At 43.8% G+C, this 144179-nt stretch overlaps 2 protein-coding genes across 2 annotated transcripts; both read right to left on the minus strand.

The window, feature by feature from the left end:
* Positions 1-7964: 7964 nt before the first annotated feature.
* On the minus strand, positions 7965-68035 carry DNAJB14 (DnaJ heat shock protein family (Hsp40) member B14). The gene is made up of 8 exons (XM_082243199.1): positions 67888-68035; positions 52024-52189; positions 36318-36463; positions 32463-32648; positions 31163-31257; positions 29570-29679; positions 15745-15911; positions 7965-8549 (listed from the first exon to the last, which is right to left on the minus strand). Exons 1-8 carry the CDS (start codon positions 68018-68020, stop codon positions 8425-8427), a joined length of 1128 nt encoding a protein of 375 aa, XP_082099325.1. The 5' UTR covers positions 68021-68035; the 3' UTR covers positions 7965-8424.
* Positions 68036-79686: 11651 nt separating this feature from the next.
* Positions 79687-86999, minus strand: H2AZ1 (H2A.Z variant histone 1). Its single transcript, XM_082243812.1, has 5 exons — positions 86869-86999; positions 84851-84928; positions 82988-83101; positions 81604-81733; positions 79687-80012 (listed from the first exon to the last, which is right to left on the minus strand). The coding sequence occupies exons 1-5, from the start codon at positions 86869-86871 to the stop codon at positions 79951-79953; spliced, it is 387 nt and encodes a 128-aa protein (XP_082099938.1). The 5' UTR covers positions 86872-86999; the 3' UTR covers positions 79687-79950.
* Between the last annotated feature and the right edge of the window lie 57180 nt (positions 87000-144179).

Here is a 144179-nt window from a genome sequence, read left to right on the forward strand (position 1 = left end):
TAAGAGGAATGACGGTAACATACATGCAGAGATGAAAAAGGCACAGTCATTTTAAAAGGAACATCGGTCATACAGTAAAAGAAAAGAAAAAAACATAGTTGGTGTAGAATAGGCACAACATAAATAATAAATCTCCGCTTTTCTTCTTCTTGACAAATCACTTTATGTGTAACATATGGCTATGTTCAATACATAGATAGAACCCCATTAGAATTGCACTATAAGGTAAGGTGCGGCACTGGATACATGTTTGCATGCATATTTTGCATGCTTGTGAAGGACCCTATCCAGCCGACTCATATAGGAAATACAAGGTAGTGCAAAGCAGGGTACCTTTATTCCTCCCACTGCACCATTTTGCTGTGAACATTACACATTTAGAATAATTGATTTACCATACATTTTGCCCGCTTTGGGGAATGCACAAACCTGCTTCTGGCATCACAAAATGGTTTTAACAAAAAAAAAACAAAAAAAAAAAAAAAAAAAACTACAACATCCATCATACGAACTTTTTACTTTTCTTTGGCTAGTAATGAAGAGTATCTATTGCCGAAACATCTCCAGACCAACCTATACAGACGGAGGTTCATTGACTGTGGGGAAGTGGGATGCATGTTAGGAAATGCAACAGTAGGGAAGATAAAGCTCTCCAACAGAATTCTAGTGTCATTGTACATATATGTACAATGACAGAAAATCCTATTTTGTGTTGTTTTTTTTCCCCATGCATGAGTTCACTTTAAAATAACCCTGTCAGGAAGTGCCAACAAAGAATGCTCTACTTATGCCACTCCATTCAAAAGCAATCATTAACTGAAGCCTTGCGCAGAACATTAACATCAACATTATTGGGAGTGTGAATCTCCTGGTTCCTCACAGCACCAACCTCTATAGTGGTTTGGAGGTCAATGGAAGTACCAGCGAGTGCTGCGGTGCGCGACCAAGAGATCCCAAATCCCGAAATGTCAGTTTCTGCAGACTACATAAACAAAGTGGCATTTACTGTCTCATATATGAGGCATTGTGGACATTTTATTATTCCTGACAGGGTCATTTTACTGAAAACCTCTACAGATGCATATACTTGTCTTTTTGCTTCCCTGCCACTCAGTCGCTTTAAATGGCTAAAGGTCAGGTTCACTTTTGAGTGTGCTCATGGAATTTACCACTGAATTTGCCTAAACAGAAAAATGCAATGCAGAGGCAAAATCTGAACTTCTTTTTGGATGCAACCTAAAATTATACACATTAATTCTTAGGTTAACCAATGGAGAATGTAAAAATGTTTTATACCATAGTAGAGAATGTCAGCCAGGATTGAGAAAACCAGTAGCCACTGATGGTACTTAAGAGGAGAAGTTTGGGGTTGTTAAAAAAAAAAAAAAAAAAAAAAACACACATCTATACTATTCTATTCCTCCCTTTTGCAGCATCGGTCCCCTGCCAGCTCTAAGCCCGAGAACTACATGATAACTTGACCACTGATTGATCAGTTCTTGGTCCGCTCTGAGCAGAGGATGACTGTCAGTCTCCACTCTCTACTCTGCCCCTACAACTCTCACTGCAGCACCAGGCTGGAGAGAGAGCCGTAGTGGCTGGCTTATGCTCTCAGGGAGGATGAGCCAGCTGCTGATCAGACATCAGGGTGGATCCCGACATTGTTGGGTTTCTTCAAGAGTTTGGAGAGGCTCTGTAACATCAGCTTTATCCCATTATTGGTTGATTCTGGGTCACAGGAGAACACAAGTAACAGACCCACAAGAGAAATATGGCCTAAAAAGGTTTGGCTAAACTTATCTTTTAACCTGCCTTTTTATGCTTTCCCCAACTGCCCTCTGTGTGTGAGGTCTATTCATTTATTGAAAAACATCTAGCACATACTGTATTCTACTAGGCTAGGTCGTACTGTACTTAATGTATGTATATAGACAAAAAAAATTACCCAACTTGCAGTGTATGCAAAGCCAAATTTATTTACTTGTTTTGGATAGAGTATGGAAACATTTGTTGCTGCCTGTGCCCCCACAGGAAAAATGTACCCCGTTTGTCCTCCTAACTATAGTCATTGAGGCAAAAAAATTTTTTTTATGGGAAATGCAAAATTCTACAGTTGTTAACACAATAGGAATGGAAGGGAAATATTCCTTCAGGGACACCAAGTGACAACTGAAAGACAGAATTTCCCAGCTCTAACTGTAGAGATTTCCTTTCATGTCATGTTACATCTCTGAGACAGAAAGTAAAGGAAAAATCTCCCTAACCAGACACAGCTAGCAAACAAAAAATGCATTTATATGGGTTTTCACAATTCCCTGTTCTAACCAAAACTAAGAAAGAAGCTTTGGCTGTACATATACTTTAAACATTCATGCGTGTTATATTTCCTTACGCTGACAAGGGCCTGTCCGCCAAACCCTACCTGAACAAATAATTCTGGTGGGGGGGGGGGGGGGGGGGTTAGGTATACCATTTAGTGCCTAGTTCCTGTCTGAACCTGTTCATTTCACTTGATCATGCAACGGGCGCCTAAAATGGAATAGGCCTTTTAAAGTGCCAAAACATTCTCAGAAAAGACAAAATAATAAGTGAGAAGACAACATTGCACATTTCAAATTGTCAGAAATAAATACATGATACATATATACATAAAAAGGAATGATTTATCCTGTCCCATTATCAGTAGATAAAATCTTTGAAAACACAAAGACTGCCATTTTTACAAGACAAGGGATGGTCTTTATGTCCTATCAAAAATCACTCTTGAATGTACTTAGACAACTACACAACATCCTGTAAAAAAAACAAAAAAACTAAATAAAAACCTCAATGGGAAACTAAAGTTTTTTTTTTTTTTTTGGAATCATACTTACTTGGTGGATGCAGCATCAGTCCGATGCTGTATGTGTCCTCGCTGGCTCCAAGTCTGAGAACTGAGCGATCAAACACCGGTGATCACTCAGCTTTTCGCGAGCAGAGAGCTTGTGACTGTCAGTCACCGCTGTCTGCTTTGACACCCCATGCCACTAAGATGACCAGAAATTCCTTCTGCCTCGATCCTGCGTTTTAGTCCTGGCAGAAGCTTAAGAGGAGGGAAGGAAAAAAAAAAAAAAAAACACAGACAATACTGACCCCACTGGGCCACCAGCACATTGTGGAATCCGCCAGAGGATCCCGCGACTGAGCCACAAACCTCTGCACCTTTCTGTTGAGCCAGGAAGCAAACAGATCCACCTCGGGGATGCCCCACTGGAACCACAACTGATGAAACACCACCGGATGAAGGGACCACTTCCCTTGGTTCAGCGCCTGCCAGTTTTCCACCCCAGGAATGTATACGGCTGAGGGGGCTGGAGCGAACCATTCTGCCCACCTTAGAATGCCGGTTACCTCCAGAGCCGCCAGGACACTTTTTATACCCCCCCTGGTGACTGACATAAGCCACGGAGCCGTGGCATTGTCCGATTGAATGAGCACTGGACATTCCTGAAGATGATCTGTCCAATGTTCCAGGCACACAGTCTTGTCGCTCGGAGTTCCAAGACACTGATCAGTAGTCTGGACTCTTCCAGTGTCCAGATTCTCTGAGCAGAATATTTGCCGAGGACGCCTTCACAACCGGACAGGCTGGCATCCATGGTGACCACTGTCCAATACAAGGGGAGGAACCAGAGACTGGATTCTTGTCCCATTTGGCCAGAATCTCCCTTGCAAAGACCTTGTATGGAACTGTGCAAATGAAGGTAGACACCATCAGGCCCAGCACCCGCACGCAAGTCCGGAGGGATGACCATCTGTTGGAAAGCAGGAGACGAATTGCAGCCTGTAGTTTCTGGAGTTTGTCCAGAGGAAGGAGCACTCTGGCTAAGGCCGAGTCCAGAGTCAGGCCCTGATAGTCCAGCTTGTGGACAGAACCAGAGCAGATTGCTGAAAATTCAGAATTAACCCAAACTCCCTTAAGCGTGAATGGTGATTTCCAGGTTTTCCACCAGAGCAGTAGGAGACTGTGCTCGCAGAAGGACGACGTCCAAGTAGCCAAGTACCATGATCCCCCATTGGCATAACAATGCAAGCACTGGGGCCAACGCTTTCCTGAAGACCCGAGGAGCAGAGGCGAGACCAAAAAGTAACGCCACAAACGGATAATGCTCATTTTCCCACAGCAAAGCAGAGGAAGCGCTGGAGACCGACACATATTGGAATGTAAAAGGTAAGCGTCCTTGATCTCAAAAAGGCAAGAAAATCCCAGGGAAGCCACCACTGTGCGCACAGACTTCATTCTGAACTTCTGCACCCACACAAAGCAGTTAAAGCGCCTTAAGGTCCAGAATTGGGTGCCCCTGTCTTCCTTCCTGGGGACTGTAAACAGGTTTGAGTAAAACCCCCTGAAAACGTTCCTGAAGTCAGAATCGGGACTATCTGTAAAGAAAAGGTCTTGCACCGCCCCAAAAATAACCTGTAAGCAGACCGGGGACAGTCGTACGTAGGAAAGAAGAACCTTGCTGGAGGGTAAGAACGAAACTTGAACTTGTAGCCGGACCAAATGACCTCGTGGACCCACTTGTTCTCATACCCGGGGGTCCACGGGTCCGGGAACCAGAGAAGATGTTCCCCTACCCCAGATACGGGTAAGAGAGCACGTTCCTGCTAAAAGGGCCTTGTCTGCGGGTCTGGAGATGCCCGCAATTGACTTGCCAGACCAAGTTTGCTTGGATCCTCCAGAGGAGGCCCCGAAGGGCTCCGATCCCTTTTCAGTCAACCCTGAGGGATGAAACAACTTTCTATGAGCTGAGAAGGGCCCACGTCTACAACGAGGGTCCTTGTCCTCAGTAGCCTGCAGAAGAAAGGTACTCTTCCCTGTGAGACCTTTAATGAGGTCATCCAAGATGGCACCAAACCGGCGATCTCCTCAAAAGGAAAGATTAGTCAAGGCCTTGTTAGTAGTCTGGTCCGCAGACCAGAATTTGAGGCAAAAGACACGCCAAAGGACCCCTGCCAAAACAGAGTCAAGCCACTAGGGGAGCCGCATCCAAAGAGGCATCACAACAGATAAACTGCAGCCCCTGGACCAGCTGGTTGGCCAGCTCAGCAAAGGCAGGGGTGAGCTCTCCCCCCCTCCAGGTCACAGCGCAAAAACCTAACCCATTCGGTGAGTCTGCCACACCAGGGCAATGGTGAATATCGGCTTCAGTGTCGAAATAACCAGGGTGTAACATATTGCGGGCCACAGCCTCCGCCTTCCTGTCAGCCGGGTCCTTAAAGGCCAGGGACTCTTCAAACTGAATCATGGTTGCCTTGTTTAATCTGGAAACTGGTAGGTCCACTACCGGTGGAACAGTCCATTTCTTAAGAAGGGACTCCACATAGGGGTATCACCTAGCAACTCGCTTAGGGACCCCAAGGGGACGCTTTGGTCGTCCCCACTCTTCAGTGACAATTCTGTCAAAACAGGAGGGGAAAGGGAACTGGAGATCTTGTAAGTGCCAAAGGGAACTCTGTGCCTCTGTCGCAGCCGCGTCCTCCCAACTTAAAGTCTCAAGCACAGATACAATCAGTGCATCCACAAGCGCCTTTACTGCGCGGTTGCAGAAGCGGAGAAATCACCCTCACGATCTGAGGATTCAGGGCGCGTGGTCGCAGACCTAGCAGGATGACCCCCGTCCATGGTGGCCGAATCAGATTCCGGATCCGAGGAGACAGATGAGGCAGGGGGAAGGCTGGGAGCGCTTTTAAGCCAGCCCATCGCCAAAAAATCACCTCACTCGGGACAAAAGAGACTCCAGGGCTGCGGTCAGTGCATCAATGGATGGGACCCGGAGGGCCCTGCAGCCAGAGAGGGGATCAGGTGGGGAAAATCTGCTCCAAAGACTCCATGAGTCTCCAGCAGGACCCCACAAAAAAGTATAAAAAACACTGCTAAGGGACATCCCCCACCGCTATGGCAGCACCACCCGGTTGCCAGTCACAGAGCACCAATTGATCCTCAGCAGTTCAGTACCTACAGCAGAGAAAGGGAGTATACCCCATGGGACTGCCCATAGACGTAGCCAGCCTTTTTTTCTGCCTAGTGTCCTACTCCTGTAGGGGGCAGTATAACCCAATGGTTATAAAGATCAGTAGCTGTGTCCGTCAATGAACGAAAGAGAAAAAAACAGTTATGCAACTGTCACATTGGTTGTGCTCTCAACCAAACCGTGAAACCATCAAATGGCATAATGGATCTTCAATTGTCGTGATGCGGCACAAGTGATCAAACAGAGAACAAGATGGCAGCTTCCTTTGCTACAAATGATAGGAGGGTTTAGTTCCACTTTAAGTTATCAGTCATATAGGCTGGGAAGAGCCTAGGTACAGTTCCTTGCAAAGAGGTTACAGGACATGAAGTGACCTGTGTATAGGGAGATTATATCCTTATAAAATCAATGATTTAGCTAACATCCTGCTTGGCTTTTATTTATTTTTAACCATGTGTTGCAATGCACTGCAATCCTTGTGCGTTGTGTAGGGGTGGTCTCCAAATTAAATGGAACCTTACCACACCAACCTGCATAAAGTGCAATACCACAAAGCAATGGTATAAATATAGCGTAAAACACACAGCTAACTTCATGCCAAAAATCCTTACAAGTAAGCTGCCACCATGATTTTTTGCATCCTTTAGCTTAATGTAGCAAATAGCCTGGACCTAAATGTATAATATCCCAATTTCTATACATGTTTGTAGTACATAAAGTTGGAAATGATTATGGCTACTTCATTCATTGAAAAACTTAGTGTATTAGCAGACCTTTTTAATGTAATAAATTTATGGTGCTGTACTCCATACAAGGCTTGATTATGTAGCATGGAAAATGAGAAAGAATGACTTAAGCAGCTGTTTAAGGCTGCATTCACCTTAGCAGAGCGACTTTCAGGTGTATCTTTGAGAGTTTCTGAGCATTTTTAGAAGTGCGTAACATGCGTTTTACAGCTTCAGGCATTTTTGTTTAGCCAATAGAAAGCACTAGCGGGGGGGGGGGGGGGAATTAGGGGTGGAAAGCGGCTCTTTGAGCAAAGAACGCACAAAACTAGCATGTCACACATTTTCAGACGTTCCTATTGAAGTCTTTGGGGCCCAATCTCCCTACGATCTGCAAAAAAGAAGCTAATGTACTTTTCTGAACAGCAGGTGTTTTGCTTTAGGCAGCAGAACACTCCGATGTGAACAGGGGCCACTGAAATGAATGGGATTTGGCTTGTTAAGCTTTTTTTAGCACTACAAGCAGAAAATCGTTCACCTGCAAACAGGGCCGCAGGGTATGGCTGGCTCAATAAAAAAATAAAAAGAATCTGTGAGCCATTCTAAAAACCTAAAACGCTTAGGCCTGCCTGACAGCAAGCACCAAAAAGGTACCCGACATAGCTATTCTTAGCCAGACATAGCCTGATCCTCTGTGCATCTCTCGGATTTAGTTTTTTTTTAGTATAGGAGACAGACTTCCCAGAATTGAAGGACAAGCCCAGCCCAACTGCTTTCTTACTGTCAATTGAAAGAAAGTTAGTGGTCATTAATGGCACTCTTATTGGACAGGGTGAAGGGACGTGGGCGGTGCCCGGACCAAAAATGAGGAATTTCAGGTCTTTGTAAGAGGGGATTGTAGCCATATAAGCCATATTAGTGCACTTGCAAAAGAAAGTACTATCTGTGATACTTTTTTTTTTAAGGAAAAGCTTTTGGGGTATGTTCCCTTCGTCAAGGAAGAAGGGAGATATACCCCAAAAGCTTCTCCTAAAAAATTGTATATTAGCGCAAATAAAAAGTATCGGTGACAGTACTCAATTGTTTAGGTCTTTGTAACAAATTGAAAATAAGGCACACAGAGAAGGCTCAGAAATAACGTGCATTTTGTGCTGATTCCTCTACAACAGAGCTTTTGGTTTTGTTTAAAATGGCTTGCAGATTAAATTTAACAGGAATAGTAGACGGACCTTTTAGGAAATGTTTAGTGTGAAAGATCAAGTTAAAATTTACCAGGTACAATAAAATTATCAATTAAAACAAATACTTTTTTGGTGTTAGATTCACATTAAATGGATTCTTTTAATCATGGGGACAGAAAAAATGTACATATAAATGCAATAACTCTTATATACAAGACATCTCTGGGAATTATTTACATTACACACATGAACCTGGAAAAATGTGGTCATTGTGTTGTATCTAAATTTTACACACTGTCGTACTTTGTTACATGTCATTGGAACTAAAGCCAAAAAACATAAAACCATAAAAATGACTCCGTGACCTTCAAGTTGTATCAGGAATATACAACGAGCTTGATAGTTGGGTCATGTTTCTCTCCTTGCCTCGCTGTCCACAGTAAAGTAGTTCTTATATTACAAGGAAGAAAGTATATCCATTTGTATGCAATCGCTTGTGGCTCATCATCCTCCTCGATAGATTGAATTCAATCGCTCAAGTTCTTTGCAGTATTGCATAGCTATTGTCTCTGCTTTCACTCGCAGTCTATCATCTCGGTATACTTTTGCTGCATGTATTAGATCAGCTTCTGTAATCAAAAAAAGCATCTTGATTAGAACTTTGCCAAATATATTTAAGCCAAAAGAATTCGATTTTTGCTTTGAGGTTTTAGGATGATAATCTGGTGTACTCACACACCAGGTATTTTTCTGCAGCTTTGTTAGGAGACAAAACATAGGAGCAATCTGCATGTGCTGTAGAGACGGTCACTGACAAAAGCGTATGTATGTGCATGTATGCCCCCAGGTACACGCACATACATATGGAAATGCATTTGTCGGGTTTGGCTATGTACACAAATATAGACTGTACTATACATTCCATATTGTAGCACATGAGAGAGCAATAATTCTAGTGCCATCATTTATCTATTATGTTTCTGTGTATTAATTAATTTTAGTGTAATGTTTCCTGAAAATATGCATTTAATAAACCGTGTGCAACTACCAACATTTTATTCTTTAGGGTCGCTTTCAAAAAAATATAGATTTTTTGAGGGAGGTGTTAAACTCATTTTCTTTTTTGTCAGAACTAAAATGTCTGTCTGCTGCTTCGTTCCTCTGCTTTCAACATGAGTAATTTCTGACAAGTTTTCCTGACACCAAGAGAAAAAAACGTTACACGGGAGGAATCTCCAGGTGATTGACAGCCTCAGCGCTGTTCCTGTGTGAGGGAGGGTGTGTCCCTTCCAGTGGCGTATCAATGGGGGGGGGGCGTCCCGCCCCGGGTGCCACGCTCTGGGGGGGTGTCAGCTGGTGTGTTCAGACAGATCCCGCAGTGTGAAGGCAACTGCAGTGGCAGCTCCTTCAGTCCGTGCTGCAAGGGGGGGGGGGGGGGGAGCCGCGGCGGGAATAAGGGGGCGGAACCTTGGCGTGAAGAAGGGGGCGGAGCCTAGGCGGGAAGAAGGTGAGTGCCCATTGCCCAGGTGTGTGTGCTGGATAGGAGGGGGATGGGGCTGCTGCATATAGAGGAATTCATCTTTCTCTATTCTTCCTGCAGCTGCCTGCTGAATAACTGATTCTCCTCCTCTTCCTCCTGCAGGAAGAATAGGGAAAGATCAATTCATCTATATGCAGCTGCCCCATCCCCCTCCTATACAACTTCTTTTGCTGGCCCCCCTCCAGTGCTCCTAATCCCCCCCTCTGTGCTCTTAGCCCCCCCCCCCGTGCACTAGACCCCCCCTGTTCTTTAGCCCCCCCGATGCTCTTCAGCTCCCCACAGTGCTTTCTCCCGCCCCCCAAGTGCTCCCTATCCCCCCCAGTGCTCTCCACCCCCTGGTTTTCCCTGCCCGCCACCCAAGTGCTCCCTGTCCCCCCCCAGTGCTCTCCACCCCCCTGGTTTTCCCTGCCCACCCCCCAAGTGCTCCCTGTCCCCCCCCAGTGCTCTCCACCCCCCTGGTTTTCCTTGCCCGCCCCCCAAGTGCTCCCTGTCCCCCCCAGTGCTCTCCACCCCCCTGGTTTTCCCTGCCCGCCACCCAAGTGCTCCCTGTCCCCCCCAGTGCTCTCCACCCCCCCTGGTTTTCCCTGCCCACCCCCCAAATGCTCCCTGTCCCCCCCCAGTGCTCTCCACCCCCTGGTTTTCCTTGCCCAGCCCCCAAGTGCTCCCTGTCCCCCCCCCCAGTGCTCTCCACCCCCTGGTTTTCCCTGCCCGCCACCCAAGTGCTCCCTGTCCCCCCCAGTGCTCTCCACCCCCCTGGTTTTCCCTGCCCACCCCCCAAGTGCTCCCTGTCCCCCCCCAGTGCTCTCCACCCCCCTGGTTTTCCTTGCCCGCCCCCCAAGTGCTCCCTGTCCCCCCCAGGTTTTCCCTGCCCGGCCCCCAAGTGCTCCCTGTCCCCCCCCAGTGCTCTCCACCCCCCTGATTTTCCCTGCCCGTCCCCCCTGATTTTCCCTGCCCCCCCAAGTTTTCCCCGTCCCCCCAGTGCTCTCCACCCCCTGGTTTTCCCTGCCTGGCCCCAAGTGCTCCCTGTCCCCCCCAGTGCTCTCCACCCCCCTGGTTTTCCTTGCCCGCCCCCCAAGTGCTCCCTGTCCCCCCCAGTGCTCTCCACCCCCCTGATTTTCCCTGCCCACCCCCCCCCCCAAGTTCTCCCTGTCCCCCCCCCAGTGCTCTCCACCCCCCTGATTTTCCCTGCTTGCCCCCCAAGAACTCCCTGTCCCCCCCAGTGCTCTCCATCCCCTGTACCTTCCAACCCCCCTACAATGCTTTCCAAACCCCCTCTTAATTCTCTCCAGCCCCCCCCCCCCACCGTGCCCTTCAGCTCCTCCAGTGCTCTCTGCTTCGTCTGTGCTCTCCGGCCCCCCTAGTGCTCTTCTATCTTCTATCATGTCCTCAGTCTCTGAGCATCTCTTGTATCATGTCTGTAGTCTCTGACCATCTACTGTATCATGTCTGCAGTGTCTGACCATCTACTGTATCATGTCTGCAGTGTCTGACCATCTACTGTATCATGTCCGCAGTGTCTGACCATCTCCTGTATCATGTCCGCAGTGTCTGACCATCTCCTGTATCATGTCCGCAGTCTCTGACCATCTCCTGTATCATGTTCGCAGTCTCTGACCATCTCCTGTATCATGTTCGCAGTCTCTGACCATCTCCTGTATCATGTTCGCAGTCTCTGACCATCTCCTGTATCATGTCTGCAGTCTCTGACCATCTCCTGTATCATGTCTGCAGTCTCTGACCATCTACTGTATCATGTCTGCAGTCTCTGACCATCTACTGTATCATGTCTGCAGTCTCTGACCATCTCTTGCATCACGTCTGGTCTCTGACCATCTACTGTATCATGTCCTCAGTCTCTGACCATCTCCTGTATCATGTCCTCAGTCTCTGACCATCTCCTGTATCATGTCCTCAGTCTCTGACCATCTCCTGTATCATGTCCTCAGTCTCTGACCATCTCCTGTATCCTGTCTTCAGTCTCTGACCATCTCCTGTATCATGCCCTTAGTCTCTGACCATCTCCTGTATCATGTCTGCAGTCTCTGACCATCTCCTGTATCAGGTCTGTAGTCTCTGAATATCTCCTTTAGCAAGTCTCCAATCTCTTACTCAAACTTAAACACATTGCTAATAATATTAGCTATCTATTTATGCTGAAGATAGGACTGTGCAGGGGAGGCAGAGAGTGCAAAAGGGGGAACTGTGATTAGAGAGAGACGGAGGGCAGACTGCAAGGGGCACTGTGATGGGGGGCTGTGAAATTTGTGCAAAAAATATTCTTGTACACATTACAATTTTTTGTGGGTGTTTTTACATTTTAAAGTTGGGGGGGGGGGGGGGTGCCAGATATAGGATCCGACCCGGGTGCCAAATGCTCTAGGTACGCCACTGGTCCCTTCCCTCCAATCAGCATTCTGAGCTCTTGCCTGTCCCCTTTTTTTCTGAATGCTCAGACAAGATTTATCAAATCTGGACTTTGAATGGATGTAGAGAAGACTGCAGATAAACGAGTACAACCTATGTAGGAGGATTTATTTCATCTCTATGAATCACCTGAGGTCAGTCATCTCACTGGGTATATGGGTTTAAAGCACTTTAAGCATATGTGTGCAAAAAAAAAAAAAACTGCTCTGGCAGCAAAATGGTTAAAGTGGTTGTAAACCCTTACATATACCCAGTGAAGTGACTGGCCAGAGATAAAAAATCCTCCTACAGTACATATGTACCATTTATCTGAAGCGATTTGCTCTACAGCCCTGAAAACTGCATATTTTATACAGCTTGTCTGAGATAAAATATGCGGGGGTGGGGAGCTGAAGTTACTCTGCAGAGCTCAGTGAGGAGAGCTGACTGGAGGGAAGGGACACAGCAACAGAGCTGAGGCTGTCAGTCACAGGATGTGTGCTGGAGCTCCCTCCCGTGTCACCTTTTTCTCTGTTAGCGTGAGGAAAACTTGTCAGAAGTGACTCATGCAGATAGCAGAGGAACAAGGCAGCAGACAGAAATAACACTAAAGCTGCTCATACATGGATCAAAATTCATCTGTTCTGTTTAATAGCCTTGTCGGATATTTGTTGCTCGAGCAGCACTGTAGGCTATAGACTACAGTACTGATCTGTGGCAGGGAAGTCTTCCCCCTTTCAGAATAGAAAGATACAGTGGAAAGAATTCCCCCACCCATCTTGAATGAGCACCTCTGGTTGGAAAAAGAAAAAAAAAAATGATTAATAAAAGCTACAGGATTTAAATATATTAAAAATTAATTTAGATGGCAGTTTTAGTGCCCTGGATTGAGACAAGTACACACTACAGGCGGTCCCCGGGTTACAAACGACTCCTAGTCACAAACCGTGCCATGATCCATCTTAAGAGCATTAAAGGACGCCAGACAATGCAATCCACTGGGGCCATGCCAACACAATCACCCACGAGAATAAAAATGCAAAATTATCGATAAGGTGATATTTATTGGTACAGCAGTGCAAGGCTAATGACAGCTTCCAAGTTCGGCGGCCGGTGAACACACACACAGCTGGGAGTCAGACACTACTGTCCTGTGTGTGCCTGTTCCTGTGGAGGCAGACAGGCATTCCTGCAGTTGTGGGCTCCCCCTCCACGGCCCAAGTGGCCTAACAGCAGCGCAGGGCTGACAGGCGATTGCCACCTGCTAAGTTTGGCGGCGGGATGCACACTGGAAATCGGGACTAATGCTTGGCTAGGGCGCTGGGAAGGTGGGGCCCCCGGGCAAATGCCCAGCATGCCCATTCGGTAGGATGGCCCTGCTTACAAATTGAAAGACAACAGGAAGTGAGTAGAAATCTAGCCCTAGGAAGGGAAATTCACTCCTGTAAGAGTTATCATGGGAAAAAGGTGTCTCCAATGAAGCTTTATGACTAATCCTTGTTTCCACAACCCAAAATTTTCAAAATCCAATTGTCATAGGGATAGAAAGTGAGGTGAAATCTTAACAGGGTAGAAACAGCTAAACAAATTGTACAGGGGTGTTAAACCTTCCCTATGCTATCCAAAAAACGTTAATATTCTTTTGGCTGAAGCTAAACTTAAATGTACCTGTTCCGACTTACAAACAAATTTGACTTAAGAACAAACCTGCAGTCCCCATCTTTTTTGTAACCTGGGGAACGCCTGTACCGAGGGATATGCTTTGTTCATATTTCATGTTTGAGGTTTACAACCACTTGAAAGAAAACATTTTAATTGGTTCTCCAAATAAACTATAAAAACAAAAATAGACAGGAACAGAGTGTTGCCCCCCCCAATAACAAAAAGTGTCTGAACATTGACTTTCATGACAAGATCAAGATTTGTTTTTCTGAATGATAGCTACAGATTTAAATATATTGAAAATTGCTTTAGTGAGCAATAGGACCATTGTGGCTGGAGAATTTAAAAGTTAAAACATTAACACTCACCTAGGTGGATGCAGAATCGGTCCAAGTACTGAGCAATCAAGACTGCGGATCGCTCAGCTTTCAGTGTTCCATGAGCAAAGAGCTAATTACTTTCAGTCTCCGTTCACATTAGGTCGCTCCCACTTAGGGGGCGACCTGTGAAGTCGCGCTCAGCGCGACTTGCACGGACTTCACATAATGGAAGTCAATGCAAGTCGCCTCCAGGTCGCTCCGAAGTAGTACAGGACCCTTTTTCGAAGTCAGAGCGACTTGTGTCGCTCCTATTAGAACGGCTCCTGTACTACACAATGGGAGCGTGAGGACCGCGACTTGTCAGGCTGACAAGTCGCGGTCCAAGTCGTACCAGTGTGAATGCGGTCTTAGTCAGCGACTCTCTGCTCCTCCAGCGCTCACTGGACGAGCAGCTGGTTCAGGCTCTCATCGCTCACTGAGCCAGCTGCCAGTCTAGGCTTCTGGGTCGACCAGAAGGTCAATATCTTTTCAGCACTAAGGCTGGCACTGTGACCTCAGCGGAATTTAGCCTGCTGATGGCTGAAAATGGGTCACAGGAGTGCAGAATGAACTGCACTCTTGTGATCCCCAGAAGTATAGCCAAAAGAGCTATGGCTATATCTCTCCTTCAACATTCGCCTCATCCTAAAATTGAGTGAGTTGCTAGACATACAAAAAAGGCATCTACTTCATTGTTCTTTAACACAGTCAGTAACATTCAAGTAACCAGGATGCAATGCCAACCAGTCACACATGTTCTTCTAAACATTGCAGAATCTGGCTTAAGTACTCGATTCTGTTCACTGGTGTGCAAAGTGGCATGAGCTGCATAAGCACAAGATTTTATAGAGTGGGGATGCTCCTATAAACATCCTATATGGTCTTTCACTCTGCACTGAGTCAAAGTGTCTTTGCATACACTGACTAGTGCACACTATCTGTAAGCAAGAAACGTGAGCTTGGTAACGTAGTTCGGTTAAGTTGCATTAAAAAAGCAGTTAAGAAAAGCAAGTCAGGTTGGACAGGTCACGTGTCAGCATGCAGTATAGTACCAACGATAGTTGGTTTGTGAACACCTATGTGATCAAATTCCAGCATGGCAAAAAAAAGAAAAGATGCATGCATGTTTTTCGTGCAGGTGCGGTGCGATTTGAGCCATACAAAACAAAAAGGTTCAAATCGCACTGCAAAGAATCGCATGTAATTTGAACAGGAATGTGGTGCGATTCCTGACCAAATCCAATTTAGTTCCCTGCACCGCACCAGTCTGAACCCAGGCTAAAAGTAGATGTTACCCCCAAGAGAATAAAACATACTGTGCCATATTTTCTTTTTAATACAATATTTGTTCTCACAGTTGTTTAATCTTTAAAGTCCCATTCACACTTGGTGATTTGGAATCAAACTTGTGGCAGCAGTTTGGGTAAGAGTATTTTGTGTTCCAGCAAGACTGCCTCTGTGCACAAAGTCAGATCCAGAAAGACAAGGGTTGAGGGGTTTGGTCTGCAGGAGCTTGGGTGGTGTGCACAGAGTCCCGAATCTTGCTGACCATGGGATTACACTGAAATGTCCGCTGTGAGCTAGGGCTTCTAATTCAACATCTGTTCCCAACCTAACAAATACTCTTGACTCAATGGGCACAAATTCTCACAAACATGTTTTAAAATGTTTTGAAAAGCCTTTGTAAAAGAGTGGAGGTTGTTAGCTGCAAAAGGAGGAAGGGGTAAAACTTCATTAGGTTAACTGCCATGGTTTTGGTATGGGATGTCCTGAAAGCTCATACAGTTTTGATGGCTATGGACTCAAACTTTTGGCCATACAGTAACTAAAACAAACAAAATAAAATCCACAAATACTTACTCTGTTGTTTTTCTCGCCAGCAATTATTCCTTACATTAGCCACATAATCCTCTTCAATATTCTTTTCTAACTTCTGCAGTGACATACCGCTATATTCAGACTGAAAATCCTTGCTTACATAGTATGGTACTTGAAGGTTTTCTGTTAGGCGCTTGATGGTTTGACCACTGAGAACAGACAGAGAACCAGTTCATAAACCAACAATAGCATTAGCATTGCTCCAATGACAAAGAGGCAAACCCCACAAATAAGGCAAATCTAAAAATAAAAATTGCGTTCTCGTATGAAAAGATTGTTTATTGAACATGCTCTCCACCATTAAGAGAAATGAGGCTGAGAAATCTATTAAGACCTGCACAAAAAGTGCACTCCCCCCCCCCCCCCCTCGAATTTGCAGTTCTGGTCTTTAAAAAAAAAAAAAAAAAATACACCCACACATGCTGGTCACTAATGAATATTGCATTTTTAGGTCATCACAGAGCAGATCATAGAGGAGTCGAAAACCAAACAAAAAATCTTGGGTATTCATTTTTCGCATCATTAGTGTGCCAGCTGTGACATGCAATTTTTGTGCTGCAATCGAAAGCCTTATCCAACATGCTGGGTTCTGTTTAAAAAAAAAAAAAAAAAGGGATGGCACAATAGTATATGCCACTTTAGTTTTTCCATCAACAGAACATTTGGTTTTGGACTTGTCTATGGCTGGCCTCAGCTTGCTTACAAGACTCCATAAGATTTAGATCAGATATACTGAATTTTTTTCCCCTAAATATAAAGCCCAGGTCCAGTGATCACCTCCCCCCACTCCTCCAACGGATCTCTATTGCACCTGCTTTTTTTCTGTTGCAATCATTTTTACTGGTTATAGAAACAGAGAACAACCAAGATCCCCATGCAGTGCCTAGGACATCTGGTTGAGGTAACAGTCAGGACACAACGTCTATAAACAAACACATATATGGTCATCTGAGGCCTAAAGGTGCATCTCCTTAAAATTAGGCTATCAACAAGTTAATTTCAGTAATTCAATTCAAAAATTGAAACTCATTTTATATAGACGCGTTACAAACAGGGTGATATTTCAACCATTTCTTACTTTAATTTTGAGGATTACCGGTATGGCTAGTGAAAACCCAAAAGTGAAAAAGCCAAATCTTTACAGACTGTGGAAGTTTTTGCATTTCATTAGAAAATCAAGGTCCCAGAGTCTGAAGGAAGAGTGGAGCGGCACAGAATCCAAGTTACATGAGGTCAAGTGTGAAGTTTCCATAGTCAGTGATAATTTGGGAAGCCATGTCGTCTGCTGGTGTTGGTCCACTGTGTTTTATTAAGTCCAAAGTCAGTATTAGCCCTTTACCAGGAAATTCTAGAGCACTTCATGCTCTCTCTGCTGACCAGCTTCATGGAGATGCGGATTTCATTTTCCGGCAGGACTTGGCAGTTGGTACCTACCCACACTGCCAAAAGTATCAATACCTGGTTTAATATTCATGTATCACTGTGCTTGACTGGCCAGCAAACTCGCCTGACCTAAACCCCATGGAGAATCTGTGGGGTATCATAAAGAGGAAGAGGAGACACACAAAACCCAACAATGTGGATGAGCTGAAGGCTGCTATCAAAGCAACCTGGGCTTTGATAACACTTCAGCAGTGCCACAGGCATGGACATGCTTTTCAGTAAGCCAACATTTCTGTACTAAATTTTTTTTTTTTTTATTAGTCTTATTTAATATTCTAATTTTCTGAGATATTGAATTTTGGGTTTTCACTAGCTGTAAGCCATAATACTAAATGCTTGAAATTTATCGCAGTGTAACGCATCTATATAAAAAATATATGAGTTTCGCTTTTTGAATTGAATTACTGAAATAAATTTACTTTTTGATATGCACCTATATATGTAGAAGAAACCAGTGAATCCTACAGAGGTCATCCAATACAGAGAATCCTACAGACTAAGGCCGGCCATAGACTGCGCGATTTTCTTTCCTGCAACCACAAAAATTGCTTGATTCCCCCCATTAACACAAACCATGTTGACAAGGGAATCCCTCCTGTGGATCTATTGTTCTCCCAGTGGGGTAAGCCAGTTGATCAACTTGGGTACATTCAGGCTACCCATATATGGTTCAAATTTTGGGAGATTCTGTCTATAGTCGGCTTGTGTAATGTAGGGAAAAAAAAAAAATCAGAAGGGTAGAAGAGAAGAAAGGTGGGGATGGGGTGGAAGAAACAAGGGGGCAGAAATGAGCAACGGAGGGGAAACAATAGGGGATAGGGAAAAAGACAAGGTAAAATTGCCACATAAAACGCCTCCCAAATGGACTCAGTCTCAAAGACAAAATAAAGAGCCAGACATAACTCCGGCTCAAGGTGTTAAAAATGGGAAGGCGTAGGTAGGCCATGGTTCCCATAGGTTAAAGAATTTAGCTTGCAATTAATTAAGGATATATTAGACAATTTTTCACTGACTAGCATCATATTCAAAACATTACTTAACCTCCTGTACTTGGACACTAGATTGCTTCCACGCTCTGAATATTGTATGTTTAACAACCAGGAACAAACAGGTTGCTAGTTTCTGTTGAACCGTTGATAGGAATAAGGTTCCAGGATTATGCAATGCATAAGGGCTATCCTTTGGTCCTGTGTGACTACTACATTAAACAAGGTTTGGAGGAAGCCAAATATTCTAGACCAGAAGGTAACCAACTTCAGAGGTCAGATTTTGACCACCAAAAGGCAATAAATCACTGAAAACACCTGTCACTAGGATTCAGGACAGCATAATCTATTTGTGCAGGTACCGAAAACAGCCAAAAGAGAACCTTGTAAGCAGCTTTCATAACCATTGTGGTAAAAGAACATTTTGCGATTCTGATTTTGTAACAGTCTACTGAATTATTATTATCCTGCTCCAATTTCTGAACATAGAAATGAGGGGAATGGGAGGGCCTAGTATTCAGGCTAGGAGAGATAAATAATTTAAGTCTAGGGAATCCCAGAGAGTACAGGAAAACATGCTTGGACTAAAGTTAGTGTAGTGTAAAGAAATTCTGAATTCCTTCTAAGGGTCAAGAGTTCATGTTTAAGTTGTAAATAGTGGTACTTTTCCAACCCAGGAGCCTTATTAATGTTTTTGTATCCTCAACCATGGTGTGCAAATTCAGAAAGTCCCCTCTTATTATCTGCGTCTGCTTCAGAAGTGCATTTTCTCCTTTATTATATTTGTTATGTATAATGATCTTGGGAGGGGAGTCATTTTTACCGAATTTATGTGGTCTATCCTTGAGAGGGACTGGAATTTCCAAGACTGTAATCACGTAGTCAAGGATCTCAGAAAAGGGCAATAACTCACAGAAAAATAAGTATGAAGTGTAAGTTTATTACCCAGATAGTCCCAATTTGGAAGACATCCAGCAGTAAGGGCAGTGGGACAGGATTTGGGAAACCTTCTTGGGTAAAAATGTGATAATCAGGGATGTGGATTTATTTTAATTGACTAAAGCTGGAAAGGGAAGCAAGCAGGTCTACACAGTCTGATGATTCGTAAAAGATGCGTTCAAAAACCCAGTGATGTCAAGATTGTCCCAAAACACCATAGCAAAAACTCAATGGCCAGGAAAAGATATACGTGTGTAAAAGATAGGAGATAAGGTTTGCCTCAGAAGATTCTAAATGGTTGGGAGAGATACCTCGCATATCGAACTGTGGCATAAGGAGAGGAGGGATATCCATAAAGTATGGATAAAGTATGGATCCACAAAGTATGGAACCATCCAGACTTCTTTGGCTTAAAAAGTAATGCAAATAGTCCCAGGAGAGGGAGTTAAGCACTTTATAAATATCAAGAGAAGAAAAAGTCAGGGATTTCACGCTGATGGAAAAAGTGAATTAGATGAAGCTTTTCAGGTATTATAATTAGTCTGGCCTCCAGGGGCTTAGTCCTTAAAGAAAAGAGAGGGGAGTTAGGTTGTTGATCCGGGATCCAAGGATTTTGCGTAACAATTTTAAAAGGCCAAGTTCACCAAGGTCTGTCTCCAGGAATCTCACGCCGCACACAGCTGGTAGGACGCACACATAGGAAGCGGAGCTCCATATGTCCGCATCATAGTACAGTGGCCAAGAAGATTCCGGATGGATCTCGGACCATTATGTTGTGTTGCTTATGTTTCATCTTACTTAAAGTGAGTGCTTTTAATCCCTTATTTTAATAAACTTTTTTGGGCTTACTGCACTAAGAGGCGCCATGCCTTTTTGTTTTTATTACTTCCAGAGCAGCTTCTCCTCTCAAGTGCTGCCCAGGTGCAGCGACTCATATACAGCCTGCCAAGATCCACGGAAGCGCCCATACAACACCCATTGGGAAGGAAGATTTTCCCTGTCAAAGCACCGGAGAGCAAAGCCACCGAATCAGAGACCCTCTCGTACCCCGGCTCAACAGGATTAGACATTGTCTAGAGACTGTGGATTCTTGCACCACATGGCATGAATCTCTCTTTGCAGAGGTCTTGTGAGGAACAGTGCAAACTGAACCGCCTCAAAAAAGGTAGACTCCATCAGACCCAGCACCTCATGCCAGTCCTGAAAGACGACCGACTGCTGGACAACAGGAGCTAAATTCATCCTGCAGATTCTGGAGCTTGTCACATGGGAGGAACACCCTGGCTCAGTCCAGAGCAGACTCAGATTGTTTAACTATGTGGACGGAACAAGAGCCAATACCTGGAAATTTAATTTCCAACCAAACTCCTGCAGAGTCTACAAGGTAATCTCCCAGTTGTCCGTCAGAGCAGTCGAAGACCCTGCTCACTGAGGATCATCTAGGTACTCCAGTACCGCAATCCCCCGCTGGTGCAACAATGCCAACACCGGGGCCAACACTTAGTGAAGACCTGAAGAGTAGAGACAAGACCTCTTTAGAACGCTCCTCGCCCACGGCAAGCAGAGGAGGCGCGGATGACTGACATATCGGAAAATGAAGGTAAGCGTCCTTGATATCGATAGAGGCCAGAAGATCCCCCTGATGTAGGGATGCCACTATCGTACAATGGACTCCATTTGGAACATAGGAACCCGCACAAAACGGTTCAGAGCTTTGAGGTCCAAATATTTTCTTCCTGGGACCTGTAAACAGGTTTGAATAAAACCCAATGTTCCGATTCTGAGGCCAGAACAATCACCCACCCCTTGTAGTAGCAAGTCTTGCATCACCCCAAAGAGACTTCACAGGCGGTCTGGGGATAAAAAGCAGGTTGGAAGGAAAGAACCTCTATGGGAGGATAAGACCGAAGACTCAATCTTGTAGCCGGACCGATCAGCTCGTGGACCAACCTGTTTTGAATCAGGGAGGTCCACGGTCTTGGAAGGACCCTGTAACGTAACCACAACCCCCACTGTGCTTGTGGACTTCCATCATTATACTGCTTTCTCCCAGTCATGAACATAGAGATCAGATTTTTCCAGCCGCCCCCAATACAAAGCTAGCCGACAACTGAATCTTCTCCTTTATTGAACAGTTTCACACTCAATTTATACACACATGAGCACATCCCCCTCCTGATCGGATTACCACACACAGGTTAGGGATTGCCTGATTACATTATCATATGCAGATGAAATTGTATACAGAAACAGAATTAACCTGAACTAATTATCTAGCCATCTGGACCAAAAAATATGTGAGTTCATTAACATTTAACAATAGAACAGACAGGCTTAACAGAATACACGTCTCACCCCAATACACAAATGGGGAGAGCCTATCTCTGACATTAAAGTTCAATACACATTATATTAAAGTGGAGTTCCACCCATTTTTAATAAATTGGATTACATGTAATCCCCTTTAAAAACGACTTTTACCAATGGAAAGTTTTTTTTTTTTTTTTGCTGCTAGTAAATACCTTATTTTTTGCTTTATTTATCCTCTTCTCACTTCCGGGTCCGGTCGGCGATTACGTCATTCGGCGATTCACAGTGTGTGCTGGGATGTATATCAGGGCATGAAATCTCGCATTATTACACAGGAGATGAGCTGCACTGCGTGCTCTGCCCCGCCTCAACCCCGCCTCCTCTCAGTGAGCTGTATGTATGTAGTGTATTGAGGCCATGCTCCGCCCCGCCTCCTCTAAGTGAGCTCAGTGAGGATATAATGCTTTCAGTACTCGCTCACTGAGAGGAGGCGGGGCGGAGCACGGCCTCAATACACTACATACATACAGCTCACTGAGAGGAGGAGGGGCGGAGGCGGGGCAGAACACGCAATACAGCTCATCTCCTGTGTAATAATGCGAGATGTCATGCCCTGAGATACATCCCAGCACACACTGCGAATCGCCGAATGACGTAATCGCCGACCGGACCCGGAAGTGAGAAGAGGATAAATAAAGCAGAAAATAAGGGATTTACTAGCAAAAAAAAAAAAAACTTTCCATTGGTAAAAGTCGTTTTAAAGGGGATTACATACATCTAAAGCGACTAAAATGGGTGCAACTCCACTTTAAGTAAACACAGACTCCATTTGAAGCAATCCAAACCATTAAGTATCTGTCTTTCACACCCAGTGACGTGAGTACCGCCACAGACCCGCTCTCAGCTTACCAGACCAGGTCCCATTGGAACCTCGGGAGAAGGTCCTTACAGACTTAGATCCCTTGTTTTAAGATCCTGCTTAATATCATTGAGGGAGGATCCAAAAAGGCGATCCCTCCCACAAAGGGAAGATCCGATAAGGCCTTCTTGGAAGTCTGGTCCGCAGACCAGCATTTCAAGGAATATCCTGCGCCGAGACTAATGGAGCCGAATCCAGAGAGGCATCACAGACAAACTGCAACCCCTGGACCAACTGGTCCGCCAGCTCCGCAAAGGCAGGGAGAACCTGTTCCCCCTCCAGATGCTGGTGCAAAAGCTTTGCCTACTCTGTTAAAGTCTGTGACACCAATGCTATGGTGAACACCGCCCTAAGGACCAAACCAGCCACAGTAAACATGTAGCAGACCAAAGTCTCAGCTCTCCTGTCAAAAAAATCTTTTAAAAACCAGAGACTCCTCCACTAGAAATAAGGTGGATTTGTTCAGCCTGGAGACCTGAGAGTCCACCACAGGTGGAACTGCCCAATTATTCAAGAGCGACTCCTCAGGGGATACCATCTATCGAAAACGCTTAGGCACCGCCATATAACGTTTAGGACAACTCCACTGACTCGTGACACTTTTTTGTCACAGTAGGCGGGAAAATCTTTGCCGCTTTAGAGGATCTGTGGGCACCATGGGGACTGGCGCCTCCGACGCAGCAGCAGCTGCATCCCCCATGTATAAAATTTCCTGCACCGCTACAATCAGTGCATCCACCACCACCTTTTCATGCGCATATGCAGTAAAAGAAGAATCAGCCGCACTATCAGAGCACTCGAAGTGTGTGGAAGCAGACCCAGTAGGGTCGCTAGGTGCCAAGCTCACCCTGAAAACATAACAAGCAGGGGAGGCGGCCGACCTCTGTCCCTCAAGGAGACGCCGGCCAAAGGTCCACAAAAGGACCACCTATTAGACCCCGCAAAAAAGCAAGAGGGTTGCCCCCCGCATAGGAGGACATAATAGGACACAGCCCCCTTGAGGAGGGCGCTCGCCATGACACAGAAGCGCAGGCAGAGTACTCTCACCCACACAGTAATGGCTGCTACACTGTCATTACTAAAAATGAAGCGCCCCCACGGAGGCGCCAGGCTGACCATATGACCCAGCAGGTCACAGGCCGCAGCCTAAATTACAGTGGAGGCCCCGCCACATTTTCCCGGTCTCACAGTCCGGCAGATGCCCAGGGAGAGAGAGTCAGAGGCTTCGGCTACACTCACTGAGGCCGCCCCACAATGGTGGCACCCAAAGCGGCTGCGTGCTCCAGTAGGCCACAATCCATGGCCTAAATTTTTGAGGGTGCCCAGTCGCCAGCCCCAGCGGAGCAGACCGCTCCAGGAAAGCGGATGCCCGTCAGCAGCTTTGTCAGCTTGGCCAGCAGCTCGAACCGTCCGCCATGAGTAAGTTGCAAAGCCGTGGCCTAATAAGACCCACAGTGACAGTTTAGAGGTGGGATGGAGGGGAACCCGGGGGGTCCTACCATCTCAGGGAGGGGCCCACTTCCCCCTCGAAAGACCACCAAGGGAGACGAGGGACACTACTTACCACTCCATGGAACCGGGTGGGCACCACTCCAGGCAGACCACCACACCATCTTGGAATGGGGGTGCTGTGGGCCAGAGGCACGCTGCGACTCAGGTCTTTACTAGGGCTGTCCGTCCTTGCAAGGCATTTACTTGCCGGCCAGCCCCAGTCCAGTGGGGCTATGTCACGGCCGACCTAGCGCGGAGCTGAGGTCAGGTGGCACTCGCTGGCCTGACTGGGGAGACCGTAAGGATTTAGGATTTCCAGTCCGTCGCCCAGTCCAGCAGTTGATTGTAGTTCTCACAGAAGCAGTTCTCACAGGAGCAGAAAATAATAAAAGAAGCAAAAACTTCTATTTAAACATAGATCCCAGGACAAATGCACAAATCCAAAGGTGGGCCCTTCCACTGCGTCCGGACTTGCTCTCTTAAGGTCCGATTTTCCACCCTACTATACAATCTCTAAATTTGATGGCTTGGGCATTGAAGCCTTAATCTTGGAAGAGCAGGGTGTGTCTAGCCCCACAGTTCATACACTGATAAAACGCCAGGAAGCCAGTCTCTAGAAATATTTATTACAGGGTCTGGAGATCCTACATTGCCTGGAGTGAAGCCAGGAAATGGCATCCCCACACAGTCAGGTCCATAAATATTGGGACATCGACACAATTCAAATATTTTTGGCTCTATACACCACCACAATGGATTTGAAATGAAACAAACAAGATGTGCTTTAACTGCAGACTTTAAGCTTTAATTTGAAAGTATTTACATCCAAATCAGGTGAACGGTGTAGGAATTACAACAGTTTGTGCCTCACACTTTTTAAAAGGGACCAAAAGTAATGGGACAGATTAACAATCATAAATGAAACTTTCACTTTTTAATACTTGGTTGCAAATCCTTTGCAGTCAATTACAGCCTGAAGTCTGGAATGCATAGACATAACCAGACGCTGGGTTTCATCCCTGGTGATGCTATGCCAGGCCTCTACTGCAACTGTCTTCAGTTCCTGCTTGTTCTTGGGGCATTTTCCCTTCAGTTTTGTCTTCAGCAAGTGAAATGCATGCTCAAATCGGATTCAGGTCAGGTGATAGACTTGGCCACTGCATAACATTCCACTTCTTTCCCTTAAAAAAACTCTTTGGTTGCTTTCGCAGTATGCTTAGGGTCATTGTCCATCTGCACTGTCAAGCGCCGTCCAATGAGTTCTGAAGCATTTGGAGGAATATGAGCAGATAATATTGCCCGAAACACTTCAGAATTCATCCTGCTGCTTTTGTCAGCAGTCACATCATCAATAAATACAAGAGAACCAGTTCCATTGGCAGCCATACATGCTCACGCCATGACACTACCACCACCATGCTTCACTGATGAGGTGGTATGCTTTGGATCATGAGCAGTTCCTTTCTTTCTCCATACTCGTCTCTTCCTATCACTCTGGTACAAGTTGAGCTTGGTCTCATCTGTCCATAGGATGTTGTTCCAGAACTGTAAAGGCTTTTTTAGATGTTGGCAAACTGTAATCTGGCCTTCCTGTTTTTGAGGCTCACCAATGGTTTACATCTTGTGGTGAACCCTCTGTATTCACTCTGGTGAAGTCTTCTCTTGATTGTTGACTTTGACACACATACACCTAACTCCTGGAGAGTGTTCTTGATCTGGCCAACTGTTGTAAAGGGTGTTTTCTTCCACCAGGCAAAGAATTCTTCGGTCATCCACCACAGTGACAGCTCTTTGGATCTCATATTGAGAGTTGACAGCAATAGATTCCAAATGCAAATAGCACACTTGAAATTAACTTTAGACCTTTTATCTGCTCCTTGTAAATAGTATAATGAGGGAATAACACACACCTGGCCATGGAACAGCTGAGCAGCCAATTGTCCCATTACTTTTGGTCCCTTAAAAAATGGGAGGCACATATACAAACTGTTGCAATTCCTACACCTTTCACCTGATTTGGATGTAAATAAACCTCAAATTAAAGCTAAAAGTCTGCAGTTAAAGCATATCTTGTTTGTTTCATTTCAAAACCATTATAGAGTCAAACAGATTCGAATTGAGTTGATGTCCCAATATTTATGGACCTGACTGTATATTGTCGGGATAATTCTATCCTTCCTGCAAGCAGGGGTAGATATGAAATTAGCCCTGATCACGATTAACCACTTAAGCCCCGGAAGATTTTACCCCCTTCCTGACCAGGGGGTATTTTGCGATTCGGCACTGCGTGACTTTAACGGACAATTGCGCGGTCGTGCGACGCTGTACCTAAACGAATTTGACGTCCTTTTTTTCCCACAAACAGAGCTTTCTTTTGGTGGTATTTGATCACCTGTGCGATTTTTTGATCACGCGCTATAAACAAAAAAAGAGCGTCAATTTTGCAAAAATAACAATATTTTTCACATTTTTTTATATGAAATTCCCCCCAAAAAAAAAGTAAAAATCAAAATTTTTTAAAATTTTCGGCCAATTTGTTTTATGCTACATATGTTTGGTAAAAAAAAAAAAATCGCAAAAAGTGTATTTTGATTGGTTTGCGCAAAAGTTATCGCGTTTACTAACAAAGGGAAAGATTTTTGTCATTTTTGTTGTTTTTTTTTTTAACGCGTAATGGCGGCGATCTGCGATTTTTTTTGCGGTACTGCGACATTGGGGCGGACAGATCGGACCCTTGACTGACATTTGTGACACTTTTGGGGTTACCAGTGACATTTCTACAGTAATCAGTGCTATACATATGCACTGTTACTGTAAAAATACACTGGTTGTGAAGGGGTTAACTTTATTTGGGAGGGAGGGGCTGTGTGTATCCCTAGGGGCGTGCTTTCTACTGTGATTGGCTGTGGCTTGAGCTGTAAGGACACTGATCAACGGATCTACATACTAGATCCGTTTGATCAGTGTCTTTACAGCGAGGAGAATGACAGGTGGCTTGTTTACACAAGCTGCCTGACATTCTCCCTCTCCCCCGCCGATCGCCGAGTGACCGGCGGACATCGGGTCCCCTGGTCACACGCGCGGGGGGGTCCGTGACCACGCGGGAGCGCGCCTCCGGGGGCGCGCGCTCGCTCCCTAGACCCTCACAAGCTAGTGACGTAGCCCTACGTCACTTTGCCTGTGAGGGGCTGACTGCCGACGTAGATCGGCGTTAGGCAGTCGGCAAGTGGTTAAGGGGCAGATTTCAGCTTTATCTGTCTTTTTCCAAGAACCGTTCGCTTCCCATTCGTTGGTTCATACCTTTGTCCGGGGAATAGTGCATTTGCTTCCACCAGGGAAGCCACCGTTGTGTCCTTGGGACCTAAATTTGGTGTTGGCAGTTTTGCAAAAACAGCCTTTTGAACCTCTGGGGCAGGTTCCCCTGGTTCTTTTGACCAAGAAACTGGTCTTTTTGATTTCGATTACTTCGGCTAGAAGGTTATCGGAACTAGCAGCTTTTTTTTCGTGATTGCTTTGCATTGCTTTGGGACCTCCCATATGTTATGATTTAAGGCTCTGTGTGCCGTGATCTATGAAAAGAAAAATGGATTTTTAATTCATACTTACCTGTAAAATTCATTTCTTGAAGTACATCAGGGGACGACACAGAGGTCCCTCCCCTCTTATATGGGGTCTTTCATTGCTTGCTACAAAACTGAGGTACTTCCTGAGTGGGCAGCTGCGATTGCCGCCAGGCACCCGTGATCGCTCCCCGCTGAGAGAGAAGGGCGGTCAGCTGTGTAAATTGTAAACACAGCTGACCGTTCGGCTCTCTGAAATGATCACAGAGCGCCTGTGATCCTTCTATATAGGATCATAGGTCTCTACGGTCATTTCACAAGCCCCTCCCCCCCACAGTTAGTAAACCCTCCCCTAGGCTCACATTTAACCCTTTGATCACCCACTAAGTTAACCCTTTCCCTGCCGATGTCATTATTACAGTAACCGTGCATATTTTTAGCACTAATTTCTGTAGTAACGTCACTGGTCCCCCCAAAAGTGTCCAAAAGGTCCGTTAGGGGTCTGATCTGTCCGCTGCAATGTCGCAGTCCCGCTAAAAATTGCAGATCGCCGCCATTACTAGTAAAAAAAAAATAAATAAATAAAAAGGATAAATCTTTCCTCTAGTTTGTAGAAGCGATAACTTTTGCGCAAACCAATTTAAATACGCTTATTGCGATTTTTTTTACCAAAAATATGTAGCAGAATACAATTTGGTCTAGGAGGATGAAAATTTTTGATTTTTAGATTTTTTTGGGGGAATGTTATATAGCAGAATGTGAAAAATATTGTTGTTTTTTTTTTATCAGTATTGTCGCTCTTTTTTTTTTATTTATAGAGCAAAAAATAAAAAATCTCACAGGTGATCAAATACCCCCAAAAGAAAGGACATCCATTTTATTTCGGTAGTGTTCCACGACCACGCAATTTTCCGTTAAAGAATCACAATGCCGAATCGCAAAAAAATGGCCTGGTTATTAAGGGGGCAAATCCTTCCGGTCCAGAAGTGGTTAAGGAGGGACTCCATTTAACCTCCAAATAAAAGTATAAAAGTTGATATGTCATGAAAAGACACAAAGCAACAGGATAGAGCTTTAATCTGTCTGGGGGTAGTACAGATATCTATCCTGCGCAACCGAAGGGCAATTGTTGTATTGGCATGAAAACATGTTCAATTCTGCAAAAACTATGTTGAGAATTATAGTAAAAAGAAAAGTCCTTGGTCTGAATATACAACATAGCGAAGCTAAATGTTTGACGAAGAGGCTGCATTACAGATTCCTGGGAGGTATCAAATTTAGTCGGCTACTGAGGGGTATTGAAGATCAGGGCTTGAAATGAAAGCTATATTAGAGTTCCCTAACAAGGTCAACCTGCTTTTCCTGTGTTAAGAAGTAACCTTGGAAAAAAAAAAAAAACCCTTAGTCTGGAACAGGTTGGAAATGTAGTAAGAGATACAAGGTCACGTACTGATCATACAATTTGCCCTGTAAAAGTATACGTCTATGGGGTCCACCAACTCCGAGGAGTAGGAGAATGGAAGGTTGCCATGAAAAGTTATTAGGACTTCACTAACCTTTCCCCCAGTAGAAGCTTAGCAGAATGAAGGGTAATGCATACTAGGGAATCTCGGAAAAAATCTGGTCTCTTGTTAACAAACAATATCTACCTCACTAGATTTAAAGTACAGGAAGGCTTTAATTCTCTATATGGGTGATATAAATCCCTGGATATTTTGAGAACACATCACTGAAGTGCTGTGAGGTGATGGTGGATCAAAGCAAGAGAACCACAGTGGGGCTTTAGGCACCTTTTTATTTTTAGTTGTAGTCTATAGGACAAATTTATACATGGTAAATCAACCCTTAGGCCCCGTACACACGTGCAGATTATCTGAAGACTTTTGTCTGCAGACTTACCAAAACCATATAATATGAGGTCAAACCTAAACACTTTCAATTTGTATGCAATCCGGCAGGCCCTTGCACTACATAGAAAAGGTAAGTCTGCAGACAAAAGTCTTCAGATAATCTGCACGTGTGTATGGGGCATTACAGTGACAGAGCAGACCGACACAATTAAGTTAGTAAGTGAGCCAAAAAAATGAAATGAAGATACAAAATGTTGAATATGCAATGTGTGTGTGTTCATTTTTAAAATACTGAAGCTGTTCACTTACGATCTGGGGTATAAACTGTATGGAGGATTGGAGACCATTAATTGGCTAAGCAAAGACACTAGTATCAATACAATTATAGGCATTAGTTGAATAAGCATGGAGAAGCCACCCTGTGGAAGAAAAAAATAAAAAATATAGCAGGAATTAGTGTTTTTACTGGGCATAAAAAAGCTACTAAACAAGAGTAATAAAAATGTCAGTTTTTTATATCATAATAAAAAGACTTCAGGTTTTAATTTTTGGCATGTTACATTGGCAATCATATTAACAACATTTTTTTCCCCCAATGTCAAAACACTAGATTTATACTTTCTGTATTACGCATTAGACTGTTTTTGATGTACTGTTAGCGTTTTAGATTTCAACTCTGTGCCAATCCTAGCAGATGAATATAATAACTTCCTTGGTTATTGTGTGCGCACCTGCGCGGGAAACACGCAGGTTGTTCTGATGTCAAATGGAGTGTTTTTTTTTTTTTTTAAAGAGTTGTGAATTGAATCACATAGGCAATCTGGCTGGAATCTGCACGCTGGCATTTACGCGGAGTTCCACCCAAAAGTGGAACTTCCGCTCATTCGCTTCTTCCCCCCCCCTCATGTGCCACATTTGGCACCTTTCAGGGGGGAATAGGTACCCGTTTTTGACATGTACCCTTCCCCACCTCTGCGAGACGGCACTGTCCCTTGGAAGTTTGGCCCCCTCCTCCTTCCCCCGCCACCGAGCCAATCTGAATGCGCTTCGCGCATGCACAGTAGGGACCCGCCCGTGAAGCCGCAAGGCTTCACTGCCGGGATCCCTTACCAGCAATGGCGGCGGCAGCAACCGACAGCCAATGGAAACATCGGCTGCAGTGCCGACATCGCTGGACTCCAGGACAGGTAAGTGTCCTAATATTAAAAAAGTCAGCAGCTACAGTATGCGTAGCTGCTGACTTAATTTTTGGAGGGAGAGGCTGGAACACTGCTTTGAGTCCCAACAGGAATGCACTTCCTATAGGGTGAAAACACTGTTCTTCTGTAGATTTACAATAAACGTGTGTTGTTTACCTATGGCAGGAAGTCATCACTTACTGGCAGGATTAACAGGTGCAAACTGAAGAAGAGAAAGTCTGCATTACAAGTGCCCCCTAAGCCCTCAAAATATGAGTGAAGGTAGGATGCTGTTCAGGGCCAGTTAACACCAGAACTCAGTATGTGAAAGGCACGTTCCACGAATCATGTTCAAATGTGCTGCCCTTGCGATCTGCATGCAGGTGCTGATGTACTGTATTAACGGCACCCCAAAATGAAGATCACAAAGGCAGTTTTTTTTTTCTCAAACACCAAAACGCATGGTACTGTAGTACCGTGTGATTTGAAGCAGTCTTTTATTTTTTAAGTAGTCAAAGCACTACTCGTTTGTGTGATCCACTGCATTGTGCAGCCCATGCAAATGAATTGGTTGTCAAAATGCATCACACAGGAATGCAGGGGGATAAAATGAGAACGTGTGCATTCCCTTGTGATCTTGGTGTGAACTGGCTCTAAAGAATATTTAAGGCTTGTATTAACAAATTCCTATCCAAAAGTTTGATAATCTGTTAGTCATACTTACATCCCCTCTTTCATCTTCCCTGTCATGACCACTATGATGCTGATGCTGGTGATGGCTATATGTTGTGCGTCCATTAGAATATGTACGAACATTTGCTAATAAGGAAAAGAAAACAAAACGATAAGCTGCAAACCTGTATCCCTAGAAAAAGGCAATAAACATACCTAGGGCTTGTTAGCTGTGATTATCACCCTAATACCATGGAGGTAGTAGCCACTGTATGTACAGTGAATGTAGTTTACATTAGCTGTTAATTAACAATACAATTCAAAGCCATATATATGCTCCAGTGTTGCCACTAGCCTGTAGTGAAAGGGTAAACTTAATATGTAAGCTCAGCTAACAAAAACACTACCTCCATTGTAATTCAATGACAATTACACTTTAAAATTATTTTACATGACATCTCTTACAATGTCAGAGGAAGGGTGTCCCGGGGAATTTGAAAGGACAAAGCTGATTTAATGAGTATAAAAAGAATAAAGAGTAGGTAAGATAAAAAGGTAAATTTTCTTTTTTTTTTTTAAATGTATACATAGGTACAAAAATAGCAACAAGCATGTATAAAAATGACAGGGTGATTACATTCAAATCCATCACCTGTATACCAGTGTCAAGGGAAAATCACTGATTCACAATGCAGTAGGAACATCCTGACATGTGAAACATGCATTGTGAATCAGTGGTTTTCCCTTGACACTGGTATACAGGTGATGGATTTGAATGTAATCACCCTGTCATTTTTATACATGCTTGTTGCTATTTTTGTACCTATGTATACATTTAAAAAAAATTGGTTTAATAAACTTAACCTTTTAATCTTACCTACTCTTGTTCTTTATACTCATTATACATTATACTCATTAAATCCGCTTTGTCCATTCAAATTCCCCTGGGACACCATTCCTTTGCCTTTTCTCTAGACGTTTTGGGGAATGGACATGTGCCGATTCAGATACACCTACTTTTCTGCCTCCTGTTTGTTCTCTTACAATGTCAGTGCCACTTAAATAAAAATTACTATGCTAACCAGAGATCCATTTAGGAGTCTTGACCTTTTTCTATTAGTGTGCACAGGTTGTGATCGTGATAACCATGAAAAATTCCCTTACACTTAAACCTGCACAAATACATGAAGTGCAGTAAATCCTGGTACCTAGAGGCTGAAAACTGTGACAACAACCCTAAGGACCGGGGTGGGGTTGGGTTAAAATACTAAAAGACAAATTCTAATTGCTTCCTAGGGATTTGCTCAAAGCATTTTGTAGCATGAAAATCACAGCATTTTAAACAGTTTTACCTGAAGGGAAGCCTCCTCCAAAGAACATGTTAAACAGATCTTCAGGAGTTATATCTGCCTCGAATCCTCTGTGATAATCAAAACCACCATTTCTGTGGTTGGTATGCGTGCGATCCTCACATCCAGACAGGTCATATTGCTTACGTTTCTCTGGATTACTTAATACCGCATATGCATTTCCAATCTCTGGAACAGAGAACCAAAAAAGAAGTTTCATTGATAATATAGTACTTTTTTTTATAAGCAAAAATAAGACCTTGGTAAAAAATTTCTGTAATTTCAGATACATGGAGGAGGGGAAATCCACTTAAAATTTTAGCTTTTGAGGAGAGCACTGGATGAAGGCTAAGGGCAAAGGTAAACTTTTTGAAAGTGGTGCGCCGAAATGAAAATTCAGGTGCTGAAACTAAGAATTCAGGATGTACTTGGCCGAAAATCAAAACTGAAATTGACAGTTAAAAATAAATAATATTATAAAAAATGTAAATTGAATTAATGTGGCTGCATTGAGGGGGCAGCACGCCATTAGTACCTTTTCTTTTTTTCCCCTCTATCGGCAAAACACACATAACCCATGGGCCAATAGTTTTTGGCCAAAGCTATATCGGTGCATTCCTACTTCTTAAAACTCCAACTGTGTCCCAAACTAAAGCCATTTTATTCAGCAAGGAAAGAAGAGTACGACAGCTTTGAAAGTACAGATTCACAAGCTATATGGCCAGAAACCTTTAAACCAAAGTCCAATTACCAGGTTTGGTTGGTGCTCACTGATAGCTAAGCATTTAAAAAGTATGAAGGATTTTTTGCTGGTGCGGTTATAACTTAGTGATCTGAAGTATGCGGTGTGGATTTCTACTGACTCAGCACACAGTGTAGGTGAGCTCTGTACACAGAGGAACAAAAACTAAGCATGTGTCCCTTGTTGCAGGCACTAGGTGCGCATTGAGCTAGAAAGGCAAACAAACAGAAGCACTTAGCAAAGCAGTTGCCCTAAACTGAAATGAACACAGGCTGCAGCACCTGTTCATGGTAAATGCTGCAGTCCATGTTGTGAATATCTCACCCAATCAGGCCTGGGGCAGCACTGCAGTTTGGGCTGACATGGATCCTCAAAGTGCACAATAAGCAGACTGATTACCTGCTGAAACTCGCACTCCTGCAAAAGCCCAATAAGGGACTCTCAGGCCTTGATCAAGAGAAAAGATGGTACACTACCAATTCATACATTTTAACTTTGTGCTCGTTTTATGAGATTTGTATTGGAGAGCAAAGCCCAATAATGCAACCCACATTTTTCTAACCCTCAGTTGGTGCCACCAATGTAAATGCACATATACTGTATAAAAGTAGAACCCTACGAAGGGTTGCAGGTACAAGACCGCATCCCCAAGTCGATCACTTATCTTTGAAAGTTCCATTTTCAGAATGATTCTTGCAATGCTAGTGTTGTATAGATTACATATCTTATTCCACTTAACACTTCTTCATATTTTTCCTCCACATTTACACAAAGAAAAGGGTGTCCAGCAAAAAAATGACAATCTTACAACAGCCATCTTTTGGGCTTTATTCCTATGGATGCATAAACCCATACCTCTGTGCAGAGGGACATGTTTATGTGCCCAGGGAATGACAGCTACTCTGTGGGTCTTTGTGCAGCCAGCCTGTCAAAAAGAATGACAGCCAGACACAGCGGCTCTATGGATTTTCCTGCACATGCCAGTGTTTACACCCGTACAGGGATGGACGCACAGCTCTGTACACAGATATATCATCTCTGCACAGAGGTAAAGGTTTCTGTGCCCCCCCCCCCCCAAAAAAAAAAAAAAAACAGGGGGGGGGGTGTTAGATTTTTTAGAATATATACAGTATATCAGTGGTCCTCAACTCTGGTCCTCAGGGCCCACTAACAGGCCAGATTTTAAGTATTACCTTGGGGGGGATACAGACTAGAATACTGCAATCACTGAGCAGCAAATTATATCACCTGGGATGTATTTCAGTTATCTTGCAAACCTGGCCTGTTAGTGGGCCCTGAGGACAAGGGTTGATGACCACTGCAGTATATTAGACAACGCGTTTTGGGGGTGAATCTCCCCATTGGACACGCAGTCAGCGTGGGGTTGATTTACTAAAACTGGAGAGTGCAAAATCTGTGCAGCTGTGCATGGGAGCCAATCCGCTTCTAACTTCAGCTTGTTCAATTAAGCTTTGACAAAAAAAAAAAAAAAGGCCGATAGGTTTTCCATGCAGAACTGCGCCACATTTTGCACTCTCCAGTTTTAGTAAATCAACCCCATAATCTAACCTTTCTCCAGTGTCCCAAATTAGAAGGGGAAAAAAGTAAATAAAAAGTTTTGACTAGGAGGTACACACTTTAATCCAAACTACAAAGAAAAGCAAGGAACTTGTAATCTTGAATATGACACTTAAAAGTAGAATTCTAGCCTAGCACTTACTAGTTTTAAAAATGTCCTTCAACTTATACTACCTAGCCCCCTCCTTCAAACTTATACTACCTAACCTGTGTAAAAAAGGATGTATTTATTTACCCATTTTTAGTCTGCTCCAATCAGGTCATGTGATCCCCATGTGGGTGAGCGTCAGATGCAGGGGAAAGGTGGGATAGTTCAACAGGTAGCAGGATGGGGGGGGGGGGGGGGGGGACATTTTTTACCATATTCAGTGTTAGGCTAGAATTCTACTTTAAATGAAGAAGTCAGGGTTAAATAACACCCCAGTCCAAAGTAAATGTATTATTTACATTTATACACAAGGCACCATTTAAATTAGATTTGCTCAAAACCATTTTAGTTTATGGCACCAAAGGCTATGCAATGTAGTCACTAGCTTTGTACACGAGATCAATTGATCGCGTTTTTATATAGGACTAGGCTTATCTAATAAATCTGATCCAAGTTCTCTCGCTAAATAGATAGTAAACCAGAAGCTGTGTTATACTGCAAATAGGACAAGCATGAAAAAGGGGCATAACCCCATAGTGTATATTGGACCAGATACTATAAGCCTCCAAACTAGCCGATAATCAAATACACCTATAGCAGGCCAGATTAAAAAGGAGAGAAAAAAAAAGGCATCAAAAAGGCAAAAAAAAAAAATTAAGAAAATCGGATTTAGCTGCCGTCCGTCTTCTCCTTATCAACTAATATAACTTTAGCCATGATAATTTGTACTTTTGTCCAAAAGGGCCAAAGTCTGGGGCACATTCACCATACACGGGGAATGGTTCCAATTTCCGCCAAACTTTTTGGAAATTGGAAACTGAAGAGATAAACATGTGTAGCAAGGAGGGTGTACCGTATCACAGAGAAGACCTTGTAGCCATTTCTCCTGTGCGGCAACATTCAGTAAGCCCCTAAATAGCAATTATAATCTATCTATCTATATATCTATCTTTATTTTTTTAATTATTCTCAAATGTAGACTGCAGTGAGAATGCAACTATGCCATCTTTTTAATATGTTTTATAAACATACAACATGAAAACAGCTTTTGAATATATTAGTGTTCATCAGAAAACACACAAATGTTAAAATGACGTGACATGGGACTTTCTAATATGCAGTAAAAGTAGCAATGAAAACCAATTAAATTGGGCTGTATACGACCTGTGACAAATTCCACTTCAAGTCCTTGAAAAGTCTTTCCCTCACAACAGCATAAAAAGTTATTTTAAGATTGTGCTGTGAGGGAGAATTTGATGCTTTTACAGAAATTCTGCACTGCAGGCCTCTTTGGAAGGTGGTGACGTGACCACAGCATGCTGCTACACATGATGTACAAACAGACTGGCAAAAAACATAGGCACACACACACACACACACACACACTTACTTTTAAAAGCATCTGTAGCCCCAGGTGCATGGTTTTTATCTGGATGAAATTTTAGAGCAAGTTTCCGGTAGGCTTTCTTTAAGTCTTCTTCTCCAGCATCATTACTCACACCCAGAACTTCGTAATAGGTTTTACAGCTCTTTATCCTGCAAAATGACACACACTTAGTATGGTAAATCATTGGCCACTGGGCCAAAGTCTGTCTACACACTGACTGACACTAGTTCTGAGGCTTCAAAACAGCTACAAGGATTTCACAACAGAAGTGTTTGAAAATATGTATGTACTTCTTTCTTGAATACATTTGTACCTTGATGTATGCCTTGTATCTCACAAAAGTAAGTATACCCTTCACATTTTTGTCAATATTTTATTATATCTTTTCATGTGACAACATTGAAGAAATTACACTTTGCTACAATGTAAAGTAGTGAGTGTACAGTTTGTATAACAGGGTAAACTTGCTGTCCCCTCAAAATAACTCAACACACAGCCATTAATGTCTAAACCACTGGCAACGAAGAGAGTACTCCCCTACAAGTGAAAATGTCCAAATTGGGCCCAATCAAGTGAAAATGTCCAAATTGGGCCCAATTAGCCATTTTTCTTCCCCCTGGGGTCATGTGACTCGTTAGTGTTACAAGGTCTCAGGTGTGAATGGGGAGTAGGTGTGTTAAATTTGGCGTTATTGCCCTCTCCCTCTCTTATGCCCTGTACACACTATCAGATTATCTGAAGACTTTTGTCTGCAGACTTACCAAAACCATATAATACGAGGTCAAACCTAAACACTTTTAATTTGTATGCAATCCGGCAGGCCCTTGCACTACATAGAAAAGGTAAATCTGAAGACAAAAGTCTTCAGATAATCTGATAGTGTGTACAGGGCATTACTCTTCACTGGAAGTTCAACATGGCACAGAACTCTCTAAGGATCTGAAAAAAGAATGGTCGCTCTACATAAAGATGGCCTAGGCTATAAGAAGATCGGCAAGACCCTTAAACTGAGCTGCAGCACGATGGCCAAGACCATACAGCAGTTTAACAGGACAGGTTCCACTAGAACAGGCCTCGCCATGGTCAATCAAAGAAGTTGAGTGCACATGCTCAGTGTCCTATCCAGAGGTTGTCTTTGGGAAATAGACATATGAGTGCTGTCAGCATTGGTGCAGAGGTTGAAGGGATGGGGGGGTGGGGTGAAATCAGCCTGTCAGTGCTCAGACCATACGTCCCACACTGCATCAAATTGGTCTGCATGGCTGTCATCCCAGAAGGAAGCCTCTTCTAAAGATAATGCACAAGAAAGCCCGCAAACAGTTTGCTGAAGGCAAGCAGACTTATGCCTCGTACACACGCAACGATTATCAGCCGACCGATCGTCCGACTTTTGTCCAGAGTGGTGTTTTGTTGGTTGGAATGTGCCTAGACTGCACACAAATTTTCTCGGCCAACAAAAATCTACTTCAGAAGTGATGTCATGTGCTGGTTTACTTTCCGTGTGTTTTTTCTTCTCTGAGCATGCCCAGTCTTGCTCATCAGATTTTTGTCTTTCCCGAAATCTGTACTGACTGACGGAAAATCGGCCGCTGTGTTGACGGCCAACAAAAATTTTATAGCCTGCACACCAGATTTTTTTCGGCCGAAAAGTCGGTGTCGGTTGTCGGAAGCATCATACTAACAAGCCGAAAATCGGCAGATCGGACGCTGGCCGAAAATTCCCGGCCAATAATCGATGCGTGTGTACGGGGCTTAAGGACATGGATTACTGAAACCATGTCCTGTAGTCTGAGGAGACCAAGAAACGTATTTAGTTCAGATGACATACTGAAGCAGAGCATGATCACCTCCCTTCGGAGACTGGGTTGCAGGGCAGTATTCCAACATAACAGCCCCAAACACCTCCAAGACGACCACTGCCTTGCTAAACTAGCTGAGAGTAAAGGTGATGGACTGGCCAAGCCTATTTACCATCTGTGGAGCATACTCAAATGGAAGGTGGAGGGCTGCAAGGTCTCTAACATCCACCAGCTCTGTGATGTCGTCATGGAGGAGTGGAAGAGGACTCCAGTGGCAACCTGTGAAGCTCTGGTGAACTCCATGTCCAAGAGGGTTAAGGTAGTGTTGGAAAATAATGGTGGCCACACAAAATATTGCCACTTTGGGCCCATGTGTGTAAGTATAATTTTTTTTTTTTTTTAGATTTATATAGTGGCTAGGGGGGTAAAACTTATGGTCAGTTTTTTTTGTCTTGATCACCCAAGTCACCAGGGAATGAAAGTGAGGGTATGGCTCCATTCACACTAGCAAGACTCCAAAGTCGCATGATTTACAGTGCAAAGTGGATGTGACTTTCCACTCTCTGGATCAAAGTTGCATCGAAGTAGTGCAGGCACCTTTTCAAATTTGCACCAATCTGAACAGGTGCCATTGAAAAGAATGGGCTGCAATTTATCATGCAACTTTAACGTCCAAAGTCGCACAAGTGTGAATGGAGCTTAAATCCAACATTTTGAGCAGGAATAGAGTAGACCTTTTCCAATGTGGACACTTGTTCCTGTGGCAACTGCCTCAAAGAGGATATCTCACATAGGAAAGAGGTCATTTCACATTCCGTTGAGTCTATAGGACAGAAAGTGAAGGAAAAAACCCCCAAATGAGACACAGATGGCAAAAGATGAACAACAGCAATTTTAACCCTCTTCTACTCTTTTTTTTTTTTTATTGTGAACAAAGTAATCTAAGTAGTCCTTAATAAAGTCATGAGATCCTTGCCTTTAGAACTTGCCAACACAATATGTATAATGAGCATTGGGACAAATGAGCACTAGCCCAGACAGAGGGTCGGGGGTCATGCAATCTCAAAAGAGACAATCAGGGGATAATGAAAACTCCTCCTACACACTTTAACCAGACACTGATAGAAGTCACAAAACTGCTATATACTGCTGATGAGAAAAGGTATTTAGCAGTTTATATTTACTAAAATTTTTGCATTTCCATGTTCCATGTACTGTGGGAGACTAGAAAAAGTGAATGCAAGCTCCTGGGTTTAGTAACACTTTAATAAAAAAGTTTTGATCATCTGAGGTGAAATTTCACTGCTGGTTACTGCACTTTGGACTTCACAGTTCTTCATTCAGCCACATTAAATAGAATGTGCTTCGTATTTAACCTGCACAAAATGTATTATGGGTGTTGCACTGAATGGCTGCCTAGATGATATTTAACCGCTTGCTGACCGCTGCAAGTACATATACTGCGGCGGTCAGCCCCGTGCAGGCAAAGTGACGTGTATATATACACACGTCACTCGCCTGTGAGCCAATAGGGGGCGGGCGTGCGCTGCCGGAGGCGGGCTCCCGCCCCCGCTTGTTCACGGACCCCCCCCCACGCGTGTGAGGGGCGGACCAGATGTCCGCCGCTCACTCACGATGGCCGGTTACACCGGGAGAAAGGCAGGCGGCTAATGTAAACAAAGCCGCCTGGCATTCTCCCCTGTGTAACAGCAGAGATCATACGGTCCGGCTATGTAGGACCGTATATCTCTGCTGTTACACACACAGCCACATCCAATCACAGTTAGAATCACGCTCCTAGGGACACACTTAACCCCTCCTTCTCAAATAAAGTTAACCCCTTCACTGCCAGTGTCATTTTTACAGTAACAGTGCATATGTATAGCACTGATTACTGTAGTAATGTCACTGGTACCCCCAAAAGTGTCAAAAATGTCAGTCAAGGGTCCGATCTGTCCGCCGCAATGTCGCCGCAATAATGGTATATATATATTCCATTATCTCTGCTTGGTCTGTGTGAGTGACACTGGTGGACACCGATAAGTTGCACTGGTGGACACTGATTCGTGGCACTGGTGGACACTGATTCGTGGCACTGGTGGACACTGATTCGTGGCACTGGTACGTGGCACTGGTGGACACTGATTCGTGACACTGATACGTGGCACTGGTGGGCACTGATACGTGGCACTAATGGACACTGATACGTGGCACTAATGGACACTGATACGTGGCACTGGTGGACACTGATACGTGGCACTGGTGGACACTGATACGTGGCACTGATATGTGGCACTGGTGGACACTGATTCGTGGCACTGATATGTGGCACTGATATGTGACACTGGTGGACACTGATATGTGGCACTGATTGACACTGATTCGTGGCACTGATACGTGGCACTGGTGGGCAGTGGCACTGGTGGGCAGTGGCACTGGTGGACACTGATACGTGGCACTGGTGGGCAGTGGCACTGGTGGACACATACGTGGCACTGGTTGACACTGATTCGTGGCACTGATATGTGGCACTGGTGGGCAGTGGCACTGGTGGGCAATGGCACTGGTGGGCAGTGATACGTGGCACTGGTGGGCAGTGGCACTGGTGGACACTGATACGTGGCACTGGTGGGCAATGAGGAAATGAGTAAAAAAAAAAAAACAGAAAAGGGGAATTAGGTCACAACACATCATTCTGATTGGCCAAACACAAAGTAGTCTGTCATATAAGTCCTGCAAAACAATTCACAAGTCGCGGTAAAGTCGCTCCGACATGGGGCGACTTTATGGTCGTGGCAGTGTGAACCGGCTCTTAGGGAACATTTGACATGTTAATTGTGCCTAGTTTTCTTAAAAATCTACCTTTTGTTTGGAATTCCTCCTGAAAAATAGCAGTGCACTTCCTGGTATGGAGTGCCTGGGCACTCCTGGCCCCATAGCCTGATCACTGCACTGTATGTTTGCAGTGTGACATTAAGTCCTTAATACCTCTCACTGTTAGTCTCAGGAGATTTGGAGGGAGATTAAGTGATGTCACTATTGTGCTGCTCACTTCTTGCTGGAGGCATACCTTGCCTTTACCAAGATGATCATCTTCCCACAGAGACAGGAGCACAGAAGGCATAATAGGTCAGTAATGGAGAAGAAATGAGCTGCAGGGAAACCAGACTGTCAAAATGATAGTAACGAGTTTCTGTCCTAATACGGCAACTGTATTCACACCAGTTGCAGTGGAACAGCTTTGGGTAGTTTTCTAGCACAGTCCCACCATAAGACAAGGCAAAATGTGAACAGCGCGTTGTGCTGAGATTGGCACATCGGCACTGCAGTGATCTCGCCAGACTGCACCACACACCATCCTCTGGTCATCTGACACAAGTATTTATAAACCATGCTCCGAGGTGGGATAGGCACCTTTCACACGAGGAGAAGGATCGGGTCCGCTTGTCCATTTTTCAGGCAGACCCAATCGGACCACCTATTGTTTTCTATGGGGAGGCGGATGTCAGCGGACAATTGACTGTTTACACCCGCCTGCATCTGATCTGATCAGCCAAAAACAGACGGATGGGGATCTAGCAGATCGGATGGAAACAGTCCGTTTCCATCCAACCTCCCCATAGAGAGCATCAAGCTGTGTCCGTGTCTGCTCTGCATAGCTGAGCGGACAAGGACCTGTCATTCGCCTGCACAGCAGGGATCAGCAGACAGATCCCCTGCTGAGCAAGGGGATCTGCTTGACGGAGTCCACCATGTGTGAAAGAGGCCTAAGGCAGATACAAAAGTAACATTATTACTTTTCATCTCCATATAACATCAGTTGAAGCTACCTAAAAAAAAAAAAAATTTTAAAAAATTATTTAAATCAATTTTACTCCTTATTAATTCTTAATTTACCCTATTGAATTTTCTTCCCCTTAGCTAAATATTTTCCTTTTTTTTTTTTTTTTTTTTAGGTAGCGTTGCCTAACAACAAAACAAAAAAAAAAAAAAAAAAAAATCATTTTACGTGAAAGTAACTTTGCAATGCAATGCCTGTTCCTTGTATTTTTAGATTACATTTTTATCTATGTAAGACTTACAAAACTAAAAATTATTTTTGTAAGACAATATAACCAGAAAAAACACGGTCCTAAAAAATAAAAAGGATTTTTGTATTACTTTGTGTTACTATAGATCAGCAAAGTTATTGCCAAATAAAACAGGCTTATAGCACTATGTAAAACTTGCTCTGGTCCTTAGGCATTTACAGGTGTAAAGTGCTTAAAAGGGTAAGATGCAAACTTGTGAATATAGGCTTTCATTTTAGTGAAAAACTTTAAAAATCTCCAGCAATACAGATCATTTTTTCTGGCGACAATCATCCAGAGATCTTTCGTATTAATCCTGATTTCTCTACTCTTTAGACAACAGAATGTTTGACTCAGATGAGCACATTTCTTTAGGCTGTGATCTAATGACTAAGGTTGGTGAAGGAGAACATCTATCTCAAAACACATAGATTTCATAAACTGGACTGTTTATTCTTTATAGGAAAGGCCCTAACCTTGGGCTTTCCCAAAACTCTTATTATCGTTTCATTTTGTCTGTTCTAAAACCCTGTGTTCACATCTACTGAAGGAGGACATAAAGAAACATCCCTAGGTATACCGATAGGCTCTTGCAAACAATTGCAGAAGAAACCAATGCCACATGGATTATGCAACCCTTGCAACAGTATTGCAATTGCCAAAGGACAGAAGCTTCAACAATCCTTTTTTGCCACAGAAAGAAACCTTTACTAAAGTGTTAACTCAAAAAAGAAAAAAATCTTAAGATCCTATTCCTAACAGCACAGTGCTTGTGCTGCGCAATTCTTCTCTTCCTAACCTGTAATAAACCTGGTTGATCCTGCCAGTCCCCCTCTGCAGACCACCGTAATCATGGCTGCTGAGCCCTGACTACCGTGGTCAGCTTACGGGTCTCCATCATCCGCAGCCCTGGTCTCTCCTATGACAGTCTCTGCCCCCTCCCTTCCTGTCCGCATGAGAGTGTTTCCTCCCCAACCCTCCACCCTCTATTCTGCTGCAAAATGCAGCACATTTCAATGTATGGAATGCAGATATCCAGCCATTAACAAAACTGTATGTGTTTGTTAGCTATGAAAGAGAATCAGGAGGGACAGAGATTCCCCTCTAATGGTTGGCTGATGTCACAGGGGATTCTCAGTCCCTCCAGTTTCTCTCCGTAGATCGAGGTCAGCCAGCACAGGGGAATCTATTCCCCGGTATTTATCCTTTTCATATCTAACAAAAACGCATACAGTTTTGGTAATGGCTGGATATCTGCATTACATACATGTAAAGTCACTTTAGTGACTTTACAAACACTTTAACCACCGGAGGATTTTGCTGTCTTACGTCCAGGCCACTTTTTGCGATTCGGCGCTGTGCGACTTTAACTGACAATTGCGCGGTCGTGCAACGCTGTACCCAAACTAAATTTACGTCCTTTTTTTCCCACAAACGGAGCTTTCTTTTGGTGGTATTTGATCACCTGTGCGATTTTTACTTTTTGCTCTATAAACAAAAAAAAGAGCGTTTATTTTGAAAAAAATAACAATATTTTTTAAAAAAATTTTTATATGAAACCCCCCCCCCCCCCCCAAAAAAAATGTAAAAAAAAACAAAAATTTTTTTACATTTTTGGCCAATTTGTTTTCTGCTACCTATGTTTGGCAAAAAAAAAAAAAAATCACAATAAGCGTATTTTGATTGGTTTGCGCAAAAGTTATTGCGTTTACTAACTAAGGGAAAGATTTGTCATTTTTGGTGTTTTTTTTTTTTAACGAGTAATGGCGGCGATCTGCGTTTTTTTTTTTTGCGGGACTGCGACATTGCGGCGGACAGATCGGACCCTTGACTGACATTTTTGACACTTTTGGGGGTACCAGTGACATTACTACAGTAATCAATGCTATAAATATGCGCTGTTACTGTAAAAATGACACTGGCAGGGAAGGGGTTAATTTTATTGGAGAGGGAGGGGTTAATGTATGCCTTGTGCTTACTAACGTGTGTGGGGGGAGGTGACTGAGTGACACAGGGACAGATCGCATGTTCAGCTATGCTGAACACTGCAATCTGTCACTCCTTGTCACTTAGGAGATCCGCCCTGTTTTCACAAGCGGGCGAATCTCCAAACTCGATTCCCTGACGATCGGGGAAGAGCAGCGGTGATCGCCGCCGCTCCTCCCCTGGCCAGACTCCCGCTGTGACTGAAAACAGCGGGAGCGCGCCTCCGGCGGCGCGTGAGCGCCGCCTACAGGGGGAGGAGTCCAGCGACGTAGGTCTAAACGTCGCTGGACGGAATCGAGCCACTTTGCCGCAGTACGGTCAACGTGACCGGTCGGCAAGTGGTTAAAAAGATTGTTATGTATACAACAGGGTCAATCAGCAGACCAGTACAAATAAAATTTAGTGCTAGTTCAAACCACAAAAACATCCTTTCAGATCCATTCAGGATGTGTTGCATGCATGTTTTTAATGCGTTTTTGCTGCGTTTCTGTTTTTGCTGTAATGTTTTTCTAGGGATTCACTGATAGACCGGTTGCAGAAAATGCAGAAAATTAAAATCGGGCAAAAATAGGGTTATTGGCTTTTTGTCGATCGAAAGAAGGTGCCGATAATGGCCGAAAATAAAATTAATTTAAAATTTGATTTATTTATTTTATTTCCCCCGACAAAGTGCATCCTGAATTTTCAGTTTTTTAGTCCAGAATTTATTTTTTTTACCGTACTGGGGTCCGGTGCATTTTACAGTGTTCCAGTAAAGTTCTGTGCAGGGAAAAATGGCGCATGTTCTACACTTTTTTTTCTGGAACCGGAACGCACAGGAACTGCAAGCATTGGTGTCAACTATGCCATTGAAAACCATGTAACCTACTTTCTATGCATTTTGAAAGCAGAAAAAAGCAGAAAAAAAAAAACAAACAAACACTGGAAGCCATGTGGTGTGAACTAGCCCTAAGGCTCCGTTCACATGTAGGCGTTTTTGGGGAGTTTTTCTGCTCTAGGATCAGCTCTCAAAACGCCCAACAAGACAAATGCTATTCATTTCAATGGCCCTTGTTCACATCTGAGCGTTTTGACGCTGTAAGCAAAACGCCAAACGCTCAAAAAAGTACATGAGCTTCTTTTTGGGCAGATTACAGGCGTTTTCCATTGGTTTCTATTCAATCTAAAAACGCCTGCACAAAAAACGCCTGTAAAAACGCCTGTAAATCGCGGTAAAAATCGCGGTAAAAAACCGCGCGAAAACGCTACGCTCAGGTGTGAATGTAGCCTAAGGCCTACTTGTATATTAATTAAATTAGCAAATGGAAATGTTGTCTGTAGAAAAATCCACCGATAGTGCAAAGTGCAAAAAAATCTCCTTTGAAAAGGGTAACTAACTGATCTCTGGTATATAACCACCACCGATGAATGAAGTAGGTAGGGGCTTACCAGATGGATAGGACCCAATAGAGTATACACTCTTTAGGTCACTCACGCATATGGAAAAAGATGTAGTTGTCACTGTATTGCTGACGCTGAGATGCCTTCAGTACTCGGGGACCACCTACAAACACAGCGTGTCATCCATATGGTATAATCAATGGGTAACCACTAATGACCACAGCCGAGATATCCTCCACAAGAGCTCAATAAAATAGAAAGCTCACATAGTGTGTACCAGTAAAAGGAACCATTAATTATTAAAAATTAGGAACACTACAGAATGGATGATAAAAAAGCGCTTGCAAATAGTAGACAGAAATGATCGCAACACCTGTAGCTGATCCAGACATCATCTGGGGCAGTGCTTCTCAACTCCTGTCCTCAGGACCCACTAACAGGCCAGGTTTGCAAGATAACTGAAATACATCACAGGTGATATAATTTGCTGCTCAGTGATTGCAGTATTCTAGTCTGCATCTCCCCAAGGTAATACTTAAAATCTGGCCTGTTAGTGGGTTATGAGGACAGGAGTTCAGAACCACTGCCCCAGATGTCTTGTGAGACGAAACGCGTTAGAACGATCGCAACACCTGTAGCTGATCCGTCTACTATTTACAAGTGCTTTTTTATCATCAATTCTGTAGTGTTCCTAATTTTTAATAAATGGTTCCTTTACTGGTACACACTATGTGAGCTTTCTATTTCATTGAGCTCTTGTGGAGGATATCTCGGCTGTGGTCACTAGTGGTTACCCATTGATTATGCCATATGGATGACGTGCTGTGTTTGGAGGTGGTCCCCGAGTACTGAAGGCGTCAGCAATACAATGACAACTACATTTTTTTCTATATGCGTGAGTGTATACTCTATTGGGTCCTATCCATCCGGTAAGCCCCCTACCTACTTCATTCAAAGGTGGTGGTGGTTCCAGCGTCCAGATCCCCTGGGCAGAATGCTGCCAGGGATGCCTCCCTAACCAATCAGACAGGCTGGCATCTATGGTGACCACTGTCCAATACAAGAGGAGGAAGGGTTTTCCAAACCGATGCACCGGAGAGCGAAGCCACCATATCAGAGACTCATTTGTTCCCCAACTCAGCCATATCTGATTGTCCAGAGTCTTGTCCCATTTTGTCAGAATCTCCCTTTGCAGGGACCTCGTATGGAACTGTGCAAACGGAACCGCCTCGATGGTAGTCACCATCAGTCCCAGCACCCGCATGCAAGTCCAGGGAGATGACCATTAGTTGGACAGCAGGAGGCGAGTTGCAGCCTGCAATTTCTGGAGTTTGTCAGAGGAAGGAGAACTCTGGCAAAGTGCCGAGTCCAGAGTCAGGCCCAAATAATCCAGCTTTGTGGAGGGAACCAGGGCAGACTTTCGAAAATTCAGAATCCAGCGAACTCCCACAGAATTCGTATTGTGATCTCCAGGTTCTCCACCAGAGCAGAGCGAGACTCCACTCGCAGAAGGAGATAGTCTACGTAACCCAGTAACGCGATCCCCCACTGGCATAGCAAGGCTAGCACCGGAGCCAACACTTTTGTGAAGACCCCGAGGAGTGGAGGCTAGACGAAAGGGTAACGCTACAAACTAATAATGCTCCTCTCCCACAGCAAAGCAGAGAAAACGTTGGTGACTGGCACATATTAGAATGTGAAGATAGGCATCTTTGACATCTACAGAGGCGAGGAAATCCCCCTGGTGCAGAGATGCCACCACTGTTTGAATGGACTCCATTCTGAACTTCTGTACCCGCACAAAGCAGTTTAGCGCCTTGAGGTCAAGGATTGGATGCACTTTGCCTTCCTTCCTGGGGACTAAACAGGTTTGAGTAAAATCCCTGAAAAGGTTCCGAAGTTGTAACTGGAACAATCACCCCTTGAAGGAACAGGTTTTGTACCGCTCCATACAGACCTTATAACAAGTGTGGGGACAAGCGCAGGTTGGAAGGAAAAAAACCTTGCCGGGGGACAAGAGCCAAACTTGATCTTGTAGCCGGACCAAATGACTTTGTAGACCCACTTGTCTTGCACCAAGGAAGTCCACTGGTCTGGAAACCAGCAAAGATGTTCCCCCACCCCCGATATGGGTGAGGGCGCACCTTCATGCAGAAGGAGCTTGTCCAAGGGTCTGGCTTGCATGACCAGGTTCATTTGGATCTGACAGAGGCCCTGAGAGGCTTCGAGCCCTTGTCGGTTGGCCCTGAGGAACAAAAAGAAAAAAAACAAAAAAAAAAAAAAACAAACACTTCTTATGAGCCAAGAGGCAGGCCCACATCTACAACGAGGTTCCTTGCCCTTAGTAGCCTGCGAAAGAAAGGTACTCCCCCCCCCCCCCCGCTAGACTCTTTATGATGTCATCCAGGGCATCTCCAAACAGATGATCTCCTTGAAAGGGAAGATCAGTCAAGGCCTTTTTAGAAGTCTGGTCCGCAGACTAGTATTTGAGCCAAAAGACATGCTGAAGGACCACCGCAAAAACAGAGAGGCGAGCCATAAGGGGAGCCGCGTTCAAAAAAGAAACACAGATAAACTGCAGCCCCTGGACCAGCTGGTCCGCCAGCTCAGCAAAGGCAGGGGGAGCTGTTCTCCCTCCAGGTCACGGCGTAGGAGCTTAGCCCACTTGGTCAGAGTTTGTGAAACTAGGGCAATGGTAAATACCGGCCTCATTGCCAAACCAGCTAAGGTATACATAATGCGGGCCCACAGCCTCTGCCTTCCGATCAGCTGGATCCTTAAAGGCCGGGGACTCTTCCACTGGAATCATGGTTGCCTGGTTTAATCTGGAAACTGGAGAGTCCACCACCGGTGGCACAGTCCACTTCTTAAGGAGGGAATAGTAAAGCGCTTCTGAACCCCACGGGGATCCTTTGGTCGTCCCCACTCTTTAGCGACAGGTCTGTCAAAATAGGTGGGGAAAGGAAACACCTTTGCCGCTCTGGATTGCTTGTGAGTGCCAAAAGGGTACCTGCGTCTCCGTCACACCTTCAGCTGCGTCCTCCATCTTCAGGGTTTTACGCACAGATACAATTTAGGGGGCAGCACAACTCATTGGTCAAGAATGACAGGAGCTGTGTCTGTCAATGAACGAAAGAGAAAAAATATTTGATGGGATACAACCTGCCAGTTGAAGCTGCTATGAATTCTTTTTCTCTCTCTATTTAACTTTAGAGTTCTTACAGGAGATGCATTTCCCACAACCATAAAAACCTGATTATTCTTAGGTGGGTCCACTATTCCCAGGGCTAGTTTAACCCTTAAATTTAGTGCCCTTTTATATACAAATTTAGGGACAGTGGGTAACACTCTACCTAAAACTTTATCTTTAAAAGGATTGTAAAGGCAGAAGGTTTTTGATCTTAATGCATTCTATGCATTAAGATAAAAAAACCTTCTGTGTACAGCAGCCCCCCTAATACTTACCTGAGCCCCATCTATATCCAGTGATGTTGCAGGAGTGTCTCAGCTCCCCTGGATTCCCCTCATTGGCATAGACAGCAGCATGGCACGTTTGGCTAACTGGCTTTGCCAGAGGGGACAGGGCCGGGTCGCAGCTCTGTGTCTGAATGGACACAGGGAGCTGCATCTCAGCTTGGGTGCCCCCACAGCAAGCTGCTTGCTGTGGGGGCACTTAACAGGAGGGAGGGGCCAGGAGCACAGAAGAGGGACCTAAGAAGAGGAGGATCCGGGCTGCTCTGTGCAAAACTAACTGCATAGAGCATGTAAGTATTACCAGGTTTTTTTTTTTTTTTTTTTTTTTTTTTTTAAAACAAGACTTTAGTATCACTAAGTAGGATATTCCAGTTTCTTTTTTTATTTTTACAGAGGTTTTCTACCTTATTCTGCACACTATAATCCAGGATAATTCTGAACCCATCTTTTGGTTTACTCCCCTCTATTAAATATGTTAATTGAGCGAGTTATTTAATTTATTGAGGTGAGCAAGCATTATGTCTAGTGAACGAGTTACACCTGTGCAAGATGAGTGAAAACACCAGGTGTTGTATTCATTACGTTTTTATTATTACTGAACCGTGATAAAAATTATTGGGGAAAAAGTCCTTTGGAACAAGTGGACACATTCACATTGAAAAAAAAAAGATTTTTGGGACTTCCATTTGTTTTATTGCGCTACACTGCACATACAAACAATAGCCTCAGGCTGTAGGGCTAGTAAATGTAAAGATAAAAGGTTTGCCGCTACTCCGGACCAGCCAAGGTGAAAACAATATGGAGCAACCTCAGCCTACAGGTCTCCAACACATCACCCACGACAGTGGTGTGGTGGAGACATGTAGGCTAAGGCCACTCCTTCTCGTTTATTCACATGGGCTGGTCGAGAGTAGCGACGAAGGGAAGCAAGGGAGGGATCTCCAGCTGATTAACAGCCTCAGCTCGATTTCTGTGTGCAGGGGGGTGTGTCTCTTCCATCCAATCAGCTCTCCTCACTGATGTAACTTGGTCTTCGCCCCTTGCTTTTCCGAGCTAAGAGATCCTGTGTAAATGCTGCACTTTCAATGGATGTAGTGGAAAGATGGCTGCAGATAAACAGGTACAACTTATGTAGGAAGATTTGTTTCACTTCTGTGTATCACCTGAGGCTAGTCATTTCACTCACCTTAAGAGTATTTAATATTAAAAACAAATACAGTGGCATCATTCATATACATAAACAAGAGGAATAATTCAAAATTAAACAGTGTGTGTTAAGTATCACTTTAACCACTTGCCGTCTGCTCACATTGCTGCTACTGCAGCAATGTGGCTCATTATCGTCCAGCGACATAGTACTACGTCGCTGGACTCCTCCCCTTGTGGGCGGTGCGCGCGCGCCGCCAGAGGCTCGCTCCCGCTGTGTTCAGTCACTATCGCCGCTGCTCTTCCCCAATCATCAGGGAATCGAGTGTGGAGATCCGCCCACTTGTGTAAACAAAGCGGGCGGATCTCCTAAGTGACAGGCAGGGTCAGATTGCAGGATTCAGCATAGCTGAACATGCGATCTGTCCCTGTGTCACTCAGTCACCTCCCCCCACACATGTCAGTAAGCACCAGGCATACATTAACCCCTCCCTCTCCAATTAAATTAACCCCTTCCCTGCCAGTGTCATTTTTACAGTAACAGTGCATATTTATAGCACTGATTACTGTAGTAATGTCACTGGTACCCCCAAAAGGTTCAAATATGTCAAGGGTCCGATCTGTCCGCCGCAATGTCGCAGTCCCGCAAACCAATCAAAATACACTTCAAAAATTTAAAAAAAATTTTTGATTTTACATTTTTTGGGGGGGGGGAATTTCATATAAAAAACGTGAAAAAAAGTTATTTTTTCAAAATTTACGCTTTTTTTTGTTTATAGCGCAAAAAGTAAAATTCGCACAGGTGATCAAATACCACGAAAAGAAAGCTCTGTTTGTGGGGAAAAAAGGACGTAATTTTGTTTGGGTACGGCGCAATTGTCAGTTAAAGTCGCACAGTGCCGAATCGCAAAAAGTGGCCTGGACGTAAGACAGCAAAATCCTCCAGGTGGTAAAGTGGTTAAAGGACACCTGTACAAAGTGAAACATTTTTTAAAAAAAAAAAAAGTGTCTGCCAAAGAGTGTAATTGGATTGAATGGGACCTGCAGTAATCAAACATGTAGCAAGTTTTTGTCACTCTTCAGACAGCCCTCTTCAAAGTCCTGGCCAACACTCAGAATGCTGTAGATCACCACAAGATAAAGGAGGTTACACTGTGTAACCAAAGTATAGTGACATTCAAATCGAAGAGAAAGCCTGGTGGTTGGTATAAAGTCCTTTCAAAAATGCTAGTGGTCTTTGGCCATCCCTGAGCGAATACTTTCGGAGTCAATAACCTGAAAAATTATTCAGAAGAGCAAATGACATCAGGACATTTGATCTTCTAGTTCTAGGTCCATGACACAAAGTATTCAAGCAAATGTATCAGCGTGACAACCTGGTAACTAGCATTTTCACAATACGAGTTCAACAGCAGCAGCTTATATTCCCCCCTGACCCTTTCCTTCCCTGAAAACCGAACCTGTTCATTTCCCACGCTGACCATATAAATAAATTCCCACTCCCCATCACTCCATTCAGCCACTGGGAGGGAAGAAAGGAAAACCTATGTAAACTCATACAGGGCTGAGAACGTTATATTCATGTGATAACACCGAGGGAAAGCAACAAATCTGGGTCAAATGCCCCATTTCATACCCAGAACTCTTTCATACTCTTTGTTCCCAGTAGGTGAGCGGAGGAGCAAAAGGAAGGTTAGGTGCTAAGGAAAGGGGTAAACCGATTCACTGTAACACCCTCTCAATCGTGTAAGTAAATTGGAAAATTTGATTAAATAACAGATGATCTCTGAAGATGCAAGTATTTTCTAGGACTCATGCTCCACTTCAAAGTTTTCATCAGAAAAGTATAATTACCTTTGCACGCCTTCCATCTGTTCCTTTGTGCAACTCTTTCCAGCATCACCAGCAACATTTTCCTTCTCTGCATTTTGCTTGAGTTGCTCATCTATATTGGAAGGCTTTGCTGCCTGGGGTCCATTCCTTGTTGTACCATCATCTTTTTCAAGTTTTGCCAGCAGTTCTTAAAGATAAGAAAATAAAAATATATACAAAATCTGTGATTTAAATGAAAGGACAACAGCATTAAAGTAGGACTAAAAGCAAAACCTTTTTTTTTTTTTTTAACATTTGGATAGAGTGGAAAAGGATTAGAACACCTGCCAGTTTTTATTGCTGTCTGTGTCCCCGTTAAGGAAATTCATTCTCTCTATTTGTCCGTTTACCGTTATCATTGAAAGTAAAGAAAATCCCATATTTTGGGTTGTTTACCGTTATCATTGAAAGTAAAGAAAATCCCATATTTTGGGTTGTTTACCGTTATCATTGAAAGTAAAGAAAATCCCATATTTTGGGTTGTTTACCGTTATCATTGAAAGTAAAGAAAATCCCATATTTTGGGTTGTTCCCAGAAACAAAAAATAAAGGGGACAACTTTTAATGAGGACACTAGTTCATGGTGACCTGGGCCCCCCTAGGAACTCCCCTAATTTTCAGGGATTTCCTCTCACTTCCTGTTTGGCAATGGATCAGGAAGTGAAGGTAAATCTCTGCATTGAGACGCGGATGGCGAAAAAAAAAACTGACCAAACATTTTTTTGCCTATAGTTCTACGTTAAAATGTGTACCAGAGCTTGGTGATCATTGTTAGTTTCTTAGCATGGGTACCTTGCAGTGCTTACTGTATGAGTTACAAGATTCCACACACTATTCTCCCGGCTGTTTTCAGCAGCTGCCCACCATGGTTTATTACTCATTTCCTCAGGGGGACGAACTCTGACAGCAGACATACAAGGAAGAAGTCATATTTCAACAGCAAGGACCCAAAGGGTCCCAACAAGGAAATGGTGTCCTAAGCTTTAGCGCTGTGTTAGGGACAATTTTAGGGTGTGTGCTCTGCATAAACAGAGAAGACCACATCCATGTGTAAAGCTGGCCATACAGGGGTCAGAATTCAGCCAGTTCTGTAGGGACCTGATAAATTTTAATCCATGTACTGATCAACTTCTGTTCAACCACCTTGTTGGAAAATTTCTGTTCGATCAGTGCCATAGACTAAAAATTGCAGTGCTGATCTGTGTATTCTAATGGTGAGGAAGTCTCACTGCTGTCACAATGCAAAGACACACAGGGAGTATTTCCCCCATCCACGTCAAAATGTGTGGGTGGGGGAAATTGGGTCACTTTTTTGGTTCAGCTTGCTGGTTAAAGGAAAAATCAGACTCCTTTATGGACAGCCTAATGCCCCATACACACGTGCAGATTATCTGCAGACTTTTGTCTGCAGACTTACCTTTTCTATGTAGTGCAAGGGCCTGCCGGATTGCATACAAATTGAAAGTGTTTAGGTTTGACCTCATATTATATGGTTTTGGTAAGTCTGCAGACAAAAGTCTGCAGATAATCTGCACGTGTGTATGGGGCATAAGGCCCTTTTCACATGGGCTAGACTCCAGCAGTGGATCTGCCTGCTCAGTGGGCAATCTGTCCACTGATCCCTGCTGAGCAGGCGAATGTCAGGTCCTTTTCCGCTTTGTATCAGCCCACTGTTCTCTATGGGGCGGTCAGATGGAAACAGACCACCTGTCCGTTTCCATCCAACTGTCATCTCATCCACCAGACAGATGGGGAATGGATGCCCATTTGTCTGTTTTTAGCGGACAGGATTGAATCGGATGTTGGTAGGAGTCAACAGACACCTGTCCGTTGACATCTGCCGCTCCATTGAGGGCAATGAAGGATCGAAACGGACAGGTGGACCCCATTGGCCTGCTTGTATGAAAAGAGCATGGGGGGGGGGGGGCTGCGCATATTGTACAGGGGAAAGCACAAAAATGGGGAGGGGCTTACTGTACAGTGGAATGAACAGTTAAAGCTAGTTAACACCATAGCGCAAGTCATACAACGTCTTAGAGCACATGTTACTGCAACGCACAGTAAATGTGACTTACAGTGCATTGTCATTCAAAGTTAAATTGCACCTTAAAACACCTACCATGTACTGCAACAAACCCCCGTTAGGGCCAGGTCACACTGGTGCGATGCTGGAACCCTGCAAATCCACTGTACCCGACTCTCAGGCAGTTCACACTGCAATATGCAAACTGCTGGAAGTGCCAATACAAAGTTAATGACACCCCCAGATTAGCTTGCATATCACAGTGCGAACTGTCAATTCGTACGGGAATCGAATCACATGGGTGTGAACAGTCATGCGATCCGATTAAGGCACGGACCAAAAAAAAGGGTCCTGCACAAGTTTGGTCCAAATGCAATGTGAATTCAGCCATACAATCTGTATGGCTGAGTCTGCATCGCACAGGCATCGCATGCGATTTTCACAGCAGTGCGGTGCGAATCACATGCAGTGTCTGACATCGCTTCAGTGTGAACCGGCACTGCAACACACAGATGCATATGCTCTACACTGTGGTGTGCTTATAGAATCAAAGGACTTCTTTTTGCAATCAGGTGCATTATTGTAAATGAATGGACTGCCGAATGCAGCACACCTTAACATATATGATGGCATGAATGGGCTGCCTAATGCAGCATGCCCCAACCCATTATAATGTGAATGGAAGCTTAAAAGAAAAGTACAGCCAAAGCTCATGGATTCCATTAGCTCAGCAGGGATTGCCCTGTTGATTCCAGCTGAGCAGGCAGATGATGGGTCCATCTTCGCTCACTGTGCCCCACTGAAGGAGGCTTTCTGGGGGAGATCAGATGAAAAACGGACAGCTTGTCTATTTTCGTCCGACCCGCTGGACGGATAGCGAACATATCACCATCCATCTGTTTTCAGCGGGTCTTGTTGGATCAGATGCCAGATGGGTATGTCAGCAGACATGTCCACTGACATCCACCTCCCCATAGAGGAGAATGAGAGATCAGGTCTGCCTGAAAAACGGATCATTCCGGTCATGTGAAAGGGGCCTTAAGGCTCCTTTCACACGGGCTTTCCGATTAGGTCCGTCTGTCAAGTTTTTCAGGCGGATCTGATCAGATACTCCATGTACCTCTATGGAGCAGCGGATGTCAGCAGTGACATCTCCGCTGACACCCGCTGCTCTCCGATCCAATGTGGTGTGTGAAATCCAGACGGGTGGAAACCCTATTTTCCAGGCAGTCCGTTTTCATCTGATCTCCCATAGAGGAGAGTGGGGATCTGACAGGTCTGTCTCTGCAAAGTAAGCAGAGATGGACCTGTCATCCTCCTGCTCAGCGGGGATCGGCGGATTGATCCCCGATGAGCAAAAACGGAGTCCGCTGGGCAGAAAGCCTGTGTGAAAGGACCCTTTGAAAAGATTGTAAAAAACACTGTGCAAAAAAATACAATCAAAACACAGTATTTGGCATTAATTGTAAACACCATTTTGAGTTTAGCAAGGTTTTTATTAACAGAGATTTGACACTGCACTGCCTCCTTTAGTTTTCTTTAAAACAGACAACCTAGCTATTCTTTCATCCCACCCGGCTGGAAAACATTCCTGGGAGAACACTGCATGTTCTGATCAAAGGTTTGGTCAACATTAGTTGTAGATCACCCCAAGTGCATGCAAGCATTTATAGTTGATACATTTTTTTTTTTATTATAGAGAGCTTAGGATAATGACTGCTTACTTTGGGGTTGATTTAGCAAAACTGGAGAGCGCAAAATCTGGTGCAGCAGTGCATTCTGGCCAAACAGCTTCTAACTTCAGCTTGTTCAATTAAGCTTTGACAAAAAAAAAAAAAAAAAAACCCGGAAGCCGATTGGTTTCTATGCAGAGCTGCACCAGATTTTGCACTCTATTTTTAGTAAATCAACCCCTTTGTGACTGACATGCTGTCTTGGACACAGCACATACTATCCTATAAACAAGCATAACAGTAGGTGCATGGAGATCTATGCAGCCAGCGGCCTGTCATTGATTTCAACATGCTTCCTGCACAGGTCTGCAGAGAACACCTATGCACCTTGCCCCAATGGTGTGTATGGATCAATATTCCTATGTGAAAGAGCCCTTAAAATGAGAAGTATGGGGTTATTGCACATTTCAATCAGCCTAGGTGGATGCAACATCGTTCCGAAGCTGCATCTGCCCCCCAGCGCCTTTACACTGAGAACCGAGCAATCGAACACCACCGATTGCTCAGTTCTGACAGCTACTGAGCAAAAAGCTGCTGCCTGTCAGTCAACAACTCTCCGCTCTGCCCCCTCCTCACTCACTGGAGCGCAGGGCTGTGGAGGGCCAGGGAGCGGCCGGCTCAGGCTCTTAGCGGCTAGCCAAGAGTCTGTGCCGGGTGTCAGTCCAGGCACCTGGCCGATCCCGACTCCATGGTCGCAATGACACGGTGCCTGGACCGACATCTGCAGAGAGCAGACTTCAGCCCGCTTTCTGGCGAAAATGGGTCACAGAGTTCAAAACGAACTGCACTCCTGTGATCCATAGGAGATGTACAGCCAAACAAACTTTGGGAACAGTGGAATTTGCCTCCTTAACGACCAGGCCATTTTTTGAGATTCAGCACTGCGTTACTTTACCAGAATCTGATGACCAACCCCTCCCACCTTTATACAGATAGAAGTGTGAGTGACATCACTGCGTCCTGTGTGAGACTAATACCACCGCTACTGACTGCTAGGGCCTGCAAAGGGCCCCTCATCACAGGCCAAAGGGCCACATGTGTCTGCAGGTTGGGCACCAAGGATCCAGTCACACCCTTCAGTGGAGGATTGTCTGGCTGAATGGGAGGTTTTGGTGTGAAGTTACATCTGCTACAAAATCTTCACCTGAACATCCGTTGTTTGCCTACCCTTTCGGATCATCTATCCACAATTTAACAAGCTGGTTCGACACAAGTGCTATATGGCACTCTGAGTCCTACCGTTCTGGTGAGCATAATACATCTCCATTTTTTGGTGTTGGGATCCATTGAGCATTTGATCATCACCGTATTGGACAGCCATGTCACATATACACTTGGGATCGTTGTTTTCATGTTTATCTTAACACATTTTGGACTATATTATTTGGACTCACCATTATTGATTAATATAAATTTAGAATTATTCACTTTCATCTGGTTTCTTCATTGTATTCACATTTTAATGTTCACTAGCGCTGCACTTTTTTGGATTTTCTCTGTATCACAATTTTTTGTCAGTTGTTTTGTGTAGCAGCTCCTTTACGGTTAGCGCAATATTTTCTCTTTTCTTGTTTATACATTACTACAGTAATCAGTAGGGATGCACCGAAATGAAATTCTTGGCCGAAGCCGAATAATAAAATGTTTGGCCGAATACCGAACGCGGTGTTTCACATTTTTTCCATTTATTGTGCCAATTTTTTGTCCTCTCTTGTCCTCTAGTGTCTCTCTCTCTCTCTCTTGTCCTCTCATGTCTCTCTCTCTTGTCCTCTCATGTCTCCCTCTCTCTCTCGTCCTCTCTCTCTCTCGTCCTCTCATGTCTCTCTCTCTCCCTAAATGTTACTGTAGGGAATGGGATTCAGTGCACACTGCAGCCTTGTACCATAGGGTTAATGTTAGTGACACTGTAGGGATTGGGAAGGATGCTGGGAATGGAAATCAGGAAGCATGCAGGCAGCCTTGTAAATTTTAATTGCAGATACAGGGCACTGGGCAGGTCAGGGTTAATGTGGTAACATCAAATTACTCCGTGACAGTCAGTCAGTGTCAGTGTGGACTCGAACAGATTATACAGTCTCTCATAGTGGTGGTAGTAGGAGGCTGGAGGTGGACTAGTAGGAGCCTGGAAAGGAGCACAGCCGCATACATACATTACTCACTCGTGCACTGCAGCCCGCCCCACACATTCAGTGAGTCTTACTCTCCTCCCTAGTTTTTTCAATGGCACATTCAGGAAGCCAATCACGCCGTGAGTAGCGGCACAGCGGAACCAATCAGGTGTGCAGGCACGCGTGATTGGTTCGCTGTGCAGCTAATCACGGCGTGATTGGCTTCCTGAATGTGCCATTGAAAAAACTAGGGAGGAGAGTAAGACTCACTGAATGTGTGGGGCGGGCTGCAGTGCACGAGTGAGTAATGTAATGTATGCTCACCGCTGAAGTGTCCCGGCTTCACGGAAGTCTGTGAGTCCTCCTGTCCTCCGAGTCCCTTCCCCCTGTAAATATCGTGACCTCGGCGATATGAATATCGCCTACGGCCACAGAACGATAGTCGATATCATATCGACTATCGTTCAGCCCTATTATTCGGCACAAAATTATTCGGCCTTTTGACTTATTCGGCCGAACACCGAAAGTGCTATTTTTTCTATTTTCGGCCGAACAATGTTCGGCCGCCGAACATTCGGTGCATCCCTAGTAATCAGTGCTAAAAATATGCACTGTTACTGTAATAATGACACTGGCAGGGAAGGGGATAACCTAGGGGTGATCAAAGGGTTAAGTGTGAGCCTAGGGGGCGTTTAACTGTATGGGGGATGAGCTGGTGAAATGATCAGAGATGTTTACAGCAGACCGTCATTCTCTCTCAGCAGGGAGCGATCGCGGGTGTGCCCGAGCCGCTGCTCTGTGTCAATTCAGACATGGAGCCGCGAGCCCCCCCCCCTCCTCCTCCTCCTCATTGGCTCACTGACTGATTGACAGTAGCAGGAGCCAATGGTGCCCGCTGCTGCCTCAGCCAATAGGGAGGGAGAGTTCTGGACAGCTGAGGCGGTCCTGCACATCGCTGGATTGAGATGGTGCTCAAGTATGTATAAGGGGGGCTGCTGCCCACAGGTTTTTTTCTTTTTATTGCACAGACTGCATTAAGATAGAAAAAACCTTCTGCCTTTAAAACCACTTTAAAGCAGAGGAAAGATTAAAGAGGAAGTGAACTCTCTTTTTTCTTGTACCTTCAGGTAAGCCTATAATAAGGCTCATCTGTAGGGACTGTGAATATCTCCTAAGTTTAAGAAATATTCAGAGTGCATACAGCCGATGACGTCATCAGCGCATGCGCTTCGAAGGTCCAGCTTACCGTGCCGGACATTCAGAGCCCGTGTGGCAAACAGGCGACTCCCACTCAGCGAACCTGGAAGAAACACCAGGGAAGATGTCAGCCGTCTCAGCGGTGTGCAGGGATCACAGACAGCTTTGTTCTAGGGCAGGGATCCTCAAACTACGGCCCTCCAGCTGTTGCGGAACTACACATCCCATGAGGCATTGTAAAACTCTGACATGCCCAGACATGACGGGAATTGTAGTTCCTGAACAACTAGTTTGAAGACCCCTGTTCTAGGGTAAGGCTTTCATAATGAGCTAGTGCGATTCATACTAGCTCATTATGCCTTTGTCTTACAGGGGTTTTTTTTCCCCCCAGGTTTACAACCTCTAATGATGATTTGCAGCAACAATTTTAGGTTTACCAATACCAGATCACTGATTGAAGAGAGACTAACCACTTTTTACAAAAAAACAAAAGCTGCGGATATGGTATAAATACAGACACTACACAGGTCCACATTCCTGTATCAACAGTTTCAGTTTGTGTTGAAACAAAGGTACGAAATATGGCATTGCACAGGTAAATGCATGACCTCTGTCTGTAATGTAGGACTTGACAATTCTTGTGAAGAAACAACATATCCCACAAGTCCTGGATCTCTCAGTTTAGTATTGGTGCAGGTGACAGCTAAACAGTAAATTAGATCAGACATGGCCACAAACTGCAAAGCATTCACAGATACACAGAGAGCTCACTCATGGAGTGTTGCAGTGATAATGTTATGAAACACAGAAAGGGTGAGGAAGCATTCATTAGATGCTGTGTGACCCATAACAGGAACTCACCCATCCCCTTTGCGCATAGTGACAAGCTAGGTGCAGAAACACAAGGACATTGGTCCACAGACAGGATAACTAATCAGCAATGAAACTAAACTACAGCCACAAGATGTAAGCCTATCATTACAAGGTAAAAAAAACAACATAGTAAAAATAATCATACTAATACCAAGTTAAAACCAAAAAAACTTTTGAAAGGATACTCGTTTGCTACCTGCCATGACCTCTGCCTGCACACAACTACTCTTTGTCTATTGTGAAAAGTCTCTGCACCCATCTGTCTTAGCAACCCCTTAGTGGGGCGAGTCAGACAGCTGCGACCTGGTGCTAGTTTGCAGTAAAAGAAAACTGGGGATCACTAGGGTTTGTGGCCCATCTCCACCACCAGGAGCTCTGGTGAAGACCAACTGGTACTTAGACTCCTGTCTATGGGGGCACCATAACAGTTAACAAGCTTCAGCATCTCCGCTCGCAGCTGCTGCAAGTATTCAACCCTTTAAAAAAACAACCTTAAAAAAAATTATATTTTTTATATGTAAACGCATGTGTCAGGGGCGCCTACCCATGAAAACGTTGACTGTGATACACATCGCTGCACATACCAGAGTGAGAGCAATAGTTATAGCACAAGTCCTCCTCCATAAACACTAAATTGATACCTATAGAGGGATTTTGACGCGGTTTGACATGTTGGGTATCTATTTACTCGGTGCAACCTCGTCTTTTAGATTTTACTAAAAATGTGGGTAGTTTGTGTTGGTTTCCCAGAAAGTCAATCTAGTGTCTTTTATGAAATTTTCCATTTCCTAGACCTTTGCAGTAATACAGCATGACATAAAAAACTGGAACTACAACCATTTATTTCTCTAGGGTGTCTGCTTTTACCAAAATATATAATGTTTGGGCATGTATATTCTTCAGGCCTAAAATAAATTTTTAAAAACGTGCAGAAAAAAAATGCAAAAATGGCTTCAGCAGTGAAAGGGTTAAGTTAGTTGATTACTTAAAGAAGACCTTTGCCCTAAGGCCCCTTTCACACACTCCGTCCGTTGGACGGAGTCTGTTTCTCAGCGGGGGATCGATCCGCTGATCCCCCGCTGAGCAGGAGGATGACAGCTGTGTCTCCGCGCTGTGTGCAGAGACACAGCTGTCAGTTCCCCATGCATCTCTATGGGGGAAATCGGATGGGAACGGACCGTCGGTCCATTCTCATCTGATCCGATCCGCTGGACGGATGGAAAAAAGGGTTTCCATCCGTCCAGATTTGACGGATCGGATGTCAGCGGACATGTCTCCGCTGACATCCGATGCCCCACAGGGAAGCATGGGGGGACCGTTCAGATCCGCCAAAAAAACGGACAGGCGGATCTGAACGGTCCACCTGTGTGAAAGAGCCCTAAGGCAACTGTGAAGTTGTTCCATCAATGTAGTCCAGTGGTCCTCAACCCTGGCCTACAGGGCCCACTAACAGGCCAGGTTTGCAAGATAACTGAAATACATCACAGGTGATATAATTTGCTGCTCAGTGATTGCAGTACTCTAGTCTGCATTTCCCCAAGGTAATACTTAAGATCGGGCCTATTAGTGGGCCCTGAGGACCGGAGTTGAGGACCACTGCTGTAGACTATAAGAGCAGGAAGAGGGATGAGCAGGGCTGCAGCCAGGCACAGCGCTGGACTTTTTTTTTTTTTTGGGGGGGGCGGGCGGGCGTAAAAAACCTTTTGCCTTTACAATCACTTTAAAATTCAGCCCAAACTTTCTTTTAGTCAATGATAAAAAGTGGAGAGGCTGAATCTTGGGTTTCCACAGATGACACTGTACTCTTGGGAAAATTGAAAATTTCCCCTCATTTCCTGTTTCAGTGACCACCCAGGGCCATCAGTAAAAATCTGCTACAGCATCCCTTCCTTTCTTATGCCCCATACACACGTGCAGATTATCTGCAGACTTACCAAAACCATATAATATGAGGTCAAACCTAAACACTTTCAATTTGTATGTAATCCGGCAGGCCCTTGCACTACATAGAAAAGGTAAGTCTGCAGACAAAAGTCTGCAGATAATCTGCAGGTGTGTATGGGGCATAATACTATTAAAAAAATATATCTTTACATGGAATACCACTTCAACAAATATGGCCATTAAATTATGCACATAATCTGTAGAAAAAACAAGGATTCAGTAACACTATCTTACTTTTAAACTTAAAGCATAACTCCGGGAAAAAAAGAAAAAAAAAAAAAAAAAAACTTTACCCATGCAGTGGGGCTGTGCATGCACTGCATGGGTTAACTACTAACGGAGAGAACCAAGATATACTAACCTGATCCCGTTGACTCCTGCCCCACCCCAGCCCCTCTGGTCTAGCGGTCTTGTGCAGTGAACTGTTCCTGACGTCATTCTGTCCAGAGCAGGTGCCATAGACCAGGAACAATCCACCGTTGGACCGCGGGGGAGCGCTGTTTTTAGGAGGATCGAAGGATCGAGCGAGTATAAGATTTCTGCTCACCCCTAGGCAAAACAAGCAGTTGACGAGCACAGCCCCACTGCATGTGGAAAAACATTTTTTTTTGCCTTGAGTTGGGCTTTAAGTAGGAGGCAATAGCTGCCAAACAATTACCACAGAACCAAACAGACATGGAACTATACAGTGGGTACGGAAAGTATTCAGACCCCCTTAAATTTTTCACTCTTTGTTATATTGCAGCCATTTGCTAAAATCATTTAAGTTCATTCTTCTTCCTCATGAATGTACACATAGCAGCCCATACTGCCGGAAAAACACAGAATTGTTGACATTGTTGCAGATTTATTAAAAAAAAAAACTGAAATATCACATGGTCCTAAGTATTCAGACCCTTTGCTGTGACACTCATATATTTAACTCAGGTGCTTTCCATTTCTTCTGATCATCCTTGAGATAGTTCTACACCTTCATTTGAGTCCAGCTGTGTTTGATTATACTGATTGGACTTGATTAGGAAAGCCACACACCTGTCTATATAAGACCTTCCAGATCACAATGCATGTCAGAGCAAATGAGAATCATGAGGTCAAAGGAACTGCCTGAAGAACTCAGAGACAGAATTGTGGCAAGGCACAGATCTGGCCAAGGTTATAAAAAGATTTCTGCTGCACTTAAGGTTCCTAGGAGCACAGTGGCCTCCATAATCCTCAAATGGAAGACGTTTGGGACGACCAGAACCCTTCCTAGAGCTGGCCGTCCGGCCAAACTGAGCTATCAGGGGAGAAGAGCCTTGGTGAGAGAGGTAAAGAAGAACCCAAAGATCACTGTGGCTGAGCTCCAGAGATGCAGTCAGGAGATGGGAGAAAGTTGTAGAAAGTCAACCATCACTGCAGCCCTCCACCAGTCGGGGCTTTATGGCAGAGTGGCCCGACGGAAGCCTCTCCTCAGTGTAAGACACATGAAAGCCCGCATGGAGTTTGCTAAAAAAACACCTGAAGGACTCCAAGATGGTGAGAAATAAGATTCTCTGGTCTGATGAGACCAAAATAGAACTTTTTGGCCTTAATTCTAAGCGGTATGTGTGGCGAAAACCAGGCACTGCTCATCACCTGTCCAATACAGTCCCAACAGTGAAGCATGGTGGTGGCAGCATCATGCTGTGGGGGTGTTTTTCAGCTGCAGGGACAGGACGACTGGTTGCAATCGAGGGAAAGATGAATGCGGCCAAGTACAGGGATATCCTGGACAAAAACCTTCTCCAGAGTGCTCTGGACCTCAGACTGGGCCGAAGGTTTACCTTCCAACAAGACAATGACCCTAAGCACACAGCTAAAATAACGAAGGAGTGGCTTCACAACAACTCCGTGACTGTTCTTGAATGGCCCAGCCAGAGCCCTGACTTAAACCCAATTGAGCATCTCTGGAGAGACCTAAAAATGGCTGTCCACCAACGTTTACCATCCAACCTGACAGAACTGGAGAGGATCTGCAAGGAGGAATGGCAGAGGATCTCCAAATCCAGGTGTGAAAGACTTGTTGCATCTTTCCCAAAAAGACTCCTGGCTGTATTAGATCAAAAGGGGGCTTCTACTAAATACTGAGCAAAGGGTCTGAATACTTAGGACCATGTGATATTTCAGTTTTTCTTTTTTAATAAATCTACAACAATGTCAACAATTCTGTGTTTTTCTGTCAGTATGGGGTGCTATGTGTACATTCATGAGGAAGAAGAATGAACTTAAATGATTTTAGCAAATGGCTGCAATATAACAGAGTGAAAAATGTAAGGGGGTCTGAATACTTTCCGTACCCACTGTATGTTCATATCCTTTCATGTGATAGCCTAGCCAAAATTATGAACACTAGTCTACCGCAAAACATGCAACTACAGTACTGCAGATTCCAACTACACAAGAAAATGTAAGGAGCGTGATCAAACACTTGATCTCAATCCACAGAAAACCTTAGATCATGTCTCAGCAAAGTGTTAATCAGTTAATGAAGGCTGCACATTACTAATTTAAATGGGAGATTCAAGTCAGCACACACTGCAATGACTGCCTTGGCCAGTCTGACCTATCATGAACTTGCATAGCTGAAACGTCAGACAGTTTACATATAAACATACTGCACATACTTGTAACATGTTCATGTCATTTTAACCTGAACAAGACCAGATATAGCTGCAAGTAGAAGAAGATATTATGAACAGGCTTTTTCATGTTTTGGTGTTAAACAGGTTTAAAAACCCTTAAAGAGAAAGTAAACCCTCCTTTGCAATTTGTACCTATAGGTAAGCCTATGATAAGCCTACCTATAGGTACTGTAAATATCTCCTAAACTTGTACCGATTAGGAGATATTTACCTTACATGCAGCCAGCGACATCACTGGCACATGCGCTCTGAGGGAACGGCCGCTCGTGCCTTTCTTTCAGAGCCCTGTGCCATGACCGTCGGCTCATGCGCAGGAGTGACATCATCGTGGCTCCAGCCAATCAGATGGCCTGATGCCGCGATCCCAGAAGAAGGGCGACCGAACATGTCACCCGTGAGTGAGGTGAGCGTGCGGCACTGCTGGGCTTCGTTCTAAGGTAAGTATTCGTTCTAAGGTAAGTATTTCATAATGAGCTAGTATGCGATGCCTGGACTTGAAGCAATACCTGTGTAATCTTAAGGTCTCTGGACCTCAAAACACATCAAAGGACCAAAAGTAGTGCAGGGACTACTAGAAGTCGCACAGATATGAACGGTACTAATTGGAAATCATGGAGTACGACTTGTCATGTGACTTTGCAGTCCTAAGTAGCAGGACAAGTCACACAACTGCGAAAGGGGCCTAAACCCAAAACAGTAAATGCAGTCAAGCATGCTTGTTATTAGGGATGCACCGTAATGAAAATTCTGGGCCGAAACCGAAATTGCAGGATGCCCTTGGCCGAAACCGAAAATGACTTTTTTTCCCCCAAATAATTTTAAAATAGATAGAACAGTGGCATACACCAAAAACAGGCAGGCGTACACTTGTAGCTGCCACCCTGTCACAGTATAGTGGTTAATTTAATTACCAATGGTATTAGTATTATGCAGCATGAGGGGGTTAATGTATTGTCACTGCTGGTCACTGATGCATTAGTGACCGACCAGTGGCAGTTAATTAACCCCTTTGTGCTGCATTAGTGCAACCAGTATCAGTGTTAATTAACACTGGTTGCACTGATAATGATTGCACTAATGCAGCACAAAGGAGTTAATTAACTGCCATTCATCAGTGACATTACATTAACCCCTCATGCTGCATAATACAAATATCATTGGTAAGCTCACCTCAGCGTCCCCCCTAAGCGTCCCTCACCATCCCAATGCAATCTCCTTACTTTCACTCGGCTCCTCCTGTGTCCTTCCTTTCAAAAAACCTGCCTCTGGCCGGCAGCCCGCCTCCCGGTGATGTCACTACTACTGCGATCTGTGCATGAATGAACTAACACACCGGGCGGGCGGGCGAGCGGCCACTAATAGCTGTAACTATGTGAGTGCTTCACTTCACTTCCCTGTCAGGCATGTATCTCCGCTGACAGGGAAGTGAAGCACTCACATAGTTATAGCTATTAGCAGCCGCTCGCCCACCCTACCCGCCCAGTGTGTCAGTTTTTTTAAACCCGCGCTGCACCCGCGGCAGCCATCTTTAGTATCGGCATATTTAATCCATTTTCGGCCGAAATGGAATAAGCCCATTTTCGGCCGAAAATTTTGGTGGCCGAAATTTCGGTGCATCGCTACTTGTTATACTTACTGTGGAATCTAAGGGGTTAATCCTGCACATTGTGTAAAAAGGCTGTTTGATCCTGTCTTCTCTAATCCTCCCCTCCACTGTCACCAATCCATCTCCTGACAAGACAGAGCCCTTGGAGTCACTCTATACATGCTCTGTTTGGTGTGTATTGCTAGAGAGTTTTTTTTTTTTTTCTCAGGAGGGTGCATGTGATCAGCACGGGGAGGATAGAACGTGAAAGGCAATGTGTCTCCATCTGATAAAGTTATTGAGTTGTACATAATAGCCCAACACTTGGGCAAGCTAAACCGTGAGCTTTAGCTGGCTCTGGAGAACAATGGGAAGGAAGCAAAAGAGGAAAAGTGCCACTAAGCGTAGTAGGACAGGTAGATTTTTATTGCACCCTTTATCAGGACTACTCATATAAATGGGCTAAAATCAGGCTAATTAATGGTGAGAGTTCCAGGACGCCATGGGAAGTATCCGCTGGTAGCACTCTGGGGAACGCCATGGAGACCCAGGAGAAGAAGAGGAAAGTCTGTTGTGTGGCTTCTCCCGCTGAGGTGGAACGCAGCGTGGACTGCAGGGCAGCATTAGGCATGCAGATGTCACAGGACTCAGGGGCATTCTGGGTCCTGCGACGTGTACACGCCTAACGCTGCCCTGTGGATCATGCTGCGTTCCAATGCGGCAGAAACAACACAGCCGACTTCCTTTTCATCTTCTGGGTCTCCACAGTGTCCCCCAGAGCGCTACCAGCGGATACTTCCCACAGCGTGCTGGACCTCTCACCATTAATTAGCCTGATTTTAACCCATTTATGTGAGTAGCCCTGATTAGGAGTGCAATTAAAATCTACCTGTCCTACTATGCTTAGTGACGTTTTTCCTCTTCTGCTTTCTCTGCATGTGATCAGCACAGGGCTAATCAGCACCGTCCAGACAGAATGTCAGGGGATCTGCAGTCTCATCGGACAGTCAGAGGAGAATGAAAACTCCTCCTACAAGCTTTAACCAGACACTGATAGAAGTCGCAAAACTGCTGATGAGAAAAGGTATTTAACACTTTATATTTACTAAAATAATTACATTTCCATGTTGTGTGTACTGTGGGAGATCAGATATAGCGTCCTGGGTTTAGTAACACTAAGTTCATAGATTCACAGCAAGGTCTTCCTCCAGCGTTGTGTCTAGGCCTCTGATGCCTCCGGGGAAATCGGACGTGGATAGCAGGGTAGGATTGCCACCTCATCCCTTTAAGCCAGGGCACACAGGTTCTGTGGCTGATTAAGGTGGTAATTAAACTCACTTGGTGCCGTATGTGCATTATATTAGCCTCAGAACCTGTGTCTTGGATTAAAGGGATGAGGTGGCAACCCTAGAGCAGGGTGACATCAGTCTTACCTGGGCAAGCTGGACCAATGTGCCACTAAAGAAAGAAATTGTTGGCCATTTTAGGTTTGGTGGGTGAGAAATGAAGGTTGGCTTTATTGTAATGGCTGTGAGAAGGAAGGCCACACTACTCCTTTAGAATGACAGGAATACATTGTATTATCCATGTAGTATATGAAGGTAGAGGCCATTGATGAGCCATGACAGGGCTGCCATCAGGAAGCAGTGCACAGCCTCTGCCCTATCACACACTTTCCTGTAACCAGTATGAACACACAAGGGCCCCTGTGTCCCCGACTCACCCCGGGCCTCTGGGCTGGGATACAGCTTCTCAGCTTTACTCAGGAATTTTCGGGCCTTCTCCGGGTGCCCAGTCAGTAGCGCAGTCTTGGCGATCAGTAAACACCGATTGGCCTCATCCTTATTACTCTCCATGATCCCGGGGCTCCTCTACCCCTCCAGCCCCGGCACTGAGCTCATACAGTGACAGCACACAGCGACAGAGGGGAGGGCTAACGTATACCGGCCCCTCCTTTCAAGAAAAAAAAAAAACCTTCGGCATTCCGCCATCTTTGTACACCCAGCGCTAATGTATACCGAACAAAACTTGACGCCGCCATCTTTGTATACCCAGGGATAATGTATACGGGGACCCCCCCTTAAAGAAAGACCTTCCACCGCCATCTTTGTATACCCAAAAATAATGTATGCAGATCCTTAAAAAAAAAAAACCTTCCGCTGCCGCCATCTTAGTACACCCAAAACACCGGAAATGTTCTTCCTCTGACAGACACGTAGACGTCATGGATCCGCACACCACGCCCCCGTCCTCGGGGCGGAGCGGGTTCTATCCAGTAGCATTAAGCGAAGTTATTATTATAGGAGGGTGACACCCCTAGTCCGCTTATGTTACCTCACAGAGCGGTCATAGAGTTTGTACAGTGCTTTGCACTCTCAGCCAAACTATCTCTGTCTATCTGTGTTTTTCCTTTCCTCCCCTCTCCACTCACTCATCCCTTATTGGCCAGCACTGTCCAGCTGGGCAAAGGAAAATGTCTCCTCAGAGTGCTGAGCCTGCGCTCATTTTAACCACTTGAGCTGCGGAAGGTTTTACCCCCTTCATCAACAGGCCATTTTTTTTGCTATTCAGCACTGCGCTACTTTACTTGCCAACCACCAGCAGTACATATACTGCGGCAAGTCGGCTCTATTGCGTGAAATTACGTACCTGTAGCCGGTGAGGGCACGTGCCGATTGGCCAGAGGGGTAGCGAATCAACATGTTAGCGCTAGCGAGTTAGTTGCTGTCCCAAGTAGGTTAGGGTACCCGCCACCCCCCAATAAAGATTTAGCCCCCTGATCACCCCCAGTTAACCCCTACACCCCCTGTCACATTGCACACAATATACAGTATATAACAGTTTTCTATATTTCTGTAATAGTGTGACTTGTGACTTGGTTTAGCGATAGCGACCGTTACTTTTAGGCTTAGGATACCCGTCAGCCCCCCGAATAAAGATTTAAACCCCGAATCCCCCACTGATCACCCCCGGTTAACCCCTTCACCCCCTGTCATATTGCACACTATATACAAGTATATAGCGGTTTTCTGTATTTCTGTAATAGTGTGATTGTGACATGATTTAGCGCTAGTGAGTTAGTTTCTGTCCCAAGTAGGTTAGGGTACCCGCCACCCCCCAATAAAGATTTAACCCCCTGATCACCCCCAGTTAACCCCTACACCCCCTGTCACATTGCACATGATATACAGTATATAACAGTTTTCTATATTTCTGTAATAGTGACTTTGTTTAGCGCTAGCGACCGTTACTTTTAGGGTTAGGATACCCGTCAGCCCCCCGAATAAAGATTTAAACCCCGAATCCCCCACTGATCACCCCCGGTTAACCCCTTCACCCCCTGTCATATTGCACACTATATACAAGTATATAGCGGTTTTCTGTATTTCTGTAATAGTGTGATTGTGACATGATTTAGCGCTAGTGAGTTAGTTTCTGTCCCAAGTAGGTTAGGGTACCCGCCACCCCCCAATAAAGATTTAACCCCCTGATCACCCCCAGTTAACCCCTACACCCCTGTCACATTGCACATGATATACAGTATATAACAGTTTTCTATATTTCTGTAATAGTGACTTTGTTTAGCGCTAGCGACCGTTACTTTTAGGGTTAGGATACCCGTCAGCCCCCCGAATAAAGATTTAAACCCCGAATCCCCCACTGATCACCCCCAGTTAACCCCTTCACCCCCTGTCACATTGCACACTATATACAAGTATATAGCGGTTTTCTGTATTTCTGTAATAGTGTGATTGTGACTTGATTTAGCGCTAGCGAGTTAGTTTCTGTCCCAAGTAGATTTAGGGTACCCACCATCCCCCCAATAAAGATTTAACCCCCTGATCACCCCCAGTTAACCCCTTCATTGCCCTGTCACTTATAGTGTAGTTTTTTTTTTTCTGATCACTATTAGTGTCACAGGTGAATTTAGTTAGCGCTAACGTCAGTCTAGTACAGCGCAGATCCCCGCCGCACATCTAAAAATATAATTTACCCTTTGATTGCCAGTAACACACACACCTCCATTACTAGCAGGATCAGTAACGACACCTGCCAGCACCTGCGTTTAGCCCCTCCAGCCCACCCCACCCCGCCCAGGCAAGTGCAGTAATCAATAGATTACTGTCACTTCCAAAAACACAACACACGAAACTGTAGCGTTAGAGTCAGGCCTGATCCCTGCTAGCACTAGCAGTTTTTTGTAGCGTTTGAAATGGTCCTCTACAACCAGATGCTTTTTTACCGGTAAGTCACACTAGTGTACCTGTAAATTTAGTGGCTAAAATGTCCAAACGGTGGTACAGTAGTGAAGAGCCCTACAGCATACTGACCATGTCAGATGAGAGCAATGGGGAAGCCTCACTGGCAGAATCAGGGTCAGTATACAAGCCTGTAGACAGCAGTGGCTCCCTGGAGTTGCTGAGGTGCAGAGATCGCAGGGTGCTCGTATGGAGCAGAGAGCCAGTACTAGTGCTGCTCACACTTCTGGTGAACTGGCAAGCACCAGCGGCCTAGTACACCCTGGTCGTAGACAAACCAGCACTGCAGTAAAGCCCCGTACACACACGCAGATCGTCGTCATACAAACGTCGGCGGACGAAAGATCTGCCGATTGTATGCGTGTTAGTATGGTGCCTCCGACAGATGTCTGCACACAATCCGCGGACAAGAGTCTTTCTTGCAAACATGAAAATTTTTGTCTGCAGACACCAGAACGGACGATTGTTCGCCTGTCAGTACAGAAATCAGCCAACAGACCGCAGATTTGCAAGACTGGGCATGCTCAGAAAATAAAAAACACAGGGAAAGTTAACCATTACATGACATCACTTCTGCAGTCAGCTGAAGTCTGCGGACAAAATTCTTGTGCTGTCCTTGTGCTGTCTTTGCACTTTTCAACAGACACCGACATCCCGGGGAGAAAAGACGAACATTTGTATGACGACAATCTGCGTGTGTGTACGGGGCTTAAGACTTGGTGATGTGGCGAGTCCCATAAGTGCAGTTGAAGCTGGTGCAGTGGCTAGCAGAAGTAGTGGCCCGCAGCCAACGAGAATTCAAAGACAGGCCCATAGTGCCCTCCCTTAAGCGCTGGCATATCCTAATTGGCAGCCCACAGACACTACAGCGCTCGTACTTCCCCTCCCCCATTCACTGCCCAACCTGGAATTCACATGGAACAGCCAATTTTACTCCCCTTAATTTTTTTGAGCTGTTTTTCACGGAAGATCTTTACAGATCTATTGTGGACCAAAGCAATTTATATGCTGGTCAATTCATCGCCGCCAATCCAAATTCATCCCTTGGCAGACCATTCGGCTAGAAACCTATAATGGTTTCCGAGTTAAAGACTTTTCTGGGCATATCCCTCAACATGGGTATAACTAAAAGGAGTGAGTTGTGGTTATACTGGTCCACTAACCCAATTCACCGTATGCGTGTGTTCTCTGCTTCCATGTCCAGAGCGAAATATGAGCAAATTCTGCGGTTCATGCACTTCAGTGACAATGAACTCTGTCGTCCTCGAGGAGACCCTGGATATTGGCTCCACAAAATTCAGCCCCTCGGAAACCACTTCAATCAGCGGTTTGCAGCCTTGTTTACCCCCCAACAAGTTGTCTGCATTGATGAGTCCCTGATTAAGTTTACTGGCCGCCTTGCTATCAAGCAGTATCTCCCCAGCAAGCGTGCCAGATACGGGTCAAGCTGTATAAGCTGTGTGACAGGGCCATAGGCTATACAGTTAAGCCCCGTACACACGATCAGATTATCGAACGATCTGTCGTCTGTTTTTTGTGGCATGCTAGTCTGATGTGGAAAGTGAAGAGGTTATTTTCATACGAATTTTCCCGTATGACAGAATTCTACTTCAGAAGTGATGTCATGTGTCGGATTGCTTTGTATGTGTTCTTTCGTCTCTGAGCATGCCTAGTTTTGCTCTTAAAGCGGAGTTCCGGCCACCAAAAAAAAATTTCAATGAAAATACCCCCGGGACAGTCAGGGCTAGTACATTCCACAATGGATAGCCTCTGATCTATCCCGGTTCGCACTTACCTTTTAGAAGAAATACTTACTTTGAAAATTTCTTCTCCAGCGCTGCCATCTCAGGTGTGGGCAGCTGAAGCCAGCGCGATCCTCTTCGGTCCCACGATGCACTGCGCCGGCCCCGCCGTCACTTCCGGGGCTGCAGCATCATCCCTGCACAGCTTCTGGGCATGCCCAGAGTTTAGCAAGGTATGACGCACCTGCACCGGAACTGACGTCGGGGCCGGTGCAGGCGCATTGATTCCTGGAAGCGATGACGTTCAGCTCCCAGGAATCATTGCAAAGCGGAAGTGACTGCGCGGGCCGCGGCCGTCGAGGGAGGAAGTGGAAGAAAGGCGAGTATATTTTTCTGCAATTACAAGTAAAAAAAAAAAAAAAATCGTAATTATCCATTTCTGTTTCAGGTGACCTAGAAGCAAGCGGATGGCCGAAAATCGGACGTTGTATTACGGACGACAAAAATTATATAGCCTGCACATCAGGATTTTGTCAGCCGGAAAGTCGGAGTTGGCTATCGAAAGCACCATACTAACAATCCGAAAATCGGCAGATCGGTCGTCGGACGAATTTTCCCTACAGATTTTCTTATCGTGTGTGTACGGGCCTTCAGTTTCTGTGTTTACAAGGGTAAAGATAGCACTGTGGAGCCCAACTGCCCAGACTACATAAGGAGCAGCGGCAAGATAGTTTGGGACTTGGTGTCACCCTTATTCAGAAAGGGGTACCATTTGTACGTGGACAATTTTTATTCAAGCATGCCACTTTTTAGCCACCTGCTCGAATTTCAAATTGGCGCATGTGGCACCGTGCAACCTAATCGCCAGGGCTTCCCCCAACGGCTTGTAGATTCCCAACTTAGTCAGGGGGCGACAGCCTGCTTGAAAACTCAGGGAGTTCAGCAGGTTGATGAGATGTTTACTGTCTTTAGGTGTGAGGGGTATTTGTTGACCATGGGTTGTAAGTACGTGTCTATATATTCTCCTATGCGTGAAAAAAGGGAATCAATCCCGCTGATGATGGGTCTTCCTAGAGGTTTTTCAGAGTTTTTGTGAACCTTAGGGAGTTGATAGATTATGGGTAATTTTGGTGCCTCAGGGAGGAAGTAACAATATTCTTTGTTATCTAAAATCCTCCTCCTCCCGGAAGCCCCCGATGTCTCACTACTAGTTGAGGGTACCACCGGTGGGGGCAGGGCAGGCTTTTGCTGAATCACCTGGGGGGGAACTCTGAGAAAACTGAAAATTGGAAAACAATTCTTTAAAGGATTGAAGAGTGCTAGAAAGCTCTTTGACCGAAGCAGCTAGATCCGTGTTCTTTTCTTCCTCGTGCTCCCTAACTAAGCTATATAACCACTTAAGCCCTGGAAGATTTTACCCCCATTCCGACCAGGGGGTATTTTGCGATTCGGCACTGCGTGACTTTAACGGACAATTGCGCGGTCGTGCGACGCTGTACCTAAACGAATTTGGCGTCCTTTTTTTCCCACAAACAGAGCTTTCTTTTGGTGGTATTTGATCACCTGTGCGATTTTTTGATCACGCGCTATAAACAAAAAAAAGAGCGTCAATTTTGCAAAAATAGCAATATTTTTCACATTTTGTTATATGAAATTCCCCCCAAAAAAAAATGTAAAAATCAAAATTTTTTAACATTTTCGGCCAATTTGTTATACGCTACCTATGTTTGGTAAAAAAAAAAATCGCAAAAAGCGTATTTTGATTGGTTTGCACAAAAGTTATCGCGTTTACTAACAAAGGGAAAGATTTTTGTCATTTTTGTTGTTTTTTTTTTTAACGCGTAATGGCGGCGATCTGCGATTTTTTTTGCGGTACTGCGACATTGCGGCGGACAGATCGGACCCTTGACTGACATTTTTGACACTTTTGGGGTTACCAGTGACATTTCTACAGTAATCAGTGCTATATATATATATATATATATATATATATATGCACTGTTACTGTAAAAATACACTGGTAGTGAAGGGGTTAACTTTATTTGGGAGGGAGGGGCTGTGTGTGTCCCTAGGGGCGTGCTTTCTACTGTGATTGGCTGTGGCTTGAGCTGTAAGGACACTGATCAACGGATCTACATAGTAGATCCATGTGATCAGTGTCTTTACAGCGAGGAGAATGACAGGCAGCTTGTTTACACAAGCTGCCTGACATTCTCCCTCTCCCCCGCCGATCGCCGGCGGACATCGGGTCCGCTGGTCACGCGCGCGCTCCCTAGACCCTCACAAGCAAGCAACGTAGCCCTACGTTAGTTTGCCTGTGAGGGGCTGACCGCCGACGTAGATAGTCGTGCGGCGGTCGGCAAGTGGATAAACAATCCTTGCAAAGTGCTTTGGTCAAGGAATTGTCCATTGTGGCCTTGCATGATGGACATTTCCTTCTAGAGCTATGTGGTGACCTGGACTTTTCTGAGGCCTTACCCTAAAAATAAAAGCACAAAAAAAAAAAAACCACTCACTAAAGCTTTACGGCCCCCCCAGCCAAAGCAAGTCCCTTAGGGAGTGTTACTAGGGATGACCCCCACCAAGATTCCAAGTGTACCCCACTAAAACCCCCTTCCACCCCTTAAGCCACATAGGAGAAAGGAAAACACCGTGGAGCTAGTGGGAGTGGTAAGGAAATACCACCCCAGGGTTCCTTACCTTTGGAAGGCTGGTGCTGGCTTTCCCAGGAGCGGTCGCTGTGGCCTGTGCCTCCGACGTCCTTCTGGGTTGGCTTGCCGTAGTGTGTTTTGCTGTCCCCCAGCCTGTGACGCACCAGCGAATTCATCCATCCCGCTTTCCTTTACGTAACCCGGAACCGGTGCCCGCCTCCACTGGACATGTCACCCAGCCCGGCCACAGAGCAGAAGGCAGCCCTTCACTTCCACCCAACACTCACCCAGAGCGTGGAGAGCAGAACCCCCCAGCCTATAAGCTCCCCTGAGCTGGGCTGACAATAGACGGCTTACAGGTGAGTGGGTCCTCCGGCCCGTGGTCCCTGCAAATATAGCTGCCTTTGAGAGAACCTGGCTCTTCTGGAAACATAGCCCCCAGCCCACTGGCTTTTCAGATCTTTGCTCCTGGGCGGTGTCTCCCCACCAGAGGAAACACCAGAACTGAGGCCGCAAGCTGGCAGGGAGCTTAAAATCCAAATGATTGGGGCGATGTTTCCTGAGAACGGAGGAGCCAGGTTCTCTCAAAGGTGCCTGTCCTGAAAGACGATTAGGGAAAAAGTTAACGTCAGACACCCCTAGGTCCAGCCTGCACCAGGCAAACTGCAGAGACTAGTTGAAACCAAAAAAAGATCTGAGCTGTCTGGTTGCAAGCTTCCCTTGCCAGTTGATGTCTATTACACCAATACATAGAACAGGTGTCCCTGCTTCTAAAATGGGTGCTAGTTGCATTTATATAACTAGATGAAGATTAGTGATACTTTATGCAGTATGTTATATACACAATGTACTGTATAGAATTGTGTTAGGATACATGATTTCAAAAGTGGCAGGATGGTGGAGTATGTAAAATACAGCATATGGCTTGCAGAAGCCTAGAGTATGCAATGTACAGTGTATGGTAGTCAATAGCAAGTCATGGAGTGTGCAGCATTGGGTGGGTGCTGATCCACAGAATGTAATCTACAGTACAGTATGGAGAATATAGATACACAATATGAAACATACAGTATGGCATGTACTGGTCCTCAGCATAATGTAATGTACAGTGAAGTATATAGTGTGCTGATTCACAGCACGTAAAATACAGTGCATCATAGTACAGTATATTATGGTCTACAGCATGCTACGTTTAGTGCAGCATGGCATGTACAGGTCCACAAGTAATGTACAGTGCAATGTATGGGTGTCCAAAGTACAGCACAGTGCATTAGGTGTGGTGAATACAGTTTGTAATTAACAGTGAACCATACCAAATGATATGGTGCAGAGCATGTAATAGACAGCACAGCATATAGCGAGAGTATAGTGGTACACGTATGGAACATACTTCAGTGTATGGCATGTGACTATAGCGAGCGTGCACGTATAAATTGTGACAGTCATATTAAATAGTGTGGTGTCTGGAGGGTGGTCATCATGGTTATAAGGCGGCAGTCTTCCCACCACCCCACACAGCAACCCCCCGCCATAGGGTAACACTAGCTCCTCTCCTTCAGGAGCATCCAGCTCCAAGGTCAGGGGTGGCTTGGCTGGTTTGTCTTAGAAGTAATGGGACAGGCTGGAGATGGGCTGCAGACAGCCACAAGGCTATTTTTTTTAGCTAGCAGGGTGAATAAGCTTTGAGGGTCAAATCCCAACACTTTTTAGCTGTGACAGCAGATTGTGAAAGGTTTGCATCTAGCTCCAATATAGTCATCATTCACTCACCTTATCAATTTAGTGACAGGATTGCAGGTCTGTGTGCTAAAAACCAATTTGTGTTCAGAGCTGCGGGATTTGTATATAGCCTGCCACTCCTTTTTCCCGTCTCAGTACAGAGGAATGCAGTGAAGAACTAGTCGCACACACAATGAAACGTAGCCCAACCCTGCACCCCTCGCCCAAATGCCTGTGTGACCTTTTATGTCGCAACACTCATTCCCTATGCTGCAGCGTTTTTGACATTGCTGGAAGGGCAGCAAACTTGTGCTCTTTCAGGCCCTCTCCTGCAGCAGCACTCCGTGCGAAAGCTGCTCACTACTCCATTGCAGAGGTAGAGAAGGCCATTGCTTTTACACAGCCCTTCTCTGCTCTGAAAAACTAGTGCGAGGCTTCTTGGCTGCATAGGTAAGATTGTAAGCTCTAACGAGCAGGGCCCTCTAGTTCCTCCTGTTTTGAACTGTATTGTAACTGTATTGTCTTCCTTCACATTGTAAAGCGCTGCGCAAACTGTTAGCACTATATAAATCCTGTATAATAATAACCCATGTCTGTGGGCAGGTTGGCAGTGCTGTTTGGTCAAAACATGTTACTCTTACAACAGCAAGCTTTCCCCTTAATTGCATTTTTCCCTCCACTTTGTCCTGCCTATGTGCTCATGTGTAATTTACAAGTGGGGATCTCATATTTACTATTTATTCAAAAGCATGTGAACACAATATGAGGCTACTTTCAATAGTTCAAGTTGAGGTGCGATTACATGGATAGAACCCTTCTTTGCTCTGTAGAATGCTTTGAATTGTGGCTGTGGCAACTCTAACCCTACATCTGTGGGAATAGTTATTGGTCTTCACAAAAGCATTCAACTTCTGTATCGATTAGCTGCCTAGTAAGAGTGTGCTTAAGATAAATGGGGAGACTTTGCAATTCAACCATGCCTTAGCTTTAGGCTGAAATAACAGTAGTCAACAGTTATCTGGATCAGGGATATCCAAACTTCCTAAAGGGTCAGTTTATGGTCTTTCAGACTTTAGGGGGGCCAGACTGCCCAGTGGGAAAAAAAAATATTTCTGATCTTTGGCAATAGGGGTTTGTTGGAGGAATTATGCCCCATGGTTTCAGAAAGGTGTATAATGAGAAACGGAGGAAGCTCATATACACTAGCAGCGCTAATTATATTATCTTATGTAAATAATACCTCAAAACAAAGGTTATAAAATTCAACATCAAAACAATTATTCTCTGTATAAGATGTCCATGCAAAGTGAGTATTGTCCGTAAATGTAGGTGATACAGTTCATATACTGAGTGGGTTCCTGGAGTGCAAGCCCATGAACACCCAATGGTGCTTCCTGTTAAGGTGGACCACTGTCACCACACCTCAAAGTAAGTGCCCCCCTAGGTAGTAAAAACTCACCACAGGATGGCAAAAGGGACGCCTTATATGGGATGTATTCCACAATGTGGTAAACGAATTCCAGGTAATACCTCTCCGGATTAGCCAAAATCTGATATATAATCGGGACTTCCGTTCAGCATAGACTGCACCAGACACCACAGGATGGCATAGGGGGCGCCTTATATGGGATGTATTCCACAATGTGGTAAACGAATTCCCGGTAATACCTCTCCGGATTAACCAAAATCTGATGTATAATCAGGACTTCCGTTCAGCATAGACTGCACCAGACATCTCAGATCATGTATGGGAAAAGAAAGGGGGAAGACCCATAGTGTAATTCCATAAAACAACGCTTTATTAAAATTCCCAATCCCCCATAAAAGATACACTCACAATGTTCAAAAACAAATAGTAGCATGTAGAAAATATATGGAGCCCGTCGTGTGCCGGTAGACTCACCGCTGCCTATGAAGGAAAGCCAGAGCTCCCGCACACCGACTCTGCGTGACAGCTGATGGATGCGTGCTCACGCCCTTACATGTTTCGTCACACGGACTTCTACGGAGGGGTAGAAGTCCGTGTGACGAAACATGTAAGGGCGTGAGCACGCATCCATCAGCTGTCACGCAGAGTCGGTGTGCGGGAGCTCTGGCTTTCCTTCATAGGCAGCGGTGAGTCTACCGGCACACGACGGGCTCCATATATTTTCTACATGCTACTATTTGTTTTTGAACATTGTGAGTGTATCTTTTATGGGGGATTGGGAATTTTAATAAAGCGTTGTTTTATGGAATTACACTATGGGTCTTCCCCCTTTCTTTTCCCATACATGATCTGAGATGTCTGGTGCAGTCTATGCTGAACGGAAGTCCTGATTATACATCAGATTTTGGTTAATCCGGAGAGGTATTACCGGGAATTCGTTTACCACATTGTGGAATACATCCCATATAAGGCGCCCCCTATGCCATCCTGTGGTGTCTGGTGCAGTCTATGCTGAACGGAAGTCCCGATTATATATCAGATTTTGGCTAATCCGGAGAGGTATTACCTGGAATTCGTTTACCACATTGTGGAATACATCCCATATAAGGCGTCCCTTTTGCCATCCTGTGGTGAGTTTTTACTACCTAGGGGGGCACTTACTTTGAGGTGTGGTGACGGTGGTCCACCTTAACAGGAAGCACCATTGGGTGTTCATGGGCTTGCACTCCAGGAACCCACTCAGTATATGAACTGTATCACCTACATTTACGGACAATACTCACTTTGCATGGACATCTTATACAGAGAATAATTGTTTTGATGTTGAATTTTATAACCTTTGTTTTGAGGTATTATTTACATAAGATAATATAATTAGCGCTGCTAGTGTATATGAGCTTCCTCCGTTTCTCATTATACACCTTTCTGATATCATTTGATTTTTATAGCGGCTGCTTTGTTTTTAGAGTTTCTATTATATTAGCGCTGGGTTGAGTGGGTTTTTATATTCTTACTCCTATTATTTACATGCCCCATGGTTGCTGTCGGTGGCAGGAATAGTGACTCAAGGGCCAGCTAAAAACACAAGCAAAAATTTTGTATAAAATTCAAACATGAGGCCTGCATCATTACTACCATGTTCTTAGCTTTTTAGGAATGATAAAGTAAACCCTCACTTTTCCAATTAAAATAGAAACATCAACACTTTAAAAACAGCCAATCTTATGTCGCCAAAAATGATTTATTTAACATATCTTCAAGTAATATAATCATTTCTGTTTGACTTGTACAAAAAGAATACACATCTTTTTTTAAAAAAACAAAAAGTTAAAACCAGCATCAGTGTTCATTCAAGACTGCCATCTTTGAAGCCAAAACTGGGAAAGTGACTTCAATCCCGTTTAGAAACCTGGGTACTGTAACACCGATAAGCAGCAATACAAAGTACGATGTTGGGCCAGTGTCCCATGTTGGGTGAAGAATTACTTATACAGCTTTCTGTTGTTCTTTCTTGCCAATCAGAGACTTGTGAATGTGTGGAATAACACCTGCAAACAATAAAACAAAATTTAGCAATTTTTTTTTTTACAAAATAGCCATGTAGAGAATGCAAGGAGTTTCCATATTACTCAATGAAAATAAATATGAACTTGAAACCGCTACATGTGTAAAGTGCAATATTTTCTGTACTACTGCAACACAGTTTTTTTTTTATCTTTAGAATACCACTGAGATATGCGATTTAATGAGTCAGTGAACCGCAGATAAAATTGGCTAGATAGGAGTTTTCACTGGCAACACACTTGTCACCACTTAGGATATAAATGTTAAAATATGCCATTATCTTTAAGGTGCAATCCTCTGTACTAAAAGTTACTGTTTGAATATTTGGTCCTTAACCACCTCCATTCCAAGCCTATTCTGACACTTTGCTCCAACATGTCAAAATCATCTTTTTTTTGCTAAAAAATTACTCAGAACCCCCAAACTTTTTTAGCCCCGACCCCTATAGAATAAAATGCTGTGTGTGTTGCAATATTTTATGTCACACGGTATTTGTGCAGCAGGTTTTCAAAAGCACACAAAACAGTAACATTAGCCGAGTTGTTTTTGTAGAATTTGAAGGATGTTACGCCAAGTAAATAGATACCCAACATGACATGCTTTAAAACTGCGTCTGCCGATGGAATAGCAGCAAACTACAGTGCTTAAAGTTCTCCGTAGGCGACGCTTTAAAACGCCTTTACAGGTTACCAATTTAGAGTGGCACAGGAGGTCTGGTGCTAAAATGATTGCTCTCGATCTGAAGTTCGTAACAATACCCCAGGCGTGTGGTGTGATCCACCATTACATATGCGCGCGGGAGTAACGGATGGGTTTGCATTTGCGCATAAGCACAGTGGCACTTTATTTTTTTTAAAATATCAAATCTCTCCTCTGGCCCCCCCATGCGTATCATTCCGATTGGCTGCTTCTCTGGCTGTAGGTGGCCAATAAAACCAAGGGGGCCAAACCAGAAGTGACGATCACTCGTAGCTCCCGGTTTCCAGAGAGGGGAACAATGTCAGTTCCTCCCTTCTCTGTTCCAGGCAGCCATCGCGGCTGGCCGCATCGCTCCAGAATGGGACAGGAGAGTGTGGGAGAGAGGGCAGGGGGCGTACCCCCTTCCGCCACCCGTAGACATGATCTAGTGGCTAATTAGCAACTCAGATCACTTCCGCCTAAACCAAAATCACCGGCTGCAAACCATAGGTACAGACATCATCCCGGTATAAACACTGAACCCCAAGAACGTATGGGTACGTCCTTGGGTGGGAAGTGGTTAAGGTTTCCTTTATGAGTACAATGCCAGAACAAAAAGAAAACTAACAATTCAGAGGACATTACACCAATTACTGAACATTAGTGATTAGGAAACATGGGAGTGATTTACCCACTGTAGCCATCTAACATCTCCTGTTGCTTTCTAGCATGTACCCAAATTAGGGTAGCTAGAATCTGGATAGCAAAATAGAAATCACTTTCCAATGCCATCCCATCTTAGTTAAAATTTTCCTCACAATTCTGACTACATGAATAAAATGTGAATATCAGAAAGACACAAGTCAGAATTTCAGCCAATTCATCCAATATACTTACCACCACCAGCAATTGTGGCCTTTATGAGGGCATCCAATTCTTCATCACCTCTGATGGCAAGCTGCAAGTGACGAGGTGTAATACGCTTCACTTTGAGATCTTTGGAAGCATTCCCTGCCAACTCAAGCACCTTGGAAGGAAGAAAAAAATAAAGATCTTAGCTCTTGCTCCCACTACAGCTTTGCAATTTAAAGCAGAAAGATTTTGCAATACAGTGGTGAAACACGTGTAGTTTGATAATCTAACTCTGTTCCAACACAAAGCTATTTAAGCTCCTATAGATCCCTCCCTCTACAGCACCTTAAACAATAAAATCTAATTATATATCTCTCCATATCTTCAAAACAGCACTTTGGGGCAAAAAAGTCAAATAAGCAAGGGTCTCAGGTCTTAGCAACACTAGAATTTCACTTAAAGGGTCACTGGAGTGTGTGCAGTTCAACTTCTATAGATACTGGTCTCAGACTTCATACAGCACATTTTCTACCATATTGTTCATGTGAACTCAGATTGCGCAGTGGGCTAGTCATCATGGACCAGGTTATTCACTACCTATGCACCTCTTTTTTCTGCACATCAGTTAAAGCCCAAATCACCAGGAATTTTTGCATTACATACTTACTTGGTCCAGCTTGGCATAATAAAAAAAGTATGCATAGCTCATACCCGAGGGACAGCTGGGGGGGGAAGCAAAAAAAGCACTGCAGTAGTTGATTACTACAGCAATAACAATCTTCCATGTCCTGCTTTGATTCTGTGCAAAAAGCTTCCCATCTGCACACTGACCACAGGGAAGGAAAGTGAGTAGGGGGAAATCACACACTGCATCACCATCATTTATAAAATGCATTTTATTATTGTTTCAATGAATACATAGCACTCTGGATAGACAGGGTGGAGATCATGTCACTCCACCTCTACCTAATAAAATCAGAGAAAATATTTTGTATTCATTGAGAAAAAAAAAAAAAAATACAAAGTGTTCCATGAATAGCAGTGCCAAGCTAGCACCAATGTGGTCATTGTGCATAGGAAAAGCCACACACACAGAACCTAAGGAGGACTGCGGGTATCACTGACTACTACTGCGATTTTCATCTTCCCCAGGAGCCCCTCAGGTATGACATATGCATATTTACATTTTGCCAAGATGAACAATGCACAAATGCAAGTAGCAAACCGGGGACCAAGAATATCCATTTAGAACAGTCTATGTCCTCGTACCCCTCTTAACTGCCTGAATTATTTTTAACCCACCAAAGTGACAGGGCTTCCGAATGTATAAATAAGCCCTTAAGTAGACAGGAGTCTTTGAATTCAGAAGATATATAACTAGTAAACATAGTTTACAGCTAAATTTAAAAAGGCATTAAAGTTCTCATACCTCAGCAGTAAGATATTCCAAAATGGCCGCTGTGTACACTGCAGCAGTTCCACCCACACGTCCATGACTGGTTGTCCGATTCTTCATAATTCGATGGATACGACCAACTGGAAACTGAAAAGTTCAGAAGAAAAAAAAAAATTACAAAAAATGTTTACTAAAGCCAATCCTTAGAGATTTACATAAATCAGAAACATAACAGCGCAGAACAATTATATTTAAATCAGACAAAAAAAAAAAAAAATTTGTGATCCTTGCATTGTCAGACTGCACTTGACATCTAGTGTTCCTGGAAATTGGCCCTGTGTGAGCACCCCTTGTAACAATAGCCATATAAAAAGTTAAGCAGAACCACAAGCATTTAAAGCAGAGATCCAGTCCACTGCACATGCGCGAGTCACACTGCACTTTCTGAATGGTCCCACAGTCTTCTGGGGCATACACACAGGTCCCAGAAGGTAGCCGGGGGGGGGGGGGGGGGGGGGGCAAGAAGGAGGGGACTGACATGACTTAGATCACCATGCGGTAATCTTACCAGAAGGGGGAATGGGTACGTGTCAAAACCAGGTGGGGGGGCTTGGGTTGTGGGGTACTGCGCAGTGGAGCCCCACTTAAGTCTGTTATTAAAGGGATATTCGGAAGTTTTTGAAATGCTCTAGGTGTTGGCAACCTTTAAAGAAAACCTATGGCCATATAAGCCTTTTCTTTTTTTTAAAAAGGCACCATTTCATTTTTCAATCTGTACTCCAGGTATGATCTTTATTGCATACTTAGATTGGTCTAGCTTGGCACATTAAGTATATCCCTAATGGATGGGCCGCTGTGGAAGCTGAAAATCAATGTGGTAGTCTGTGCCAATACAGTGATGGCCTTGATCTGTTCTGTGCAGGTGACTTCCCCATCTGCACACTGATTACAAGGGACACTCCCATTCACTTTTCTAGAAATACAAGGCTTCCCCATTAGAGGAGGTGGACACAGACATAGCGGCCCCTACGCTCCATCTCATCAGTGCTAATCACGCACATCCATGAACTCGTTTCTGTGCTGTGCGCGTGTTGGAGAAAAGTGCTCAACAAAATTGTATGCCAGATATTAAGCAGGTCATGGGATCCCTGACAATTGGGAGTTTTTTTTTTTTAGCATGCTGTGCGCCAAATGATTCATAGGTATGGCATTTAAACTAAGGTAAACTTTTAGAAGCTAATAGTTGTATTGTAAACCAATAGGCCCCTTGAATGCACAGTGATTTTCAAAAAAGTTAACTTTATGCATTTAAAACAGGTTGGGACAAGGAAAATTTTTTTTTTTTTTCCAAAAATCTAAAGAGGGGGTGGGGGGTAGATAATAAGTTCACCTTGTAGGTTAAAATAAATGCACTTTTTTTTTTTTTTTTGCAGGGGGGAGAGAACAACAAAAGTTACTATTTTTTGTAGCCTGTAAAGCATTGCACCAGTGGCCAACTGTCAATGTAAGTGGTCTGCCTTGGGCAAGCAACCTGTCACTGATAAGGGGAATCAATCTACCTAGAGCACTCAACAACGCCCTGGTAGTTTATTGGCAACTACAAGCAGCCAGCTGCAAAGGCTGTCTGTAGTTGTAGTCCATTCATTCACAGAACACTTTTCTTTAGATTGTGACAGTGAGCAGGGGGGGGGGGGGGGGGGGTCCTGGTCCTGGGGCCAGTATATTCACAAAGGTTTACACTTGGAATATGGATGTAACAGAGGTGAGCTTATCCTTTAAGGCACCATAATTCATATGCCAGCAAATTTTTGGCGGTAGAAATCCAGCCCTGCCTATGCAAAAAAATGATATATGCAGAGAGAATTCAGCCCACAACACAAGTTAAGTTTTTCTTACCTGTAAACCAGCTTTAGCAGAACGTGAAACAGAAGCCGCCTTGGCTTTGCCAGAGTCTTTACCAGCTTTACCACCAGCCTGCAGAGGGACAGCAAAGTGTTAATCATACATAAGCAATTCAGTTTTTTTTTTTTTTTTAGATTTGGCTTTTGTTGGCAAAAAACACACAACATTCATTTTACTGCCCTGTTTAGGGTCCATTCACACTAGCGCGACTTGTCAGGCGACCAAGTCGCGGCTGGTCGCCTGCCATTGATTAGCACAGGACCCGTTCTAATAGGAGCGACACAAGTCGCTCTGACTTAGAAAAAGGGTCCTGTACTACTTTGGGGCGACCCGGAGGCGACTTGCATTGGCTTCAATTATATGAAGTCCGTGCAAGTCGCGGTGTACCGCGACTTCACAGGTCGCCCCAGCAAGTCGTGTCGCCCCTGTCTGAATGGGCTCTCATGGATCTCTTTACAATTAGGCCTCATGCACACTGGACTTTAAAAAAACACCAGTAGTGCTGCCACGTTATAAACAAATTTTTTCCTTTCGCTTTTTAAGACGACACAAGCTATGGGATCAAAAACGTCAGTAAAAAACTAACTTGCACTTTTGATCCCATAGCTTGTGTCTTCTTGCTAAAAAAAAAAAAATAAAATAAAAATGAGTGGCAGTACTACTGGTGTTTTTTTACAGTTAAAAAAAAAATAGTCTCAAAACCCACTAGTTTTGTTTTTTCCAGCCAAAAAAACTGTTGAAAACAGCCTATGTATGCATGGACACAAACAATAACATGCTGGGGAGTTTTCTGGCAAAAAAAAAAAAACACCACGACATCTGAAGCCAAAAACAGCCCCTATAAAAACATCCAGTGTGCATGAGGCCTAAAATAAAAATATTTTTGGATTGTAGGCTTGAGCCGGGCCCTCTGACTCTTGTATATTAACTGTACTGCACCCCTCCACTTTTTGTAAAGCGCCATGCAAACTGCTGGCACTATATAAATCCTAAATAAAGATCACATCCTAAAATTATGCATTTACGTATTTTGTAGACCCTGGCAGGATGTTACGTCATCACATGTAGAGTGTTCTTTGTTCTTTTTTTTTCCCTCTCACCGATTTAATCAGGGGCCTCTAACCAACAGCACAAAATAGGTCTAGACAGAGTTAACCAGCAAGACCACACTTTTTTTTTCTTTTTTTATAAAAACGTAGGGAAAAAAAAAAAAAAAAAAACACATAGAAAACACTATTTTTCTTGTGAACTTTTCCCCCCCCAACTTTCACACTTGTTTTTCTTAGACAACAAAGTAAATATAGAAGCCTCTCTGATCAATCTATAACTAGTAAAAGTGCATGGGGGGGGGGGGGGGGAACATAACCGCCCACACAGGATACCATTAAAGTAAAGACATAAAAAAAATTATATATATATATATATATATATATATATATATATATATATATATATATATATATATATAAATTTGTTGAGATTTATATCTAAAAAAAAAAGTGTGTATATATATATATATACACATATACACACACACATATACTTTTAATTTTTATAGATACACATCACATACATCTCAACAAATATATAACAAACACACACACACATTTTTTTTTTTTAAATCCACATCACATACATACAGCTCCCCCCCCCAGCATTGCAGACATATGCAATATAGGCCATTGTAATACCCAACCAGCAGGCTTTTGTGCAGCTATCCGGATTGAGCTGGATTTTGTTGTATGTCCTCATCAATATAGAAATAAACATCGTTTTGGCCATGATCACGTGCAATCTAAGGCAATCCATCATTCCTGATGGCCTATGGATACGGATGGCTATTTAGTCCCCCCAGCAGCAGGCTCTGACCCGGGAGAACACGTGCTACAGCCTGAAGCAGGAAGCATTTGCTCGGCTCCCTCCCAACCCCATTACTGTACATAGCGAACATACACACGGCTGGAGTGATAGAGAGCAGCACGTGCAATGTCCCCCAATCAGCTAACACTCACCATTTTGTCTCTGAGTACCGATCACCAACGTCCACAACACAGCTCACAATAAAGCCAACTTGTCTGCAGCCATATAAAAACCCGGGAACATCGAGACCAGGGCCTCAGCAAGCGACCAATAGCGGGTGACAGCGTCAGCAGCAGGCGTGGCCTGTGCGGGAGAAGGAGGAATGGGCGTGGCAGTTGTTGCAGCTCCATTGTTATGTATCACTGTGGTATGGGGAAGGAGCAGGGCTCCTGGTGAGGGAAGTAAATGGTGCTGGGAATCACGCTTCCTTTGTGTAAAGAAAGCAGCCATGTCTATGAAACTCACGTTGTTACATTCATTCATGAGGCAATGCCCGCGCATCAGCTTCCTGTGTCAAACTTTAGGCCCCTTGCACACCAGTCAACAGATTTGTATCCAGGGGTCATTGGGGCTCATTCACAAAACACAGTATTTAGATGTATATGGTGTATAGTTTTCTACCCGTTCAAACACAGCACTATAGGAAGCATTGCCACTAACAATGAAACTGTGGGCTGTGTTTAGCAGTGTGCAAAAAAGGGCTGTACATATCTGTAGATCATATTACACATATACATGTTATCCATATCAATGGATGTTACACATATATACGCTGTACATATCTGTAGATCATATTACACATATACATGTTATCCATATCAATGGATGTTACACATATATACGCTGTACATATCTGTAGATCATATTACACATATACATGTTATCCATATCAATAGATGTTACACAGACATACACTGTACATATCTGTAGATATTACACGCATACATATACATGTTATGCATATCAATAGATGTTACGCATACATAGTGGTGGGATTCAAAAATTGTAGTAACCAGTTCCGACTTTCAATGCACAGTGACCAGCGTGCCCCCTTTCAATGCACAGTGACCAGCGTGCCCCCTTTCAATGCACAGTGACCAGCGTGCCCCCTTTCAATGCACAGTGACCAGTGTGGCCCCTTTCAATGCACAGTGACCAACGTGCCCCCCTTTCAGTGCACAGTGACCAGCGTGCCCCCTTTCAATGCAGAGAGACCAGCGTACCCCCTTTCAATGCACAGTGACCAGTGTGCCCCCTTTCAATGCACAATGACCAGCGTGCCCCCTTTCAATGCACAGTGACCAGCGTGCCCCCTTTCAATGCACAGTGACCAGCGTGCCCCCTTTCAATGCACAGTGACCAGCGTTCCCCCTTTCAATGCACAGTGACCAGCGTGCCCCCTTTCAATGCACAGTGACCAGCGTGCCCCCTTTCAATGCACAGTGACCAGCGTTCCCCCTTTCAATGCACAGTGACCAGCGTGCCCCCTTTCAATGCACAGTGACCAGCGTGCCCCCTTTCAATGCACAGTGACCAGTGTGGCCCCTTTCAATGCACAGTTACCAACGTGCCCCCCTTTCAGTGCACAGTGACCAGCGTGCCCCCTTTCAATGCAGAGAGACCAGCGTACCCCCTTTCAATGCACAGTGACCAGTGTGCCCCCTTTCAATGCACAATGACCAGCATGCCCCCTTTCAATGCACAGTGACCAGGGTGCCCCCCTTACAATGCACAGTGACCAGCATGCCCCCTTTCAATGCACAGTGACCTGCGTGCTCCCTTTCAATGCACAGTGACCGCGTGCCCCCTTTCAATGCAGAGAGACCAGCGTACCCCCTTTCAATGCACAGTTACCAACGTGCCCCCCTTTCAGTGCACAGTGACCAGCGTGCCCCCTTTCAATGCAGAGAGACCAGCGTACCCCCTTTCAATGCACAGTGACCAGTGTGCCCCCTTTCAATGCACAATGACCAGCATGCCCCCTTTCAATGCACAGTGACCAGCGTGCCCCCCTTACAATGCACAGTGACCAGCATGCCCCCTTTCAATGCACAGTGACCTGCGTGCTCCCTTTCAATGCACAGTGACCAGCGTGCCCCCTTTCAATGCAGAGAGACCAGCATACCCCCTTTCAATGCACAGTGACCAGTGTGCCCCCTTTCAATGCACAGTGACCAGCGTGCCCCCTTTCAATGCACAGAGACCAGCGCGCCCCCTTTCAATGCACAGAGACCAGCGCGCCCCCTTTCAATGCACAGAAATCATTGTGCGGCGTGCCCCCTTCAATGCAGAGATCATCATTCGTGCCCCTGTCCCTTTCAATGCAGAGATCATCATTTGTGCCCCCTTCAATGCAGAGATCTTCATAGGTGCCCCCTTTCAATGCAGAGACCAGCGTTCTGCGTGCCCCCTTCAATGCAGAGATCATCGTGCCCCTTCCCCTTTCAATGCAGAGATCATCCTACCCCCTTTCAATGCAGAAATCATCGTGCCCCTTTCAACGCAGAGACCAGCGTGCGGCGTGCTCCCTTCAATGCAGAGATAATTCGTGCCCCTGCCCTCTTCAATGCAGAGATCGTGCCCCTTCAACGCAGAGATCATCATTTGTGCCCCCTTTCAATGCAGAGACCAACGTGCTGCGTGCCCCCTTCAATGCAGAGATCATTGTGCCCCCTTCAATGCAGAGATCATCGTGCCCCCTTCAATGCAGAGTGAACAGCGTGCCAACTTGCCAAGCCACCCCCCCCCTCCCCGAGACCAGTGCACTTGACTTACCTGTTGTAGCGGCGGCTTCTTCTCTTCAGTCCCTGCATCTCCTTGAGTCCTCCCGCCTCCTCCTCGGCCAATGGCATTGGCCGAGGAGGAGGAGGATCCGTGTGACAATAGCAAATTTCCATTCGCTATTGTCACACAATGGGTGGGCTCGGGGCGCACTGCTCTGTGCCCCGGGTCCACCCTTTCCTACTAGAGCCAAATTGTAATAGGCGGGGAGTCGGGGACTGTCTGGGAGGCGGCGGTCTGGAGGAGAAAGGGGTGACGTCACTGGTTGCTAGAAGCTAAGCGGCTCTAGCCTAGCAACCAGTGTAGTGTGTGGGCTCTGGCCGCCTCCCTGCAGAGAGAGAGTGCCGACAGAGGACAGAGAGAGCAGCAGAGCGGTCGGCGGATTAGGATGATATACAGATGGTCACAACTCACAAGGCGGTTGTGCGAACTTTCAAATATTTAGTAACCGGTTTTGTGGAACCGGTGCGAACCGGCTGAATCCCACCACTGACTGTACATATCTGCAGATATTACACATATACGTTATACATATCTACAGATATTACACACATATATATATATACGCTGTACATATCTACAGATATTACACATATACGTTATACATATCTACACTGTACATATCTACAGATATTACACATATACATGTTATACATATCAATAGATGTTACACATATACGTTATACACATCTACAGATATTACACATATATACGCTGTACATATCTGTAGATATTACACATATACACGTTATACATATCAACAGATGTTACACATATATACACTGTACATATCTGCAGATATTACGCATATACGTTATACATATCTACAGATATTACACATATATACACTGTACATATCTACAGATATTACACATATACGTTATACATATCTACAGATATTACACATATATACACTGTACATATCTACAGATATTACACATATATACGGTATACATATCTACAGATATTACACATATGTACACTGTATATACGCTGTACATATTTTCAGATGTTACACATATCTACGCCATGCATATCTGCAGATGTTACACATATATACGCTGTACATATCTACAGATGTTACATATACAGTATCTCACAAAAGTGAGTACACCCTCACATTTTTGTAAATATTTTATTATATCTTTTCATGTGACAACACTGAAGAAATTACACTTTGCTACAATGTAGTGAGTATACAGCTTGTATAACAGTGTAATTTTGCTGTCCCCTCAAAATAACTCAACACACAGCCATTAATGTCTAAACCGCTGGCAACAAAAGTGCGTACACCTCTAAGTGAAAATGTCCAAGTTGGGCCCAATTAGCTATTTTCCCTCCCCGATGTCATGTGACTTGTTAGTGTTACAAGGTCTCGGGTGTGAATGGGGAGCAGGTGTGATAAATTTGCTGTTATTGCTCTCACTCTCACATACTGGTCACTGGAAGTTCAACATGGCACCTCATGGCAAAGAACTCTCTGAGGATCTGAAAGAAAGAATTTTTGCTCTACATAAGAATGGCCTAGGCTATAAGAAGATTGCAAAGACCCTTAAACTGAGCTGCAGAATGGTGGCCAAGACAATACAGCAGTTTAACAGGACAGGTTCTACTCAGAACAGGCCTCCCCATGGTCCACCAAAGAAGTAGAGTGCATGTGCTCAGCGTCATATACAGAGGTTGTCTTTGGAAAAGAGACGTATGAGTGCTGCCAGCATTGCTGCAGAGGTTGAAGGGGTGGGGGGCCAGCCTGTTAGTGCTCAGACCATACGCCGCACACTGCATCAAATTGGTCTGCATGGCTATCATCCCAGAAGGAAGCCTCTTCTAAAAATGATGCACAAGAAAGCCCGCAAAGTGTTTTCTGAAGACAAACAGACTAAGGACTTGGATTACTGGAACCATGTCCTGTGGTCTGATGGGACCAAGATAAACTTATTTGGTTCTGATGGTGTCAAGTGTGTGTGGCAGCAACCAGGTGAGGAGTACAAAGACAAGTCAAGCATGGTGGTGGAAGTGTCAAGGTCTGGGGCTGAATGATTGCTGCCTGCACTGGGGAGCTACCCTTTATTGAGGGAACCATGAATTCCAACATGTACCGTGACATACTGAAGCAGAGCATGATCCCCTCCCTTTGGAGACCAGGCCTCAGGGCAGTATTCCAACATGATAACGACCCCAAACACACCTCCAAGACGACCACTGCCTTGCTAAAGAAGCTGAGGGTAAAGGTGATGGACTGACCAAGCATGTCTCCAGACCTAAACCCTATTGAGCATCTGTGGGGCATCCTCAAATGGAAGGTGGAGGAACGCAAGGTCTCTAACATCCACCAGTTCCATGATGTCGTCATGGAGGAGTGGAAGAGGACTCCAGTGGCAACCTGTGAAGCTCTGGTGAACTCCATGCCCAAGACAGTATAGGCAGTGCTGGAAAATAATGGTGGCCACACAATATATTGACACTTTGGGCCCAGTTTGGAAATTTTAACTTAGGGGTGTACTCACGTTTGTTGCCAACGGTTTAGACATTAATGGCTGTGTGTTGAGTTATTTTGAGGGGACAGCAAAGTTACTCTGTTAAACAAGCTGTATACTTACTACTTTATATTGTAGCAAAGTGTAATTTCTTGAGTGTTGTCACATGAAAAGATATAATAAAATATTTACAAAAATGTTAGGGGTGTACTCACTTTTGTGAGATACTGTATATACAGTATCTCACAAAAGTGAGTACACCCCTTGCATATTTACAAAAATGTGAGGGTGTACTCACTTTTGTGAGATACTTTTGGTGTTATCGCTCTCACTCTCTCATACTGGTCACTGGAAGTTCAACATGGCACCTCATGGCAAAGAACTCTCAGAGGATCTGAAAAAAGAATTGTTGCTCTACATAAGAATGGCCTAGGCTATAAGAAGATTGCAAAGACCCTGAAATTGAGCTGCAGCATTGTGGCCAAGACCGTGCAGCGGTTTAACAGGACAGGTTACACTCAGAACAGGCCTCCCCATGGTCCACCAAACAAGTAGAGTGCACGTGCTCAGAGTCATATCCAGAGGTTGTCTTTGGTAAATAGACGAATAAGTGCTGCAGAGGTTGAAGGGGTGGGGGGTCAGCCTGTCAGTGGTCAGACCATACGCTGCACACTACATCAAATTGGTCTGCATGGTTGTCGTCCCAGAAGGAAGCCTCTTCTAAAGATGATGCACAAGAAAGTCTGCAAGCAGTTTTCTAAAGACAAGCAGACTAAGGACTTGGATTACTGGAACCATGTCCTGTGGTCTAATGGGACCAAGATAAACTGTTTTGGTTCAGATGGTGTCAAGTGTGTGTGGCAGCAACCAGGTGAGGAGTACAAAGACAAGTGTGTCTTGCCTACAGTAAAGCATAGTGGTGGAAGTGTCGTGGTCTGGGGTTGCATGAGTGCTGCTGGCACTGGGGAGCTACAGTTCATTGAGGGAACCATGAATGCCAACATGTACTGTGACATACTGAAGCAGAGCATGATCCCCTCCCTTCGGAGACTGGACCGCAGGGCAGTAAGACGACCACTGCCTTGCTAAAGAAGCTGAGGGTAAAGGTGGTGGACTGGCCAAGCATGTCTCTAGACCTAAACCCTGAGCATCTGTGGGGCATCCTCAAAGGGAAGGTGGAGGAGTGCAAGGTCTCTAACATCCACCAGCTCCGTGATGTCGTTATGAAGGAGTGGAACAGGGCGCCAGTGACAACCTGTGAAGTTATGGTGAACTCCATGCCCAAGAGAGGGTTAAAGCAGTGCTGGAAAATAATGGTGGCCACACAAAATATTGACACTTTGGGCCCAATTTGGACATTTTAACTTAGGGGTGTACTCAGGGTTTTTTTTCTCAGAAAACAGGTACAGGAACTCAACCACAACCCCCCCCCCCCTACACAAACACACTCCAAACTGCATCAAATAGTGGCAGAATATGGGGGTGCATTTTGTACATAGTGCAGAGTTCTGGGGTGTGCTGTATAAATAGTTCATAGTTCAGCCTTCAACCACAGTTGCTTACCTCTGCATCTCCTATCCACATCTCAGTTTCACCCCTCTTCAGCTCTCACCTCTGCATGCAACCCCCTCCTCAAATGCCCCCATCTTCTCCTTCTTTAAAGCTCCACCATCTTCCATGTCTTACTTTTGTTGCTGTATTAGGCAGAAGCACCCAGTTGGCCATTGGGAGACAAGCTGTCCATTTTAAACACAGAAGTAATAGTGGTGAGCAGGGAGCAGAGGGCCTGAGCCAGGGGTGGTGCAACTGAGTTCCACCAAGTTGCAGCTGAAAAAAAGCCCTGGGTGTACTCACTTTTGTTGCCTGTGGTTTAGACATTAATGGCTGTGTGTTGAGTTATTTTGAGGGGACAGAAAATGTACACTGTTATACAAGCTGTACACTCACTAAGTTACATTGTAGAAAGTGTCATTTCTTCAGTGTTGTCACATGAAAAGATATAATAAAATATTTTCAAAAATGTGAGGGGTGTACTCACTTTTATCAGATACTGTATATACTGTGTAGATATCTGCAGATTTTACACATATATTGGCATACTCATGTACACGTGTAAAGCTGTTAGAAGCATTGCACACATCTAAGCACAAGTGCTTTGGATGCACGGTTTACGCAGGCTCTTCTGCAAGTTCAGCCTACAAGAACCTGCATTCCATGCAGAAAATGTGCATATTCTCTTGAGAATGAGCCCCTAAAAGCATATTTTTTTATGGCAGAATTCACATCTAAATGTTCAGCTGATTCTAGCTGTGTTTACATAGGACTGATAAGCCTGGTATCCTGCCGCTAAACACAGCGGAGCACCAATAAACACAAGTAAATCTAGATGCAGGAGAATTAGAGCCCGTTCACACTGGGGCGACCTGTCAGGCGACCTGGTCGCCTGACAGGTCGCCGCAGGTCACCTGCCATAAAGAAGCTGTGGACCCGTTCTAATAGGAGCGACACAAGTTGCTCCGACTTAGAAAAAGGGTCCGGAGCTTCTTTGGGGCGACCCGGAGCGACCTGCATAGACTTCAATATTATGAAGTCCATGCCGGCCGCTCCGAGGTCGCGGTGCGAGCAGCGCGCCGTGACCTGTGAGGTCGCCCCGGCAAGTAGCATCACCCCAGTGTGAACGGGGTCTTAGATCTTCAAATATATATGTTCCCAGATCAATTCCTTCAGCATAAACACAGGTGGCCCGAGGTCTTCTGCTTCCCACAGATCCAGTTCTCCTGCATTTAAATATACTTGCGTGTACACACGTTTACATCCGTATACATGCATTTGGACATGTTTAGAGAATTCATTCTGCCCTTGGATGCACATGATTCTATTTTTCCTAAGGTTAGATTCACACATGTCCGACTGCGGTTTTCAGTCTGGAGCCCGTTGTGTTCACCGGTTCAGGTGCAAATTTTTACTTGAATTGGTAAAACCAGACCCAAATTGGCACAGGACCCTTTTCAGATACGCCCTGGACATATGTGAACCGGCTCCATTGAAAGCTGGTCTGATTTACATGTTATGCGAATCGGATGTGGTTAAAAAGGCATCCAGTTCTCATATACTGTATGTGAACTGAGCCTAAATGCAGCTACAATGAATGCAGGTAAATACACAGTGTAAATTATACCATTTAAAATCATTAGAGTATTAGTATGTGTTTAGAAATGTTCTAAAACACATATACAGTAAACCTGTGTATATCATAGCCAGTGTGACTGAGGCCTAGAGCCCACTTACATTAATTAATGCTCACATTCTAACATGCTGCTTTGCATGTGTTGCCCCCATAAGGCTAGGTTCACACTCTTGCAGGTTTGTGGCCCGCAAATGAATAGGCTGCTTTGTCCGCTTTTCACGCAGGAAAAAGGTTCCTGCAGCATTTTAACCACTTTAGGACCGCTCACATTGCTGCTACTGCGGCAATGTGGCACGATCCCGTCCAGCGACGTAGACCTACGTCGCTGGACTCCTCCCCCTGTAGGCGGCGCTCGCGCGCCGTCGGAGGCCCGCTCCTGCTGTTTTCAGTCACAGCGGGAGTCGGGCCAGGGGAGGAGCGGTGGCGATCGCCGCCGCTCTTCCCCGATCGTCGGGGAATCTAGTTTGGAGATCCGCCTGCTCGTGTAAACAGAGCGGGTGGATCTCCTCAGTGACAAGGAGTGACAGATTGCAGTGTTCAGCATAGCTGAACATACGATCTGTCCGTTTGTCACTCAGTCACCTCCCCTCCCTCACGTTAGTAAGCACCAGGCATACATTAACCCCTCCCTCTCCAATAAAGTTAACCCCCTTCCCTGCCAGTGTCATTTTTACAGTAACAGTGCATATTTATAGCACTGATTACTGCAGTAATGTCACTGGTACCCCCAAAAGTGTCAAAAATGTCAGTCAAGGTTCCGATCTGTCCGCCGCAATGTCGCAGTCCCGCAAAAAAAATCGCAGATCGCCGCCATTACTCGTTAAAAAAAAAAACACCAAAAATGACAGAAATCTTTCCCTTAGTTAGTAAACGCAATAACTTTTGCGCAAACCAATCAAATTACGCTTATTGTGATTTTTTTTACCAAACATAGGTAGCAGAAAACAAATTGGCCAAAAATGTAAAAAAAATTTGATTTTTAAATTTTTTTGGGGGAATTTCATATAAAAAAATGTTAAAAATATTGTTGTTTTTTTAAAATAAACGCTCTTTTTTTGTTTATAGCGCAAAAAGTAAAAATCGCACAGGTGATCAAATACCACCAAAAGAAAGCTCTGTTTGTGGGAAAAAAGGACATAAATTTCATTTGGGTACGGCGTTGCATGATTGTGCAATTGTCAGTTAAAGTCGCACAGTGCCGAATCGCAAAAAGTGGCCTGGACGTAAGACAGCAAAATCCTCCGGTGGTAAAGTGGTTAAAAAAGCAGCAGCTGGGAAATCACCTGGTGCATCTGCACCAGGTGATTTCCCTGTGGTTCCCATACCCTCAAACACAGTGTATTTTTAAATACATGGGGATGCCATTACCAATTAATGTCAGGCCGCATGTTTTTAAAGAACAGCTTGTTTTGACTGCTGGTGGTTGCGGGGGCGGGAATCTATGCGATTCATGCACCCGCAACCATCCACAATAGTGTAAATCTAGCCTAATAAAGAGACGGGAGTGTCTGTTTTCAACTCAGCGCTAGAGTGCGGTGCTTTTTGACAAATACATTGCCATTTTTTTCTGTGCTTTAGTGTGTTGGGAGGCAAAAAGAAATAAATGGCAGTACATCAAACACATACAACATGCAGTTTTATGTGTTGGCAACAGGTAAAGAATAAGTTCATTTTTGATAACATGTTACATGTTACACCAGTATTTAGGATGAAACATGTTACCCAAGAGCACCTGCCTGCACCCCTCCAACAGCGGGCAGGAGATCTTCTGAATGTAACTTTAACCACTTGCCAATCGGGCCAATTCTGACTCTTCTCTCCTACATGTAAAAATCAACATTTTTTTTGCTCGAAAATTTTTAGAACCCCCAAACATTATGTATATATTTTTTTAGCAGAGGTCCCATAGAATAAAATGATGGGTTTTGCAACTTTTTTTTATGTCACACAGTATTTGCGCAAACACAATTTGTTTTGGAGAAAATACACTTTAAAAATGTTATTGCACATAAACACAATATAATACTCAATTTATTAGTAAAATGTCCAAGATGATGTTACGCCGAGTAAAAGGGATACCTAACATGTCACGCTTTCAAATTGCGTATGCCTGTGGAATGGCACAAAAATATGGTACTTAAAATTCTCCAAAGGCTGCGCTTCAACATTTTTTACAGGTTGCCAGTTTAGAGGAGGTCTGGCACTAAAATGATTGTTCTTGCTCTGATGTTTGAGGTGATACCTCACATGTGTGGTGCAATCACCGTTTACATATGCCTGTGGGTGTTACAAATGCATTTGCATTTGTTCACAAGCACGGGGGGGGGGGGGGCCCTTCAAGTTTTTTTTTTATTATCTATTTTATCTAAGACTATTTTTATGCGGTCTCTCTAATTTTTTTTTGTATTAACTTTATTGCTATCACAAGGGATGAACAATACTCCTTGTGACAGCATGGGATGTAAAAGGTCCTCTTTATAGAGAAATCTAGGGTCTATTAGACCCCAAATCTCTCCTCTGGCCTCCATTGCAACCGATCAGACACAGATCCGTCTGATCGCCTGCTTTCCTGGCCTGGTAAACAAAGAGGCGGGACCGGAAGTGACAACATAGTCCTCACTTCCTTTTTCCGGGGTCACAGAAAGAGAGGAACAACGTCAGTTATCCCGGTGTAACCACTGCAGTTCCGAGGACGTCACAGACCTTAAGGCCTAATGCACACAGGGTGTTAAAATGCCACATTTTGAGGCATTTGATGGTTTTATTGTCTGCCTCTAAACGCCCCTCCATGGTATTCTATGTGGAGCAGAGGAGTGTTTAGGTGGAAAAATCTCTAGACACACCTAAGCTTGTGTAAACGCATGTCAATGTGTGTAAACTGACCTGTTTAGCGCTTGAGAATTCATTCATTCCAGTGGCCAGAATTAATTAATATTCTGGCAAATGAAATGAATGAATGCCCAAACGCTAGACATGCCTAAATACATTTAAAAAACATGACTTAAGGTGTATTTTTTACCCTGGTTTTTCCTCTGCTGGAGCAAAAGCATTCAGGGGAGTAAAAAAAAGAAATGTCCTGTGTTTTTGTGGCCTAAAATCTGATTGTACAATCTTTTTTAGATCTACCAACAACTATGTCGTACAAGGGCCTGCCTGACTGGATACAAATTGATTGCGTTGTTTAGGTAGGTTCTCATATTACACCATTTTGGTAAATTGTAAAGTCAGAATGCACCAAGTATGGTAAGCTTTTTCAGGATGGTTTTGGTAATACACGGTTTTTTTTTTGCAGTTATTTTTTTGAAGTTATTTAACCAGCTTTTATTTTTACAATTGAAAAAAAAAAAGATTACTTTCTAAATAATCAATATGCGTTACTTGCATTGCAAAAAAACGATGAACAACATTCTTAAAGAGACACGGTCACAAAGCAAAACGCCCATTTAATAATGCTGTCGCAAAAGCGGGCATACTTTCAAATGGGACATCCTAGTTCCAGGGCAGAGGAGTCAAGTGCTTCCCTGACCCACGGAACAAATATGGCGTAGAGTGACTGGGTTAGAGCGACTGCTTTTATCACAGCCTAATCTCTCAAGGGTTTTTATTTGTGACAAATTCCCTTAACTGCATAGGAAACATGGGGATACTTTGGAGTTCTGTTTTTTTTCTGTTTTTTCCATTTTTCTTTTTTTCTAACTAACAAAATGTTCCTTTATTGAAACCATGTACAGCTCGGTGATCTCTACGGAGAATTTTCTGTAACCAATAGTGTAGTACACCCCATGTAAAAGTTTAGTCTAAATGAGTTTGTCTCAGGAAGAGATCAGCTGTCTGGTTCTGTCTTCAAAGCAGCCCTTCCGGTCCTCCCTGTCAAGGCCAGGTAGGTCAACCTTCCATAAATCCCACAGCCTGTCCATCTTAGGAGAATCAACACTGGGTACAGCTAGATAAAGGGTAGAGAGAGGTTTCTCCAGCGACTCTTGCGCCAATAGTTCTGTAATAGGGTCCATGGCCAGGCTAGGGGGGGCAGGGAACTGAGCACGGGTCGCATGGTGTAGTTGGAAGTATCAGAAGAGCATCCATCCCGGAAGACCAAACCTGGCCTTAAGGTCAGGAAAGGAAAGTAGTGTTCCCACTGACAGCACATCTCAGAGTTTTGATCCCATACCTGGCCCAAAGTTGGGGGTCAGGCAAGGAGCGGAAACGTGGGAGATTGGGATTCCCCAAGAGTGGACAAAACGGCTACCATCTATTAGACTGAAGAAATATACGGGTAATACACATTTACATGGTAGACCTTAATGCTGCTAGAGCTTTAGTAAACCTATTTAAACTGTGGCAAAGCTGTTTGCTATTCTTCCAAAAGGAGTTATATAATTTCTTGTACTTCATCTCTGAAGTGACATTCTATACAGAACTGGTTTTTCAGTTTTTGGCAAATGCTCGACAATCCTTTCTTAACCTTTCTTTACCCTGGAGGAACCCTCAAAGTGATTTCTGGGTCTCAGTGAACTGCTAAAAATTATTATATACATTATATAGTACAATAGCATGACAAGTAAGCTGCTGAACGCTTTTAATAAAGGAATATTCAATATGACATACCCATAATAAGTGACACACACAGCCGATTATTTTACAACGCTCCCTTGCTCTATACGTATACCAGTAATAATCATGAAGATGAACAATAATGAACAAAAAAGTAACACAGACTATGAAAATTGTAGTGGCCCTTACATGGAGGAAAGCTCCTCACATTGGAGGTCAGCAGAGAAATGTCCCCTTACATTGGTGGTCAGTGGAGAAAAGCCTTCTTACATTGGTGATCAGGGGAGAAAAGCCCTCTTACATTGGTGGTCAGTGGAAAAAAGCCCTCTTACATTAGTGATCAGTGGGAAAAGCTCTCTTACAATGGTGGTAAGTGGAGAAAATTCCTGTTACGTTGGTGTTCAGTAAAGAAATGCCCACTACATTGGAAATCAGTGGAGAAATGCCTCCTTACATTGGTGGTCAGTGGAGAAAAAAACCCCTTACATTGGTGGTCAGCGGAGAAAAGTCCTCTTACATTGGTGATTGGTGGAGAAAAGTCCCCTTTACATTAGTGATCAGTGGAGAAAAGCCCCCTTACATTGGTGTTCAGTAAAGAAATGCCCCTTACATTGGTGGTCAGTATAGGAATGCCTCCTTACATTGGTGGTCAGTGGAAAAATGTTCTTTTACATTAGTGGTCAGTGGAGAAAAACCCCCTTACATTGGTGTTCAATAAAGAAATGCCCTCTTACATTGGTAGTCAGTGGAGAAATGCCTCCTTACATTGGTAGTCAGTGGATAAATGCCCCCTTACATTAATGGTAAGTGGAGAAAAGTCCCTTTACATTGGGAATGCCCCCTTACATTGGCTGCCACTGGAGAAATTTCCCCTTACATCGGTGGTCAGTGGAGAAAATCTCCCTTACATTGGAGGTCAATGGAATAATGTCCCTTACATTGATGGTCAGTGGAAAAATGTCCCTTACATTGATGGTCAGTGGAGAAATGCCCCTTACATTGATGGCCGGTGGAGAAATGCCCCTTACATTGATGGCCAGTGGAGAAATGTCCCTTACATTGATGGTCAGTGGAGAAATGTCCCTTACATTGATGGCCAGTGGAGAAATGCCCCTTACATTGATGGCCAGTAAAGAAAAGCCCCCTTCCACTGATGATCAGTTTAGAAGTGACCCTTACAATGCATGTCAGAGGGATATTGCCACCTCCACATCGGTAGTCATTATTGGTGGGATACTAATCTGTTTTGCTCACTGGTCCTAGAACCTGGAGGAACTCTTAGGGTTCCATATAACCCTGGTTGAGAAAGCCTGTGCTAGACAGTGGAAAAAAGTAACAATTACTTATATTTCTAGAGAACTTTAGTGTTTAAACAACTTCACACAAGTTCCTAGGTCTGCCCACATACTGTGGCTATTATTAGGGGGTCCCACTCTCACTGTTGATTTTTCAAAATTTATTTTACGTTTTTGGAAAATGCCTAAGGAGATATATGGCAAGGAGCTTTATCTGTTTGACCATCCAAAGACATATAAGCTGGGGGCTGACTTATCCCATAACGTTTCACCATCCATGCTTTAGCATTTTTGCTAATTACTTATCAGCACTAATATGAATGCATGCAGAGTTACAAGTCCTAGAAATCAGAATATTCAGGAAATGAAATCCATCTGTTTGTTATGATTGAATAGGAATAATTAGCAGGTCTGGAGAATAGTGGGTGGGTTATGTGTTGGGGACAGAACAGAGTGAAATCACAACAGGAGGTGACTAAAATCATCTTTGCAAATGAGAAACAAAGGAAGACATACGATAAAGAAAAGAGAGAGAGAGTAGAACTTCAGAACAAAAGATTGGAACCTCCCGACAATCACATGCAAATTTGATCATGCTTGGGTACAACGTACATATATTATCCATTCAGAAAGAATGTTGACAAAAAATTTGCTCAATTGTTCTTGTATCAACCCCCTTACTCCCGGCATTAACACAGTGCCCCACAGTGCCCCAATCAAATCATGGCATTTTGTAGGTACTGTCCATAGTTTCAGGCTAATGTGAAGGTAATCAGGTCATGAATGGGGCACCCACACCCTTCGATGTTAACAGGATATTACTTGACTAATCAAATGGTCCATAAAGTATGATAATGAATGCAAACACCCTAATACTTTTTCAAATATGGGCAAGTTTAAAGTATAACTAAAAGAAAAACTTTTTTTAGATAATGATAAAGTTGTGAGGGGCAAGAGCTAGAACCTCTGTCAGTTTTTTTTGCTATTTGTGTGTCCTTGTTAGGGAAATGTTCCCTTTCTAATTGTCCTGATCGCCAATGTCGCCGAGAACAAAAGTGAGGAAAATTGAAATTTTTGAGTTGCCACAAAACAGAAATAAAGGGGAATTCTGCCAACGGGGTAATTGTTCTCTTGAAAACTGTCTAATGCCTGGTACACACTATGAGTTTCTTTTCATTCAGCCCGCTTGAGGAAGGCGTTGTACTAAGGAATGCGATTTTAGTACAGCGATCTCCCCTCTGAGCTATTATGTTCTGAAAGGGGGACTGCCCACTCCCCCCCTCCCCCGCACTGCGAGAGGTGATCGGAATAGCGATATGCCGATATTAAACCCGTGTGTACCAGGCAAAAGCCTGGATTTAACTCACATTTAAAAGGTATCTTCTTGCTTCCTGACGATTTTACAGGACAGGAAGTGAAGGGAAATCTCCCTAAAAGGAATAAGGCAGCCCATAAATGACTCAATTTTCTTTCCTTCCACAAAAGAAAATCACTTAATTCTTCCATCAACTCAATCAGTGTTGATGGGGGAATGCCTCCTGCTGCACTATTGTGTTCTGCCAGAGAGGGAGGGGGGGTATAGGGATCCTTCCCGGGCCAGCAGAACACAATGATTACTGCTAGGGGCTATAATAATTGCATGTAAAAGATCCAACAGGCTGGTTGTACCCAATTCGATCGATGGATCAACTTGGGTACAATCAGCCTGCCCACAGAGGGATTGATAGATGGATTGAATCCTTGCTAGTCGTTGCTGAACTGGCTGAATTTCGACCCATGTATGGCCGGCTTTAGATGTCAAACAAAGAAACTGACAGTAGATTTAACCCTTCTCTGTTATATTTCCAATATGAAAATATTTTGGCTTTAGATATATTTTGTACCTTTATTACCAAAAGTCCTGATTGTCTTATCTGACTATCTGCATGAATTGTCTGCCTTAAAGTATTATACTTGTTTCAAAAGCCATGCAATTTTTTTTTTTTTTTAAGGAAAAATACACTTCAATGAATTTTAATGCACAAAAACACAATATAATACCCAATTGTTTAGTAAAATATAAAAGATGATGTTACACTGAGTAAATAGATATCAAATATGTCACGCTTTGAAACTGCGCACGTCGGGCGTCAAACTATGTACATTATATTATTCATAGGTGAGGCTATAAAAGCCTTTACAGGTTGCCCCTTTAGATTTCCACGGGAGGTCTGGTGCTAGAATTATTGCTTTTGATGTGATGTTCGCGGTGATACCTCACATATGTGGTGGAATCGCTGTTTACGCACCAACGCGTGCGTGCGGCTTTGCGTGTGAGCGGGAGGGATGTGTGGTGGTGCTAATAATTTTTTTTTCTTATATTATTTTTTCTTTTTACACTGTACTTTTACATTTTTTTTATCACTTTTATTGTTATCTCAAGGAATGTAAACATCCCTTGTGACAGCAATAGATAGTGACAGGTCCTCTTTACTGAGGACCCCAGATCTATCAGATCTATCCTCTGCCCTAAAAAGCTTTGTATTATACCAAGATTGGTGTGATCCAATGCTTTTTTCAAACCAGAAATGGTTTGTTTACAGTTGGCAAAACCGGAAGTGAGAAAATACTTGCCGCTTCTGTTTTTTTAGACCATAGAGATGGTCGGGGCTGTTCCTGTCTCAGATCAGCTCTATGATCAGTTGGGGGAGAGGAGAGCCTGGGAAGGCTTTGGAAGGGGGACCCCCTCCCACCGCTTGTAAAAGGAAATCAGCAGTTATTTAGCTGCTAGGAATGCTTTTACTGAAAATAGCATCGCCAGCTCTAAAAAACGATACCTAGATGATGCCTGCAGCATCGACGGCAAGTGGTTAAGGTGTATATTTTTTGCAGGATCTTTCTTTCATGTGGAAAAATACTCAAATAAACGCAGTGTTTTTTCTGCGTGGTGAATAAGCTATAGCTCTGCCAGCAAGAACCTTTCTTTCATCCAAAAAATATGCGTCTAAGTGTACCATTTTTTTCTGCTCGTGTAAATTCACCCTTGGTAATGCCAATATCCTGGAACCCATATGGCATAGAGACTAGAGAGCAATTTTTTGCCCTTCTGGTGGGTAGGCTAATATACTCCGTGGATAGAGGTGTTGTATATAGCTGCCTGTACAAATGAATTGCAGTATCTCACAAAAGTGAGTACATCCCTCACATTTTTGTAAATATTTTATTATATCTTTTCACGTGACAACACTGAAGAAATGACACTTTGCTACAATGTAAAGTAGTGAGTGTACAGCTTGTATAACAGTGTATATTTGCTGTCCCCTCAAAATAACTCAACACACAGCCATTAATGTCTAAACCGCTGGCAATAAAAGTGAGTACACCCCTAAGTGAAAATGTCCAAATTGGGCCCAATTAGCCATTCCCCAGTGTCATGTGACTCGTTAGTGTTACAAGGTCTCAGGTGTGAATGGGGAGCAGGTGTGTTAAATTTGGTGTTATCGATCTCGCTCTTATACTGGTCACTGGAAGTTCAACATGGCACCTCATGGCAAGAACTCTCTCAGGATCTGAAAAGTAGAATTGTTGCTCTACATAGAGATGGCCTAGGCCATTAGAAGATTGCCAAAACCCTGAAACTGAGCTGCAGCTCGGTGGCCAAGACCATACAGCAGATTAACAGGACAGGTTCCACTCAGAACAGGCCTCGCCATGGTCGACGTAAGAAGAAGTTGAGTGCACTTGCACAGCATCATATCCAGAGGTTTTCTTTGGGCAATAGACGTATGAGTGCTACCAGCATTGCTGCAGAGGTGAAAGGGGTGGGGAGTCAGCCTGTCAGTGTTCAGACCATATGCCATACACTGCATCAAATTGGTCGTGCCAGAAGGAAGCCTCTTCTAAAGATGATGCACAAGAAAGCCCGCAAAAAGTTTTCTGAAGACAAGCAGACTAAGGACATGGATTACTGGAACCATGTCCTGTGGTCTGATGAGACTAAGATAAACTTATTTGGTTCAGATGGTGTCAAGCGTTTGTGGAGGCAACCAGGTGAGGAGCACAAATACAAGTGTGTCTTGCCTACAGTCAAGCATGGTGGTGGGAGTGTCATGGTCTGGGGCTGCTTGAGTGCTGCTGGCACTCAGGAGCTACAGTTCATTGAGGTAATGCCAACATGTACTGTGACATACTGAAGCAGAGAATAATCCTCTCCCTTCAGAGACTGGGCCGCAGGGCAGTATTACAACATAATAACGACCCCAAACACACCTCCAAGACGACCAGTGCCTTGCTAAAGAAGCTGAGGGTCACATTTGCTTACTGACAGCAAGGAAAGCAATACTCAAATCCTGGACTGTTTCATCACCACCGACAATATTTACAGTTCAAAAGGATCTCACAGCACTTCTCTATAGGGAGAGAATGGACACTAATCTACAAAACTTCACCACCATACGCAAATTCTTTAAATGATGGCGTAAATATACCCAATTGAGCATCTGTGGGGTATCCTCAAATGGAAGGTGAAGGAGCGCAAAGTCTCTAACATCCACCAGGTCCATGATGTCATCATGGAGGAGTGGAAGAGGACTCCAGTGGCAACCTGTGAAGCTCTGGTTAAGGCAATGCTGGAAAATAATGGTAGACACACAAAATATTGCCACTTTGGGCCTGATTTGGTCATTTTCACTTAGGGGTGTACTCATTTTTGTTGCCAGCGGTTTCAGACATTAATGGCTGTGGATTGAGTTGAGTGGCTTCAGCTGCCCACACCTGAGATGGCAGCGCTGGAGAAGAAATTTTCAAGGTAAGTATTTCTTCTTACAGGTAAGTGCGACCCGGGGCAATTCAGAGGCTATCCATTATGGAATGTACTAGCCCTGACTGTCCCGGGGGTATTTTTAGCTCAAATTGACCCTCAAGGCCGGAACTCCGCTTTAATGGCTGTGTGTTGAGTTATTCTGAGGGGACAGCAAATTTACACTGTTATACAAGCTATACACTCACTTCTTTACATTGTAGCAAAGTGTCATTTCTTCAGTGTTGTCTCATGAAAAGGTATAATAAAATATTTACAAAAATGTGAGGGGTGTACTCACGTTTGTGAGATACTGTACCTGGATATGTCTGTACATGGGTATATGCAGCCTCAAGGGTAAACATGTGCACTCATACGGATGTACATCTCTGCATGCAGACAGTTTGTACTCAGGGGTGTACGTCTGTACACCTAAGCATGTTTGCAGCCACATATAGCCATATCCTGTAATTAATTTGTACAGGTGACTTTATGCAACACGGGCACTAAATAACTCCCATCTTTTACAATAAATGCCCTAATACTCCTGTGCGCATGAGCTCTTCAAAAGTCTTGTTGCTTTCTTTTATACAAGAACCCTATATATGGCAGCTGCAATGATAAAGGGCGACAGAGAGTGGTATATGCAAATTAGATTTTTAGGCAAATCCTTTAGCACCCAATCTGATTCAAATCAATTAACTGACTTAAACCAGCCATAGGCAGTTCGAAACTCAGCCAGATTTAACTCGTGTATGGGCAGGTTGAATGTACACAGGTTGATTGATCGATCAACTTAGGTACAACCAGGCTGCTGGATTTTAAATTATATTATTGCAAGTGGCTGTTCTGTCTGCTAGCAATAATCACCGTCTTCTCCCAGCGGGGAGAGCTTTCCCAGCTTTCCCACTGGGAGAAGACAATGGCTTTGTTGATGACTGACTGTCTTGATGGGGGAATCTGTGGTTGCAGGAAAAGAAATGTGCTCTGTCTGTGGCCGGTGTTCTGTGAAAAAACCATACCTGTGAAAATTCCCTACCCTCGTCACTTCCGGTGCACCTATGTCATGGAACAGCTGAGCATGCTCAGAGCTCTGGAGGGTATGGAATTTTCACGGGTAGTGTTTTTTAACATTACACCGCATCAGCTGTTGCCGCGGGTGACTTCCCTGATCTTGGCTCATAAATGTAAAAGCGGCAGTGGGTCTATGAAAATATAAATCACGGAGCCGACATCTCCGTGAGTTATATTTTCATACACCCGCCGCTTTTACATTTAGTAGCCGAGATCAGCGAAGTCACAGGGGTAGGAGCAGAGATGATTTCATGTACCCGCGGCAACAGCTGATGCGGAGTAACGGTACAAAACACTACCCGTGAAAATTCCCTACCCTCCGAAACTCTGAGCATGCGCACTGGTAAGCTGCTCAGATGTTCCATGACATAGGTGCTACCCTCTGGAGCTGTGAGCATGCGCAGTGGTAAGCTGCTCAGCTGTTCCATGACGTATGTCAATAGGAAGTGACGAGGGTAGGGAATTTTCACGAGGTAGGGTTTTTTAACGTTACACCGGCCTTAATGCAATGCACACTAAGGTGCAAGATAATGCACTGCAATGGAGCATGTAGATATGAACGGGCTATTAATGCCTATCATTTCATAGCCATTAAATGGGGCAAACTGAGTGTGGTGAGTTTTGTAGCTGGAATCAATGTTAAATGATTAATAAAATCAGTTATTCACCATATAAAAACAGCATGGGTAACAACATGAATTCTGTCGCACAGCTATGCGATGCTTACAGTGCCTGGAAAAAGTATTTATACCCCTTTAAATTTTCCACATTTTGTCATGTTACAACCAAAAACGTAAATGTATTTTAATAGGATTTTATGTGATAGACCAACACAAAGTGGCACATAATTGTGAAATTGCGAAAATGATAAATGATTTTCAAAAATTTTTACCAATAAATATGTGAAAAGTGCGGCATGTATTTGTATTCAGCCACCTTTACTTTGATACCCCTAATTAAAATCTACTGAAACCAATTGCCTTTAAAGTTACCTAATTAGTTAATAGAGTCCACCTGTGTGTATTTAATCTCAGTATTAATATTGCTGATTTGTGAAGCCCTCAGAGGTTTGTTAGAGAACCTTAGTGAACAAACAGCATCATGAATGTCAAGGAACACACCTGACGGGTCAGGGATAAAGTTGTGGAGAAGATTAAAGCAGGGTTAGGTTATAAAAAAATATCCAAAGCTTTGAACATCACATGGAGCACTGTTCAATCCATCATCAGAAAATGGAAAGAGTATGGCACAGCTGCAAACCTACCAACACATGGCCGGCCACCTAAACTGTCAGGCCGGGCAAGGAGAGCATTAATCAAAGAAACAACCAAGAGGCCCATGGCTACTCCGGAGAAGCTGCAGAGATTCACCAGTGGTAAATATGTTGTAGACCTGTGTAAATCTGTCTGTTTGCTGCACAGAATTACAGGCATAGGGGTGGAAATACATATAAATACTGTCACATTGACTTTATATGACCAGCAGCCTAAATTTGCTGGTAACTTGCTTTATATTTACCCCTCAATGTGTTTAAAACATATCAGGGCTGTTTGCTAATATGTGTTAAACATATCGCTCATTTTAGTGAGACTTGGAGTTCAAATTTAAAAGGTAGAGACATACGGACAGGCAAATCCAGCCAACGGATGGGCTTTATAAATGCGCAAAATCTTCCAATGGGTTTTTAGCAGTTAAATCACATAAACCATCTACAGTATATACAGTATGTGCCCTGTATACTTTGATTCATTTTTAAATTACTTTTAACAAGTGAACATATTTCGTATGACTGTTATTACATAGGTACATGTTTTTTTCTTTTTTTTGCTCAATTTATTTTTTATTGAAATTTACAAAGTTTTTAGGGTTGAAAAAAAACACCAGTTCAACTTATGTATATGTGATTTTGAATCTTTAACAATTCATATAGACCTGTATATTCTGCTTCCTGTGGAAGACATCCAAAGGTTTGTGGAAGTGGTTGAAACTCTCAGCTAGTATCACTTCCTGGGGGAGGACTTGCCACATTTTAAATGCTCTAATAGTAAAAAAACATTCCCAGAATCTAAGGTTTTATCTCTTTTTCCTCTAACCTCAAATTGTGGCCGAGTGTTCTCTTCAGGAACCCTTAACAGTTTATGATAGTTACTGAAATGACCTATGATTTACTTGTACATGTAATCATATCCTCTCTTAAACACCTCACCAAAGTAAATAACTGTAATCTATGTAATCGATCCTCATAGCTGAGGTTCCCCACCCCCCCCCCCCCATTAATTTTGTTGCCGTTTGCTGAGCTTTTTCTAATTCAATGTCTTTCCTGGGGACTGGTGACCAAAACTGAAGTGCATATTCAAGATAAGTCCAAACCAGTTTTTTTTAAAGGGGTAGATTTATTGATTTATCTCTCGAGTGTATGTACTTTTTATTGCACAACAGTAGTTTGCTAGCTTTGTGTATCCCTACATTGCATGCACGGTGAGTTGCTGAGTTTGTGCTCTACAAGCACCCCCAGATCATTTTCCATTCTGGATTCTCACAGGGGAGAACTTTCTAATGTGCATTTTGCATATGTATTTTTGCCACCCAAGTGCATAACTTTACATTTCTATTTCCAATTTTTTTTATTCAGAATTTTTTTAAAGTGTACATATTCAGCATTTGCCATTGTAACAAATAACAGTTGTTGATTGGAAACGAGGGTACAATTCTTTGCGACACTTAAGAGTACATGTTGTCAATAAACATAGTCTATAATTTTCTACATTATGGAAATATGAAATAAAATAAAAAGAAAACAATATAAAAGAAGAAAAAGGCATCAAGCGGTGAGATTACATAATGTCCCATCCTGTCACATCTCACCTCTCTAAAGATAATCAGAATGTGGGAGAAGACGCTCAAATAATGCAGTTTTAATGCTTTACTTGTCTCTCTCACAGTAATCTGTGGGTGTAAGGTAACATAGAGAACAGAATACACTGAACTATCTAAAAAAAACCCTGCTGCATCCTCTTGAAGCACCGGTCAGAGTTAACTCTCATGTAGTCGCAAATACCCCAATTGGCCTGAGGGCCTATCCGAAGGCAAATATTGAGAAAGATAAAGAAGGGAATTAGAGGATAGAGGGAGGGAAAACAAAGCACGAAAGAGAGAAGTACATCCTAAAAGAAAAAAACGGTTTGGCAAACCCATCCCATAAGGCATCTGAGAGGTATTTAATCCAGGGGTCCCAAGCTTTGTCTAACAAGATGAGTTTATTGTTCAGGATTGCCGATCGGCGAACTTTACATTTCTTAATACAACTGCCCAACTTCCTATTTTGTCAAGGTCTTCCTATAATCATGCAATATCCTGTGCCAAAGTTATTCCCCTGCATCATTTTGTATTATCATAAAACACTGAAACTGATCTCTTGATTTCAACCTCTATATCATTAATAAAAACATTAAAGAGCATTGGGGCCATTGGGCCCAAGTCAGAATCCTGGGGTACATCACTCGCAACTTTAGTCATTTATCACTACTTTCTGGACTTGTTCATGTAACCAGTTTCCTATCCACATACAGTACATACAGTTTCCCCAATTCTGAGTTGGTCCGAACATCCCCCAGTTCGATTTCCACCAGAATTCTCGAACATCGCAAAAGTTCAAACCCGATCCGCGAACCCTATTAAAGTCAATGGGACCTGAAATCGAAAGATCAAAAGTGCCCATTTTGAAGGCTTATATGCAAGTTATTGGCCATAAAAAGGGCATGGGGACCCAGGTACTGCACTGGGAGAATATATCAATGCAAATAAAATTTAAAAAAAGGTTGTTTTTAAACAAGCAGTGGTTTTGATGATGCTTAAAATGAAACAATAAAAATGAAGAATTCCTTTAAATATAGTGCCTGGGTAAGCTTAAAGTGTGGAACAACCTCCCCTTATCCCTCCTAGGCCATAATCTTATAAAAAAAAATGTTCTCCCCAAATTTAATTATTTGTTCCATAATTCCCCATTGTGGCTCCACAAATCTTTCTTTTCTCAACTAAAAAAAAATGTCTCTTCTTCCTTTTGGGGCCCACACCTTGTTACAAATGATCTACTCTTGTTTGACCCACCTCACAGGATGGCCTGGCACATTCAGAATGTCACAAATATTTAATCGCCACCCAATTGGTCACTGCAGTTTGGTGGTTGAATCCAGATACAGTAAGTCCAACCCTGCTACTGTATTGGAGGCCGCAGTACTGCGATCTGTAGAGGCAATAACAAACCTACCTAAAGCCCCGTATGACCTGACCCCCTCTATCCTTACAACTCTCCGGGCCTGGAGAGTGGGTCTTGAATACCAAAAGTTTTCACAGACTGCAGTCTCCCCAGATGCCCTCTTAAGGAACAACCATTCATTACGGTATTTTTTAAAAATCCCTGATCCTTTAGTGTGGGCCAGATACAACATTAAGCTGGTGGTTGATATCATCTCAGATTTTCCATTATACTTATTTGTCCAGCCAATGTCTCAATATAATGTCCTCTTTAGATATTTACAGTTGTTTCATGCTTTCAGAAGTCAGTTTCCCCCTGGTAAAACGCAATTAGTACAACCCAATCTGGAAAGGGTTCTGCGCTATGACTGTCTGGAGAAACCTACTTCTGTCCTCTATGCACAGCTTCTCCAGGTATCTTCCCCTGAATTAGCTATGCTTCATCAGCGTTGGTCCCCACAATGCTCCAGAGCTGGACTCTGAGGATTGGGAAGACATTGTGGATTTCCGGTTTAAAACCCTTGTCTCTCTAAGGGACCACCTCATACAATATGATTGTTCACAGGGCATATCTCACTCCTTACCACTTACACAAAAGTATGCCTTCCCTGGTGTTGTGACCATACCCTGGGAGATTTTATTCATATATTTTGATCCTGCCCAGTAATCAGTGTTTACTGGACTCAAGTGCTCTCTGTGGTGAGCGGGATAGTAGGAGTCTCCATTGCTCCATCTCAAAAATATATCTGTTGGGTTTGGTGGAGGATCGGGTACCTAGGTTGGCAGAAAGGCCCCTGATTGGTCTCCTTTTTTTTATGCTAGGAAAACTATCACCTTTTGTTGGAAGAAGCAGGCTCCGCCTCCCCTCTCCCTTTGGAAACAGCATGTTATTAATGTTTTACCCCTCTATAAAGGCACGTACATGCATAGGGGGCTGTCCGAAAAAATATGACAGAGTGTGGGCTAAATGGCTGGCAGAGCATTCTACTGCAACAGCTGACTAGGATGTCTACTATATATCCCCTCTGGCCCTTTCTAGGTCAACTTTAGAGCCGCATTGTGTTCATAACCTACTTGAAGGCTGACACACTGTTACTTATTCCCTGAGCACCAGCCACATTAGTTAAATGTTTGTTTCAAGTTTGTTTTGGTGTTAAGTACATTTTGTGTTGTCTTTATACGCAAAAAAAAATATATATATATTGTGACAGGAAGTCAGGTAAATCTGGGAATGTAGTCACAGGCAGGAGATACATTTCCACCTGATTTAGAAAGTGCACCAATTACTATAGGGTGTTGGCTACAGAGCTAGCCAGCAGGAAGTTGAACAGACTTCAGCTGTTCAGAATGAGGAAATGAAGGCCTCTATAATTTGTCCAAAGGAAGTCCTATTGATTGCTGCCTCCTGTCGCCGTGTGGGCTGGGAGAGGAGGACAGACGGATGTGTGCCTCCCGACGCTGAGGAAGCCTGGGAGAAGGACTGCTGCCTCCTGTCGCCGTGTGGGCTGGGAGAGGAGGACAGACAGATGAGTGCCTCCCGACAAGCTGGTGAGCATGGGAGAAGACCCCCTGAAGTGATGTGCGCTAAGGAGGGTAAACAAGTGTGAAGACTTCTCAAAGGTGAGGACATGGACTGTTTTCTATGTGGAAAGAAAACAAAGGGACATGTTCCATATGAAGAGGAAAAGGGACATGTTAAATGAACTGTTTGCCGTGTGAAGAGATAAAACATGGACTATTGAGAGTCTGCTGTATGACCAGCCAAGTCTGCCCAACAGTAGGTTGGGGACAGACTTCATTAGATAGGTTCCAGTGTGTGAGAAGGTAGCCGCCCACAGTGGCAAGGATTTATTTTGTTTTATTTTATTTTGGCTGTTTTGAGGCTTGCAATTGTGTGAAGTAAATTGCATGAATAAAACAAAGTGTTGTTTGCAACCACTGCTCGCTATCTCTCTGTGAAAACGCACCCCCCCAAGGGGTCATCCACGCCTACCACCGAGCTAATCCCTCACAATATATATATATATATATATATATATATATATATATATATATTTATTTATTTATTTATAGTGCCTGGAGGGTTACTTTAGTCTGCCTGTAAAGTGGCACATCTGTACCATGTATAGAACCTGCTGCAGCACAACTGACATATATAAAGAAAACAAAATGATACATCTCAAGGATCAGAACATTAAGGGGTATGAGAGATGATTATGGCCATGCGTGCCTACACAGGTTGAACTGGATGGACTATTGTCTTTATTCAACCTCAACTACTATGTAACTATCGTAACATATCTTAATTTATTTTCCCTGCAAGCTTACTTTATTTTGTAAACAACAGCTTGGGGAGCCAGTCTGTATGATGAGGCAACATCTTAGTGCACTCAGAACAAGATTAGAGATTTTTTGGATAAATTCTGGTGTCTCTTTCGCAGACTTTGGATGGAAATAACACATTTTTGCACCACAGGCCAAAATTAACAATTTTTTTTTAGATAAAGTCTGGTATCTCTTTCGCGGGACTTTAGATAGAAGCGGTTTATCTGTTTTCTGTCTTCTTCTGTCTTCTAAGCAAGCGCAATAATTTAGTGTTAACGTTTAGATAGAAGTACCAGGTGTGGAAAAATTGGGCTTTGGATGTTGGTGGTGTCTTCACACTGTAACCCTATAGAGGTACTCTTAAAACAAAGTCTGTTTATTTTTATTAAAAAGACATACAAAAAAAGAGAAATTTCAAAATAAATGTACAAAACTAATTTGGAAATTGCTTTATTATCTCATCTCGCCATCTTCCTCCTCCTCTTCTTCTACATACATTATTAATATTATACAATACATTATTACACTTTTTTAGAACTTCTCCAAGATATCCAGCCAATGCCCCATCAATACACTTTTCTGTATTGGAAAGCTGCATGTTAATGTAGCCATACACAGAGACTAGGTATCCATTCCATACCCCACTTCAGTTTCATCATTACTGGCTTAGCAGTAAGGCCATTTAGGAATGGTTTTGGGTTTAGTGGCAAACTCATTCTGCCACTAATCTACAGACCAGTGAAAGGAAGAAAAAATTTCCCCGGAGAATGCTTCGAGAACACACCGCCGGAGAGAGCAGGAAATACCTAGAGGTACTCTTGATGTAAGCAAGAATTGACATTTCTATAAAAAAACGACGTGACCAGGTGCGAAAAAATTGAGTTTTGGGTTTTGGTGCCTTCACACCGTAACTCTATAGAGGTACATTTGATGAAAGCAAGAATTAGCCTTTCTGAAAAAAATTTAAATTCTAAGCAGCTGTCAAACAAGTGTGGAAAAATTGGGCTTTGGGTGTTGGTGGTGCCTTCACACTGTAGCCCTATAGAGGTGTGCCCATGAAACCTATACCAAACAATTACATCAAGATAAAATCAACACCCACAAAGCTAGGCAGCCTAGACAGTCTTGCAGAGATTCCAGATTTCAAAACCATTTATTCAGCGACATCAGCATCAGGGGCTTGATAGCTGCTGCTAATCCAGGACTGATTCATTTTGACAAACATCAGTCGGTCGACGGAGTCTGTGGACGGACATGCTCTTTTATCTGTGACAAAACCTCAAGCAGCACTGAATGCCTATTTGGAAAGCACTCTGTATGCAGCAGGGCAGCTCAATTGCATACTGGGCAAGTTCTAATCAGTGGTCTATTCGCATTACCCAGTAACCCAGTGGATCGTCTACTGGAAAGCTCTCCATGTCTGTTTTCGCCTCTAGATTATCTTCCATCATATGATACGGTATGATGCAGAAAATGCTGATGGGATGTGAAAGCTGACAGCCCTGGGCTCCGGGGACTAAAAAAATGTTTAAATGCATCATTTAGAATGCCCCCTTCTCCACTGCTCCTCCTTTGACCAACAGACGCCTCAAAACTACCTTTTCCATGAGACTGTAACCTACCAGAGTCTGGAAAGGTGTTATATAAACTTCTCTTTAAGGTGTTCTCAAGATATTTCATCCTGTGCTACCTTTGCGAGGGCAGGATGAGTTCCAATACTTTACCCTTGTAATGGTGGTCAAGTAGGGTTGATCCTTCTCCTTAACACCACAAATTCTCAGAGTCCTCTGGGTCACTGAGGATTACACTATCTGTAACTGTCTCCTGCCAGCCATGCACTACTCTCAAGGTTTCTGGGGACTGAAACCATCTCTTAAGGTTTTAGGTTGTTGTGCGTTTTGGTATAAAATTTGACTATTGTTAATTTATTACTAAAAGGCGATGTCTGAACTATCAATAGGATTATGACGCAGTGCCTCCAGCCGATTACGGCAAATAATTTAATAACTAAGAAAAACCCAATCAATTTTGTTCAGACCTCCAATAATATACCACAACAATTTTCCTGAGCCCTTGGCGCTTACGGTGAATTCTTACCAATATATAAATATCTCCCAATTAAATCAATAAATATAATTTATTAAGATACGAGTATAATTATATATTTACATACAAAACTAAATTTACTGGTGATTAATATTCCACACACAATATAAAAATACGTTGCACAGATACAATGTGATTAGAATTAAATTTTTTTTTTTTTTTTTTTAAACCAGACACAGAATTAAATATAACCCGATAAAAGTAAAATTAACTGTGAATTAAAATATTAAAAACAAAATGCCTGACCACTCTTAAGGCAGTTTCTCACTTTCCGCGGCCGTAGGAAAGAAAGGAACTTATCTTAAAGAGTCACACCCTATTATACCCAACACACTTAAATTCAGCCTTAACTCTAGACAAACACTTGAAATTCATAAAATCAATTGATTCAGTGAAAAGAAAAATTAACATATAGAGTTGCTCTACCCGATGTAAATGACCATATATGTATAATTTCAGACAATGTCATACAATTCCTATTATCTTGGGAGTAAATGGGTTAAATTATTAAGTCTATCTCTCACCACTCCTTCCAAGGAAAATGTTCAAAGTAAAGTAGTTCGTCTCTCAGCAGGAGATCAGCCAATGGGCAGTGGTCAAAATGGCAGCAGTCTTTTCCTGTGTCCTTCCTTAGGCGTGTTTTTTAGGATTTTTTTTTTTTAGCGTCCCTTGCTTTCCCAGGGGTCCTTATTTATATGATCAGAAACTATTGATTGAAATGACCACTCCCCAACCAATATTGACTGTTTCTTCAGTGGTGGTTTTCAGAAGTGGGCAGTGACTGGTCAATTTTCACCTGCCCATTGGTTAACAGTTAGTTGCATCATTGCAAATGGGATTGTCCTATAATGTGATGTGGGAGTTGCTATAAACCATATATGAATTATATTTTTGGGGATTTGGTGATTTCTGCTTTTTATAACATTTCAATATTTTGATTCAAGATTATGTTTTCTGCTGGTAGTGTCATTATTAATAGCTGTATTCATTTCCTGTAGGAATAATTCCATAATCCTTGTGTAATATTCTTTAAGTACAAGAGATTTATAGGGATATCTCATGCTAGTGTAGTTTATATCATCATTGAACATTATTTGTGATTTGGTGGGTGAGCCATCTCTATTGATGAATTATTCTTGTGAAACACTATCCCCTACATATAACAACAAAGTTCAATATATGGTGATAACTGGATACACACACACATGCACATACACACACAGATATATTAATACACGTGCGTGTACACACATACCCATACACGTACACACACATATCCACACACGCACATGTACATATGTACCATACACATATACATGCATATACCTACACACCTACACGCACATATATACATACATGTGTATACATATATATATATATACGTATATATATATATATATATATATATAAACATATCTACATACACAGATGCACACATCCTAGTCACCATTTTGTTGAAGAGGCTTATGTATTCAGCTGAGTCAATACTATTGCGTCTTAAGAAGAGTTAGTTTTCACCCTAGAACAATGGGGACCGTCTATTGCTTTGTTTCTTCTGTTGAATAAGTTTCTTCTTCAAACTTTGATTTTCAGGTTTTTATCACCTTTCTTTGTACAAAACCTTGAGAATTGGGGATGTTTTTGTATGGCCAATTGTCTCTGACTAATTACACAAACCTGTCTTAATTTGCACTGTTGAAGGTTTGGTCAATACTATTGTGTGTGTGCGGCCAGTTTTTTTTTTTTTTTTTTTTACAGAGGTTGATGTGTCAGGCTGAGGTCAGTGTAAGTGTCGCAAGTATATTTCATCATTTAAAATTTTCATATATCGATAACCTGACATATCCCCCTTTTTGATTTGCATGTATGTCAGCATCATACAGGGAAATCAACTGGTAGGCAGGTTATGGATCATTATGGTACACTCCACTGACGAGTCTGTATTGCTTTCGAGTGTAGGGCGTACTATTCCTTGATTTCAGGGGATATGCTGAGGTTTAAAACATTTTTCGGTGTAGGTCCTTGGATCCATGCTGATGCAAACTTTTTGGGTGATGATTCGTTTGTCAGTCAAGATGAATCCGGGTGCTTCTTGGACAAGTATTCCCGATGAAGGTCCTGGTCGGGCGATGAGGCAGGCCTGGCCTGGTAGACATATCCCCAGCAGGATACCAGGAATGCTCCACATAGCAGGATATTCTCGTGGGTAGGTCTCTCCTTTGGGATGTCTGGTCCTCCTTCCTTGAATGATTGCTGGCAGACAGGTTTCTGGTTGGACACATCAGATCATCATCAGGGCTTCCTGCTAGGGTCTGGTCGCAAGCGCTTCCGATCACCAGTTTGGCTGTCATCTGGGGCATCATTATATACACACTATAGTAGGTAAATAAACAGTTTTAGTATCATATACATATATATATATAAAAATAGCCCTGTAAAGCAAAATGTTGATTCACCCTAATTTTATTCTGCCCTTATGATCTTTCCATAATCCAAGAGGAGTGCGTGGTTCAGTCTCCCAACAGCTGTAATTGTGATTTGGGATGGCAAGCACGCAATTGATTTATATGCACCCATCTCTCACTGATTTCACCATTCCGAGGGATGTGTAATTTATATGCCACGGGGGAAATCTTATCAGCTATGTTAAACGGACCTTTCCAAGATGGAAGGAATTTCCGTTCCTTGACCTGGTCTCTCGCAAAATTGTATAGGTAGACTTTGTCCCCAATCTCGTACTCCTTCTTGGTGGTTTTAAGGTCATAGTAGGTTTTAGCGCCAACTGCGGCTCTTTCAATGTTTCGCTGGGCAAAGGCAAAAGCATACTGTAAATGTTTTCGCAAATCCTCTATGTATTGGTGTGTTGTGGTGGCATTGACCAAATTGTGATCTGTAGTGCGGTACAATAAGTGCTGGGGCAATACCATCTGCCTTCCGGTCATGAGTTCGAAAGGGGACATTTTTGTGACCGTACTCGGAGTTGCCCTTAAGGCCATCAAGACAAGGGGAAGTTTAACATCCCAGTCTTTGCCTGTCTCCTTAACAAATTTCTTTAGGATGTTGACAATTGTCTGATTGTACCGTTCTACTCCACCACTAGAGGAGGGCCGATATGCAATATGCAATTTCCTTTTCACGCCCAATATTTTCCACAGTTTGGTCATCACTTCACTAGTGAAATGTGAACCCCTATCAGATTCTATCCTCTGGGGTAGACCAAACCGTGAAAAAATGTGATTAATTAATAAGGCAGCGCATGTATCAGAGCTATTGTTTGGCGCTGGAATACATTCAACATACTTGGTAAATAAACATGTAACGGTTAACATATACCGATTCCCTCGTGAAGATTTAGTGACAGGTCCAATGAAGTCCATTTGAAGGTCTGACCAAGGCATACAGATCCCCCTTTTCTGAAGGGGGGCCCGATGGGTTGGTGAAGCCGGTTGAAATTGGGGACATATTAAACAGCCTTGGCAGTATGCCTTCACATCACGCAGCATATGAGGCCAGTAGGCATAATCCCGAAGGATCTCATAGGTGATCTTCTCCCCACGATGCCCGGAAGTGGGAGCGTCATGGGCGTGTTGCAACATTAACCCTCTAAATTTAAGTGGAACTACCCATTGTTGGATACCCCCTTTTGATGTGCGTATCAACAATCCCTGATGCAATGCAAACTGGGATTTGGACTTCATTAAAATGCGTAAATCCTCTTTACCGGTACCATCCCCTTGGCTAATGGGATTTTGGTCAGAATTTTTTAGGTGTCTATAAAATAAGCCAATTATTGGGTCTTCTTTTTGAGCTGTAATTAAATCTTCACTGGGGGCATCATGACTCCATTGTAACACATTTGCATCTTTGTTCACCCTGGCTTGTTGTCTAGTTACAGCTTCTAACTGTACTGCCCCCAAAAATTTATCAATATCTAGTGATTCACCTGTTATGGCCCCTTCTTTGGCCAGGGAATCAGCCAGATCATTACCTTCCTTCTCCGCACCTAGGACTTTAGAGTGGCCCTTGGTCTTCTTAAAATACAAGGTGATGTCATTTTCCCTTACCAGCTGGTCTATTTGGCAAAATAACCTACCATGTTTAACGGGTTTCTGGTTGCTTTTTAGCATGTGGTTCCTTTTCCACCTAGGAAGATATTCAACAAAACTGTTCCTAACATAATTGGAATCGGTGATGATGGAAAATTCTTTTAGGTTATATTCTATGGCCATCTCGACAGCTTTTAGAATGGCAGCGAGTTCAGCAACTTGGCTGCTTTTGGATCCAAGCTTGTATCCCACAGAGGTTGGGGCTACACCTTGGGTCCATACAATCCCGATACCTGCCACTAGTTGGAGCTGTTCTCCATCCTTATGATGATAGGCGCAACCATCTACATATACACACGGCAACCGTTTACAGTACTCTTCATCATAAACTTTATAGGGAGACAACAGTTGTTCTTCCAAAAAGTCAGCGTCCGGGTCTCCCTTACTGGGATTGGTGGCTGAACAGTCATGGAGCTCAGCAAGGCCCTGGGCTACTGGACTTTTCTTGTTCTGTTTATAACGAACTTCCAGAGGCCATCCTTGCAAGGACAAAGTCCAAGCAGTGATGCGGCTATTAGACACATTTCCATCCCTGATACGTTCACTTTGTAAATACTGTAAAGGTTGGTGTGCGGTCTCAACAATAATTCTTTCACCTTGAATATAACTGCGGAAATTCTGTAATGCCCACACCGTGGATAATAAAGCCTTTTCGCAGTCTGTAAACTTCATCTCTACTGGGGACAATGTTTTGCTAGCGTAAGCAATAACCTTACTGACATTCTCTTGTTTCTGGTAAAGAACAGAACTCATACTTACCTGCGTGTACCCTGTCTCAAGATAAAAGGGTTTACCTCCTTCTGGATATGCAAGGCAAGGAGCCTGGGTCAGTCGAACCTTCATTTCCTTTACAGCGTCTTCCTGTTCCTTACCCCACGACCATCCAATGTCTTTCTTTAGCAGATGAAGAAGCGGTTTGCTTATTTCGGCGTAGTTGTCAATGAACTTACGGGAATAGTTTACCATCCCTAGAAACGATCTCAACTCTTTCAGATTAGTAGGGACCTTACAGTTTAGCACAGCCTCAACCTTTTTCTTTTGGGGATTTAGACCTTCCGAAGTAACTTCATGGCCTAAGAAATTTACACGTGTGCGACACCACTGGGCTTTTTGTAGAGACAATTTCGCCCCGGCTGATCTTAACTGGCCTAGGACATGTCGCAGTTCTGTAAGGTGTTTGGTCATGTCAGTACTCTTGATTAGGATGTCATCAACATACGCCAGTGTTCCTCGCTCTAGGGCATCTGGCATAGCCTTATGCATAAACACAGCGAATTCATGGCCAGAATTGATAAACCCAAAAGGCATACGAACCCAACAGAACTGCTGGTTCCCAAAACTGAAAGCTAGTTTATACTGGTCTTCTTCACTGACTTTAATGGTCCAGTAACCTTGGGCACAATCAAGGGCTGTGAATACTTGGGACCCTTGGAGTTGGGCAAGACACTGGTCTATGTATGGTACAGGCCATCCTGACATGTAAACACGCTTGTTTAGTTGTCGGAGGTCAGCGCACAAGCGCCACTGTCCATTGGGTTTCAAAACACCCAGGATGGGGTGATTATAGGAGCTGTGGATGGGCCTAATTATACCCCGTTCATTTAACTTCCTAATAATCTCGGCTAGAGACTCATAGGAGGCCAAAGGAAGTCTATATTGTTTGACGAACACTGGTGGGGCCTTTGGGTCAGTCTGGATTCTGGCGAAGTGGAGTTCGGTACTCCCACAATCGTAAGAATCCTTGGCAAAGATCTCCTGGAATTCAAAGAGGAGTTCGCGGAGCAATTGTCGCTCGAGATCATTGGAGCATGCATCTGCTAGTGCTATTATCTCTTCAACTATCTCTTTGAATCCAGGAAAGCTTTCAGGCTGCCCTATCTCATATGCCTCTTCAAGTCTGGTGGTTAAATCACTAGGTGTATATCGGGCACTTTCCTCCCATTCATGTCCTTTGGGGCACTCTTGTTCTTTAATCGGTTGATCAAAGACAAGGGATGTCTCTTCAATTCTACAGGTACCATCCTTAGAATCAAAGGGATAAATGGACTCAATGGTGAACATACCTTCGGGTAAAGAATTGAACGATTGTTCAACTAATTGCTCCTCAGATAAATATTCCTCAGGTATGAGTCCAATCACTTGGTTAGTGACTCCAAATGTGTAATACCCCGTTTCTACCGCAAGACCGATAATGGTGTCCTTGGGTAGGCTAAGGTCCTGATTTGAGAGGTTGTGTATGTAGATGTATATAGGGGATTGATGCGTGTTGATCAGAGGCGTGTGGGTAATTTTTAGTCCTTCCCCCTGCATTCTCTGGGATATGCATACTAGCGCATCTGACCCTTTTAATCTTTGTCCCCTTTTTATTTTTACGGGGAGTACAAAATTATTTCTGCCTTTGGGCACGATAATTTCTTGGGCTACCTGAACCTCAACAGCATAAGGCATCTGCTGTTGGAATTTCAGGGCTAAATTTACATCCTGGTATCCCTCAGGGTCCCCCTTTAGTCGACTCCATAAACAGTCATTGATTAAGTCGACTTGAGTGGCAAACCGATGCAGTAAGTCGTTGCCGATATATATTTGGTTTTGGGGATTGTCCAAGACTATGAACACGTGAGTGGTTGTCTTATTACCTATGGTAATGTTTAACAGGCATCTAGCAATGGAATTATAATCCTCCGAATCATCAATGGCGTCTGAAATCCAATGACGTTGAGGAGTGGATAAATGGATCATTTCTATCTCAGTCATATGTTTTAAGAGCCCATGGCTCACAAAGCTATGCTCTTGCTTTAAATCAAGTTTGGCATATTTTGACCTACTAAGACCATTTATCTGGATAGGGATAAATAGATCACTGCTAACCCTTTCCACTCCTGTTAGGAACTGAGCGTGGTTTCCCCCTTTCCTAATTTTATTCTCCTGATGGAAAGACATGGTCAGTACATTATCTAGGAGGGAGATCTCTTTTATTTTATCACAGGGGATTTTAAACACATGGTCATCTCCTCCCACTTCAAGGCTTTTGTGGTCAGGTTGGATGACTGTTACATCAGGTAATTGACTATTTCTGAAATGAACTTCCAGGGAACCAGGCCTTTCTTCCACCAGGTGGCAGTGTTGCCGGGAATGGGGAGTCTGAAGTCTCTCATATTTAATTGGTGTATTGACTTGGGACCACAATACCTTGTTCACACAATCAACAATAGTGTTGAGCCTTTTAAGAAGGTCTATTCCAATGATCATGTGATGGTGTGGGAGAGTGGCAATAATAACAGGGTGCCTAAGTTCCTTATTACCTAATTTAAGTTTAAGCCAGGCAGTACCCCTAACTTCTAGTGGTTCTCCACCTACCCCTACCAGGGAACAATCAAAGCTCCTAAGTTTTGGTTTCTTGGGCATTGAGTTTGTTACTCGATTAAAATGTTCCTCTGACAGGATTGTGGCTTGGGACCCAGTGTCAATTAGGCCTAAAATTGGGTGATCACTGGCATCCTGTATTTTCACCGTAGTGAAATATCTCCCATCAGATTCGTTCAACTCACACATGAAATTGGCATGGTTGAAGATCTGGGAACCTGTCAATAATTTACAATCAGCATTGATCTCACCACACGTCACAGATTCTGTGCGCTTATTATTCCTTCTGGTTTGCCTGTTGGACTTCCTCAAGACGGAAGCGCAATGAGTGGGGTGCGCTCCGTCAGACTGGTCATTTATGACTATCCCCAATGGCTCGGCTAGGTTAGAGGGGTTAAGTGAACACTGCAAGGCAGGAGGGGAATTAACAACCAACATTTGATCCTCCCTGGCCCTATGACTATGTTTCTCAATTGTGGGCACATCAGGGGTAGAGCATGCGCCCCCTTTTGCTGCATACAGTGTTATCCCCTCTGGGCCTATCGGGGGGAGGTCTATGCATTCTGTGACCCTTGGTTGGTCACAGGAGTTGCCCCTAAAAAAGATGGGTTGTTAGATTGGGTGTTCATGAATTGTGTCATTTGTCCGACCATTTGATTCACCTGCTCCTCAATTTGTCCTATACGTTGGTTGAGGGTATTTTGGTACGTTGCCCTATTTTGTCTGACCCTATTACGTTCCGGATGGGACTGGGTAGATGTCTCAGACTCATAACCACTCCTCAGGCCCCGATGCTGGGAACTCTCTCTCGGAGGTCCCCGTATTTCTCCTTGACCTTGGGGAACTTGGGGAACTGCACCAATCCGGGGTGCTCCCTCTCGTTCCTGGTCAGGAGGCGACCTATGGTCATTGTGGTTCTCAATAATATTAGGGTTTCTCATGAAGTTTGGGTCCTGGTTAAAGTTGGGGTTTCTGCCAAATCTGTTGTATCTACGGAAGTTGGGGTTTCTTTGGAATCTGGGATACCCATGGAAATTGGGGTCTCTGTGAAAGTTGGAGTATCTCTTAAAATTGGAGTTTCTGTCAAAGGGGGGGTACCTATTAAAATCGGGATCCCTATTGAAATTGGAGTCTCGATTGAAATCAGGTTGGAACCCCTGGGAATATTCCCTCTTGCCCTTTCTGTGTTGTGGACCCCTTTCACTTTCACTACTGTACCCACGTGGCCTCTGTCTGTTCCCCACCGCTGGCTGGGGTCGTGGTGCGACTCCGGGAGGTCTAATGGGCCTTCCATCTCGGACTGCCTCTGCATAAGATTTTCTCTCTGTCTGTGCACCCGAAGGTTGAGGGGGCATGGTAGTGGCCGCTACTATTTTAGGGTTCTGCTGGGCCTCTCTTTTTACCCCACTTTCACTGGACTGTTGGATTGAGAAAAGGTAGTCACTCTCCCTTACTAACCAATCCAGGGAGCGTCCTTTCCTAAAGTCTTGTGCAAGACCTAATTTTATATAAGCAGGTAATGCTTCATAAAATAAGGTCTTGAATTCAGACTGATCAGGATTGGGATCCTTTTCAGCCAGAAAATAGGCATTTTTCAGTAATGCCAGAAACTCTGTAGGGCTCTGATTATGACCACATTTTAGATTATAGGCCGCAGCCTTGGCAGACGTTGTAGTTTTATATGGTCCAAACTCCATTTGACACCTATGTTTAACCTCCTTCCACGACTGACCATACAGGGTTTTTAACGAATCAAAGAATTGTCTGTTTTTACTTTCAAATACCCAAGGTAGCAAATCAATTTTTGTACGATCGTCCTCAATGCCTAAGATTTCTAAGGTACGTTCGTATGTTCCTAGATGGTCAGTGATGGCGGGGGATCCTTTCTTAGAAAAGACAGGAACAGTTTCTTTTAAAAATCGGATGATTTTGGGGGTGTCATATCTTTTAAAAAGGACCCTGGGCCTCCTTTCCTGTTTATATGAAGCCCTATCCATTTCCTCATCTGTATACTCTGGGGAGTACCTTTGAAGCCTAGGGGGTGACCCATATTCAGACTCTGATTGGCTATACCTTACCTGTCTCTCCCGCTGATATGGAGATCCCCCTCTTTTTATTTCCTGTTCACGATTATCACCCAGATGCATTAATTCGTGATTTATCATGGATGTTAAATCCCCTATCCGTTTCTCCAATACTTTCTGCTCTGATCTTAGAATCTCAATTTCTGCGTTGTTTGTTTCATCCTCAGTAATAGAGTTATGTTTCTTAGGGGTTTCTTTTTCTTGTCTATAAGATTCTATTTCTTGTTTAAGTGTTTGATATTTTTCTTTTAGCTTCCTAAATTGGACACGGGTTTCCTCATATAGGGTTTTACTATTTTGAACCTGGATAAGTAATTCCTCCTCAATTCCCTTAGATTGGTTAATTCTAGTCTCAGCCCATTGGAGTTTTTCTAAAAGGGATCCTATGTCTTGGTTTTTGTTTATCAAGAGGGAGCGGGTTTCCAATAATTCTTTCTTTAAGGCGGGCATTTGTGTGATAAATTCATTACACAAAAACCACAGAGTAGGCCATGTTTTCATAATGAGACGATCTTGGACCTTCGTGTCCTTCTCATTAGCATAGGCCCTTATAAGTTGGTAAACCCGGCCGCCTTCAATAAACAAATTATCAGTTAAACTCTGAGCTTGCTCTTTTTCATCCTTGACATACTTGTCTAAACTGCATCCTATGTTTAATCTTCTACGAAGGTGTTCAACTATTCCATAATCAACAAATTTATGTAATGTTTCTCGATTTTTATCAGTATCTTTAGCGGGGGTAGTGGCCATTGTTGGGATGGTTTCACCTTCCTGGCTGTGCCTAGATGGACTTGATTCACTGTGATTTCCTGCCATGCTAGGACAATAGATATTTTTGACAATGTATGTGGAGATACAATCACCAGTATGTTTTGTTATATGGTAAGATTTCCTTATAAGCGATCTCAGCACGTGCCTCCAATTAATATGTTGTGCGTTTTGGTATAAAATTTGACTATTGTTAATTTATTACTAAAAGGCGATGTCTGAACTATCAATAGGATTATGACGCAGTGCCTCCAGCCGATTACGGCAAATAATTTAATAACTAAGAAAAACCCAATCAATTTTGTTCAGACCTCCAATAATATACCACAACAATTTTCCTGAGCCCTTGGCGCTTACGGTGAATTCTTACCAATATATAAATATCTCCCAATTAAATCAATAAATATAATTTATTAAGATACGAGTATAATTATATATTTACATACAAAACTAAATTTACTGGTGATTAATATTCCACACACAATATAAAAATACGTTGCACAGATACAATGTGATTAGAATTAAATTTTTTTTTTTTTTTTTTTAAACCAGACACAGAATTAAATATAACCCGATAAAAGTAAAATTAACTGTGAATTAAAATATTAAAAACAAAATGCCTGACCACTCTTAAGGCAGTTTCTCACTTTCCGCGGCCGTAGGAAAGAAAGGAACTTATCTTAAAGAGTCACACCCTATTATACCCAACACACTTAAATTCAGCCTTAACTCTAGACAAACACTTGAAATTCATAAAATCAATTGATTCAGTGAAAAGAAAAATTAACATATAGAGTTGCTCTACCCGATGTAAATGACCATATATGTATAATTTCAGACAATGTCATACAATTCCTATTATCTTGGGAGTAAATGGGTTAAATTATTAAGTCTATCTCTCACCACTCCTTCCAAGGAAAATGTTCAAAGTAAAGTAGTTCGTCTCTCAGCAGGAGATCAGCCAATGGGCAGTGGTCAAAATGGCAGCAGTCTTTTCCTGTGTCCTTCCTTAGGCGTGTTTTTTAGGATTTTTTTTTTTTAGCGTCCCTTGCTTTCCCAGGGGTCCTTATTTATATGATCAGAAACTATTGATTGAAATGACCACTCCCCAACCAATATTGACTGTTTCTTCAGTGGTGGTTTTCAGAAGTGGGCAGTGACTGGTCAATTTTCACCTGCCCATTGGTTAACAGTTAGTTGCATCATTGCAAATGGGATTGTCCTATAATGTGATGTGGGAGTTGCTATAAACCATATATGAATTATATTTTTGGGGATTTGGTGATTTCTGCTTTTTATAACATTTCAATATTTTGATTCAAGATTATGTTTTCTGCTGGTAGTGTCATTATTAATAGCTGTATTCATTTCCTGTAGGAATAATTCCATAATCCTTGTGTAATATTCTTTAAGTACAAGAGATTTATAGGGATATCTCATGCTAGTGTAGTTTATATCATCATTGAACATTATTTGTGATTTGGTGGGTGAGCCATCTCTATTGATGAATTATTCTTGTGAAACACTATCCCCTACATATAACAACAAAGTTCAATATATGGTGATAACTGGATACACACACACATGCACATACACACACAGATATATTAATACACGTGCGTGTACACACATACCCATACACGTACACACACATATCCACACACGCACATGTACATATGTACCATACACATATACATGCATATACCTACACACCTACACGCACATATATACATACATGTGTATACATATATATATATATACGTATATATATATATATATATATATATAAACATATCTACATACACAGATGCACACATCCTAGTCACCATTTTGTTGAAGAGGCTTATGTATTCAGCTGAGTCAATACTATTGCGTCTTAAGAAGAGTTAGTTTTCACCCTAGAACAATGGGGACCGTCTATTGCTTTGTTTCTTCTGTTGAATAAGTTTCTTCTTCAAACTTTGATTTTCAGGTTTTTATCACCTTTCTTTGTACAAAACCTTGAGAATTGGGGATGTTTTTGTATGGCCAATTGTCTCTGACTAATTACACAAACCTGTCTTAATTTGCACTGTTGAAGGTTTGGTCAATACTATTGTGTGTGTGCGGCCAGTTTTTTTTTTTTTTTTTTTTACAGAGGTTGATGTGTCAGGCTGAGGTCAGTGTAAGTGTCGCAAGTATATTTCATCATTTAAAATTTTCATATATCGATAACCTGACAAGGTATGTCTTCCTCTGCTTCAATGCCTCCAAAACTGCCAGACTCCTCCTCCTCCTTCTTTATGTTCTGTGGTGCCGTAAAAAGCGGGCCTTGAGAGGAAAGGAAGTCCTCCTCTTCCTCCCACTGCTCAGCTCCGAGTGCCCTGTCCATAATTCCATGAAGAGTATACTCCAGCAGGAACACAAGAGTGATAGTGTCACTGATGCATGCATTGTAGTGGCTTACCGTCCTTGATGCCACCTCAAATGGTGACAGTACAGTGCATGCATTCTTTATCAGCAGCCATTGGCGTGGGGGAAAAAAAGCCGAGCTCCCCTGAGCCTGTCCTTGTGCCATACTCACATAGGTACTTGTTGATGGCCCTTTGCAGTTGCTGCAGCATTGCCAAAGTTGAGTTCCACCTGGTGAGCATGTCACAAATCGGATCGTATCCACCAGATGAAAGGCATGAGTTGAAAAAGCCAGCAATATGGACAAGCTGGAATTTAGACACTGGGCATGTGGGTGGCAGGGAGTGTATTTTTAGATGCTGCAGCTGGGGCTGAGAAATTTGCCTGCTCTACTATACAACTGGTGGTGTGCTGCTGGCAGACACATTGCAAGGACCTGTGACACCCTATGCTATACCATCATTCCTGTCAGTAAAGGCTGCTGAGAGGTCATGTGATATAGCGGGGTAGACATGAAAAGGGAGGAGGAGAAGAATTGTGTCCCTTTTGTGTGGCTTTCAGGTGCTCTTGCCAATGGGCTAAGTGGTAGGGGGTTAAATGCCTTTGCAAGCATGTGGTACCCAAATGGGCGGTGTTTTTGCCACGCTTCATCTGCTTGTGACAGAGATTGCAAATTGCAACAATGCAATCAGCTGCACATGTGCTAAAAAAGGCCCACACAGCTGAGCTATGGAAAGTGAGCCATGAGATAACAGCTCCACAACCTGATAGAATAGGGTGGCTGCTCTCTACTGTTCAATGATGGCTGCCTCTGGAGGACATCCTGCCTTGTTGGGGTGTTGCCTCCCCCTCACTTTCCTCCTCTGCTCTATCTGGCACCCAAGTCACATCATCATCATTCCTTCCATCCTCATCGTCACTGGCAATGGCAATATGCTGCGGATGGGGGAACATGATTGCAAATTTGTTTTTTTTTTAGTGTATTCCCCTCTCTATAGGCTCATGTTACTCCCTTCCTCAACCTCAGAATCAACATCAGAATTAAGTAATGCCTGTGCATGCATCGTCAAGAAGCAAGTGGCTGACGCTGTGATCAAATAATTCAGCTGACTCCTACATGCATGAGGTTGGGGCTATGGCAGGAGTAGCTATGGACAAGGAGGTAGAATAAGCTACTCTTGCAGCTGTGGTGGACTGCGCACTAGTCTCAGCTTGAGTGATAGAGGATGAGGAGGGTTTAGTAAGCCAGACCATCACCTCCTCTGCATGCTGTGGCTGAAAAGCACAGGCAACATCACTAAACAGAGAAAAATTTGCCCTGCCTGAGGACAGACAATGCCCACCTTTGCCTGTGGATACATATGCTGCTGGTCCCCTCATATTGGCATGGGAACATCTGTCTCTCCTTGTTTGCCTCCCAGACATTATGGAGGGGGGGGGGGCTTATTACCCAAATTTTATAGATACTGAGAAATGTGTAATTGGATGCGCTTTATTCAAGGAAAAGGAGTGTTTGGTGCACTTTAAATTAAGGACTGCCGCTGACAGAAATGTAAAAACTATTAAAAAATGATAAAAAAGTAGAAACAACAGCGTCGCCCACCAAAAAAAGCAGCAACCAAAAAAAAAAAAAAAAGGGTATACAGCACTAAATGTTATGTGATGCTGTGTTAAACACTGCACTACACTTACACTATGCTGACACTACACTATGCTCACATTATACTCACACTATGCTGACACAATATACTCACACTATACTGACACACTATGCTGACACAATATACTCACACTATACTGACACTACACTTACACTGCACTGACACACTACACAGACACTACGTTATACTCACACTATACTCAGACCACACTAACACTACATTAACACTCATTAACACTCTACACTCAGAGTCACAATAACACACTTACTAGTGGCAAACAGAGCCCTGCTGTATCTATCTCCACTCCAACAACACACTGCAAAAGGTTCCTGTGGTAAAGAACCTGGGGTGGGGTGGGACTAGGAGCACTGAGCCATGATTTGGCAAAGTCATCATGACTTTGTCCAATCATGGCTCTGACTGTGCTCTGTGCCCTAATTAAGCAAAACCTTGCACCTGACCAGTGGTTCTAATGTCACCCTACAACAGGAGGGGCCCCTGGACTGGAGGTAGCAGTCTCTCTGTGGAGGGGACCCTGGACTAGAGATAGCAGTCTCTCTATGGAGGGGCCCTGGCCCCTGAACTGAGAGCAGCAGTCTCTCTATGGAGTGACTTATGGACTTTAGGTAAGAGTCTCTCTATGGAGGGCCCCCAGCCCCTGGACTGAATGTGTCAGTCTCCATATGGAGGGCCCCTGAACTGATGGCAGCAGTCTCCCTATGGATTGGCCCCTGGACTGGAGATAGCAGTCTCTCTGTTAAGGGCTCCTTAGCCCATGGACTCGAGGTGGCAGACTCCATATAGAGGAGCCCTTGGACTGGAGGTAGCAGTCTCTCTATAGAGGGCCTCCCTAGAGAGACTGCTGCCTCCAGTTCAAGGGCCCCTCCATACAGACTTCCATCTCCAGTCCAGGGGCTCCTCCATAGAGAGTTTGCCACCTCCATTCCAGGGGCCCCTCCATAGAGAGATTCTCACCTCCAGTCCAAGGACCCCTCCATAAAGAGACTGCCTCCTCCAGTCCAGGGGCCCCTCCATAGAGAGTCTGTCACCTTAATCCCGGGGGACCCTTTATGGGATAGATATTACATCTTCCAGTCCAGGGGTCCCTCACATTATCTAAGCAGATAGAAGTAGGTGGTCAGGGAAAGTTATGTTCAATTATCCTCTTTTAAGCCACTGCCACTGTTAGATGCAATTGATCAAGCTCATTGCTCTCTGTGGCATGAAAAGCAGAACTTGTTTTTCAACTGTATCCTAGGGGGGCTGATAATTTGTCATGCTGTGTTGACTTTCTAAATGTAAACCAGGCCAGTTACTTGTATTGTCAGTGTTTCTATATCATGTTTATACTATTTAGATATTAATTGTCTTCGTTTTTAATAGGGGTTCTGTCATTTTTCAGGTTGTCAGTAAAAAATGTGCTCCATCTGTAAATTTTCCATGTTTTGTCAGTAAACAAATAGTGGAAGGTTGAAAACCCTGGTAGGTAGTTTCCTGGTATACATCTCCATCTTTTTTTTTGCAAATTGGCTCCACATTTGCTGTACATCCATCAGTACCATTCCAGTCAGTGAGGTGTCTTTAAAAAATTAGAAATAGTGACTTTGCTAAAATTGAGCAAAGTTCCTTAAGGACTAGACCAGTGTTTCTCACCCCTGTCCAAGGCATGGTTCATATTACTGTGTGTCGCATAACACGTACAAAATTGCGCTCATTCCTGACACAGCTCTGCTGTTTAGAGGTGCCATTAACTCTTAATAGAACCCCACAGATTGGCAAACATAGGGTGCTTTTGGTGAGGCGCAATTTGAAAAAAGAGGGTCGGGGACTTCTTTCCCTGCATTTCTGCGAGTAGGGAAGCCCATTGAAATTAATGGGCTGCCCTACACGCAGCACGCAGCCACATAGATGTGAACCAAGGACTTGTTCAGATGTCAGGTTGAGCTGTTTTTACCACTCCCAACTTCCCCTTTAGCTGCAGAGGCAGCAGCTGAGGGGGTTACGCATGCTGTGGCTTCAGCTGGAGGCATACCCAGGATGAAAGGGCTGCACTGCAACCACCCCGCAACTGTGTGCATTGCACGGTTGCTGTGTGGTAATGCTGCATTTACGGGCTTAAAACAGGTGGTGAGGAGAGTGATCTTGTGTCTTTTTTCAACCTGACTAACTATGTAACTTTCAACTTACAAGCTGACCTCAATGCACTGTTTCATTGGTCAACTATGGTGAAAATGAGGTTTAATGTTGATAAATGTAAAGGTATGCAATTGGGGGCTAAGAATATGCATGCATCATACATACTAGGGGGAGTAGAACTGGGGGAATCCATAGCGGAGAAGGATCTGGGTGTTCTGGTAGATACTAGGCTTAATAATAGCATGCAATGCCAAGCTGTGGTTTCCAAAGCAAGCAAAGCCCTTTCTTGCATTAACAGAGGCATGGACTCCAGCGAGAGAGATAAAATTTTGCCCCTGTAAAAATCATTAGTAAGACCTCATCTGGAATATGCAGTTCAGTTTTGGGTGCCAGTTCTTAATAAAGATATCGGGGAACTGGAGAAAGTGCAGAGAAGGGCAACCAAATTGATAAGAGGCATGGAGGAGCTCAGCTATGAGGAAAGATTAGAGAAACTGAATTTATTCTCTCTTGAGAAGAGGACATTAAGGGGGGATATGATCAACATGTATAAATACATAAGGGGTCCATATAGTGAACTTGGTGTAGAATTATTCACTTTATTGTGGGATAGCTGTCATAACCCCAGTATTTTTGAAAACGGCGGGCGATCGGCTTTCAGATGAGGGTGGTCCCAGGGGTGGATTCGCCACGGGATCACCCTTACGTTGTGGCAGAAGAGATGCCCCCCCCTCCCGCCGCGTCCCGGACGTTTTCCCCGCTTACCGGACCCGCTGGCAGCGGGGAAAACGATCTGGTCCCGGATCCTCAGAGACAGGAAGTCGAGTGAGGGCAAGATGGCCCTAACTCGACTCTATGGTCTTGGAGGAACGGAGCGACGTCAAACGTCGTTGCCTAGCAACCGGTTTAAAGGGCCGATTTTTTTTTTTTAACATTTTTTTTTTTTTTTTTTTTTTTACTTTTTTTAGTGTAGTTGTGAGGTCTGATATCACAATAAAGAGGACCTGTCATGCCTATTTCTATTACAAGGGATATTTTCATTCCTTTTGATAGGAATAAAAATTATTAAAATAAAAAATTATTAAATAGGAAAAATAAAAATGAAAGCGCCCTGTCCCCGTTAGCTCGGCGCAGAAGCAAACGCATATGGAAGTCCCGCCCACATATGTAAACCGTGTTCAAACCACACATGTGAGGTATCGCTATGATCGTTAGAGCGAGAGCAATAATTTGAGCCCTAGACTCCCTCTGTAAGTGTCGTCTATGGGGATTTTTGGTACCAAAATTTGTCGCCATTCCGCGAGCGTGCGCAATTTTGAAGCATGACATGTTGGGTATCTATTTACTCTGCGTAACATTATCTTTCACATTATGGAAAAAAATTGGGCTAACTTTTCTGTTTTCTTATTTTTTTTTAATTCAAAAAAGTGAATTTTTTCCAAAAAAAATTGCGTTTGGAAGACCGCTGGGCAAATACGGTGTGATAAAAAATATTGCAACAATCTCCATTTTTATTCTCTAGGGTCTCTGCTAAAAAAATATATATAATCTTTGGGGGTTCTAAGTAGTTTTCTAGCAAAAAAAAATGATTTTAGCTTGTAAACACTCAAGTGTCAAAAATCGGCCCGGTCTTAAAGCCCGGTCTTAAAGGTCAACACAGAGGACAGCAGGGGGGCACTCTTTACGTCTAGAGGAAAACAGATTTTGTCTCCAAATACGGAAAGGTTTCTTCACCGTAAGAGCTGTGAAAATGTGGAATAGACTCCCTCCAGAGGCCTGGATTCTTTACTGGGTGTTTATAATATAAATCGGTACTAATATTTATAGGTAAAGTTGATCCATGGAATATCTGATTGCCTCTCGGGGGATCAGGAAGGAACTTCTTTCCCCTGATGTAGCAAATTGGATCATGCTTTGCTGGGGTTTTTGTGCCTTTCTCTGGATCAACTGCGGGTATAGTATTGTAAAATAAAAAAAGGGAGTAGGTATATAAATATATCGTATAAAAGCCCACTCACCCAGTGCTTAAACACAAACTTTAAGATAATAATGATAAATATCACAATAACTCAAATGAAATCTCTGATGAAGAGTAGCTGCTGCTATTAATGATACATTTCCAAAAATAGGTGTAAAATGATATTAATATGTAAACAACAATATTTTACACTAACAGCGCTAAAAATAAATACACTCTGAACGTGTGCATGCAAAGAGTCCATAAACATATAAATCATGTGAAAGTAAAGTCCATGGTGCTGGTATTGGTAGAAAGGTGCTGTCACAGAGTAGATTGCACAAACCCAATATAGCCACTTCTATGAAGAGTTCTAATTAAGGACCGATCATTCACCGCGGTGTCCCCGCGATCTATAAAACACCTCCACCTCACCAACGTGCACACCCCATGGTAATGGGCACTCACCAGAGGTAACTTTCAAAAGCGCTTGGAATACTCCATTAATAGATATCTGTCTGCAGGGGTGAACAACTTCCTCACAACTCAGAAGGTCAAGATTCGCCCAACTGTCAGCAATCCTCAAAAAGGTAAAAGGAATGATCCAAGACACTTGGCTCCGCATTTATGGGGGTAACATGAAATCACAATAGAGGACTCATAGCGTAATCTTGTAAACATACACTTTTATTAACATCATCCCCTGGTCCTTCCATAAATTGCACTCACATGAAAAAAGATTTCTTATTACCTCTTGTATCTCTGCAGCAATACTGACATTTCTAAAGCAAAAAATGTCATATACATATATACATACAAATTTCAAGTCACATGTACTTGTCATACAGGTGCAGAAAAATTGGGCCTTGGTTGTTGGTGGTGCCTGAACACCGTAACCCCCTCGCAGTTACTCTTGCTGGGCACAGGAACGGGCCCTGCTGCTAAAAATTCTATAAATATTTGAAATCACATGTACTTGTCATACAGGTGCAGAAAAATGAGGCCTTGGTTGTTGGTGGTGCCTGAACACCCTAACCCCTCGCAGTTACTCTTGCTGGGCGCAGGAATGGGCCCTGCTACTAAAAAATCCATACAAATTTGAATTTGAATTTGAAATCACATGTACTTGTCATACAGGTGCAGAAAAACTGGGCCTTGGTTTTTGGTGGTGCCTGAACACCGTAACCCCTCACAGTTACTCTTGCCGAGTGCAGGAACGGGACCTGCTGGTAAGAATTCCATACAAACTTGAAATCACATGTACTTGTCAGTTGTCATAGAGGTGCAGAAAAATTGGGTCTTGGGTGTTGGTGGTGCCTGAACTCTTGCTGGGCGCAGGAACGGGCCCTGCTGGTAAAAAATCCATACCAATTTGAAATTGGCAAAGATCAAGTGTTGTATGTGTTCTTATCAGTGATCTAGTGGGGGCACTGTGCTGTCATCTGACCTGGCCAAGGTTGGGTGGCGGCTATGCAAACTGGCTGGAGTGATGGGGACCTGGAAGGTTAGTATCGGCAGGAACTGAAACTGAAATTGGGCCTTGGTTGTTGGTGGTGCCTGAACACAGCAACCCGTCGCAGTTACTCTTGCTGGGCGCAGGAATGGGACCTGCTGGTAAGAATTCCATACAAATTTGAAATAGCATGTACTTGTCATACAGGTTCCAAAAATTGGGCCTTTGCTGTTGGTGGTGCCTGAACACCGTAACCAAGCCCTCGCAGTTACTCTTGCTGGGTGCAGGAATAGGGTCTGCTGGTAAGAATTCCATACAAATTTGAAATAGCATGTACTTGTCATACAGGTTCCAAAAATTGGGCCTTTGCTGTTGGTGGTGCCTGAACACCGTAACCAAGCCCTCGCAGTTACTCTTGCTGGGTGCAGGAATAGGGTCTGCTGGTAAGAATTCCATACAAATTTGAAATAGCATGTACTTGTCATACAGGTTCCAAAAATTGGGCCTTTGCTGTTGGTGGTGCCTGAACACCGTAACCAAGCCCTCGCAGTTACTCTTGCTGGGCACAGGAATGGGACCTGCTGGTAAGAATTCCATACAAATTTGCAATCACATGTACTTGTCATACAGGTGTCAAAAATTGGGCCTTTGCCGTTGGTGGTGCCTGAACACCATAACCAAGCCCTCACAGTTATTCTTGCTGGGTGCAGAAATAGGATCTGCTGGTAAGAATTCCATACAAATTTGAAATTGCATGTACTATGCAGGTGCCTAAAATTGGGCTTTTGCTGTTTTTGTGCCTGAACACGGTAACCAAGCCCTTACAGTTACTCTTGCTTGGCGCAGGAAAGGGACCTGCTGGTAAGAATTCCATTCAAATTTGAAATTGCATGTACTTGTCATACAGGGGCAAAAATATTGGGCCTTTGGTGTTGGTGGTGCCTGAACACCGTAACCGTAACCCTTCACACTTAGCAAGGCACAGGGACAGGGCCTGCTGTTAAAAATGTACATACAACATTTAAACTGTATGCACCTGTCATTCAAGTGCAGAAAAATTAGGCCTTGGGGGTTGGTAGTGACCTAAACCAAAAACATTGTTGGAAGCTAGCAGAATCCAGGTGGAGGAATAGGATAGGCAGCACATGCAGTATTCAAGAGATGGCAGACCCCTAGCAAATTCAATCAGTTAAATCAGCATCAGGGGCTTGATAGCTCTTGTTGATCCAGGACTGGTCAACAGAGTCTGTGGACAGACGCACTCTTTTGTCTGTCACAAAACCTCCAGCAGCACTGAACTTCCGTTCGGAAAGCATGCTGGAAGCAGGACAGGCCAGTAGCTCCATTGCATATTGAGCAAGTTCTGGCCAGTGTACCATCCTCAAGACTCAGTAACCCAGTGGATGCTCAGCTGCAAAGGTCTCCAAGTCTGCTCTTGCGCCTAGATAATTATGCACCATATGATGGAGACGCCGCCTTCTCCACTGCTCCTCCTTTGGCTAAACGATGCCTCAGAAACACATACAGAGGATGTTGACCTCCCAGTGTCTGGAAAGGTGGTACACAAATTTTTTTTTTTCAAGGCCTCCTCAAGATGTTTCATACTCTGCTCCCTCTGCGAAGGCAGGATGAGCTCTGCAACTTTACCCTTGTAACATGGATCAGGATGGGTTGCCAACCAGTAATTATCCCTCGCCTTGATAGCACGAATGAAGAGACAAGGACTCACTGCTCAAGGTGGTGTAATTGCCTGATGACTCACACAGTCGCCGGTCAATAAATCTGCCTCAAGTGCCCTGTCCATGATTCCATGCAGTGTGTGCTCCAGCAGGTAGTCTAGAGGGATAGTGTCACTGATGCATGCATCGTCCCAACTCACCATCCTTGTGGCCTCCACAAATGGGGACAGGACGGTGCATGCATCCTTTATCAAAAGCCACTGGCATGGGGAAAAAAAGCCAAGCTCCCCTGATCCTGTCCTTGTGCCATACTCACACAGGTACTAATTGCTGGCCCTCTGATGCGTGTGCAGCTGCTGCAGCACTGTCACAAATGAGGCAGTTGGTGGCCAGGTTGAATTCCTGTTGAATGTCAGATAAGCGAGCACTGGCATTGTAAGAATGGTGGAAATGGCCACAGACTTTTCTGGCCTGCCTCAGGAGATCTTGGAAGCCTGGGTATCTGCTCAATAAATGCTGCACCATCAGATTCAGAACATGTGTCAAGTATGGGACATGTATCAAGTGTCTCTGTCGGAGGGCGAAGAGAAGGTTGGTGCCATTGTCGCATACAACCATTCCTGGCTCAAGCTGTCGTGGCGTCAACCATCTCTGAGCCTGCCCCTGCAGAGCTGACAGAATCTCTGCACCGGTGTGACTCCTATCCCCTAGACAGACCAACTGAAGCATGGCATCTTTTATCCTGACTGCTTACGTAGCCCTTTGAATGCTTAGAGAGCACTGCTGCTTCAACGGACAAATGAGCAGAAGAGGACATGGAGGAGGAGGAGGTAGTGGAGTAGCCAGATGTGGCAGAACCAGCACCAGGTTTTTGGAGGCGTGGTGGCAAAACAAGCTGCAACACAGAACCATGTCCTGCATTCTTCCCAGCTACCAGCAGAGTTACCTAGTGTGCCGTGAATGAAATGTAACGTCCCTGTCCATGCCTGCTGGACCAAGAGTCAGCAGTAATGGGCACCTTCCTGCTGACCACTCTGTCGAACAAGGCCAAAAAACTACCTTCCACATGACGGTAGAGAGCCAGAATGGCCTTACGCAAAAATAAATGCCTTTTTGGGACCTGCCACTGTGGTGCAGCACATTCCACAAATTTGCAAAAGGGAGCAGAGTCTACCAGATGAAAAGGCAGCAATTGTAATGCTTGCAATTTTGCCAAGCTAGCATTAAGATGCTGAGCATGTGGATGGCTGGGACAGTATTTCTTTCTATGGTTCAGCAACTGGGGTAGTGAAATTTGCCTGCTGCTCAAATCAAGTGGTGGTGTACTGCTAGCAGATTGGGTGCAAGTCTCTGTGGCACTCATTGCTATACCATCATCCCTCTCAATGCTGGTATTTGAGAAGGCGGTATAGTAGGGTTAGTGATCACATATGAGGAGCAAGGTGATGTATGCTTGTTTTGATCTGGTGGCTCTTTCAGGTGCTGTTGCCAATGGACTGCATGGCAGGTCGTCATATGCCTTGTCAAGCATGCAGTGCCCAAGCCACTGATCCACTTCAGACAGATGTTGCAAACAGAAACACTGCGGTCTACTGCACATGTACTGAAAAAAGCCCACACTAATGAACATTTCGGAGTCTGTGGGGAGTTTGCAGCACCCTGCACCTGTGGAGTTCTGTGCTGTGACGCAATAGGTTGGCTACTGCTATGGCGGCCCCTGGAGCACATCCTGCCCCGTTGGAGTTGTGCGTCCTCCTCATCCTCCCACTCCTCCTCCTCTATCCTGTCAGGCACCCAAGTACAGTCAGTGACTTCATCATCATCTCCCTCCTCGTCACTGGAGCAAACTTGGCAGTATGCTTCAGCTGTGGCAACATGACTGATGGTTTTTTGTCTGTCATTGTCACCCCCTCTCTCTCGGTTCACGCTATTCCCTTCATCAACCTTCGAACCAACATCACAGCTTTCAAATTGCTGTGCATCCTCCAGCAGCATGTCACTGACACTATGATCAAAAAGTTCAGGTGATGGCTTGTTTATCCACCACTCCACCAACTCTTCCACATGTTGTGGCTGAATAACACGGGCAGCACCGGAAATAAAGGACAGGTCGACTGTGACCACCACTTTTCACAATGGACACAGAGGCTGCTTGCCCTCTTTTCATGGCCTGTGAGTGTCTGCCTCTCCTTGTCGGCCTTTCGGACATGATGTTGATAGAGATCAATATAAGGCATATGCAACTGACCGATAGATACTCAATGACCTAATATGATGTATTCGATAGCTCTATATATAGATAAAGATGTGATGGGTATATAGGGTATACGCAAGTAACCGATTAACCACTTAAGCCCCAGCCCTATTTCGGACACTTTTTGTTTACAAGTTAAAACCAGTATTTTTTCCTAGAAAACTACTTAGAACCCCCAAACATTATATATATTTTTTTAGCAAAGACTCTGGAGAATAAAATGTCGGTCATTGCAAAATTTTTTGTCACGCTGTATTTGCGCAGCGGTCTTTAAAACGTCATTTTTTTGGAAAAAATTTGAAAAATCACATTTCACTGCATTTAAAAAATACTAAACAGTAAAGTTAGCCCATTTTTTGTATATTGTGAAAGATGATGTCACGCCGAGTAAAAAGATACCCAACATGTTACGGTTTAAAATTGCGCCCCCCCGTGGGATGGCGACAAACTACGGTCAATAGAGATCTCAATCTGCGACACTTTAAATTTATTTAACGGTTACCAGTTTAGAGTTAGAGTGTAGCTCTTTTTAAATTATTGCCCACGCTCTGGCGATCGCGGCGATACCTCACATGTGTGGTTTGAACAGCGATTTCATTCGCGGCTCGACTTGCGTATACGTTTTTTTTTGTGCGCGAGCTAACGGTGACGGGGGCGGCTAAATTTTTTTTTTTTTTCCTATTTATTTTTTCTTTTTTTTTAACTTTATTACAGGTTTTTTTTAAAAAAAAATCTGATCACTTTTATTGCTGTCACAAGCAATGTAAACATCCCTTGTGACACCAATATGTAGTGACAGGTACACTTTATGGAGGGATCGAGGGTCAAAAAGACCCTAGACCCCTCCACTACACTTCCCTGTATACAAAACGCCGAAAACGGCATTTTTGCATACAGCCGTTTTTCAAATCTGCCGCCTTTTGCAGCACAGTAACCCGGAAGTGACGTAATGGACGCCGCCTCCGGGTTACGTCATCGGAGACCCGATCGATGCCGTTTCCGGCATTCATCGGGACTCCATCCAGCCAGCGGACGTGCCGGCTGGGTGCACGGGGCTCCCGGTGGGACGGGAGCCCCGAGCAAAGCCACGGAAGGTGGCGGGAGGGGGGGGCGTCCCCTCCCGCCCCCCGGGTAACGATCGAGCGGCTCCCGAGCCGCATCGGTTGTTACCGACGGAAAGCCGACCGTCGGCTTCAAACCACGGTACCGGGATGATGTCTCTAGCTAGAGGCATCATCCCGGTATAAGCCCGCAAAGTTTACCGACGTAGCCCTACGTCAATATGCGGTAAGTGGTTAAAATACTCTATCACCTGATATGATGTAATCGATAGCCCTATATATATAGATAAAGATGTGATGGGTATATAGGGTATACGCAAGTGGCCAATTAAAATACTATATCATCTGATATGATGTAATCGATAGCCCTATGCATAGATAAAGATGTGATGGGTATATAGGGTAAACGCAAGTGACCGATTAAAATACTCTATCACCTGATATGATGTAATCGTTAGCCCTATATATAGATAAAGATATGATGGGTATATAGGGTAAACGCAAGTGACCGATTAAAATACTTTATCACCTGATATGATGTAATCGATAGCCCTATATATAGATAAAGATGTGATGGGTATACAGTATACGCAATGACCTGGTATGATGTAATTGATAGCCCTATGTATAGACAGAGATCTAGTACGGTGTATGGTGTATGGTATGCACTATATACTTCTCATTATCTGATCTCTGAACTTGTAAAAACCACAAATCTTTCTCCCTCCCTACACTGCTAGGAATGTCTCACTGCACTGGGACAAACTGAAAAAAAAAGCTATTCTCGCCCTGCCTCAAACACATTCCTCTCCCTGTCTCCTCACCCGCACACGAGCAGCAGCCTTTATGTAGTGTGGGGCGTGTACTTGGCCCGTGAGCCATGATTGGCTAAAGGCAGCCTGCCTTTTGTCCAATCATGGCAGAGATCATTTGATTGGCCAAAGCAGGAGGACAGGGTGCATGCTTTGGTTAATCACATAATGTGCTGCACGCGCCGCGCGCACGCAGTGCATTATGCAATCTCGAATTTCCCGCAAAGAAGCACATTTTTTCTTCATTCGACGAACGATGGAACGAGTGATGTTCGAGTCAAACTTACTCATTTCTACTCAGATTACATACGTTTTTATACTCTCATGCCATGTTTCTTCTACTGGGGCACCCTCACCCTTGCTGACATGGCCATTCCCGGCATGATACAGGAGTGATGTTATGCCTACTAATATGTTCTTTAATGTACATAATCTATTGCTTTAGGTACCCTTGTCTCGGTCAATTTTGTTACTCTCATGTCTCTTGAATCAATAGGAGCACATTCTGAAATATACACTCTGAACTGCAGTTAACTGTTTATTGCCTTGCAAATGTTTTGTCCTTTTCGTTGAGGCATCTATTCTCCTATGATTTGAAGTTCTCATAGGGATGTCACGGTATACTTCCGTACCAACAGTTGCTTTCTGTTTAACTGCAACCTCCCCTAATGTGCTCATATTCCACACTATACAGATTTTTCTATCCACATTAGGTCACTCATTCTAACTGTTTATGCTAGGTTTACTCACACTGTACCCTAATACAAAACCTACTCCCCATGATCTGCGCTGTATCCACTGAATTTATCTCTCCCCTCACTCATTTGAAACGGATAACTACCCTATTGAGATCCATTCCCAACGAGTGTCACGCACCCTTTTGACCTCTTACAGACAACTCTTTACCACCAGTGTCTTACCATCTCCTGGTTCCTACCGTTCCCCACCACAGCACAGGTACAGTAAGTTAACTGTGCTTACCTCTTCCGACACAACTCCTCCCTCAGCAGGTTATCTGGTATACCTATGTAGTCGGATGCCTTTACCCTCCCCTCCCCCTCATATAGGCTTTTGTGTTTCCTGCTCTTTAAGCTTTATTTTCTTATTCACCCTCTTTTTTCTTTTTGTACTGTTACAGCTATTATACTACTGATCAGCATGCCTCCTAACAAAACCAACTCAAAATTGGCCAAAGTCAAAATTGTGTCACTAAATGTAAAAGGTTTTAACCTTCCAGAGAAAAGATCCCAACTCCTTTTATACGTACGTAAGTTAAAGGCTGACATACTTCTTTTACAAGAAACTCATTTCAAAACTAGCAATATACCGAAGTTGACAAACAAAGGCTTTCCTACTGCCTTTCACTCTACTAACGATCTTGCAAAAACCAAGGGAGTCTCTCTTCTAATCTCAAAACACATTCCCTTCAACATTTCTGATTCCCTTATAGATGAGGAGGGCAGATATGTTCTACTAAAAGGCACCATTTGAAACAAGCCAATCACCCTGGCGAACATTTATAGCCCCAACACCGCGCAGGTGACATTTTTTAGGAACCTCGCAACGACCTTAGCCTCCTTCCAAACGGGTTGCCTCATACTTGGTGGTGACTTCAATGTTGCACTGAATCCCCTTAAAGATACTTCCACAGGTACCTCTTCTCTAACTTGTAAAGCCCTTCACCAAATTAAAACGCAACTACAAGATTTATCCCCACACAATTCCTGGCGTATTCTACACCCAATTACAAAAGAGTACACATTATATTCTGCCCCTCATAACCGCTATTCTAGAATAGATTACCTTTTCATCACGCAAAAAGATATACCGTTCCTATCTAACGCTAGCATCAATCCAATTTTTCTCTCTGACCATAACCCACCAAAACCTGGAGACTTGACCCCTCTCTTTTAACTGACCCAGCCCATGCATTATCTATCAAGAACCAGATTACTAAATTCTTTGTTCTGAACAATACACCAGAGACCAGCCCCCTTATACAGTGGGAAGCTCGTAAAAGCGTGATAAGGGGCACCCTAATTAAATTAGCGGCCACTCGGAAGCAAATAAACCAAACACTCCTCAACTCCTTGCTAGATCGAATACGCACCTTAGAAAAAGCACATAAACTTTCCAGAGCCCAGCACCTTCAAGAGGAACTAGAACAAGTTTGCAAACAGTTGAGAGAAGAGTTGGGTCGTAAAATTAAGAAACAATACACTCTAGCACAAAAACTCTTTTATGAATTTAGTAACAAAAGAGGAAAATATCTAGCTAGAACTCTTGCTTCCAGGAGAGCATGCAACACAATCCATCATCTTTGCACACCCTCGGGTCAGAAACTTTCAACCAGCGATGACATTGCACAGCACTTTGCCCAATATTATTCTGACCTCTATAACCTCGACCTGAGCAAAAACCTCCTCTATAATGGTATTTCTGTGCCTAATGACCTTAGACACAGAAATACCATTATAGACGACTTTCTTAGGAAATTTAGCCCCAAACCACTTTCAAGACAACAAGCCCAACTCATTGATGGACGACTTATGCAAGATGAATTCCTCGTTGCCCTCAAACACATGAAAACAGGTAAAAGCCCAGACCCGGACGGATACACCCTTGCATATTACAAAACCTTCCTTTCGGACCCCTTTCTCAGAGCTTTCAACCAACTGTCTACTCCCGAGCCTCCTCCCAACAACCTCCTTGAAGCCCACATTTCAGTTATCCTGAAACCTGGCAAAGATCCCTCCTTCTACCATCCTATCTTGCTTACTACTGAATAGTATACACAATGACTTAAACATCACAGGAGTAACGGTCGGAAACAAACATTATAAATTGGCTGCTTTCGCTGACGATGTCCTTCTTTTTCTCACAAAACCTCACACCACTTTGCCAAACCTCC

The sequence above is a fragment of the Pelophylax lessonae genome (genome assembly GCF_965119305.1).
Source record: "Pelophylax lessonae genome assembly, chromosome: 1".
Taxonomy (NCBI): Eukaryota; Metazoa; Chordata; class Amphibia; order Anura; family Ranidae; genus Pelophylax; species Pelophylax lessonae.

What these genes read in the sequence shown, in the direction of transcription:
- DNAJB14 (XM_082243199.1), bottom strand. Translation starts at nt 68,020, where the DNA reads ATGGAGAGTAATAAGGATGAGGCCAATCGGTGTTTACTGATCGCCAAG. An exon ending in GGGAAGATGAAAGAGGGGAT is followed by an intron (nt 29,680 to 31,162) that starts GTAAGTATGACT and finishes TTTCTTCCACAG; the next exon opens with GGTGGCTTCTCCATGCTTAT. An exon ending in CTGGCGAGAAAAACAACAGA is followed by an intron (nt 8,550 to 15,744) that starts GTAAGTATTTGT and finishes TTTTGATTACAG; the next exon opens with AAGCTGATCTAATACATGCA.
- H2AZ1 (XM_082243812.1), bottom strand. An exon ending in CTGCTAAAGCTGGTTTACAG is followed by an intron (nt 83,102 to 84,850) that starts GTAAGAAAAACT and finishes TGAACTTTTCAG; the next exon opens with TTTCCAGTTGGTCGTATCCA. An exon ending in TGGAATATCTTACTGCTGAG is followed by an intron (nt 81,734 to 82,987) that starts GTATGAGAACTT and finishes CTTCCTTCCAAG; the next exon opens with GTGCTTGAGTTGGCAGGGAA.